This window comes from Gobio gobio (assembly GCF_949357685.1).
Source record: "Gobio gobio genome assembly, chromosome: 22".
NCBI classification, from domain to species: Eukaryota; Metazoa; Chordata; class Actinopteri; order Cypriniformes; family Gobionidae; genus Gobio; species Gobio gobio.
The window spans coordinates 43,973,564-44,117,742 of record NC_137118.1 but is presented as its reverse complement, the minus strand read 5'-3'; the positions used below and the strand labels follow the sequence as shown (position 1 = coordinate 44,117,742).

At 38.2% G+C, this 144,179-nt stretch overlaps 8 protein-coding genes across 15 annotated transcripts in view; 5 read left to right on the top strand and 3 right to left on the bottom strand.

Moving 5' to 3' along the window:
• rph3aa (rabphilin 3A homolog (mouse), a) overlaps positions 1-21,142 on the bottom strand; it is a 36,003-nt gene extending 14,861 nt beyond the window's left edge. Inside the window, exons 1-4 of one of the 4 annotated variants that reach the window (XM_079804924.1) lie at positions 21,051-21,142; positions 14,345-14,445; positions 8,486-8,623; positions 3,662-3,791 (exon numbers count right to left, since the gene is read on the bottom strand). In XM_079804924.1, the coding sequence (XP_079661050.1) occupies positions 3,662-3,791; positions 8,486-8,610 (255 nt within the window). In that variant the 5' untranslated portion in view covers positions 8,611-8,623; positions 14,345-14,445; positions 21,051-21,142. The remainder of the gene's footprint in view (positions 1-3,661; positions 3,792-8,485; positions 8,624-14,344; positions 14,446-21,050) is intronic. The other 3 variants (XM_079804923.1, XM_079804925.1, XM_079804922.1) reach the window with 3 other exon arrangements.
• An 8,645-nt stretch (positions 21,143-29,787) lies between these two features.
• On the bottom strand, positions 29,788-50,530 carry ptpn11a (protein tyrosine phosphatase non-receptor type 11a). The gene is made up of 16 exons (XM_079804151.1): positions 50,269-50,530; positions 48,913-49,035; positions 43,347-43,541; positions 43,037-43,229; positions 42,020-42,139; positions 39,998-40,111; positions 39,775-39,871; positions 39,598-39,677; positions 39,360-39,518; positions 37,568-37,699; positions 37,332-37,486; positions 37,133-37,200; positions 36,894-37,045; positions 36,711-36,823; positions 34,728-34,828; positions 29,788-31,744 (listed from the first exon to the last, which is right to left on the bottom strand). Exons 1-15 carry the CDS (start codon positions 50,280-50,282, stop codon positions 34,759-34,761), a joined length of 1,785 nt encoding a protein of 594 aa, XP_079660277.1. The 5' UTR covers positions 50,283-50,530; the 3' UTR covers positions 29,788-31,744; positions 34,728-34,758.
• Positions 50,531-50,881: 351 nt separating this feature from the next.
• Positions 50,882-58,010, top strand: tmed2 (transmembrane p24 trafficking protein 2). Of its 2 annotated transcripts, XM_079804962.1 has the most exons (5): positions 50,899-51,204; positions 52,333-52,525; positions 54,446-54,466; positions 54,890-54,997; positions 56,556-57,529. In XM_079804962.1, exons 1-5 carry the CDS (start codon positions 51,025-51,027, stop codon positions 56,678-56,680), a joined length of 627 nt encoding a protein of 208 aa, XP_079661088.1. In that variant the 5' UTR covers positions 50,899-51,024; the 3' UTR covers positions 56,681-57,529. The 2 variants fall into 2 exon arrangements, with proteins under 2 accessions (XP_079661089.1, XP_079661088.1); XM_079804963.1 differs by lacking the exon at positions 54,446-54,466 and having other exon boundaries at positions 50,882-51,204; positions 56,556-58,010.
• An 805-nt stretch (positions 58,011-58,815) lies between these two features.
• Positions 58,816-71,870, top strand: ddx55 (DEAD (Asp-Glu-Ala-Asp) box polypeptide 55). Of its 2 annotated transcripts, none has more exons than XM_079804363.1 (14): positions 58,816-59,012; positions 59,105-59,155; positions 59,235-59,321; positions 59,421-59,512; positions 59,582-59,644; positions 59,722-59,871; positions 61,665-61,854; positions 62,091-62,173; positions 63,614-63,745; positions 63,833-63,925; positions 70,160-70,274; positions 70,544-70,712; positions 70,829-71,115; positions 71,212-71,870. In XM_079804363.1, exons 1-14 carry the CDS (start codon positions 58,905-58,907, stop codon positions 71,365-71,367), a joined length of 1,776 nt encoding a protein of 591 aa, XP_079660489.1. In that variant the 5' UTR covers positions 58,816-58,904; the 3' UTR covers positions 71,368-71,870. The 2 variants fall into 2 exon arrangements, with proteins under 2 accessions (XP_079660489.1, XP_079660488.1); XM_079804362.1 differs by having other exon boundaries at positions 59,564-59,644; positions 71,212-71,833.
• A 1,851-nt stretch (positions 71,871-73,721) lies between these two features.
• On the top strand, positions 73,722-101,593 carry naa25 (N-alpha-acetyltransferase 25, NatB auxiliary subunit). The gene is made up of 24 exons (XM_079805433.1): positions 73,722-73,809; positions 78,315-78,400; positions 80,112-80,250; positions 80,374-80,492; positions 81,393-81,467; positions 81,820-81,927; positions 82,009-82,087; positions 85,224-85,335; positions 85,473-85,562; positions 85,772-85,944; positions 86,031-86,143; positions 87,422-87,629; positions 87,824-87,913; positions 87,998-88,178; positions 90,066-90,165; positions 90,273-90,424; positions 90,518-90,643; positions 92,086-92,329; positions 93,330-93,453; positions 93,777-93,842; positions 94,046-94,143; positions 94,230-94,340; positions 94,442-94,588; positions 100,051-101,593. Exons 1-24 carry the CDS (start codon positions 73,752-73,754, stop codon positions 100,171-100,173), a joined length of 2,922 nt encoding a protein of 973 aa, XP_079661559.1. The 5' UTR covers positions 73,722-73,751; the 3' UTR covers positions 100,174-101,593.
• A 5,480-nt stretch (positions 101,594-107,073) lies between these two features.
• On the bottom strand, positions 107,074-132,483 carry brap (BRCA1 associated protein). Of its 2 annotated transcripts, none has more exons than XM_079805089.1 (12): positions 132,174-132,483; positions 130,650-130,811; positions 130,398-130,584; positions 127,802-127,991; positions 125,840-125,953; positions 121,818-121,966; positions 115,321-115,396; positions 112,744-112,882; positions 111,810-111,919; positions 111,402-111,491; positions 111,176-111,279; positions 107,074-108,685 (listed from the first exon to the last, which is right to left on the bottom strand). In XM_079805089.1, the coding sequence occupies exons 1-12, from the start codon at positions 132,250-132,252 to the stop codon at positions 108,319-108,321; spliced, it is 1,767 nt and encodes a 588-aa protein (XP_079661215.1). In that variant the 5' UTR covers positions 132,253-132,483; the 3' UTR covers positions 107,074-108,318. The 2 variants fall into 2 exon arrangements, with proteins under 2 accessions (XP_079661215.1, XP_079661216.1); XM_079805090.1 differs by having other exon boundaries at positions 107,075-108,685; positions 130,398-130,581.
• Positions 128,732-129,764, top strand: LOC307119137 (uncharacterized protein; the record flags this gene model as incomplete). The annotated part of the gene is made up of 3 exons (XM_079805216.1): positions 128,732-128,806; positions 129,439-129,506; positions 129,695-129,764. Coding segments are annotated over 3 exons (213 nt in total), but the record flags the coding sequence as incomplete, so codon positions are not given.
• Positions 132,484-136,010: 3,527 nt separating the features above from the next.
• Positions 136,011-142,640, top strand: tor4aa (torsin family 4, member Aa). Of its 2 annotated transcripts, none has more exons than XM_079804356.1 (2): positions 136,011-136,117; positions 141,205-142,640. In XM_079804356.1, the coding sequence occupies exon 2, from the start codon at positions 141,205-141,207 to the stop codon at positions 142,432-142,434; it is 1,230 nt and encodes a 409-aa protein (XP_079660482.1). In that variant the 5' UTR covers positions 136,011-136,117; the 3' UTR covers positions 142,435-142,640. The 2 variants fall into 2 exon arrangements, with proteins under 2 accessions (XP_079660482.1, XP_079660483.1); XM_079804357.1 differs by lacking the exon at positions 136,011-136,117 and adding an exon at positions 136,846-136,917 and having other exon boundaries at positions 141,205-142,559.
• The last annotated feature ends 1,539 nt before the right edge of the window (positions 142,641-144,179 follow it).

Sequence of the window (144,179 nt, the reverse complement as noted above, 5' to 3'; positions counted from 1 at the left end):
ACACACTATATATCCCCTGAGGGATCAATAAAGAGTCTATTGATCTTTGTGTCATGCGCCCCCCCCAAAAAAAAACACAGGCCTATGCACTGCAACTGTGTCTTTATTTTCGATCATGTAGACTGATTGGCATCCCTCTTAAATGTGCACGTGGCTCAGTAATGGGCAGGCCATAATAAAGATAAGTGCATATCACTCATTCATTTCTGCTTGGTTATTTTTGGACAATCATTATTGGAAGACGTGCATTAGATAATTGAATGAGGTCGAAGGCGAATGTTTAGCTGTGTCCCAATTCAGCATCCTTCGGTGGCTGTCCCAATTCGAAGGCTGGAATGCGACCTACAAATGCAATAGAAAAAGTAGATTCCCTCGACTATCCCAGAATTCATTATGGTGAACTGGAATTTTTTGAGAGAAAATGCCAGATTACACTTTTAAATTTAAGTATTGGGTTTCAACTTACTTGAATGTTTAATGATGCAAATTTAATCATCTTAAAGCAGTTAAAATTGGCAGATCTACTAAGAGTTTAGATAGTTTATACTCTGTATTATGTGAACCTGTTTTGTTTTCAGACAGTTGAATATAACTTAAGAAAGTTCCTGGAGTTAAGAGTTAATGCCGCTCGTCAACGGCAGCTGTCACAAGCTAGTTTTCCAGCCAAAGTCGTGAGAAATTAGAATATCGCATGAAACATTTGCGAATAAATCACCATTTCGATCCAGTGAGCCGAAGAAAACAAAATCGTCACTTCCTGATAAACTGCCAGTAAAGATCAGTAAGAAAAATGGAAGTTGCTGCAGTAGGAGAAGCCACTGTACATAATAATTTTGTATATAATAAATTGCTTGCGCGCAGACGAAACACAATAAAGTGATCTTGCTTTCAGAGGCGGATACCTGCCGTTATACTGAACCACTATGACGACAGACCTTGCTCAGGAACAACCAAAACAGCATTTCAGATGCTGTGCAACGAGATCGGGATCAAATCACTTCTTTTTTTTATGCGCATCGAGGAATTTATTCTGTAAATGAGTTTCCACCGAAGTTTATGCACATTTTCTTATCGGATAAAGTTTATACGACTCAATTGAGCGCATACTCATGATTTTTATTTTATTTATGCGCATCTTGGCGTTTCCATCCAGTGTTTATTATGCAATATTCCAAAATGAGCATAAAAACAGGTGCATGGAAACATATCTACAGTTATTAGGCGACAAAAGCAATCCTCAAAGGTGCAGTGTGTAGTATTTATGAGGATCTATTGACAGAAATGCAATATAATATACATAACTACGTTTTCAGTGGCATATAAAGACCTTACATAATGAACCGTTATGTTTTTATTACATTAGAATGAGCCGTTTCTATCTACACACACCGCGGGTCCCCTTACAGTGAAGTCGCCATTTTGTGCTGCCATGTTTCTACAGTAGCCCTAAACGGACAAACTACGCTAGCTACTCCCTGCTGTCTCAGACGACGAAATCTTTGTCCTGTGTCGGCCACCGTAGCTTCTCTATTACCCCTTTTCCACCAAGGCAGTGCTGGTGCTAGTTCGGAGCCAGAGCCTAGTTTCAAATTGGTTCTTTGTGTTTCCACACCCAAAGCCCCAGCTCCGAACCAGGAAAAGTGGTTCTTAAGTAGCACCAAAACATTGCTGGGCTAGAAGTAAGAACCGTTTACATCAGGCACTGGGGGCGGGGTCAACAAGACCAACACAAACTTGAGATCCGCCATTTTTGAAATAGCAGCTAATGGAGCTAATAGTTGCTGCTCGTTTGTAATCTCCGTCTATACAAATTACAGCGAACTGCATGAATGCGTTGGATTCGCTGTGTTTTTGTTGTGTCTTGATGCTGCTGTAGGATTTTAAAGCCATGTGAATCAATAGTAACGCAACGTTTGCATCGTTGATGGAAGGCTTGTTCACAGCGGTGCTGTGCAGACCGATTGCCAGCGAGAGTTCAGCGAGAGCATACGACTCATGCTTTTTTTAAATATCATACATGGATCAGTCTGCGCAGCGCCGATGCATCTCGAACAAGACTGGTGTGTTTGTGTTTCCCGCTGCCTCACTAGCGTTGCTGAGAAAGATGAGACGTATACAGTGACGTAAGACCTGACTCTGTTGTGGCTCTCAGCATGTGGAAAAGCAAACGGTTCTTATGCTGCGTTCACACCAAACGCGAATAGAGCGTCAAAATCGTGTCTACCGCGTCTAGTATCATGCGCGAACATTTTGAATGCATTCGCGCGTCCGCGGTGAATTGGACGTGCGTAGAAATCGAGCGCTGGAAGCTAAATTGACGCGCGTTCAAGGCGCTCCAGGAGAAATATGTCATAAAACACCACTCTGCCTCTTTTCATTTTCATTAAAAAATATATATTAAACATTAATAGCCACACAAATGTGGTCCAGGCAAAGCCTACATTATCATCACTGCATGTATATTTAAATATCCTTAAAATATAAAGTTAGGAAACTTCTCTTTGCCCTCAGTCAAAACGATTTGGCAGACAACAAACTATAGATTCATGACACCAAAGATCGCCCGTTAGATCTACACAAAATGCACAACTACAGGACATCAGAGCCAGCGGCAGACGCCAGAAGGACTAGCCGAGGAAAGGCTGCTCTCACTGGGGTTTTGAGCGGTGATTGCCCGGTGATCGCCTGGATCTCACAACAAAATTTGTAAATAGGCGCTCTCTTTATAAATAAACCACAGATTTGAGCTTTAAACAACTACATTCTCACCTGAAAAAGTCTTAAAACTACATTTTGTGACACAATAGTAGTATTTTTAATTTATGCAGGGTTTCTCATCACGTCACTTTACCACGTGACTGCAGCAAGTAGGCTCCTGATTGGTTAACGCGGCGCGAATTGACGCCAAAGTTCAAATTTTTCAACTCGGGCGTCAGACGCGAATTCGCTTCAAACGTGTGAAGGCACAAAAGCACCACTCGCGTGTAACGCGTGTATCACGTAAGACGCTCAATTCACGTCCGATTCGCGTCATTTGCACGAACCTTTCCATTGACTTAACATTGAAATCACTTGCGCCAGACGCTCTATTCGCGTTTGGTGTGAACGCAGCATTAGAAGGCTCCTCAGTCGAACCAACTATGAACTGGGACTAGCACTGGCTCTGAACTAGCACCCGGTGCATTCTGGTGGAAAAGGGGTATATGTGCTTTGAAATGGAGGGAAATTCGCAACCTCACCACTAGATGGCGCTAAAATTTACACACTGCACCTTTAAGGCCAAAGTATAGTTCTCTTTATGCATACACGAGGGTCAGTGTACAGTGAGAATTTCGTCATCAGAAGAGTACACGCGTACTGAACGCACACGCCGTATTTTTGTAAGATTGCACATGCACATTTAATTTTTTTGCAGTATTTACATGGGTCGTGGCAGGAGATTGCTCAAAACTGTGCATGCATCAAACGTCCATGTACGCGTTGGAGTCAAAATTAGTATACTTTTGCAAGGCTGTGCGTTCGACTGTGCATACGCTTGCATACGTGTAAAAAAAACGAAGTATAATTTCGGCTTTAGGCTAGACCGTCCCATTTAACAACCTTTGAAGCCTGCGTCCTTCGAAGGATGCAGCCTCTGAATTGAGACACGGCTTACATCTACCTTTTTACACTCGGCACACACGACCGCGCTGACGCCCGTGAGGCCGAACTGCTGGCCGCAGAGTAAGCATCGGGAGTAGCCGTCACCGCAGGCCGTCCGCTTCATGCTGTCCAGGCGATTTACCAGACGCCTGCGGGATGAAAAACGACAAAGTATAACGTCAGCACACTCTCCTCCAAGTAGTTAAATACAAATGCATTGATGTAAAGAACCGTGAGTGAAGGCTTTTGCAAGTAAAGTGCTGAGAGAGAGAGTGAGAAAGAAGGCAGTGCCGTTCTTGTTTAGTTAGCACTATTAATTTCTTTCAGCACATTCCTCGGCTGACTCTTGGCTTGTAAAAAAAAAAAAAAAGCTTAAACACACTCGTCTTCTCAATCACTTGGACAGATGTGCTTGGGCTGAATTGCCCTGCAGAATAAGAGGAAACTATGAGCCAATGTCCCTCTGTCACAGGGGCTCAGGTGTTGGTCAATATTGCTTTTGTCCAGTCCAGTTCTGTGTGCGCTAATGTGATTCAAGCATTCATAGGAGGGAACTGACCCTGAGGTTCTGATGAACACCTGTTTGGTCAACCAGTGGAAGAGTGAATGTTTAGGGAAAAAAACCTTTTTAAAAGTCAATTGCGTTTGTTCTGTTGTCAAGGAAAGAAAATACACATTGCCCTTTTAAGTATCAAGAAAAGTCACATTTATTTAGTGCTTTATACAATATAGATGGTTGGGTTCAAAGCAGCTTCACAGTGTTGTTAATGTTATAAAATTATTCAAATTATGAACCAAATTTAATTTCAGCTGTAGAGCAGCTCTACAGAAGACAATAGTGTCATTATTAAGCTCAAATTTTGTTCTTTAAATCGATCAAATTTATGAATATCAAATGTCTTTTAAACCCCAACGTTTGCTACTGTTACAGATGTTTCTTCTAAAATGCCATATGAGGAAAAAAATTGGAAACATATGTCACAAATGTTGATATAAACTAGAACCATGCTGATACCATAAAATAAATTCAAACAAGCAAGAAGCTTCAGCAAAGTCTATTTGTCTCCATTTAATTGTACGGCTTTCTGGAACAGACATTTGGGATAATAGTTTTAGGCAGAGGAACATTTTATTGCACAGACATTGTTCATATCTCAAGAGACTTAATGGAGTTCTCCATTATGATTTACTTCACCTAAAATATCAACGTTGCCTCAGTTGTTACTGATATTTCTTGAGATAAATAAAAAATAGAATCAAATGTAAACACATTAACCTACGTTTTGGGGGCTTATTGAAGTGTGCATGTGTGATATGCAACAGGAAAACCTACTTATAAATCACAAACTCTGGCTCTTTCTTGTCCCAAGAAATTATACAAATGCAGGGCCGTTACCACCACAGACATTGAGGGATACCCCAATAATTAGAAATGGCCAAATTGTCCCCCCTAATATTTGAAATTCTTACACTGTACTTCATTACGCAGCGCTCTGTATGTTAGGATGACAAAAAGGTTTAAAAGTAAAATTTTTAGTCTGGTCTGCCTCACGGCGCTCATCAATGTCAAAATGATTGAGATGGCCAATCAAATCAAAGTAGGCAGGTTTTATGTTCTCTTTTGGCGTGTTCATTGTCTTCACAAAGACAAGCACGTCAATTTCTGTCATTAATTACTCACCATCGTTCGACACCCGTGAAACCTTTGTTCATCTTCGGAACACAAATTAAGATAATCCGTTTGTTGAAGATTGTTGAAATCCGATGGCTCAGAAAGGCCTCCATTGGCAGCAATGATATTTCCTCTCAAGACCCATAAAAGGTACTAAAGACGTTGTTACAAAGTCCATCTCACTACAGTGTTTCTACAATAATTTTATGAAGCGGCGAGAATAGTTTTTGTGTGCAAAACTAAAAAAATCAAAATAACGACTTTATTCAACAAGTTCTTGTCTTCCGTCTGGGCCTCGTGAACTCACGAAGCACCACGACGCACGACGAGAATATGACTAAAAGCTGGCATTCTCATAGATATGTATACATTGAATTCTAAATTGATTGTGCTTTAGGTCTTGGCGTCGTGCTCAAAATGGTTCTAAAGTGTGCATTTCCTGGATGCCCGAGCCGTGAGAAACGAATAAGGGTGCTTTCACACTAGCAGTTTTGGTGCGCACCCGGGTTCGATTGACGTCAGAGTTCGGTACGTTTGGATGATGTGAACACGGTCTTCCGAACTCGGGTGCGCACCCGCGAACTGTACCAGAGTCCGCTTAAAAAGGGTGGTCTGGGGTACGGTTCATGTGAACTCCGGTACGGTTCGCTGCTGATGTGAACGCAATCGTAATAAATCGCGGAAGTGAACCGCTATTAATGACGTATGATTTGATAAAAATGTGTGTTTGTGTGTGTTTCACAAATTTTCCTAACGAGCGTGACTGACATACTGCAAGCAGAGAGCTGTAAACCTCATTTTCTCACGTCTTCAGCATTCTGTAGAGCATTGCAGTACATTTGCGGCATATAGACGCAAGTGCCATTACGTATTGAAGCTTTAGAAACAAAACCAACGGTTAAAAAACCAAAATATAAAAGTGAGGCGAGCAACGCTATGCATTTTACCGCCTTCACGCTCGCTGTCGTTACTAAGCAACCGGGTAAAGCTACAGCTGCTGCTTTGATGACGCAAACGCACCCCGGCTCGGATCCAAATAATATAATATGAACACAGTCTAGAGGGGGCAGGGGGAGCAATCGAACTCGGGTTCGGTCCAGGCAATCGAACCAAGTGTGAAAGCACCCTAAGTGCACGTAAAAGAGCCTTATCAAAGCCGACTCTAGGGTTATATTCTCGTGTATGCGTCGTGGTGCTTCATGAGTTCACGTCAGAGGCCCAGATGGAAGACAAGAACTTGTTGAATAAAGTCGTTAAAACTAAAAACTTTTTAACAATATCTTTAGTACCTTTTATGGATCTTGAGAGAGGAAATGTCATTGCTGCCAATGGAGGCCTTTCTGAGCCATCGGATTTCAACTAAAATATCTTAATTTGTGTTCCGAAGATGAACGGAGGTCTTACGGGTGTCGAACGACATGAGGGTAAGTAATTAATGACAGAATTTTCATTTTTTCACCTTCGACACGGTTTACAAAAATTCGACCACCAGGAAATTCACCTGTTAACAGCGGATCTAATAAGAGATATAGTTGACGCAAATTAATGCTAATATTATTGGCAAATAGTCCCACAATGATTATTTCCCAACTAGAATTAGACCTAGAATTTCACTCACTGTTCTGTTTCTTTATGCTTTATAAAAATAAAAATAAATGGGTCCCCCCCAATGTTTAAGACATGGTTACGGCCTTTTAAAAATGTGTTCTCATCTCATGCAGTCGAAGTAGAAGTTGTACAGTAAAAAATTATTATTATTTAACAACACACCTTGCATAACAATAGGGAATAACCTGATTTTTTGAATGTTTTTTGAAAAAAGTCTCTTCTACTAATTAAGGCTGCATTTATTTGGTCAAAAATACTGTAAAATTGTGAAATATTATTTCAATTTAAATGAACTGTTTTCTATGTGAATATATTTTAAAATGTAATTATTTTCCTGTGATCAAAGCTGAATTTTCAGCATCATTACTCCAGTCTTCAGTGTCACATGATCCTTTGGAAATCATTCTGATATGAGGATTAGCTGCTCAAGAAACATTTCTGATTATCATCAATGTTGAAAATAATTACTACTTCATATTTTTGGGGAAACTGTGATACATTGAGATTCTTTGATGAATATGATTTTATTTGAAATTGTTACTTTTGATAAATTTAAAGGGTTAGTTCACCCAAAAATGAAAATTCTGTCATTAATTACTCACCCTCATGTCGTTCGACACTCGTAAGACCTCCGTTCATCTTCGGAACACAAATGAAGATATTTTAGTTGAAAGCTGATGCTGAGAAAGGCTTCAGATAGGCCTCCATTGGCATTCAGTACATTTACACTCCCAAGACCCATAAAAGGCACTTAAAATGTCGTTACAAAGTCCATCTCACCACAGTGGCTCTACAATAGTTTTACGAAGCGACGACAATAGTTTTGTGCGCAAAAAAAAAAAATCAAAATAACGACTTTATTCAACCTCTTCTTGTCTTCCTTGTGTGCCTCCACGACGTATGCGCGAGAATATGACGTAGCGCCGGCGTTCGGGAATCCATGAAATGCACACTTTAGTCCCATTTTGAGCACTACGCCGATAACTAAAGCACGATCAATGTAGAATTCAATAGCTTAGACACGCGCGTCTTCCTCTGCTTGTAAACAAATCGCTTCTGGGTCATGTGTCCGAACGCCGGATCTGCGTCATATTCTCGCGCATGCGTCGTGGAGGCACACACGGAAGACAAGAACAAGTTGGATAAAGGTGTTATTTTGTTTTTTTTTGCGCACAAAAACTATTGTCGTCGCATTGTAAAATTAATAACGACGTTTTAAGTGCCTTTTATGGGTCTTGGGAGTGTAAATGTACTGAATGCCAATGGAGGCCTATCTGAAGCCTTTCTCAGCCATCAGCTTTCAACAAAAATATCTTCATTTGTGTTCCGAAAATGAACGGAGGTCTTACGGGTGTCGAACAACATGAGGGTGAGTAATTAATGACAGAATTTTCATTTTTGAGTGAACTAACCCTTTAATGCTTCCTTGCTGAATAAATGTATTTACTTCTTTCAAGTTTTTTCTGGGTCTATCTTTAAAAAAAAAGTCCCATTGGTGTCTAGGAGAGACAACTGACAAGTTCAAGAGATCTCAATCGGGAAAAGAACAAGTCAATGTCTCACCCAATCCTCTCTTGCTCCATGGCCTCCATCTTCTTGGCTCTCGCCAGGACGTTGTTGATCATTTCCTTCTCCTCGTCCGTCAGCTCCTCGGTTCCAACGGTGGACTCCATCTGCCTGCCGTACATCTCGCAGCCCGTCCTAAAACACACGAGCACAATAGTCAAACACATCTGCAGCGCCGAATGCTTAAATACACAGCCGAAACCTCCCATCTGTCCGTATTATTACCCAATCATAATCAACAACAGAGGGGATTTCAGAGGAGCGCTGTGCTGCGCATACAGAGACGCATCGGTCGGGAAATACATTTTTAAAGGTAGAGCAATTACAACAGCTGTTTTGTGCTTTATCTCCAGTGAAAGTGAAATCTGCTCGGTGCCTTTTGACATTACAGCATGTCATATCATTAATGAGTCAATGCACCGCTCTTTCCGGCATGTTGGGCAAATTCTATTTCGTCCCCACAGAGATGCTTGAACCGCTGATTGAAAATGTCGAGGTGACGGAGGACATGACTGATTGCCATCTGGGGGTGAAATGAAGAGGAGGAGGACACGGAGACTGAATAAAGAGGAAATGGATGGAGAGTGATGATCAGAAATTACATCACACTCTCACCAGCACTGTCACTATTCATCTCATCAGCCGTTTCCATAGAAGGCGCGTCCATCACATACGAACACGCATTCCTGCCGTCTCTAAGGGCCTGCTGCTGGATCTTCAAAGGCTGCACCGAAACCATCAACAAAAAATCAAACGTGTTTGCATTAGCTGTGCTGAAAACCCTGCCGAGATTAATACGAAATGCTGACGCTGACAAAAACATCAGCCTTGCACTTAAATGTAAACGCCTGCAACTAAGCTACATACAAATAACATCCAATGCAGATGGAGACACATTTATGGGACGATAAACAAAGAAAAGGAAGGAACCGGGAGACGTTTCGCTCTACAGCTTAACAAGATTTATTACAAGCAACGCGTTTTGTCCTGGCACGGAGCACTTTTTTGGCCTCTAAACTAAAGCAATTTGTAGGATATCTTCTACAATTATGTGCGCAAGCTTCTTGTTTGATTTTTTCAGCTTACACACCAAAGTATTCTCCATTTATTTGGTGTTACAGCTTTTATTAAGCAACACTTATGCGCATTCAAGAGCAACGACTGAAAACCCATTTGTCAGAGACTGTAATAGATTAGGAGCCGGTCCATGTCTTTCTGGTAGGGTCAGTTGTTGGGGGCAGTGCATCAATATGCCCTAAATGTCATTTTCTATGCTGGGACGTTCAGGGCATTGATTGCATTATTGTATTAATGGCTAAATCAAATTCAGTATCACTGAGCCATGAAATCTAGACAGCGTCGTAAAAAGCGAGCACAGCTGCGGAAATCTTGATACAAACACACTAAACCTTCTACAAAACAATCTTAAAGGCGGTGTCTAATGCTATTTCATGCATTTTGAGTTGTTTACGATGTTCTCCCAAGGTTTATTTTTCTCCATTAGGTCACCTGATGAGGTTTTGGTTTCCTTGCCACTATCGTCTTTGGCTTGGCTTGCTCAGTTGGGGACACTACATTTTTCAACTAAATATCCAAATAAATCTAATTAATAAACTAAATTAACCATATAAACTAAATTACTGATCTAATTACTGATCTAATACCCACATTGTCACTGTATGATAATTGAAATGAGCTGATGACATCACCGTTTTCTCCAGAATGGCTGTACGGCTGAATAAAATTATGTTGCATTATTTTCCTGTCTAACACTGTGAAGCTGCTTTGAAACAATCTGCATTGTTAAAAGCGCTATACAAATAAAGTTGACTTGACTTGACTTAAAAAAGTTGGATTTTCATGCTAAACATGGCTAAAATTTCGAAAAAAATTGTTGGACTTATGGTGGAGTATTTCTGTGCCAAAACACTCCTTCAGGATTCAAACAAGTTTCTGACTTTTTTTTCTGAGTATGGCCCTGTATGACGTCATAAAGGGCGTAATTGTGTGTTTGGACATTTCTACCAGAGCGAGAGCGTGTCCATCAACAAATTTTGTTCGAGTGACAAGCCGTCGGCTGCACTGTCATTTTGTTTTTAGACCACGAAATCAACAATGTCACTAAAGAAGTGTGTTTCTGGTTGTGAGGGAAAGATAACCTTGTTCAGCTTCGTAAATAACCCAGTGTTAAGGAAACAGTGGATGCAGTTTGTGTTTCCGGAGTTCTGCAAGTGTGTGTTTGTTCCCGGTCATGAGTGGAAACCTCAGGCGGTGAGTGAAACTGCATCAAATGTGTGTGCATATAATGTGAACAACACGAACGTATAGTGAATTGAGAGTTATCCAGGGACAATGCCATGATGTAGTGTGTGTGTGTGTGTGTGTGTGTGTGTGTGTGTGTGTGTGTGTGTGTGTGTGTGTGTGTGTGTGTGTGTGTGTGTGTGTGTGTGTGTGCGCTTGTGACTCTTTAGCTCCCCCCACTGCACACCTCAACGAGTTCGGCTGTCTTTTATAAATATGATCAAACTAAAGACTCTTCAGAGATATGACGGATACATTACTACTCTATAGGTACTCAAGATTAACATGAGACTGGCAGAAACCGTGTGTGTTATGCCCTCTTGAAATACTCTCCACTCATAAGTTCTAATATGATGCCAAAAAAGTGAATTTATAAGTAAAATTTTGGTGGCTTAACCCTAAAAAGCATACTGTATCATATTTGATGCACAAATATACAAGACCTCTAAAATGATCAACATGATCAAAACTTTTGCAGTCGCACAATCTACTACACACCTGTCGTCTGTTTGACTTTGTACTTTTTTAAGCAAGTAAAAGCCTTTTAGTTTAATTTTATATTCATCTCACTTCAGGTTGTGGTTTCAAGTCTTTTTACTGTGAAATCGTTACTGATTTTTATAAAGTAAACATAAGAATGACTTTTATTATTCATATTTCAAGATGAACACTTACTGAGCTGGAGCAGCTTGAGGAAGGTTTATTTCTCAATCATCATCGTATTGCATTGCGTTATGTTTTAAAACTACAGAGCTTTGATCATGAAACTAAGCATTTAAATATCATCTTACTAAGACATTATTGGCAGATAAAGAGTAACGACTGATATTTATATGTATGTTATGCATGTAGTCTGCAATGCGATTATAAAGATCTCATTGATTTATATCACAACCTATCAGAATTTCGTCTTACTTTTTTGGCCATATAAACATCAGCATATGCACTAAATTACTTTTTTTTTTGCTCAATCTCTGAATAAAACGGAGCTGTTTTTCATCCATATTCTCACTAATCACTATGAGTCATAAAAGCCTGATTTATCAAATATGATACAAAACAAAAAACTCTTTTTTTTATTTATATTTTGTCTAAAGGCTCAATAAACTACGGAAGCCCTGAACCGCAAAGTAAAAAAAAATAAATCTGTAAAAAAAAAAAAAATGTTTATATATTTTGAGATTAAAGTCAAGATATTTTGAGATTAAAGTCAAAATTACAAACACAGCCTCATTGACGGAACTAGGAATAATCCAAATCCGTCAAGTCACGCGCTGGTCTCTCAGAATTTAAATCTAGATTTATCCACATTGACCCATAGAAATCTTTATATTCGACTCAAAATAGTTTGATTTTATTCTCAAAATATTTCGACTTCAATCTTGAAATTCTAGATTTTTGTTTTACTTTGCAGTTCAGGGCTTCTGTAATAAACTGTTCAATTCTTTAAAATAAATTTTTCTATAATTTCATATTTCATGCTTTCCAGGGTTAAGGAACCAAAATAGATCTGAAGAACCTATAATGAAACATCTAGCGCATTTATAATCTTCAGAGAACCATATAGCACAAGAAGAGGGTTCATTGATGACAGCAAGTTTCTGCAAAGAACCAGTTATTTGTAACCAAGATGGAGGCCAACAGACCGTCATTGGCCATCTGAATTCACATATTAAAACCTAAATGCCACATCATTGCTCTCTGGAACCAGATTAGACATTTGGCACTTGATACCGAGTCGGTTTGATCAGCGATGTCAGCACGCCTGGATTTGGCAAACGGCACTTCTTTTCCACACCTGCCTGCGGTTTCCAACATCCCTGCACACATCCACAATCTATATCCTCAGCTGCTCCAGCGTGGCTGATATTATTGCCTATAATACACTCTAGTGAGCTCTTGTGCTGTGATTTATATGCGCCTTGGGGCTTGTAGACCCCCTAACCACCGGCCGCCTCTAGCAAAAACACCTGATCCATTCGTGCACAAGCCCTTTTTCCAAACCAGTCCTGGCCAGAATACAGTTGGCCTATTAAAACACAACAAGGTAAGTAATCTCACTTCAAGAATGCAGGTTAACCAGATGTGGGATAATGATGCTTGGATTAATTGGGGCATCGAGTGGGTGGTAACCGGAGAGACGGGCTGGTTTAAACACACAAGGATGTCTATAATCATATAAAAAAATAATTAGTGCTGATGTTCTGACATTTGCATCATGTAATTTGGATACATTGCGCTTCATATTGCATGTGGCAACAATGGGTCGCGGAAAGACATCATCAATCATATTTGCTCACCCTCATGCTTTTTTTGTCCCCGTAAAACATGCAAATAAACCATTTTGAATTTGAAATTATCTTTACACAGCCTTTTTTGCTTAGAGTTGAGTATTATTTATGTAGCGCTTTTCACACGACAACACAGCTTTACCGAAAATCATGATGTTAATGATTCATGTCTTTTAAATCACATTTAGCAGATTACAGCCGAGTGATAATATATCTCACATTTTGCAATGATGCAAGCAGTTGGGATATGCTAGTTTATATCACCCTTTGTGAGTGTACTGAAACTTGAACAATGCACTTATAGACTATTCTACCCTTTAGGACATGTGCTAATGCTCGATTATGCAAAACCTGTATAGTAGTTAGAGCCATGGACTAATGATTAGCACATTATGCCAAGTGAATATTACAATAATGAAGCTCATCAACTTGTGCACATTTAAAAGGCTCATTTTGTGTTGTGTTGGTGTGCACTTTACACATCTAGTAGTCGTAGACTAGGGGCCAGTTGTTCAAAAAGTTTAATCTGGATCAGAATGATCATGATCATGATCAGCTATCCAGGATCAGGTAATCCATCTTACTTTTGTGCCATTTTTTCAAAGCAAAATTGGATTGAATCACCCTGATCCAGATACACACTTTTTCAAATCTGGATTACTAATGCTCTACGGAGCCCCTAAAGGGACATGGTGATGGAAAAAATATGAAAAACATTTCAATGCTTTTGCGTTCACTCACAAAGAACCTTTGAATGGTTCATCTCTTATTGTGCCAATGTAGTTTACAAACAGTGATAAAAAACCCCACTTTAAATTAAATATAATATTTTTGTATGATATTTAAAACTGTTTGGTGATTATTTTATGGCACCAATAAATACATTTTTTACTTTACTCTAGGTTACCAAATGGCTAAATATAACCTAAAAACATCTACAAGAGCAAAAAAATAATAATGCGTGGGGGGGGGGGGGGTCAAAGGTATCCCAATCTTACTAAAAAGTTTTGAACAGCACAAACTGATGATTTGATCCAGATCAAAACCAAGATTGAATTTTGTGATCTAATCTGATTTCAGAATTGTATTTCTTTTGAACAACCAATTTTACGATCAGATTACATTTGAACAACTGGCCCTAGGGGCTCTACTAGTTATTCTAGAGGACAGGTTTATTGTCATTAACTAAAACTAATGACAAAACTAAACTAAAACCATGTTGCTAATGTGGGTAATGAGGATTCAAATCCAGCTTGACTTTCACCTTTGAGCTGTGATGTATTCAATGGGGGGAGATCTTTTCAACGCAGCCCTCAGCAAAGTGAAAGGAGTACCTCAAGGCTCTGTTTCGGGTCCTCTGAAGCTCTGATTAGAGAGTAAAAGGAGAATGTTAAAGTCAACATTAAATAAAAATAGACTCTGTGCCTTCTTAATACATGTTTCTGGTCTTATTGTGAATGACTTAGTGGTGCACAATTTTTCATCACAATGTAATACTTGCTTCGGCGCTGATGCCTGACATCACTGACCCCTTTCCTGACATACAGAAACTACATTTCACCATCCAAACAATTCCTGACGGATAAAATATGCATGTTCCTGGTGGTATTGTGAATGATTCATTAATGCACATTGCAAACAAAATAAAGGTTTGCATGTCCTCATAAGCTTTCCTCAAAACTGCAATAACTTGCTCTGCTTTGGCTGGCGTCACCAGAATCCACTTTTCACAGTCCAATCAATTCCTGATTGACAAAACCAACTCTTGCCCTGAATTTTTCTGTTAAAAATCATGCCGACATGTTTTTAAGTATTTATGCCACAAATCAATGCGCAGGAACGTTACACCCAAGTGCATATTACAATAGTGAAGCTCATCAACTTTTAAAAGGCTAATTTTGTGTTTACACATCTAGTAGTCGAAGACTAGTTAAGCTACAGGATAGGGTTAGTATCATTAACTAAAACCTTAAGAAATAAAATAAAAATTATGCCATGTTGCTAATGTGGGCGATGAGGATTCAAATCCAGCTAGACTTTCCACTGTGTGGTCCACATCATTTCTCATTTGTCTGTACTTTCAATAAAATGGCCAAAAAAGTTATTTACAAAATGTACATTGATTCTGTGAACATAACCAATAAATCAGGTGTTAGGAAGCTTTCATAACTGGAATAGAAAAGGCGCGCTTAGCAAGCAACTCCGGAACAGAGCGATGCCAGGTTTGCCTTGCTGCGCTGCCAAGAGGAAAAACCCATGTCACTTAGAATTCATCAGCAGCTGCCGAGCAGGAGGAGCGTCACTAGCCCACGGAAATGCTCCACAAATTGACGTGAAGTAAAAAGAAAGAGGCGTTTTAGCTCAACAATACAATGTGGTCCTCTAAGGGATTTTACAGTGCTTCCTGTGCAATTGCGAGCGATTGTCTGTGCATGTCCATTGCAAAAGGCCCAACGACCTGGAAAAATGAATTTGAACAAAGCCAAAAAAAACCACTCTCTTTTGCAGGAAATAGAGCTGATAAGATCAATCTAACTTAAAGGTGCTGTATGTAAGTTTTTCACTGTACTAAAGCATAAAAATACCATCATACGTTTGCAGATATTTAGGAAACATGCTAAATTCACATACTCGGTTCTCTGAAAAACAATGCTACAGCTGTTATTCTGCTTTGAAATGTGCGTTCCGTGTCGGTATGTCTGTTTTTGTTTTGGTCTGTGTGATACCGCACGTTGCCAGTTTATCCAATAGTATTGCGACACCACAGGTTGCCAGTTGGCGGAAAACACAGTCTATTGCTGACATAGAAGCCAGCGAACAAACTGGGTCATTGCAGATTCTACCCAACCTAAAAAGCCTCGGCATCCATATAAAATCTCTATGAACGGAAGCACATTAAAACACAGAAAAATCAACTAATCAACTTACTGTGTGTGCAAGTCTCCTCGCTTTCCATTGTCAATTGCGCTCGTTCCTGTTGCATGCCCTCAAACTGGCAACCCGCGTGAGCGTCGAGTCGGAGAAGGAGGGGGCGGGGCTACCTATATTTTTTATACATCATGTCACTTAAAGGGTTAGTTCACTTAAAAATGAAAATTACCCCATGATTTATTCACCCTCAAGCCATCCTGGGTGTATATGACATTCTTCTTTCAGACAAACACAATCAGAGTTATATTTAAATATGTCCTGGCTCTTCCAAGCTTTAGAATGGCAGTGAATGGCAGCCCAGAATTTGAAGCCCAAAAAAGTGCATCCATCCATTATAAAAGTGCTCCCCTCGGCTCCGGGGGGTTAATAAAGCCTTTCTGAAGCGAATCAATGGCTTAAAAATAACCCAAGTTGGGTTGAAAATGGACTAACCCAGCAATTGGGTTGTTTTAACCCAGCAATTGGGTTAAATGTTTGCTTAAAACAACCCAATTGCTGGGTTAAAACAACCCAATCGCTATCCATATTTAACACATTAAAAAAGTAAAATTATCTAGCTTCTGGCGGACCACCTTACGTATTCAACTTATGAAGAAAGTGTAACGCCTCTCGCAGCTTTACGCTACGCTACGCTTACGCTACGCTACGTCTAACCTCATCGTAACGCCAGTTACGCTTTTTTTGTAAGTTCAATGCGGAAGGCTGTCCGCCTTTACTTTATAAAGTGTTAAACATGGATATTTTTCTTACAAAAACCCATGAATTCACATCAGAAGGCCTTTATTAACCCCCCGGAGCCGTTTGGAGCACTTTATAAATGGATGGATGCACTTTGTTGGGCTTCAAATTCTGGGCTGCCATTCACTGCCATTATAAAGCTTGGAAGAGCCAGGACATATTTTAATATAACTCTGATCGAGTTCATCTGAAAGAAGAATGTCCTATACACACCCAAGATGGCTTGAGGGTGAGTAAATCATGGGCTAATTTTCATTTTTTAGTGAACTATCCCTTTAAGACTTGATTTATAAAAGCCTTTAATGCATTCTTTGCAACAAGACGAGTTGCATGTGACATTTCTGATAATTCACCACCATGATGCTGTCACCGAAAGTGCATGTATAAAATTTTAAAAAGCCTTGATACATTGTATCTGACCTACTTAACTTATATTCCTGCAACACACACTCTTCTCACAGAATGCACACTAACACACCATCAGCATCAGCACACACAAGATCATCCACCAACTCTAGACGCTGAGAGCTTCACTGGTAAGAAGCGGCTTACCAGATTACTGAGAAACTCAACAAGTTTATCCCTTTACCACCATTTTGATGTCTCTCTTTGAGTTGACGGATGCAGAACAGTGATAAATCCACAGCTGTGTGGCACGGTGGAGATACAGAGCTGACAGTGGACTGTCAAAGAGGGTTACCCTTATTTTACACGCCTTTGAGCTGTGAATGTATTCAATGGGGGAGATATTTTCTACGCAGCCCTCAGCAAAGTGAAAGGAGTACCTCAAGGCTCTGTTTCGGGTCCTCTGAAGCTCTGATTAGAGAGTAAAAGGAGAATGTTAAAGTCAACATTAAATAAAAATAGACTCTGCCTTCTTAATACATGTTTCTGGTCTTATTGTGAATGATTTAGTGGTGCACAATCTTTCATCACAATGTAATACTTGCTTCACCGCTGATGCCTGACATCACTGACCCCTACCTGACAAACAGAAACCATTAATGCACATTATTGCAAATAAGTAAATGTTTGGTTGCACTATTTTACAGTATGTACATGCATATGTCCTTACAGTGTACTTACCTAAGTACTGGGTAATATAAGGTAACTACAGAGGTTAAGGTTAGGTATAGATTCAGGGTTAGAACCTAGTTATTACCCAGTTAATAAGTAAATAGGGAAACACTTTAGTTTAGGGTCCAATTCTCACTATTAACTAGTTGCTTATTAGCATAAATATTACTATGGCAATGGCTGTTTATTAGTACTTATAAAGCACATATTAATGCCTTATTCTGCATGACCATATTCTACATCCCTTAATCCACCAATTAAAAAACTTAAACTACCTTACTAACTATTAATAAGCAGTAAATTAGGAGTTTATTGAGGCAAAAGTCAGGGTTAATAGTGAGAATTGCACACTAAAGTGTGACTGTACATAGGATGTACATGGGGAACAGGACTGTAAAATAAAAGGCTACCAAATGTTTTCATGTCCTCATAAGTTTTCCTCAAAACTGCAATAACTTGCTCTGCTTTGGCTGACGTCACCAGAATCCACTTTTCACAGTCCAATCAATTCCTGATTGACAAAACCAACTTTCCGCCATGGATTTTTTCTTCTGGTTAAATATACTGTTAGACTTATGGTCACAGTATGGAAGGAAAACATTGCAAATGCCACTTTATGCCGACATGTTTTGAAGATTCAAATCAATGCACAGGAACGTTATACCCAGGTGTGTGATATCCTCGGCCATCTGTCTGCGGTAGGCAAGCAAACAGCTGGTTCTTCAGTATTTCATTAATACTATAGCCCACTCTCTAATACAGTGTAGGGGGCATCCAAAGATGATTAACAATGGTTTCATTTTACCACTGAGAAAAAACAGCTAGATGCGAAAAATTACATTTCATTATTATTGCAAAAATCTATTATCAATACATCCTTTCTTTTCCACAAAATATGTGAATTGTCTCCCTTGAGCTCAAGGTTCACGTGTCTTTTTGCAGTTAAATCTTTACTGATTTTTATAATGTACATGTAAGAATAACTTTTATACTGTTGGCTGTATTTCAAGATGAACATTTACTGGACTGAAGCCACTTAGGGTTACTTGATTATCCATGCGTTATTTATTTATTAGAAAAATCATGTTGAAATCTCTCAATCATCCTTGTGTTGCGTTACATTATGTTATGTATGCATTTAAATAAAAGCTGCCAAATCGATTAATCACATCCAAAATAAAAGTCTGTGTTGACATAATATATGTGTGTGTACTGTGTATAATTATTATGTATATATAAATACACACACATGCATGTATACATTTAAGACATTTTTTTTATATTTATATGTAAAATATACATATAATATAAATTATATAAATAGTATATACATGCAAATATTTCTTATATATATATATATATGTGTGTGTGTGTGTGTGTGTGTGTGTGTGTGTGTGTGTGTGTATCCAAATGTACATAATTATACACAGTACACATACATAATGTAAAAATTTTTTTATTTTGGATGCAATTAACCCCGATTAATCGATTTGACAGCACTAATTTAAATATTATCTTATGCAAGACATTATATTCTTATTTAAGACATATTATTGGAAAATATTGAGTAAGAATTTATTTTTTTATGCATTTTGTTGCTCAGTTTAGGCCTCTAAATAAAGCTTCAGCTCAAGTATATTCTCACAATATCTATATATGAGCCATAAAAGTCATTATTTTTTGATGCTGTTCATTTTATTTAAACTAACAATTTATTTTGATTCAACACCATTGTATCAGGTGTCTGGTTCAAATGTGATTGTTTCATGTTAAACTGACTTGAAACGGTTACTCTTCGACATAATTTGATGTATGCATTTTGAAATAACATGTTTTAATCAAGTAACCCAATAACACTCAAAAAATGATACTTGCAACTAACTCAATTAAATTATGGACAGTGGATCCACACAACCAACTTAGTTATTAACATTAAAGGTTTGTTTTTAATCTATGAAAAATCATTGTGTTGTGACAACACCACTGACTGAGGAAGAATCCCCCCCATTTGCAGGCTATATTATTTATACATCAGGCTTTACAGGGTTAATGAGTAGCAGTAGTGCTCAGTTTAGCCTCAAACATTGCCTAGATTTAATTTTCAGCACTGACTCGAGTAGGTAGACACTGCCATTAAGCCTTGACAGCCATGTTAACTGGATGGTCTGTATTTTCAGTTCTGATAGCTCAAAAAAGCAAAGGCGGCCAGCCACTAATCATACACAAAGCCAGTCAAGCGTTAAGGGATTAGAGAAAGATCTGAGCTGAAAGAATGCTGGAGTTTAGACTGTGACTATAAGAAACCTGGATGGGACGCAATCATGACCTATTCTTCAGCCCGAGGCCGTGCGGTGCACCATAACAATGCACATTATTGGAGACTGACTTTGCTTTTCTATGATCAGACACTAAAATGTTGCACTGCTTTGATATGCAAAGGAAAAGGGTATTTTTAAGATGAAACTTCCTCCTCTTGAAGAACAAAAAACTGTTTTCCATTGTAGAAGTGTCTGTCAAGCAACATTTATTGCCTTTGAGTGCCGGTCTCGCACACAATAGCACGGCCCAGAGAGAAAAGAAGACTCAACTTCCCATTACATAACGCACACTCATCATGAGCCTTTTGAGGGTGTTGTTCAAAAAGCCCTATGAGCTGTTCACAACTATTTGATGTGCTGTCTCATTCGATGCTAAGCCAATTTCAATCTATGCACTAGAAAAAAGAAAGAAAAAAAGAAGTCCAAACACCCCACCATGAATGATGTGAAATGTATAATAACGCCCAGAAACCTTTTGCACTACAACATTTAAAATCCCATTTTCCCGCCAACAAACCAAACTCCACCAAACTGATGCATGGATCAGCCAGGATCAATTCTGAACACATCACGTCATTAATTGCACAACATGCATGAGCGTCTCTGCCATCTGTGTTGCTTTGCCATGTTGATGCTCTACAGTCTAATAATAGAGCCCGCTGCCACGACAGGTCCAAGATTTGACAAACATCTGAGAATTATCCAAGCTTTTATATACATGCATATCAATCATTAAGCACCTCCTGAACGGATGCATTTGGCAAATTCATCTACAACTTCACCTAAATGGTTTAAATGCAATGAAATGCAAAGCCTCCATGCACATATATATAATTCATTCTGTTTTACAGCAATACACATTGAGTTGAATTATAAGAGCCTGCAAGTTGATGTGAAGTCACTCACCGCCCCTGATGGTGAGACGCTCTCCTCGGCTCAGCAGCGATACAGATGAAGATGTGCGTCTCTCTCTCTCTCCTCCACACTGGTGCAGGAATGATGCTTTAATACTGTCTTTAGGGAGAAGAAAAGCCAAACCCCCACCCCCTCCTATCTGACCGAGCTGCGCTGCGATCCAATGAGAAAGAAAGAGCAGAAACCATTTATACGACACATACCTGATGAAGATGATGGTGGTAGTCAACAATTTTTCTTTTTTAAATCCACCTCCTTCGCCTGCCTTCCTTCTTATAGGCCTGTAACTCATTTTCTATTACTATTATTTGTACACACACACACACAGCCACATTCTATTTCAAACAGTGCATCTTATCCAGTTTTGTATTCCAATGAGAACGCTTTTCTTCCTTTCTATTCAATCACTGTCTTTCACCTCGGCTCATTAGTTTTAAAAGGTCACAATCGCCTCTGTGCGAGTGAAATTACCAATTATGCTGCAATTAGTTATAATTAGAAATACTGGGCAAAATTACAGTCGTACGTGAACGAGTGACATGTGATTCTACTGCCCCCTTGTGACTATGTTTGTAGTGTATTATCCTTACTAACATGGTCACCGGTTTGTCAAAACACTACAGAAAACTCTGAAAAATAAGAATTAGAGTAAAATAATGACAAAAGGGCAGCTTAGTGGACATGATAAAATCAAAACACCTTAGTTTTGCTATTGTTAAAGTGATTAAAAATTGTTTCTGTAAAATAACAGTGAAATAAAACAAACTTGAACAAAATTGGAAATGTTGCCTGGAATAAAATAAGTTCAAGTACTAAAATTCCAAACACTGAATTTTAAATCCTGCTAAATGGAAATTTTTAACACAAAAACTAATACAAATTATTAAAACATAAGATTAATTTTATTCTGGCAACAATTCAAAGTTTTTCATGTATATTTTCATCTTTCTCACCACTTATAAGATCTATAAAAACAGCCCATAGCTGTTGAAGGGGTTAGCAAAGCTTTTACGGACCCTTTAGAAGAATTAGGAAACCTGGCTCTGGACACTTGTTGAGGGCTGCTTTGTTCCTAAGGAGCTGAATTAATCTGGACTTGTAGCCTGGATGCCAGCCGAACTTAGTTCGGAAGTTCAGTCTGGACTTGATCTGTTGTGGAGCAATTATGCTCGAACCAGAGCTGTTCGGACCAATGAAATTGTCAGGGCGGGCTTTATACAGATGAGCAACAGTAATGTAATCATCCACGTCACCAAAGAGCGCTTGGGTTGAATTTGTTCTAATCCTAAACGGAGAACTTGTTCGTATATGCGTTCACCTTTACTATTTCTCTCAAAAATATTGATCGTGTAGGTAAGTACTCCGTGTATCCTTAAATTCTTCTTACAACACCAGCAAAGATCGTTTACACTCATCTTCTTCTACTTCTTCCAGCGTGCGTGGAGTTGAGTTCTGTTGACAACTATGCGTCGCTCCGTTGCTCTGATTGGTTGTAGGTCTATCCAATTGATAGGTTCGGTTGAAACACCCCATAATCACAGCCCAATGGAGCAACATCAGACTCATATTCTGACTAGAATCTGAGTATGACGACATCAGGCTACTGAACTTGACCAGTTTCAGGAGATCTCCTTGCTGGATGTTGAAGGGAAAATATTCTGGTCCTTCATTGCTAATAGGCTAACAACTTATCCACTCGCCAATGAGTATGTCGATACAAGCGTCTAAAAAGGAGGTGTCCCAGGGTACTCCGGATGTCTGGAGCATTTGTAACCCCTCCTGTTTGAAACACCCCGCTCTAAGCGGGACTCGAACTCGGGTCTGCCGGCATGAGAGTCGGACGCTCTAACAAGGAGGCTAAAGGCTGCAACTCCTAGCGTCAGTCGCTAGAGCGTCTCTTGAGATCAGAGGAGTGAGGTTTACTCGCACAGCAACTACTAGCTGGCCTCCGCTACACATACATTGATGATTAGCCAGGTCATCAAGGAGGCAAAGACGGACAACAAAACACTCTCAGACAAAACACTCTCAGTCCTGTAAGTTGCGAGGTGGGGCCTCCATGGATAGGACTTGTTTGTTCACACCTCAAACTCGTTGTTGTGCTCCTCAAACCATTCCTGAAGCATTTGTGCTTTGTGGCGGCGCATTATCTGCTGAAAGAGCCACAGCCACCAGGGAATACCGTTTCCATGAAGGGCTGTACATGGTCTCAACAATGCTTAGGTAGGTGGGACGTGTCAAAGTAACATCCACATGGATGGAGGACCCAAGGTTTCCCAGCAGAACATTGCCCAAAGCATCACTGCCTCCGCTGGCTTGCCCTCTTCCCATAGTGCACCTGGTGCCATGTGTTCCCTAGGTAAGACATGCACACACAACCGGCCATCCACGTGATGTAAAAGAACACGTGATTCATCAGACCAGGCCACCTTCTTCCATTGCTCCGTGGTCCAGTTCTGATGCTCATGTGCCACTGTTGGCTCTTTCGGTGGTGGACAGGGGTCAGCATGGGCATCCTGACTGGTCTGTGGCTGTGCCGCCCCATACACAACAAACTGAGATGCTCTGTGTGTTCTGACACCTTTCTATCAGAACCAGCATTAACTTCTTGAGCAGTTTGAGCTCCAGTAGCTCGTCTGTTTGATCGGACCACACGGGCCAGCCTTCGCTCCCCACGTGCATCAATGAGCCTCGGCCGCCCATGACCCTGTGGCCGGTTCTCCACGGTTCCTTCCTCTGAGCACTTTTGATAGAGACTGACCACTGCAGACCGGGAACAGCCCACAAGAGCTGCAGTTCTGGAGATGCTCTGACCCAGTCGTCTAGCCATCACGGTCCTTGTCAAACTCGCTCAAATCCTTACGCTTGCCCATTTTTCCTGCTTCGAAAACATCAACTACGAGGACAAAATGTTCACTTGCTGCCTAATATATCCCACTAACACTTCACTGTCAGTGGTCAAAATGTTATGCCTGATCGGTGTATATATACACACATGTATGTGCGTATGTTTACTAATTATAACTTAACCAGAAAACTAAAAAAGGCACATTTACAATGTATCAAAAACAACAGTATATACACATAACAGTAAAATAAGAGTTAGAGTGCATCTCATATACTGACAGTGTGCATCGTGAGTCGTGACTGCTGTTGCTTAAAAACATGCCCACCGTGGCTCGGTTTCCCCTCAACATGACCATCGATCTGTAATACATTGGGGACGAGATTCATTCAGGCGCTGGTCTCAGGTCAGAGCTCTGTACAGGGGTCAAATGAAATGAAAGAGGAGGATGAGAGTGAGCAGAATGAGAAAATGCTTCACATGAACCAAGAGCATCTCAAGAGACACGTGAGACAGTAACATCGTAACAGCAGGAGAATGAAGACACATATTGAAAAATGACAGTGACAGAGTGATCTTACTCTTTACAATTGCTATACCTATTTATTAATATTTTCTATTTTTATTTAATTACATGCTTGGTACTATTTTATATACAGCTATTACATTACCTAATGGAACCCTATTGTAAAGTGTTCCCAGAATACGTCTCTGGCGTCCCTGATCTGCTCCTGAATCTCCAAGCTCCTTAAGCAGAGCCGCTCTTCATTATCAAACGCAGGACTGCATCAGGTTAACCTTTTCCCGTTTTATCAGGACAGCAGTCAATAACGTCTCGCAGCTCCTCGGGGGTCTGTGTCCTCGACTGCTCCTGCCCGATATCTCATGTGTTCACTTCTAAAGGTTCTGTCCAAACAAGGCCATAATTAAACCTCAAACATAACACAGCTGATTATTATCAAGTAAAATCATTCGTAAAAAAAAAAAAAGCCTAATAACATCAAAGGCTGATTCTTGTTTCTATTATCAGCTTTGTGCAATAATACATAAAAGCAACTGTATCTAAATCTGTATCTTGTGATTTCAACTAAAAACCTTGGATGTGCACAACACCGCATTACTTATTAACATTCATGTTGTTTTAATTACAACCCAGATTTTGCTCGAAGCTCATGAGATTTAATGCAGTTCTTATGTTAATAACATCAGGCACAAATGAGTCAATAGTTGTCATACAGTAAGAGACGGCAGATGAGTAGATGCATACTGAGATCTTTTGATTGCAGAATTTGGTATATTGGCACAGTTTGAGATGTTGAGCTCTTTTATTAAACTGAGATTCATCTTTTTAATCAGGAGAAACTTCAGGCTTCAACAACAACAACATTTACATTTATGCATTTAGCAGACGCTTTTATCCAAAGCGACATAATGAAGAACTAATGCAATTTGTCAAAGTGCAAACAATAATTGTAACATTCAATGCTGGGATTATTAATAGTTTGCCATCACGTGATGGGCACAGAGACCTGGAGGGCAAAACACTTGCGGCACAGGCCTATCAATTCTCCATATCAAAATTTAAAACATAAAAAATAAAAATATGATACGTTTTAGGCACTTGTGATTCATATCCAGCCCCTGCTGCAGTATTTCAATCAGGAAAGACAGTGGGACATTTAAAGTGCCTTAAAGGGGATAGTTCACCCAAAAATGAAAATTATCCCATAATTTTCTCCCCCTCAAGCCCTCCTATGTGTATATTCTTCTTTCAGCCAAACACAATCAGAGCTATAAAAAATATCCTGGCTCTTCCTAGAATGGAGCCTTAAATTTTGAAGCTAAACTCCATGGGGTTAATAAAGACCTTCTGAAGCAAAGCCAAGAAAAAGGTCCATATTTATAACTTCATAAACTATAAATCACTGGCTTCCGGTAACGACCATACGCGAGTTGAGCCCTGGTGGAAGAGTGACCCAACGCATGACGTCTTGACGAACGCGGAGAGGCTAGAGAAGAACAAAACAATGGTCATGAATTAGAAGTCAAAAACGAGAAGTTTTAAGGAGAAATGTGGGAGGAGCTTGAGTTTGTAGTTTGAAGCGCTACTCCTACATCCTACGTCAGGTCAGAGGTCACTCTTCTGCCAGAACTAGACTCATGTACGGCCGTTACCAGAAGCCAGTTTATAAAGTTATAAATATGGATATTTTTCTTATACAAATCCATGGTTTTGCTTCAGAAGGCCTTTATTAACCCCTGAATCTTGTTGGATTCCTTTTATGATGGATGGATGCGCTTTTTTGGACTCCATTCACTCCCATTATAAAACTAGAATATGTTTTAATACAACTCAGATTGTGTTTGGCTGAACGATGAAAGTCATATACACCTTGGATGGCTTGACGGGGTGTAAATTATGGGAAAACTTTCCTTTTTGGGTGAACTAACCCTTTAAATGTACTAAAAGAGTGATATTAACAGATCAAATTTAATATACTTATTGATTCATACTATATACGGGCGAGCAGATGAGGCCAGAATATGAACGCAAAACGTTAAGAGTTTTCCTTAAAATGGTTTTCTATGGAAAAATGACTAATGAGAAACTGTTGCATTTATATTCTGGGTTCATCTAATTTCCTGTACATAGTATGCATTATCAAGAATGTGTATATTGTGTCTTAATCAAGCGGCAACCTCCCATACTGCCGATACGGAAGTGACTTAGGATTCCCACTCTTTCATGAACACCAAATTTAAGGACTTTTTAAAGCACCATTTATTTTAAATCAAGCACAATAAATACGATAAAGGTGGGTGTGTTACTGCCAATATATCAAATACCTACTGTACCTGTGTTTATCATTAATGCAGTAATGCTAAGGCATATGGTTCCAATTTTACAAAATCCAATGAGGCTGGTGTACAAGAGCAAGCGAGTTTTAACGAGAGATGCAGTTTGCAGCTCTTATTCCTGCCTTTAACATTTCTTTCACACTAGTTTTAGTTTTCTTTTTTATAAATCATTGCTTAATTAAATCATAAAAAATATAGAGTAACATTGTATACATACATTTTCCAATTAAAGGTGAACTATGTAGGATTTTTGCAGTAAAACATCCAGAAATCACTAGGCCAGTGTTATATATTTTGTTCAGTTGAGTACTTAGAATATCCCAAATGGTTTCAACTATTTGTTAATCGTGAGAAAATTGCTATTTTAACCAAGGAGCCGGGACGTGTGAGCTATGCGTGTGAGGGAGTCGCCTGTTGATTGCGTCATATCTGCGTCACCCTCGGTCTCCGGTTTTATTCAGTGAAACACTTTACTCTCACTGCATTGTGAACAAGTGTCATAGCAGCCGCCGAGCGAACATCATAACTTCCTTTTCAACACACTCAGATATATCTAATACGATAAACAGAGCTGCGTTAATACCTCACACTCAGCACTGGAGAAGAGGAAGTGCCAACGGCAACTGTGTCATAATAAAAGTCCCGCCGGCGACTATAACATAATAACAGTCCCGCTCTTCAATCGCTCCAGCGGCCTTGCTCTGCTCCACAACACTCGCTCCTGCTCTGCTTCATACTACAGTCATGTTAATAATCGCATCCATGAACATGATTTCTGTCCGAGTCCTATCCTGACTCTTTTCCATCGGCTGTGAGGTGAAGACCACATGTCCCAAGATTCTGCGCTCAAACGTGGCGTCATCAAACTACGCCTTTGTTTTGAACAGGCGATCTCTAGTGGACGGAAAAGTTACATAGTGTAGCTTTAAATGAAACGATATGGACAAGTTAATTGTTAGGCATTAAAAATATGCAAAGTTATTTATTAAATCACTTGTACATGTACCTTTTTAAAAATCAATTTGAAGGCTTTTAAGACCTGCACATATATTATGTTTAACATACAGTATATAATTGCTGCCGTAATAACGGCCCAATTCAAATGTTTACGTGCTTTTCTTCTTTTTATTTTTTGAGCGGTGATGAAATATTGCTCTTGTAAATACTTGTCAGCATTTCAGTAATGAAAGTATAGATCTTCAAAATGCCTCCAAATTACAGCAAAGCGCAACCGTACGGTGGACTGCAGTGGTCAAAAAGGATATAAACAGGGAATTTTGAAGTGATCTCATCTTGAAAACTCAGAGATGTGGATTCGGATGGCAATTCAATTCCCACATGTCCTTGGTGTTTGTCTAAAATAAGTAGGTAACTCGGCCAGGGATTTTTACCCAGGTGGTGGGAGAAAAACACTGACATTCTGGATTCAGACGGCAATAAAATCACTGACTAGCCCCTGACAATGATAAAAATACCTTACGACCCCACGAGAAACAATTACCATCCGAATAGGGCTTTTGACAGTAGATGGCGCTTATGGAACAGCAGAAATATATTGAAATAGCTTCCTCCCGTAATGCTGTTTTGTTCTGGCAGCGCATGAAGGCCAATTTTTGTAATAGCAACATGCTACTCTAACAATATGCAGTTCATGCTTACCGTAATTCAAGCACTTTCAAGGACCAATGTTTGTTTTCAAGAACTTTCCAGGCCTTGAATCCATGTGTCTGAAATTCAAGAACTTTCAAGTACTTTCAAGAAGCGTGGGAACCCTGTAAACTGCAATTCATCGACTGGCCATTAGAGAGCGGCTCCAGAAGGAGCAGAATCTCATTGAGCTCATGTTAAAATGCCCAACTTTACAGCAGAAAAACACATGTTTACAGTCTGGTACAAATTGTGGTTTTGGTCTATACGGCTAATTTTGCCCGTCATGACGACTGTGAGGGGGTGAATTTTTTTATAACTCATTCGTTTACATTATATAAAGCCTCAAAGTTCTGCATAATTAAGGGCGTGGCCACTTTGAGTGACAGGTGTATAGCCGTTTGTCTGCTGTCTGTTAGTCATCACGTCACCTCAGCTCCGCCCACGTCCCGCCTCTTTGCCCATTTTCTATTATCCGGGAGTGATGGCGACGGCCAGCTCGTCCCTACTTTACACTTCAAAACTGCTCTTCAGAATCCAATGGGTGACATCACGGATACTACATCCATATTTTTTTACAGTCTATGGTCTTAATACATTCATCTTAACTACTACATCTTAATGTATCACTTATACAAACCTGGTAAAAATAACTGGCGGGCAGCAGAGGAAAGCCTTGTTTTTTTTCCCTTCCAGACGTCCGTTCATGTGAAAACTATGAAGCAAGCTAGATTTTATACAACAAACATCTCATGTAATTTTCTGTAGCACTTTATTTGACAGTATATGTACTTATTATATAAATTGCAATAGCTGGGTAATAACTAGGTACTAGCCCTGAACCTACCCCTAAACCTAACCTTAACCCCTGTAGTTACCTTTCTTAGGCAAGTACACTGTACATGCACGTACTGTAAAATAAAGTGCAACCAATTTTTCTCTCTTATGTGCTTATCTATATTCCCAACTTTGAGTTTTTCCTCTTGGTTATTGTGAGCAGATTCACCTCGATTCCATGTGGCTTGCCAGTGAAATCCAGATCTGCTGTCATGTGTTTCGTCCACAGCCCTGCAGAGAAACAGCTGCACGATCTCCACCACGCTCAGCCAGCTGCGCAACACAAAAATAGAGTCCAGCACAACAAAACCTATTAGCTTCAGTCCATTGCATTTGACCATCCTATTGCATTTAATGTGAGATTTGCCAGAAAGCGGCCATGCAACATCTACATTACGAAGGCAGAGTATTACCTGTTGGTCATGTTTGTCAAAAACAGCAATGACGGATGAAGTGGAAGTCTCAAAGGAAGAAAAACTAAATCTGCCAACCAACATCAAATTCATCCATGCATCCATCAATTGCACAGGACTCAACCATGAAGATGTGAGCTTCTTGTTTATTGTTATCAAGGAGTTCATGTTGGTTAATTGCATTGATAGCCGAACAACACGATCAACCCTATTAGCTTCTGTAAGGCTCACCGTCTGGCACGAGAAGAAATGCTGCTGGGTTAAACATACAGTATATCTTAATGGCAATTACATGTTTAGTAAGTACATTCTCCTCTACAAGATATTCATGTACAATATACAAGTTTAAAAAATATAGTTTGCATTGAGTTCCACAACCGTTTCTCTTCACGATGACAAAAATTCACATTAGTTGCTTTGGACCGTAATGCTTTCCGTGGAGCGAAGAGGACTGGGACTTTTTTTGTTTGTTTGTTTCAAAAGAACGAAAAGAAAGATGTTGGTCACAGACACACACACACACACAAATGTGTGTAATGTTTACATCATAAGCGAGAAAAGAAAAGAAAAGCATGGCTGAAACAGAAGACCGGACTCCAAAAAGGCAAACAAACAGCAGTATTTTTAAGATACTAACAGACACTTCAGGACAATACGCACACTACAGGACGCCAGATACGTGACGGGCTGAGAAAACCAACTCAAAGAGCACCGCCTTTTGCATTTTAAATGTGTAAGGAATCAACATTCAAGATAAAGAAAGCTAAAAAAGAAGTCAAGGCCAAATAATGTGAACGTAACGGAGCACAAGACACTGAAGACAACGATGTTGCTGACCAATCATGAGGAAAATGTTAATTAAACAAAAGACGTTGAACACAACAAGCAACATTAGATGGATGAGAGTTTGGTTTAGTGAAGCAAGCCAAGATTAAAGTGTTAAAACTAGGAAAGAGAAAATGAAGGCAATGTGACCTGGCAAAAAACAACTCATCCAAAAGTCAAGTTTGTCCATCATAGAAGGTCTAAATAACACTTTAAAACCCTTGATCACATCCACTGCTCTTTACAAGCTAGACACCATCAGGGTTACAAATACGCAGTCACTTTTAAAACAGTGATTTGGAAATTAAGTTCATTCGGTGATTTGACGTAAATAAGCAATTCCTTTGTTTTTAAAAAAACAGCAAAATATCATTAAAAAAAACAAAAATGATAAGAAACAGGTTTCGCAGCCAAGCGAAAGCAGCTGCTGGGTGGCCTGACGCAGCAGAACAATAATTCAGTAACACAAACAAGCCAGTGTCCCACGGAAAAGATTCCCTCAGAATCAGGATGTCGCTCTCCAATGGGACAAAAAGGCAAACCGAGGGTTTTCCGACCCATCTGGGCTGAAGTTCTCCTGCTGTTCGGAGCAAAGTCTTAAGGACACTGGGCTTAAACTGAAGGCAGAGGATGTGAAAATGGCCTAGAATGATTCGGATCCTCCCGTCGGAATTTAGCACAAGCACAAAGATGGAGATTAGGTATTGGGCCTTTTTCACTGCATATAAAATGGATGAAGTGTGTTGTGAAGATGTAGAGCATCCCTTTCCTTTGCTGAGAATCGCTTCTGTTCCCAATTATTTTAGTAAAGGTGCATGTGATGAGTGTCCTTTTTCTGTTAGAATATCACACTTAATGCTTTCCAGAAAGAGAGAGAAAAAAAAAAGGCAAGACGTAAGAGCTGAACGTAATGGCAAAAGCTTTTCCCACAAGCGCTAAATGTAGCCTGAATTGATTTCAGAAAACTCCACACCCAAAAAAACATGATTTTGCAGGGGCTGTTTTGGGTTTATTCAGTATAAGGCTTCATGATCGTCACAGTGGTTTCTTAGTGTGGGGTTAAAAGGCTACGTAGCTGGAAGGAGAAATGAAATTCACTCCATCCGCATGTCTCTGAGCTCATGTGGACCGGTCTCTGGATTTTTTTTTTCTTCTTTTTTTTCCCTTAATTTTTTTGTCTTTTTTGTCGTCTCTCCGTTTAGTCGTGATCACTTCTCAGGTTTTCAGGAGCGTCTGGCAACAACAAAAGCAATTCCTGTCTGGGAATAAGAAAAAGACAGATCACACACACAGCACTGTATTGGGCCACAACACACACTAAAAAGTCTCTCTTTGGAAATCGACATTGCAGACAGACACAGAGCAGCTAATATTGTTGACCTTTAGCTCTATCCGGACGGGGGTAGTTTACTAAACAATGTTTGAGTACAGATCTTTTCACCCAACTACTTTTACTTGGTTTCATGTACCAATTCAACATCATCTATGCGTTTATTACAGAGGTTGGAGTGTGTTTTGTAGATGTGGGCATTACAGAAGGTCATATGCTGTTCTTGCGTGTATCACGTATGATTTATGTCTTTTAATTATACATTTATTGATAAAAAATGTATTATACAAACCCTATTTAAAGAGCCCCTATTATGCTTTTGTCCTAATTTTGTTTTGGAGGTCTTGTACAATAGGTTTACATGCAGCCAAGGTCAAAAAACATTTTATTCTCTCATAATATACATTGCAGCATCAGCTCTTTTCTCTCAGTGTCTGAAACTGTTTGATCCACTCTCTCTAAACTTCTCCTTTCCACGAGCCTCCTTTGCTCTGATTGGTCAAACGGCCCAGTGTGTTGTGATTGGTCTACTCTGCTCTGATTGGTCAGACGGCCCAGTCTGTTGTGATTGGTCTACTCTACTCTGATTGGTCAGATGGCCCAGTCTGTTTTGATTGGTCTACTCTGCTCTGATTGGTCAGACGGCCCAGTCTGTTGTGATTGGTCTACTCTACTCTGATTGGTCAGATGGCCCAGTCTGTTTTGATTGGTCTACTCTGCTCTGATTGGTCAGACGCCCCAGTCTGTTTTGATTGGTCTAGTGCATGTTGGAAACCAAACACAATTAGCATATCTTCCTCAGCACTTGATACACAGTGATTCGAACAGTAATGATGGCATCGGTTTTCCTGAATCAATTCCAGTGCAAGTCTCATCCTTTGGAAGTTGCATGTAATATGAATTTGCATTCACAGCACAGAAAACAGCATCTTATGGCATTTTGCAAATTTGTTACAAACCTACATAGGTTTGAGCAGGAAGTGAGAATGGAATTACTGACGACTTGTTTCAGTTCAGTTCAGATTCACTTCTTTCTTTTGGGAGACAATAACTCAATTTATCTTTGAAACTTTGCAGACCTTTTACATTGACAAACAGCTATATTACACACTACATGAAAAAGATATTATAAAAAACATAAGAGGCACTTTAAACTTCACAGTTTATAGAAGCAGTTTATAATTAATAATCTGATACCATCCATATTGAAATTAAAGCATACAGAAGATTGGTGCACAAACAGTAGCTAAGGCAGTTAAAAATAAATATTATTTACATCAGTAATCACAAACATTCACATTCAGACGGGATACGATTTCTCAGAGGACCATCGAGTTTGCAGAAAAACAGTTGGTAATTTTCTCTGGAATTGTTTCTGAGGTTGTGTGAGAAAAACACGGGATTAAAAATCACGAAATACGCTGGTGAACTACAAATTTCTCTCCCAGGAAAACTAGTCCTGTCCAAATATGGCTTATGTTAAGTCATTAAATCTATAGGACCCAAGTAGAGATGGTTGCTAAACTTCTCAGAAAATGATGAAACTGGTTTTGCGCATGCCAACTTTTGGTTGAATCGAGAGTCATTTTAATTTCATGATGTGAATAGGTCTCTAAACCAGGCCCTTGAGGTCCACTTTCCTGCAGAGTTTAGCTAAAACCTTGATCAAACTCACCTGCCAGTAGGTTTCCTAGTAAATCTGACTACCTTGATTAGCTTGTTCAGGTGTGTTTGATTAGGGTTGGAGCAAAACTCTGCAGAAAAGTGGATCTTGTGGGCCAGAGCTGAGAACTCCTGCTCTAAACTACGCAAAACAAATGTAAAGGTTTGAAATACCCAGAAACAGCAGCTAAAGCAACTGTTGACTGGGACTGAACATACGGCAGAGTCCTGCACGGGTGCGGGTAACCAAGGGGTACCCGACGGGTGACCCGCAAATTTTGCTGAAACGGGTGAAAAACATCCTACTGTGTCGGATGAGGGTGCGGGTCGGGTCGGACAAGGGAGAAACACGGGTCTAAACACGGTTTTTAAACAGTCACGTGCAAACGAATATAGGCCTATATATAAACAATATATGCATGTATATTGTAGATGTGTTCCTAAAAATACAAAAATATGCCTTGCCTGTATTCCAAGTTGATAAAATAATTTCAAATCCATATCAGTTCATCTGTGGCCGCGCGGCGCACGCGTGCCCTCACAGAAGAATCACAACCGCGCGCGCTCTGCCTGCACTGCAGCCGTCAAGATGAATCATGAGGAGTTTAAGAAAAGATAGCCGCAAATGTGGAACTTCATCGCTGAGGAAGCACGCAGATAACTGTGGTAACAAACCAAGCACAAGCAGTTCTATCGAACAGTATTTGTGTTATATTTCCTGAGTTTGGTCTCTTAATAACACTGTCTTAGTAGGCCTACATTAAGCCACGTTAAGTGTTTTTTTATAATGGTTTTCTATGGTAGGAATACGTTTAACGTGTAATTATACGCGTTGCGTTCATATATTCTGGGCTCATCTGATTTTTTGTACATAGTATACGTTATTAGTATTATGTTTACTGAGTTTGGTCTCTTAATAACAGTACATTAAGCCACGTTAAGCTCCCGGCAGAAGTTGTCCTTGTGTTAATGGTCGTGTAATAACTTCTGTATGCTGGCAATAAACATTTTTGTAAGTGTGTCAATAATGTGATATGCTAAACTGATTTTATTGCGGGTGCGGGTCGGGTGTCGGTTCTATTTTAAGCGGGCCGGGTCGGGTGCAGATTTTAATTAGTGCTGTTGTCGGAAAACGGGTCGGATGCGGGTTTAAGCACTGCGGGTACGGGCGGGTGCGGGTTTTCAAAATCGGACCCGTGCAGGACTCTGACATGCGGTGATGTGTTGTGGTGAAGAATGAGCCTTCATACCTGTTATTTGGACAGAGTTGAAGTCCGAGTCTCATCTGTGACTCTTTTGCTGTTGCATCAGACCCACATTCTCATAGACTCGAGAGCTGTCGTCCCTCAAACTGTAAAAAAACACAGACATCAGGTACCTCTATACATTGTTACCAGGCATAATGGGAGTTTCCAGCTTACAGTTGGCATTAAATCAATGCTGACACCATGTGCTGTCTTACTGCATGTTACTAGTCTTATTTTAAACCAGGGGTCTCAGACTCATTTTACCCGTGGGCCGCTGGAGGTAGACTCTGGGTCAGGCTGGGCGGCATCAAGTATTACACATAATTTATGTGACAAAAAGTGTTTCAAGTATTCCAAAAAAAAAGTAGCACAACTGATCCAATCTTCTCAATCTTTTTATTAACAGTTCTTCAACATGAATGTTTCTTCTGAACATGAACTGTTCCTCTGAAATTGAACTAAATATAGCCTATAGAAATTTAATCATGTAATATGAAATAATGAATGATTTTAATTTAATTTTAAATAATAGACTAATTCACAGCAAGGCCGTAACCAGGTCAAACAGAACAGGGAGCAAAATTCTAGGTCTAATTCTAGTTGGGAAATAATCTTTTTGGGACTATTTGTAAACAATATTTGCGTCAAATATATTATTAGTCCCAATATTCTTTGCATGAGTGAGTGAATAAATACATAGATCCGCAATTTACTTACGGATTCCCGTGTGGTCTGGTGGTAGAATTTTTGTCAACCGTATCAAAGGTTTCGGGTTCTAATCTGCTCTCATATAGTTTTTCAAAGATGTTCATCAATGATTGTATAATAAGACCATGGACACGTTTGCATTTTGTTTTGTGATTTCACCAGAAAGAATAGAGTCTCTCTCAGCAACGGCATTAAGCGATAGTTTGACGTGCTCGTCTGTGTGTGAAGACTGTGCAGTGTGCACGAGCCAAAAGAGAACGTAAACCCCGCCTACTTTGATTTGATTGGCCATCTCAATCATTTTGACATTGATGAGCGCTGTTAGACCACATTCGTTTCGACTGTCTGATCAGCTTCGTTCTTCTGTTCCTGTCAATCACGCGGTGTCAACCAATTATACTGCATGAGGGAGGGGCGAGCCAACTCTCTCTCTCTCTCTCTCTCTCACACACACACACACACACACACACACAAAAAAGAGGCAGCAAGAGTGGCAAGCGCGGCAAGCGCGGCAAGCGCTGCACACGCAACGATTCAGCAAAAAGGTGCTTTTCAGAGCAACGCGCGAGCCGCACTAACACTAAACTTTGATGTCAAGAAGGGGGCCACAAAATATCATCCTGCGGGCCGTGAGTTTGAGACCCCTGTTTTAAACAATTCATTTGTAATATATATTTTTTTATTAAAAAAGATTTGATGGCGTAATCTTCTGGCCAATTTTCATGCACTGGTCAATTTTGAGATTTTGGGCTATTTTGAGTCTATTTTGTTTTCTTTTTCTTTCAGACTAGTGGAAGGAAAACATCCAAAATACACATTTTACACTTTATCTATTTGCATCAGTAGATTTCAATTACAATAGATGAATGAATGAATATAGCACTTTCATATGTACTACTGTACACCCAAAGCGCTTTACAACTATGTCAGGGGTCTCTCCTCAACCACCACCAGTGTTCAGCATCCACTTGGATGATGCGACGGCAGCCACAGTACAACGGCGCCAGTGCGCTCACCACACACCAGCTATTGGTGGAGAGGAGAGAGGGTGATAAAGCCAATTCAATGGCTGGGGATTATTAGGAGGCCATGATTGGTAAGGGCCAATGGAGGGAATTTGACCAGGAAACTACTCTTTACGAGAAGTGCCATGGGATTTTTAATGACCACAGAGAGTAAGAGAGATATCTTAATATCTAAATTCTGAAGGATTTGTATATATGTCTATAAAATTGTCTATAGTGTGAGGTTTTGTGTGACATGTATGCGTGTTCTCACTCGGCACAGGTTGGCGTTGGTGTGCACGGTGGCAGAGGGCTCTGATCTCCTCCAGTCAGGTCAGAGAGAGAATACTTGATGTTGGTGTACTCGCGTCCTTTAATTTTACTTTTCTGAAAGAGACAAAAGAATCAGCCTATTTTGAACACCACTGATCAAGCTCAATATCGGTGTCATACACACCTGCTCCTCCTCTATGCGGCGCTGTAGAGTCTCAATATAATGCTGAACGGCCATGTAAATGAACCGATACTGGGCCTCTGTCTGTACCATTCCTGAACGCTGAGATCGCACCATCTGGATAGTCTTGGGCACGTCAATATCACAGTCCACTCCTGCGCAACACAGACTTCTGGTTAGAGCTGAAGTGTGGCACAATTCAATTAAGAATATAATGGTCAATCTAGATGTAAGGACTTTACCCTTTTCTCTGATGATGTCTATTAAAATATCAATAACGATAAACGTTCCTGTTCGTCCAATCCCAGCACTGTAGGAGAAACAGAAATGCATGATTATGACCAACAAACAGACTTGCTTGATGATGAAAATATTTGGTCTGGCATTGTATGAGGTCATTAATATCAGTTTGAAGTCTGTTTTTGATGGTGTTCTCATAACCTGCAGTGCACCACAATGGGTCCAGCCCCGGTTATGCTCTCCTGCTTCATTTTGACCTCTTCCAGGAAGTCCAGCACGCCGCCAGGGTCTCCGGGCACACCGTGGTCTGGCCATGCGCGGAAATGGTACTGCCACACTGTGCGCTCAGTGTTACCCTACCACATCAGCGAGAATACTGGTGTTAGAGTCAAACTCTTGTGTTTATGGGTCATGTAACCATTTCAGTTTTATTTTACCTGTCCAACTTTTGACAGCTTCAGCTCTCGCAGGATGTAATCATGTGCTGACGTTTCCTTAACGTTCCGTACGCGCATGGCTCCGTACTCCTTCAACGCGGACACGTCAGGCCAATACTTCACACACTTACTCTGTGAAGGAAAACACAATACATCTCAGAACAATTCAGTTTGGGCTGAACATTTCATTAGAAATAAAAACCAAAATTGTAAAATGGCTCAGCACAAAGGCTGAAATTTTAACTAGCAATACGCTTTTAAACTAGCAGACTTTTGGGGACTTTAGCTTATTCACCGTATCCCCCAGAGTTAGATTAGTCCATGCATACCATTCTCATCTCTGTGCCATAACTCTGTCTGACGCACCCACCGCTAGCCTAGCTTAGCACAAAGACTGTAGGTAAATGGCTCCAGCTAGCCTACTCCTCAATAAGTGATAAAATAACGCCAACATTTTCCTATTTACATGTTGTGATGTGTAGTTACATCGTGTACTAAGACCGACGGAAAATGAAAAGTTGTGATTTTCTAGGGCGATATGGCGAGGAACTATACTCTCATTCCTGCGTAATAATCAAGGAACTTTGTGCCGTACCATGAGTGCAGCGGCGCAATGATATTACACAGAGCCTGAAAATAGTCCCCAGCTCACTCAGTCGCTGTGTGATGGAAAATTTAATCAACGAAGGATATTCATAATTATATTCATATAATATTATATACATAAGAGAATATTTTGCTATGCAGGACTGGGAGTTAAAATCAGAAAGACAATGGGACCAGCAAAGTGACCTTAGGGGTTACTGTCCACCTAAATGTGGAATGAAAGACATATGGGGTTATTCGTGTGGAAATTTACAGGAGGAAGGCTGTGTGTGACCTTGTTTGAAAACAACTATAAGAGCTGCACTTTTGTTATGACTTGCAGTCAATGCTCTGCAGATGGCTGTACGACTGTTGACTCTTCTTTTGCAAAAGAATAAACCATTTTATTAAATTATTAAGATTTGTCTCTTATTCAGAGTTGATTAGAAAATGCCACAACAGTGCGCAATCCATAAATGCGTCGATGGAAAGTTCTGAGCGTGATCTACTGACGATTCAAGAGAACAGACATAGTAGGATCGTTTTCATAATAACACAAACTATCAAGAGCAAAGCAAATTAGCATCTGGTTTTACACATGCTTTTTTGGGCGGTAAATAAATGGCGCAAACACCAGCAAACTGACGAGTGCAAACCTTAGTAAATCACTTTGCGTGATTCATTTAAATATTCTCCTCCCCTCAATTTTGCGTCTGAAAGGTAAACTTCTATAAATGCATATGCAATAAGTTCAGCCACAAAAACAACCCTGTCCACACCTTTTCAGCGCTAATTTATCACTGCGTGTCTCTTTTAATGCCACAAGAGGGTGTGCTGGGGCAAGCCGTTAGTAAATCTGTAATAGCATTATTAAAATAGTAATATTTTGTATTATGTTTTGTTAATATTTATATTTAATAATAAAAATATAAAGTATCATCATTTTATTATTTTGATATATAATCAGCCTTACAAACAGGAACAGTAAACCTGGAGCTTTTTCAAAAAATGTATTGTAAAATCACATTAGAAATTGATTAAAAAAAACACAAATTAGATTTTTTTCCCCCAAAAAATTATGCAGACCCAATTTCAGAAAGTAACTTCAAGTTTCGAAAGTGTACATGTATTTAAATATTTGTTTTAGCCGTTCATGAACCACAATGAAAATGTATGTGATGGGTAAAAGCCTTGGGAGACAGCTCACCTTTCCCCGTTCCACTTCCTTCGTGGTCATGACGATGACTCGAGAGTTCTCCTGAAACACCATCCTCCAGAAGTCACTGATGGTGTTTTGCAGGCAGCCCTGCGTGGCGATGTAGCTCCGCTTCACCTTTGAATTGTTGCTTTTAGCCTCGTTATCAGGCTGGCGGACCACAAATACCAAGTTATTACACAAATAAATATGTAATCATTCTGACAGGACTTGAAGGCACCTTTATTACCATGATGATGTTGGCGTTGATGTAGTCAGAGCCTGGTTCATTTGCATCACCGTCGGTCAGCACGACTCGCGTGTGGTCGACTGAGGAAGAGGCACAGAGATAAGAATATTATTGGCCCATCAGCATGCAGCATTCGGAGAGTTTTCTGGGATTTGCATGATGATAATGTTCACTTACAGGGAAGAATGTTCTTATATCTATTCTTGTTTTTGTTTTCTGGCCGTTGGCCCTCCTTGCGACTGTAGAGAAGTTTGCACTCCTGCTGCTGAAGCGTCTGTGGACACAGAATTGAAAATGATTCCCTGCACTCGTCCCTTTATAATAAAGCTGTGGGAAACTGTTAATTGATTTATCAGTGGATCAGATCGATTGGCTAAACTGGGTGCTGATTGGCTCTCACCTCAAACTCCTCCCAGAATCCCTGCTTGACCTTATCTGTGGCCTCTGCCAGCTTGCTGAGCTCTCGTACCCGGCTCTCGATCTCTGCTGCATTGATGCGGGTCGTGTTCAGAGGCTGCAGGAAACAAAACACTGCATTAGTTGTATTATTTGGCTGGTATTAGGAATGTCGAATGTACGTTTACACAACTGTTCAAAAGTTTGGGGTTGGTAACATTTTTGAAAGTCACTTCTGCTCACCAAGGCTGCATTTATTTGATCAAAATACAATCAAAAATTCAAATATTATTACAATTTAAAATAACTATTTTGTATGTGAATATATTTTAAAATGTAATTTATTCCTGTGATCAATTTCAGCATCATTACTCCAGTCTTCAGTGTCACATGATCCTTCAGAAATCATTCTAATATGATGATTTGCTGCTCAAGAAACATTTCTGATTAATATCAATGTTGAAAACAGTTCAATATTGACAAAACTATTTCTCTGGATTTAAACTAGGGATGCACCAATGTATCGGCCACCGATATTTTTATCGGCCGTTTTTTGATCAATTTACACCCATCGGCATATCGGCTATAGCATGAAAAAGGGCGATATAACAAACCAATGGTTTATTAATGAGCTGCGTGAAGACACTGAGCTGTATAATGTCTGCTGCATAATCCAAGATTATAATGTAATATTCCTGCTGTACTGCTGTCTGTGTTTTAATGTTTATCAAACAACAAAAGATCAACAAACAAAAATAAATCGCTCACTACTCTTGACTAAAATTTCTTAAGGATTCATTTCCGCAATGCAGACAACGCAGACAGAATCCAGTCATAAAAATGAAATTTACTATATAATGCACAGAATTTGTTTTGATGAATAACTAAAACGTTGGTGTGTACACTTAAATCAAATCGCGATATATACTAGTGACTGTGAATATTAAGCCGCAAAAAGACTGTATAAATATGAATCCTGCATGTTTCTGTGTCTCTGTGAATGAATGGAGACCTCTCTCTCTCACTCTCACACAGAGAGCCTCTGCCACCTCAATATGAAGACATGAATGCATCTCCAGTCCCTTCATTAGCATTTTTAAACACACACACACACACACACACACACACACACACACACACACACACACACACACACACACACACACACACACACACACACACACACACACACACACACACACACACACACACACACACACACACACACACACACACACACACACACACACACACACACACACACACACACACACACACACACACACACACACACACACACACACACACACACACACACAGGAACTCGAAGCACACGGCAACCCGTCAAAATAAAAGTTTGGTTTAACAAAGTAATTGTGACAGGATTAATGTTACGTCTCAATGTAATAATAATATATGCATTTAATTCATACAGTGAAAAATATGCAGTGTTTTTTAACATTAAACCTACTTAAAAAGCACTGTTTATTTCATGTTAAAAGGATCCAGAAATGATTTGCTAATGCAGCAATAAACTAGCTAGTAGTCTATAAGTTAATGTAATGTTTTTTTTTTTTTAACCTTGCTGATTTAAAACATGATCAAAACACTATTTTAATGACAACATTTCAAATAAGAAGGCAAGTGAAAAATATCGGTATCGGCCCCAAAAAATCATATCGATGCATCCCTAATTTAAACATTCTTGGAAACATTTGGGATAACAAAAATACAAAAGTCAACAAAATATATAACATGGTTCTAGTGGTTTTTGGATATTTTAATACAAAAATCTTACATATTGTGTCTTTAATGTCTTTGCTGTCACTTTTGATCAATATAAGGCATCCTCTCTGAATTAAAAGCGTTAATTTATTTAAAAAAATAAATCTTGCTGACCCCGAACTTATGAACCCAAGTGTATTCCTCTAGCAGATGCTTTTGTCTAAAGTGATTTACAAACCAGGAACCTCACAAGCAATTTGACGCACAATTCTCAATGGATCTTTACTTTAAATGGTCACACCTGTTTGAGCTGCAGGACCGTCCCAAGTGTTTCCACCATAGGGTTTTTCTTGTAGTGCTCCACCAGGTCTGTGAGTGAGTCGAATTTCTCCCCACCGCCAACATCATACTTCAGATCATGCTGACAAAATGATAATAGAAATAATAGCCAACTTATATAACACAACACAGGTAAATAGGAAGTCAATGGTTGCTTTCAACTGTTTGATTACCAACAATCTTCAAAATATCTTCTTTTGTGTTCAACAGAAGAAAGAAACTCATACAGGTTTGGAACAACTTGAGGGTGAATAAATTATAAAAATGATTTTCATTTTTGGGTGAACTATCCCTTTAAGATTAAAGATGAAGCTTGTCATTTCTGCACTGCTAGTTGCACCAAAAAATGTACTATTCAAACAGTTTTCTCATTTAGAACAACAATTAAACATTAATGTATATTAAATATATTTGTATTTTTAATCAGCAATGCTTTAAAGGAATGAATGTAGAAACAACTTCTTGGAGAGCATTTAACAACATGCATCTTTAAAGGGGATAGTTCACCCAAAAATGAAAATTCTGTCATCATTTACTCACCCTCAAGTTGTTTCAAACCTGTATGAGTTTCTTTGTTCTGCTGAACACAAAAGAAGATATTTTGAAGAATGTTTGTAACCAAGCAGATAGAGCAACCATTGACTACCATAGTAGGGAAAAAAATATTATGGTAGTCAATGGTTGCTCTATCTGCTTTATTACAAACATTTTCAAAATATCTTCTTTTGTGTTCAGCAGAACAAAGAAACTCATACAGGTTTGAAACAACTTGAGGGTGAGTAAATGATGACAAAATTCTAATTTTAGGGTGAACTATCCCTTTAAATTCAATAAACAAGCAAATATTTGTTTAAATCCACACTATTTGTGCTCACTAATTGACTAGTTGGGTGTTGAACAACTAGTTGATCATTCTAATAAATCTCTAATTAAAAAACACACTAACATTTCACCTGCAAGTCATGCATCTGAACTTTACCTGGCAGCGTATCATGACGTGAGTGACTTTGGGTTTGCCGTCACTGGTGTCCGTCTTGTCATCTCCGGTCCGTACAGACAGCACAAAATCTCCCGGGTGACTCTGACTTTCTCTCACCAGGAAACTTCCGTTCTTGCCCTTCTCTGTCAACAACTTCTCTGCCTCACGACCAGATAGATGACCATGAAACCACCTTGCAAAAATAAAACAAAAAACAACAGGGTATTCAGGTTCAGACTGCAATAAAAAAAGCCTATAAAACACAGCTATCAGCCCACGTTGTCATGGCAGGACAGACAGATGTGCTCACCTCTCAGAAGTGGGATCGGCACAGTTGAGCGGGTATTTCAGCTCAATGACGTCTCCGTTTTTCTCTTTCAGCTGTCCGTGATGTTCCATGTAATACTGCACTAGCTCAGCCAGGGTGGCAAACTTCTCTCCACCGTACAGGTCGTAATAGTCTCCTGTGTTTTGGATCTTAATGTGGGTGACGGCACCATTTCGCCTAATGAAGAGAAGAGCTTCAATTCAGTTTATAATTGATTTATACTAGTACACCGTACAAAATGTTTGTAATTTTAACAGAAAAAGACTGTAAAAATGCTACAGCAAAATGTTAACTGGTTACCTTTGCCACATACGGTGAAAAGTTGTAAATGGTTTAACAACGCATAATGTGTAATCACGATCAAATTGATGTTTTTTGCAAGTAAAAACTATGAATTACCGTATGATTTACTGTGAAAAAGTAATTCCCACTAAAAAAGTAAGTCCCTGTACGATAGGTCACATATGATTATATTTATCAGTAATGTACATTTGGGTGATTTGTGTTCTATTTTGTGTTATTTTATGTTTACTGCATTATTTTAGTTACATGTGTGTTACTCTGATGGTGTTTTATATTTGTTTGTATGACACTACGCACTGTCTATACATATTCTTCTCTTCTACTTCTGTTTTACCACCTGCATTATAGTGGTAATCATTACATTTTACTGTAAAAAGATATATTAACATTATATCACTTTAAAGTTAAAGTTGTAAAATACACAGGCACCAATATGCCATCCTGCAAGGATACCGGTATGGTCAGTATCTGTAAAGGTAAAGAATGTGATTTGAACAGAAAAAGACTAAAAAAGCTACAGTTAGAGCTGCACGATTCTGGTTAAATTAATTTTTTTTTGTTTCAAACTGAGATCACAATTCCCCATGATTCTGAACAGACAACTAAACAAAATATCATGTGATTTACTAGAGGTTCTGACAAATGTCTATTTTAAATATTTAATTAATCTGAATTAATTATTTAAAAAAAAAAAAACAGTTTGAATGAATGATTCAATGACTCACTCATAAATACTTCAAAAACACTGGCGGTTTCTCAATATGCGTTCTTGTCTGTACTTGTGTTCTCATGGGCTTGTGAATCGTCATCAGTCGCTGCCCAAGTACTGTTCCAATTCAAAGTTCACATCTAGCCAAGTACAGTTCAAATCCCCGGATGTGTCCTTGATCCACCCCTTTTATAGAGGATGCACAAGGAGGTGACTTGTGTGGACTTCAGACAGACCGGTATCCCAGAATGCATCTCGCAACAACCAACAAGCGTGAGTAGTGGATGAGAAAACCCACGTAATTTAATAATACTACTGTTATTGTGTCACGAAATGTAGTTTTAAGACTTTTTCAGGCGAGGATGTACTTTAAAGCTCAAATCTGTGGTTGATTTATAAAGAGAGCGCCTATTTTGATCTGCCGTTTTCAGAGTTGTGAGATCCAGTCGACCAAAGGGTGCTCAGCGCTCATTAACCCCGGCAAGGGTAGCCTTTTCTTTGGCTAGACCTTCTGTCGTCTGCCGCTGGCTCTGATGTCTCTGTAGTGGTTAAACATGAGATATAATTCGTCTTGTGTAGATCTAACAGGCGATCTTTGGTCTCATTAATCTATAATTTGTTCCGTGGCTATTCGTTTTGGCTGAGGGCAAAGTGAAGTTTCATTTATTTCTTTGATCATTAAAGGAACACTCCGACTTTTTCCACGTAATGATCAAGGAGCTTTGCTGCCGTCCCATGAGTGCAGCGCGCAATGATATTACGCAGCACCTGAAAATAGTCCCCAGCGCTCTCTGTGTAAGCAGGTTGTCACGTTGGTTATGTTGACGGAAGTTAGCCTATTTTCAGGCTCTGTGTAATATCATTGCCCGCTGCACTCATGGTACGGCACAAAGTTCCTTGATCATTACGCAGGAATGAGAGAATAGTCCCGAGCCATATCAGTCTAGAAAATCACAACTTTTCATTTTCTGTCGGTCTTAATACACGAAGTAACTATACACATCACATGTAAATAGGAAAATGTTGGTGTTATTTTGTCACTTATTGAGCAGTAGGCTAGCTGGAGCCATTTACCTCCAGTCTTTGTGCTAAGCTAGGCTAGCAGTGGGTGCGTCAGACAGAGTTATGGCACGGAGATGAGAATGGTATGTATGGACTTATCTAACTCTGGGGGATACGGTGAATAAGATAAAGTCCCAAAGTCGGCGTGTTCCTTTAAAACTGACATTTAACAAAAAGAGACTGGGATGTGTTTTATGTCATATTTAATTTTATTACAGTGAAGATAATCATGTATGCACTTATTGCGTGAACCACATTTTAATATGTTTAATATTTTTTAAACTGTAAACGAAAAGAGGCAAGGTTGTGTTTTAGATTTCGTTTTGTTATAAATATATGCAGTGAACATAAAATTGCCTAAACAAATTTGTGTGGCGATTAGTATGTTTAAGTTTTTTTTTTTAAATGAAAACGAAAAGAGGCAGAGTGTTTTTTTATAGCATACTTCGTTTTATTGTAGCCTCAAATACACATACAGAGATAACCGGAGTAGCCAGAGCGAGCTGAGTGACGCTACCAAGAACGCTGTTGTTCCGTTTGCAGACTTCCTCTGAAGTTCGATCTCCTGAATCAAACTTTGCAAGTCTGAACGAACAAGGACGCAAGTCTGAAGTTTGCGTACTTAATTTTGAGAAAAACGGCCACTGATTCATCCATCATTCATCTCCTAAATAATGATTCAATGACAAATACATTTTTAAGTCACTTGTCGCCACCTACTGGTGTAACGATGTAATTGATACAATCGTTTCTTTGAAGCGCCACTTTCAAAAGGTGATTTGCTCTATTTTTATCTCTACTCTAGACATCAGTGTTCATATCAGAACTATAAACTTTTATCCCAGAACTTCTGTGATAATATGAATATTTCTAACACAGAAATAATGAAACTGTGTGGTTGCAAAGATTGTTTGTGGAGCTGTTTCATACTTATACATGAATGATAACAGCTCTCTCTTGCTCAGTGGCAGCGGAAACAGATCTGAATTCTCCGGTGTGATTTTGACAAAGGTTTAATAGACACAAGCGAATCGTTGTCATTTAGGAATGAGATTGCGTGGATATTTGAAATCAAGATCATGATTTTTTTTTTTTAAAAGATTAATAGCACAGCTCTAGCTACAGTAAAAACCAGTTGTTTGTTAACTGTAAGTTACCTTGCTATACATGCTAAAAAAATGTTTTAATGTTTTAACAATATATAATGTGACTATGTAATTTTATTATAAAAACAGTCAAATTTATGATTTTAGTATAAAATATGATTAGCGTATGAATTGTTTGTTTGTTTGTTTGTTTGTTTTTAACACCATGCCAGCTTCTGTGGCTATTTTCATGGCAAGAAATTTTATTAGAAAAATTCAGATTTTCACAAAAAAAATGTGTTTAACCACAAACTATATAGGTTTAACTTTGTTAAAAATTTCTTCAAAAGAGTTAACTGAATAAAAAAGGCTTCTCACAGGGTTAAAACCAGCATAATCTAATAAAACATGCTTCAATGATAAAGAGTTTTGATTAGCATATGAAAAAAAAGTAGTAAAAAGCAGCAAAAATCAGATTTTGGTAGTTCAATAGAGAAGTATATTAACTAGGGGTGCACCGAAATGTCGGCCGCCGAAAATGTTCGGCCGAAAATGACATTATCGGTTTCGGGCCGAAATAAAAAATTTTTTGCAGAAAACGTAAACCGAAAATTAATGTCACCCGCCTCTCCCATCTGTGCGCAAGCACTTAGGTTTCACTCACGGTCGAGCTGTTATCACGCGACGCGTCTGCCTATCAAAGATGAAGCATGTCAGCGGTATGAGAACAAATAGAGACGTCTCCATCTGAACTACCCATTGCCAGAAGCGACAATCCCCTTGAGTACTGGCGCGCAAACGAAGGCCGCTTTCCATTGCTTGCGTGGATTGCAGTGTTGCCAAGTCCACGGTTTTCCCGCGGGATGTTTTTCCATGTCCGCGAGTTGAAGCGACCCCAATTATGTGATATTTAGACTCAGGAATGCGAATTTTAGCAGGCAACCCTGCCAAAAAAAACACATATTTTACCCCCCAAATGCCAGTGACAGTGACAGACAGTGAGAGACTATTCAGTGCAGCATCTCATGTTCTTAATGAGAACCATTCTGTGATTTAGTGTGCAGTTATTCAGATATTTGTGGATCTTTGTTTGCACAACTGTTAAAAAACTATTTTATTTGATGGAACATAAAACTTGAAGAATAATATTATTTGGTATTATTATTTATATTTATTGTTAAAAATATTTTAGGTTTTGTTATGTAACTTAAAGGGTTAATTCACCCAAAAATGAAAATTCTGTCATTAATTACTTACCCTCATGTCGTTTGACACCCGTAAGACCTCCGTTCATCTTCGGAACAGAAATTAAGATATTTTAGTTGAAATCTGATGGCTCTGAAAGGCCTTCATTGGCACAATGGCACTTTACACTCTCAAGACCCTTAAAAAACGCAAAAAAACCCTAAATAACGACTTACATAGCGATGACGATTTCAAAACACGGCCTCATGAAGCTTCGAAGCGTTATGAATCAGCGAGTCGAATCAGCAGTTTGGATCGCCAAATTTCACACGGTTTGACACGCGATCCGAATCATGATTCAGCTCACTGATTCATAACGCTTCGAAGCTTCATGATTCCTTGTTTTGAAATCGTCATCACTATGCAAGTCGTTATTTAGGGTTTTTTGCGCACAAAAACTATTATCGCCGATTCATAAAGTTATTTTAGAACCACTGTAGTGAGATGGACTTTGTAACGACGTCTTTAGTACCTTTTAACGGTCTTGAGAGTGTAAAGTGCCATTGTGCCAATGGAGGCCTTTCAGAGCCATCAGATTTACACTAAAATATCTTCATTTCTGTTCCGAAGATGAACGGAGGTCTGACGGGTGTCGAACGACATGAGGGTAAGTCATTAATGACAGAATTTTCATTTTTGGGTGAACTAACCCTTTAATAAAAGTTTGATTATTCTATTGGTTCGTGATTTTTTCATTTCAGATCCATTAAATTCAAGCAATTTATATATATATATATATATATATATATATATATATATATATATATATATATATATATATATATATATATATATATATATATATATATATATATATATAAAGCCATTTTTGGCTTCAGTTTCGGTTTTCGGCCAAGTGCGTCCAAAATTTTCGGTTTCGGCCCAGAATTTTCATTTCGGTGCATCACTAATATTAACATTATATCAATTATGCCATCCTGCATGGATACCGGTGTGGTCAGTATTTTTTACAGTGAATTTCTGACAAGCACAGCTGTCGTTTTTTAACTTAAATTACATGTATGCTTTTCACCTTTTAACATTAACATTATATTTTTACAGTGTGGTCAATTGCATAATATATATTTTCCAATTAACACTTGTTATTCCTGGCCTAAAAGCTGGTTTGTCCGTCACCTCTCACCTGACGGAAAGTGTAAAGTCTCCAGGGTTGCTTTTGCTGGGACGGGCCAAGAAACTGCCGTCCACACCGCGAGTGAGTAGAAGGTTCTCTGCCTCCACTCCAGTGATGTTGGGGTGGAACCACCTACCGACAGAAACACAACACAGCCCGTCACGACATGAACGTTTTGGCCAATAATACTTCAGTAAACATGAAAGTACAAGCAGTAAAAAAAATTCATATGAAAAAGATATTTCACAATCAGAAGCCACAGAACAAAGTATGCAGCTCAAGCATAATAAAATATTCAGAATAGTGAAATATATTCAGCAGGATCTTTTGCTCTCTTATCACTTCAAGCTATATAAACTTTGTGTCAAATGTATTTTTGAAATGTGTGCTTGTAATATGTTTATACTTGCTTTCATATTTTGTTTCTAATGCAATAGTTTCAGACATAAGTTATGTTATGTGTTGGTCACCACCGCATATGCATTCATTTTTGCTTACAAGTTGAATTATGCAGCCATCTATTAATCTTAGAAATTATATCGGTCACACTTTAGATTAGGGTCCAATTCTGACTATTAACTACAACATTTTCCTCAATAAACTCCTAATTACTGCTTATTTATATAGTTATATAGTTATTACTTAAATAGTTATATAGTTATTACGGTAGTTTAAGTTTTTGTATTAGTGGATTAAGGGATGTAGAATATGGTCATGCAGAATAAGGCATTAATATGTGCTTTATAAGTACTAATAAACAGCCAATATATATCATAGTAATATATATGCTAATAAGTAACTAGTTAATAGTGAGAATTGGACCCCAAACTAAAGTGTTTCCGTTATATTTATCAATCTATCATCTATCTATCTATCTATCTATCTATCTATCTATCTAAAGAAAACAATATTAATACAAGCAGGTCAAATCAATTAACTACTATAAGCAAAATAAAGGCAAATGTTATTCACACCACACTACTGTCAAGCCATACTTCAAAACACAGTCCCTGTTTACCATCCCAGTCTGTGGTCAAATCTACAATATGACCTGTCAATCATCATCAACATATGGAATATGATCAGTGAGCATACTTTTATTGTGTTAAAATCAGTTAATTCAAAGTAATTCCTCATTACACTGACTCTTTCACACTCAAAACACGTCCAGTCTCGCCCTGTTGGCTTTAAACCATTAAACTGCCTGACATTTAAACACGTTCATTTCGCACTTTACACATTTAAAACTCTCTAAACAAACATTCTTTTAATTTATCTTGAAAATAAGATGCCGGACAGAGTCGAGAAATGCGGAATAAACGAGAAACGCGGACAATATTAGGTTTGTTTTTGCTTGTTTCTCACCTTCGGGATGTCATCTCTCCCTCACTCTGTTTACTGTATTTTCACTCAGTTTCCGGGTAAAAAGTCCGCTTAAATCGACAGCCCCGTGTTCAGCGCCTCATACGGCAGCGGGTCCCGCTCGGTTTGGGTTCGGACAGACGGACATGAGTGAATAAAATGACGAGAAAGAGTGACCAGGAGCGCTAGGCCGCGGCGGCGGAGAGAGTTTTCTGGAGTCGGTTGGAAAAACGTCACCAAAGCTGCGACACACAGCGCGCGACGCGCCGTACCGACGCGCCCTCTTGAGGTGGAACACTTGAACAACAGCTCAAACAAATTAATATCATATTTATTTTTTTCATCATCATGATTTTAGGTTAAAATTTAACTATATGAATGTATAAGCGTATTTTGGATTCTCTAACTGTAGAAGTACAATGTTTTGTAAAAACAAATACTGAGACCGACTGCAGACTGTAAAATTAATTAATTATTATATATTTTTTATTATTATCAGAGTTACATTATAGTAATTGTATTCTATTTAAGCAATATAATAAATGAATACAATAATAAAATAAATTTCTGTGTTTTTTTTCCAAACGCGAACTACGTCCGGTTCTTAAGCCTTTTTGTCCCATCGGGCGGCTCGTCTAAAGCTTGACGTGGCATCATCAGTAGCGCAGCTAGCGCTTGTCAGTCTCCGCCTTTATCGCTCCAGTGCGGCGTAAAGTCTCTTTTATGGGTTTTATCCTCCATTAATACACCGCACCAAACATGTTTACGCTCTCGGAACTTGTCGTGCTCCTCTGCGCGCTGTCTTACACGGCGAGCGGCTATTTTGTGAGCATAGACGCGCACGCGGATGAGTGTTTCTATGAGCGCGTGAACTCGGGCACGAAGATGGGCCTGATGTTTGAGGTCGCAGAGGGCGGATTTCTGGACATCGACGTGGAGGTGGGCATTAAAATACACTTAAAATGATAATAAATGCCATTACAAAGATATTATTGACCATAAACGGCCTCTGTAGGATGTTTGCAGGTGTCGCTGTCCGCTCACACCAGATGGTGGATGAAGCCGGAAGTTAATTGCTGGTTTAGAGAGATTAGTGCTTCGATACTGGATAATGTATTGTCTATATAAAATGTGTAAATGCTTGTTTTGTTTATACGGTTGTTAAACAATATAAATACTGTACTGTTGTGGTTCTGGTATTGTGGCTAAAGAGTACCATATAAATACCATAGTACTGTCATTTTTTTGGGAGGTAGTCAATGACAGTGTTTCTTGAATGCTCAACACAACTCTGATATAGAGATTTAACTGTTAAAGGGATAGTTCACCCAAAAATGAAAATTAGCCCATGATTTACTCATCCTCAAGTCATCCTAGGTGTATATGACAGTCTTCTCTCTCTCAGAAGAATACAATCAAGAGTTAAATAAAAGTCCTGGCTAATCCAAGCTTTATAATGGCTGTTTCTGTTTTGAAGTCCTTAAAAGTGCATCTATCCATCATATAACTGCTCCACACGGCTCCAGGGGTTAATAAAAGCTGTCTGATGCGTTTGTGTGAGAAAATGTCTATATTTGAAACTTTACAAACTGCAATGTCTATTTTCCGCTATCTGTCGTACCCGCACATTCACAAGAGATTGGAGAGCAAAACAAAACTTGGCTCTTGCGAGAACTGGCATATTCTCATCGGAGCATCTTACAACATCCGCTGGAACGCCAGTCTCTTGTGAACGTGCGGACAACAGTTAGCGGAGGTTAGAGATTACAGCTTAAAGTTTTAAATGTGAAAATTCCCCCCCCCCCCCCCCCCCCCCCCAGGGCTGTTTGGAGCAGTTATATGATGGATAGATGCACTTTTATGGACTTCAAAACAGAATTGCCCATTATAAAGCTTGCATTGGCCAGGACTTTTTTAATATAACTCCGATTATATTCGTCTGAAAGAAGAATGTCATATACACCTTGGATGACTTGAGGGTGAGTAAATCATGTGGTGATTTATATTTTTGGGTGAACTATCCCTTTAAAGCTGAGGTTTATCTAATGTATTGTATGTGTTTACCAGATAACAGGTCCGGACGGGAAGCAGATCTATAAAGGAGACCGTGAGTCCAGTGGGAAGTATTCTGTAGCCGCCCATATGGACGGAACCTACAAGTTCTGCTTCAGCAACAAGATGTCCACCATGACCCCTAAGATTGTGATGTTCACCATCGACATCGGCGAGGCGCCCAAAGGACAGGACATGGAGACAGAGGGTGAGCGGAGAAACTGACGCAGGCTTTTCTGGGAAGTTTGTCTTTTGCAGCATATGGCAGGGTTTCCACGGTCACAGAAAACCTGGGAATATCAGGGAACTGGAAATGTTGTGGAAATTCTGTAATGAATATCAAATTTTCTGTGAAGATCTAAAATATTTAATTGGCTAGAAATTGTTCGTTTTATACAGTAGTGGCCAAAAGTGATAGAAAAATTTACATCACCTATTATTTATTTAAATATCTTAATGTTTTTGCAAGTATTGTGTAGTTGTGCTTTGAGTCGATTGTTTTATTTATGATAATAACGCAATGAAACATGACAAATTGTGCCGACATAATTTTTGGCCCGGCTGTCATGCAAAGAAATTATGAGCGCATGCAAAACGAGAACTGATGTAGTCAATGTATGCTTTGTATGTATGCAATGTATGTTTTTCAATACTACTTTTTTCCCATTGTAAATAAAACCTGTAGCTGTAGTTTGCCTTTTTTGCCAAATAATTTTGTCGGGAAAATACCGAAGCCAAGTTTAGTGTTTTGATCTTCCTGCATATTTAAAATATAAAATATTTTATACATATTTTGATGGTTTAATTGAACGTGTTCAGTTTTGGCCACTACTGTATGTTAGAAAAATATTTAATTTTAATTAGTTGAAATTTACTGTAATGTCCCCTTAAGTTAATGCATTAGCTAATAATGAGCAATACATTTGTTGCAGTGTTTATTAATTTTTATGTTAGTTAATAAAAACTGTAATAACATTGTTAGTTCAAGTCAGATAGGGTTGCAAAAATCTGGGAATTTTCAAAGTTGGAAACTTTTTATGGGAATATATTAGCCTGACAAGCCAGACCCTCATTAAGATGTTGGGAACTGGGAACACACCATTGGCAGGGCTCAATCCGAGGGGCGGGATAAATGGTTGTCTTTCAAATTCCCTCTGCACGCAATAGGATAGCGCTACAACCAACCAGAGCAATGAAGAAGGTGAAGCAGAGCTAGTGGATAGATTAAACTTTCGCCATATCCAGTCGGCAAAACTCAGAACAAATCTTCCTTTCTTAAGAATGACTTCAGTGCTGTTCTTTATATTCTCAAAGAAAAGCTGAACTCCAGAGTCGCAGCCAAAGCCGATTGGAAAGGCCGCTGTTCGCCAGCTTCTTTGTTTACGAGTAGCACGCGGAACCACCGCAACTCTGCCATCATTATATTAAGCCCGCCCACCGACTTTACACACGATGTGATTGGCCTGACTAGAGTTTGGTTTTTCCAGCTCGCAAGCCAACGGAGAGTTGCTAGACTACCCTGCTGCAAATTAGATTTAGATTGTGATGTGTCTAGATTTCTAGGCTAGGAATATATGAGAATAAACTGGAAATTTGCAAGACTGCAGGTTAACCTAAAACGGGGAACTTAAATGTAGTTGGGAAAAACATCTTCCAGTATAATCCTGGTTAAAACACAGATTTCTACCCTGTGCATTCCTCAATCACTGCAGGGCCATTGAGGCCACATCCCTGAATCTGATCTCATTTTACATTTTAAATGGGACCTTTTTTTGTGAGGGAGGATCATAGGGAATATGTTTATTTTATACACCATTCATGCTTTGTTGAAAGAAACGATTAAGTAAATTATTTATTTTAATAAAGTGTTAGTTGGCATGCATGTCTGCTAAAGACAGAACAAAATGTTTGTATTAATTACCCCAAATTTCCAACGAATTCCTGTTATGTTTCAAACGAAATTTCATTAAAATAACATCCCATGGAAAGTTTCCGGAAAGGAACTTTGCAAACCCCAGTAACAGATACAACTTTTGATTTTAATGGTGTATTAGAAAATGTGTTAAAAGGAAGTAAGATTAGTAAATGTTTTCGAGCTAGTTGATCATTGTCTTTCTTCCCTCTCCAGGAGGTGGTGACAGCTGGGATGGTAGGAATAGACTGTATAATAGATTGTTTTAACATGGGTTGAGCTTTAAACTTCAATCTAACACTTAAACTTGCACCTGTGTGTATAAAGACAGTGTGAGCGATGATCTGCGGGTTAACCCTGAAGAGTGAGCTGTGGGTTAACATGAATGGTCTTAATGCGTGTTATCAAAAAAGAGGTTCATTTGAAGTTCCCATTGCCTGATTTGAATTGTTTATTGTAGGGTTTATGCTGTATTTGAGTGTTTTTATTAATGCACTGAAAACTAAAGCGGTTTATAGCAACTCTTGCATGTGTAATATGACGTTATGTGATTGCAAATTTGTATATTGCTGTTTGTAGAAATTGGGGTGTTATATTAGCATGCTGCAATTTGTTTGTGTTAATACAGTCACTGAGTAAATTCTTGTTCATTTATTTCAGCTCATCAGAATAAGCTGGAGGAGATGATCAACGAGCTGGCGGTTGCCATGACGGCGGTCAAACATGAGCAGGAATACATGGAGGTCCGAGAGAGAATACACCGTGCAAGTAAGACATCCTCACTAATCAACGTGTGTGTGTGTGTGTGTGTGTGTGTGTGTGTGTGTGTGTGTGTGTGTGTGTGTGTGTGTGTGTGTGTGTGTGTGTGTGTGTGTGTGTGTGTGTGTGTGTGTGTGTGTGTGTGTGTGTGTGTGTGTGTGTGTGTGTGTGTGTGTGTGTGTGTGTGTGTGTGTGTGTGTGTGTGTGTGTGTGTGTGTGTGTGTGTGTGTGTGTGTGTGTGTGTGTGTGTGTGTGTGTGTGTGTGTGTGTGTGTGTGTGTGTGTGTGTGTGTGTGTGTGTGTGTGTGTGTGTGTGTGTGTGAGTCATGATATTAACACAATTAGGAGATAAACTCTTGACTTTTTTGTGTCTGTCTGTTTTAAACGATGGGATGGAATGTTTTTTTGAAAGTAATTTCAAAAGATAACTTTATCACCCCAGAAAAAAATACATGTTTATATTCTTATTAACAATTTGTTTGAAATATGAAACTAACAGAAATATGTATGTTTAAATGGCCGTTGAGTTTTTCTTTACATGGCCCCAGAAAAAAATATACGGTTAAATGATTTATTATTATTATTTAAATTGAGATACAAGCAGAAATATGCATGTTTAAAAATCCTTCATATTATCTTTTTTTTATATATATATATATATGAAACCAGCAGGAATATTATCCTTTAAATTCTTTTTACATGACCCCCCCCCCCCCCCAAACAATATGCACTTTTAAATGGCTTTAAAATTATGATTATTATTATTAATTACTACATATTTGAAATATGAAACCAGCAGGAATATGCATGTTTAAATGGCTTTTGAATTATTTATAAAAAAAAAAATAAATATGAAACCAGCAGAAATATGCATGTTTAAATATCCTTTATATTATTAATATTATTATTTTATTTTTGTATGAAACCAGCAGGAATATGCATATTTAAATATCCGTAAATTATTATACATTTTGAAATATGAAACAAGCAGGAATATGCAGGTTTAAATATCCTTTATATTATTATTATTATTATTTTTTTTTTATGAATCAAGCAGGAATATGCAGGTTTAAATATCCTTTATATTATTATTATTATTTATTTTTTATGAAACCAGCAGGAATATGCATGTTTAAATGGCCTTTGAATTCTTATAAAAAAAAATTATATATATGAAACCAGCAGGAATATGCATATTTAAATATCCGTAAATTGTTATAATTTTTTTTAAAATATGAAACCAGCAGGAATATGCATATTTAAATGGCCTTTGAATTATTTTTACATGACCCACCAAACAAAATGGCTTTAAAATTATTATTATTATTATTAATTACTACATATTTATATGAAACCAGCAGAAATATGCATGTTTAAATGGCCTTATTATTAATAATTATATTTATTATAATTTATTTTTTTTATTTTGCACCAGGAGAGAACCTCACTGAGATTTGAATTCTTTAATTTGCCTTTTGAATGATTATTATGAATTTTTTTTTTTTTACTTTTTCACCTTCAAACGTTAAGCTTGCCTCTGACTGTGTATTTTTGTCTCTGTCCTCCAGTCAATGACAACACGAACAGCAGGGTGGTGCTCTGGTCCTTCTTTGAGGCTCTGGTGCTGGTGGCCATGACCCTGGGACAGATTTACTACCTGAAGAGATTCTTTGAAGTGCGGAGAGTCGTATGAAAACCCTCAACATAAACACATTGAGTCCGTGATTTACCAGTTTCTCAAATTGGACGTCCGATTCAACAGAGATCAGAAGAACTTGGTCGTTCGCTAGTCCACCAGTCTTTGTTTTTATTTGCCCCTGTTGTAGATCTCTTCATTGTTTGTTTTGGTAAAGGGTGCAAGTTCGGTTACGAATTGTTAATTCATTGATTTTGTTTTAGCCCAACTTGTGTGTTTATTTAGAACAGACATTTTTTTTATTTAGCTTGATGTTTATTTCTCCAGTTCTGTTACAATTGCACATTAATACAAGAATGAAGTAAAGGTGACGTTATGGTGTTTCCCCAATGAAAGAACATGCTTTAGGATCGTATGAAATGGCATGATGTAATTAAGCTGTAACAAAGCCATTGTTGTAAGAAATGGGAAGTCAGTAGTCGCTGACGTAAATCAAGACGAATGTCAGTAACTGTCACGGCCAACGCATTTCATGCCATATTCACTGCTCATATTCACATTTAGTTATTATGCCAACAACCTCCATGGCACATATTTAAACCTGGCGCTGGTAAAGTGGTAAAATGACTGCTTAATGACTTTTGCAGATTTTCTGGTGTGTTTTTAAATGTTTAGGCAGGGTAGGCCCAATTTATTTTCCTTCTCTCTATCTTCAGTCTTCACACGGGGAGTAACTTTATGTAGTTTTGTACCGTTTTTGTTGCCTAAACCAACTCTTATAAATAAAATGCAAAAGTATTTGGCTAAGACTACTGGGAAACTGATGATACAACTGTAAACTTCAATGAATATGTATGTCAGATATGAATTTGATTTAATAAACATGGAACACGTTCTTAAAATGTCTCTTTTATTACATCTTTTTATATTTATACATATATTAACCTCATGGGACCCAGAAAAAAAAAGCGTTTTGAATTTAGTATTTTTTCATGTCATTACATTGTTTAGCATAAGAAACAATTGGGGGGAAAAAAACATTTTTGAAAAATTGTTTTATTCATAGAATTGCATGTATAGGCAAAAACAATGGGATTTATTTTTCATTCACCCATCAGTTTTTAGGTTTCAGGATTTTTTTTTAACAAACTTTGTTTAAAGATGATTATGGACTACTGTATGTTATGAAAGATATGACGAAATGCATTGATATATCATTTTACTTTATGAAATATGTGGGTAAAATGGCCATACGTGGATTTTCCCATTCAATACAATGTGTCTATACACTGCATCTAATTTGCATATTAATGTGTTCATGGTGCAACATGTAATGAAAAAAGAAGTGTAATAATTGGCAACATTTTCATAAAATCTAATATTTCATAGGAATACTGATATGTAATTTCTTTCCCTATTCACTTATGTCTCCAAAATGCCTGATAAATATGATTTCAATCCACTACAGTGGACATTTATGAAATCAATGCCCTGTTTTGTGACAGAAAGTCATATTTTGATTAGAAACCCCATATATGTAAACCCCTCTTCCAAAATGTCGGATGCTTTCATTTTTGCGGGTAGTGTTATTTATTTATTTAGTTTTAATCGTGCATAAATTATGGACCCTTTTCACAGACAGATGACGCGTTTTAACGGTCATCGTAAATCCTGCAACGTTTCTTTTTTAAATTTTTATTTTTTTAATGTGTTTACATTTATATTATACTTTGGATTATTATTACCTTTGCATCAAATTACAAGAAACAAGTTAACGCTGTTGTAATGGTGTTTATATGATTGACGGTAAAACGGACACATTTCTCTCTTCTGACTTCCGTGATCAATCTCTCCATTTTTTTTTTCTTAAAAAAAAATCTATTGTGAAGTTTTTCTTTTGCTATTTTGGAAAATGGGAACACAAATATATATAATTTAATGACTGTCCAGACTCGCGTTGTCACGTGGTACGCTACTTTTCTCAGCCCTAATGAGTTTGTCAGAGTGTATTGTTTGCCTAAATGTATATTTTTAGGTCATATACAAACGATTATGCTTCTAAGTACATAAAAGCAAATCAGACGAACACCATTCTGAGTTTTGAATGCGGCTCTCCGGAACCACCAAACGCCCCCCGGAGGAAGACTCTGGTGTCCTACAGAGGCGAAGCGGAACGTTTGTCGCGGTCGCATGTTTCCCATTCGGAGCATATTGCGTGTAGCACATGTCTTCTCCTCATGTGTTTACTTTTATGGACCAGACTCATCTAAACTCATAAACTATGGAAAACATAACCGACGGGAAATGGGAGCGTTTACCCGTGAAATTACATGACAGCATATTACAGACTCTTACAGAGCTGAAATTTACATATATGACTCCTGTTCAGGTATACATTTGATCAGTATTTCAGTCTATCTGTACTCGCATGTTTTTATCAGATAATGTACAGTTTAATAACTCAGTTTTTCTTAATGTCAGGCTGCCTGCATCCCTCTATTTATGAGCAATAAAGATGTGGCTGCTGAAGCTGTGAGTATTTGAATATGTATTTTTTTTTAACCATAAGTATACGTATCACAGATATATTTCATAATCAATATAATTTCAGGTGACTGGCAGTGGGAAGACTCTGGCATTTGTGATTCCTGCATTAGAAATTCTCCTAAAGCGAGAAGAGAAGTTAAAAAAGATGCAGGTGTGTATTAATATGATAAGTTGTACATACATTTTTGTGTGTGTTTGCGGTCAGAAATCGGTGTAGTTCATCCTCATTCCTGTTGTAATGTGTTGTCAGGTCGGTGCATTGATCATAACTCCCACCCGTGAGCTGGCACTGCAGATCAGTGAGGTGATGGGACGATTTCTGCAGGGATTTCCTCAGTTTAGGTGAGATTGAGGCATCTACTGTATCTACTGTACTGTACTAAATCTTACAAGATGTGTGTCTGATTTTAGACAGATCCTCTTGATTGGTGGAAGCAACCCGATTGAGGATGTAGAGAAGTTTAAGACTCAGGGGTGAGTATTTAGACTGCTATTTTCTACCATCTAAAACGAAATCTGGAATACAAATACAATGTCCTGTGCACTTCTAGAGCCAATATCATAATTGCGACCCCTGGCCGATTAGAGGACATGTTTAGGAGGAAGGCTGATGGACTTGATTTGGCCACCGCTGTGAAGGCCCTGGACGTTCTAGTCCTGGATGAGGCTGACAGATTGCTGGACATGGGCTTTGAAGCCAGGTAATGTTCCTAAATAATAGGCAGTAAAATTCACCGTTTCATTTTATGTTGCTTGGCAGCTAAACTACACTGCATCACTTTTGTCGTAAAAACTCATTGTGCGTATTTAAAGGGATAGTTCACCTAGAAATGAAAATGAAAATTCTGTCATCATTTACTCATCGTTTTGTCATTCCAATTTTGAATGACTTTTTTTCTTCTGTGGACCAAAAATACAATGGAAGTCAATGGGAACCAAAACTGTTTGAGCACAAACATTATTCAAAATATCTTCCTTTGTGTTCATGAGGATTTGAACGACACGAGGGTGTGCAAATGATGACAATTTTCATTTTTGGGTGAACTATCCCTTTAATAAGATGCTGCCTAATTAGCACATTCTGATGTTATTTAACCCTCTGATAGTCTTCAGTCATTTTAGACCCAAAACGTTTTGATTAAAAAAAAAACTAAAATCTTAATCAGAATTGTACAAAACTTGTCGAAGTGAATTAATGGGAAATATGAAAATCCAGAGCATTTTTAGGGGGTGCAACAAGTGCAAAATTACCACACACAAACTTTTAATTGCACCTAAAATAAATTTGATGGCTGGATATATAGGGTTAAATTATGGCTGCACAATATATCAAAATATCGCAAATGTACATATCGCAACGGCACGCAATATCTGAACGATTTTAATAGGCTACTCCAACATTGTGAAAATTGTACGTTTTAGGTCGATGAATATATAGGAGATAATAGACTGGAATAGACTACTGTTTTTAGTTCTAATTTTTAATAACAAACATAAATTATCGTAAATAAATAATCGTCCACCCCTAGTTCAGGTGTCTTTGTTTACCTGGATGTTCTTGACGTTAAGTTTTAGGTTGATATAATTATAAATTACCAAGTCAAGCAAAGAGTTTTTGGTATTTAAATATTGGCATTACATTTTTTTTTTTGTTTACATTGATGTTAAAATTATATTGTCAGATTTGTGACATTAATTTTGCTAAAACACTGTTGGTCACTTTCAGAAGTTGTAGCAATGCTTTCTTTTCCCAGAAAGAATATGAAACGCATAAATGGTATCATTCTCAGTTTTTAAATAATTTTTTTCATATAATTTAAATAGATTTTACACACTTAAACCAATATCGTATATTGCATTATTTAACAAGGATATCGCATATCAAATTTTTATTCAATATCGCACAGCCCGAGGTAAAATATATAGAATTTGTATAGAATTTGCGTAATCCTGGGTGTGTATGTATATATATATATATTTGACACACATACTCACACAAAGAGAGAGAGGCATATATATTTTTTAACAATGCTGCCCTCTTTTGGTGAGTGATGGAAGGGCAGAGAGAGAGAGAGTGAGATTCTGAGGAGATTATATACATCTATGGTTATACCATGGTATTACATAAGATTTTCATTACTGTTTTCACTTGATTACACTCATTTGCCTCCATTCATTGTTGGATTTTATATAGGCTACATTTAATCTCTTTTTAACTTAAATACTATTTTGACTGAAAAATTGTGTAAAGTGTGTTTTTTCCCCTAGTATTTGTATGCTTAATATAGAAATAAATGGTGTATAGTTTAGAGGTGAATATTGTTTAGTATCAAAAATTTCCCTTCAAAATAAGAAATATTACAGAAAAAAAATACACTTATTGCCTTCGGTCAGTGTTGACCACCAAGCGTGACCTTAAGGTAGGAAAGCCAAATGTTTAAGGAACAATTTAAGGATCATTTAACTAATGCATCTTTTTTCTTTGCCTCCACAGTTTAAACACTATTCTGGATTATTTACCCAAGCAGCGGCGCACAGGGCTGTTCTCCGCCACGCAGACGCAAGAGCTGGAGAAGTTGGTGAGGGCGGGTATGCGCAACCCTGTGCGGATCACAGTGAAGGAGAAAGGTGTGGCGGCCTCCAGCGTCCAGAAAACCCCAGCCAGACTCAGCAATTATTACACCGTGAGTCATCTATAACTGACAGTAACAAGCTGGAACTGATTCACAAAGGCACATTCATACCTGTTAATGGGGCGTTTCAGAAAATTTATTTCAGTTAATTATGAAAGGAAATCAGTATTTGACTTTTTAATACATGTTCATTGTCTCATTATGAACAAATTGAGCAATTTGGTAGCAATCCTGCAATTCTCAATGTTTGTGTTGTGTTATCTGAACATTTTCTTCATTATGTGCAGATGTGTCGAGCAGAGGAGAAGTTCAACACTTTGGTGGCGTTTCTCAGGCAGCACAAACATGAGAAGCAGCTTGTGTTCTTCAGGTTTGTTCGAAGGATTTTGCCACACACTATCGGTCAAAATTTTTGAATAAATACGATTTTTTCATGTTTTTAAAAGAAGTCTCTTCTGCTCACCAAGGCTTTGACAGTTTTCTATTTCTGTTTTAAAATGTGATTAGTATTTTTTGATTAATTGAAATGGAGATTTTTTGTAACATTACAAATTACTTTACTGTCACTTACTGTCATTTTTAATTTAATGCGTCCTTTCTGAATAAAAGGATCTCTTTTTAACTTGAAATTCAGCTTTGCGTCACAAGAATAAATTACATTTTAAAGGGGTCTTATAATGCCCCTTTTTACAAGATGTAAAATAAGTCTCTGGTGTCCCCAGAGTGTGTATGTGAAGTTTTAGCTCAAAATACCCCACAGATCATTTTTATAGCATGTTAAAACTGTTGCATTTTGAGGGTGAGCAAAAATACACAGTTTTTGTGTGTGTCCCTTTAAATGCAAATGAGCTGCTTCTCCCCACCCCCTTTCAAGAAGAGGGCGGAGCTTCAAGAGCTCGTGTTAGCAGCTCCGATCACCTCACATAGACACACACACTGAAAATATCAGAAACTGTTCAGCCTTTTATGTTCAAACCGGAGTCTGACAATGATGTAGAGACTCAAGAAGAAGTGACGACATGTAGAATGAGACAGGACGTTTCTGAATGGTTAGTTGATACTTTTATGTAGCTGATGTGTTATCTGTCTTCAAGTCATTGATTAGCATATGATAATCAATAAATCGCTCCCGTGGGAACTGTTGTAAGATGCACAGAGAATATCTGCTGCATGAAGAGAGAACAGGTATAGTTTAGTTTAATTACGGTTATAACTTATGTTGTTATCTTGCTTCTATGACATGCTATTGCATTTGTGTTACGTGTATTGCAATAAATGAAAGACGGATGCAACATCTTGAGCAGATTCCTAAATGTGCTCGACTACAACTCCTCCTCTTCTCAACATTGCCTTTGTTGCGTGTTCACGGGGGCGGGGTTTATGTAAATTTTAGGGTTAGTGACGTAACCAGCCTGTGAAGAAGCTCGTTGTAGTCCCTACCAGCCGTTTATTGTAGTCCATAAAAAGCTATTTTGCATTGAACTTTGAGTGTTGTAACTTTACAGATGTTGTTTATGCTCAAACGGCAACATTACACACTTAACTAAAGTAAAAAAAAGTGAAATCACTATCAACCTCCCCTTTAAAATAATTCAAATAGAAAATAATTCAAATAGAAAATGTTATAAAATTTCACTATATTTCTATTTTTACTGATCAAATAAATGCAGCCTTGGTGAGTAGAAGATTTCCTAAGTAAAAATAAGTTAAGTATTCCAAACTTATGGCCGTTGAAATGATTGTCCAAGTGTAAATTATTGTCCAATATTGTCCAACCATCCTAACATTATATTATCCTGTGTACCCACAGCACCTGCGCCTGTGTGGAGTATTTCGGTAAAGCCCTGGAAGCCCTGATCAAGAACGTCAGCATCCACTGCATCCACGGGAAGATGAAACACAAACGAAACAAGATCTTTGCAGATTTCCGTGCGCTGAAGAGGTAATGGACTGGATCATTTAGTGTGAAGCCTCTCTAGCTATTTACAGAGAGGAAGTTCTACAGTAAATGCATTATGTATGTGTGCAGTGGGATTCTGGTGTGCACGGACGTCATGGCGAGAGGCATCGACATACCGGAAATGAACTGGGTGATTCAGTATGACCCACCAAGCAGTGCAAGGTAACCAGGACATGCATGAACATACTTGAGCTTTTGGAATCATTTATTATATAATTTATGTCGTTCTTTGATTAGTGCTCATAAAGTCAGCAGACATGAGGTTAGTGGCATTACAGCATCTTCGGGCCTGTTTACACCTGGTATTGAAATGTGTTTTGGTCAATCGGATCACAATTGGATGGCGCTAAATACAGGTGTAAACGGGTCTAAAAAGCTTTGAGCTTGTCCACTTTTAAAGACTTCCAGAGGTGGTCAGAAACGCATTTGACCAGATTGCTTTCATATAGACCAGGGGTCTTCAACTAAAATTGCTTGAGGTCCAGTAAATGAACCCTCGTCACCGGCCGAGGTCCGCACAATTATATACCTAAAAACAATAATTTATGTTTATTGCCAGAATAAAGAAATTAGTGTAGATAGCATTTGTTCTTAATTAAACAAAATATAATATGTTCTCATATGGACAAAACATGTCTGTTCATATTGTTAAAGCAAACATAGGTAGGCTAATCCTTCGCAAAATTGATCTCATTTTGTTGTTGTTCTGTTATGTCCTTTAAGTTGCTTTGGTACAAAATATCTAAATTCAACCAGTAACCATGTCTGACAAAAATATGATGAACTAAAAATGCCTTCATCTCTAAATCTGTACTGAAAATACATTAATTTCAACATTACTAGCAACTAAAGTGTTTTTTACCTGCTCCACGGATCAGAAAATCAGAAATCTCATAACACATTTTATGTTTATTCACATGTCTCTACTTAACTAAATGTCTCTAATATTGAACACTTCTCTCTTCTGTGCTTCAAATTGCACTGGTAAAATATCATTAGCCATATCATTCAGAAACACAAACAGGCAAAAATAAAGTGCCACCAGTGTTGGAAAAATTTTATTCAACTTTCCTAAATTTCGAAAATGCCATAGTTTTTGCTTGCTGCTTTTTGCTCTGATAGTGCGTTAACACCGGACGCGACGCCGTTTCGCGCGAGTGATTTAAGTCAATGCAAAGACGCGAATAGACATTCTGTGGTGCGATTTGCGCAAATTAAGTGGCTTGCATGACACGTCATTCGCCTCCGGTGTGAACGCACCATCATGCTGCGTTCACACCAAACGCGAATAGAGCGTCAAAATCGCGTCTACCGCGTCTAGTTTGACGCGTGAACATTTTGAATCCATTCGCGCGTCCACAGTGAATTGGACGCATAGAAATTGAGCGTTTGAAGAGAAATAGACGCGCGTTCAAGGCGCTCCAGGAGAAATGTCATAAAACACCACTCTGCCTCTTTTCATTTTCATTAAAAATATATATTAAACATTAATAGCCACACAAATGTGGTCCTGGCAACTCCTACATTATCTTCACTGCATGTATATTTAAATATACTTAAAATATAAAGTTATGAAACTTCTCTTTGCCCTCAGTCAAAACGATTTGGCAGACAACAAATTATAGATTCATGACACCAAAGATCGCCCCAAAGATGCACCACTACAGAGACATCAGAGCCAGCAGCAAACGTCAGAAGGACTAGCTGAGGAAAGGCTGCTCTTGCCGAGGTTAATGAGCGCTGCTGATCGACTGGATCTCACAACTCCAAAAACACAAGATCATTTTTTTAAATAGGCGCTCTCTTTATAAATAAACCACAGATATGAGCTTTAAACAACTACATTCCCTCTTGAAAAAGTCTTAAAACTACAGTTTTTGACACAATTGAGACCTCCAGATGCGTCTCAACGCGCCTTTCCATTGACTTAACATTGAAATCACTCGTGCCAGATGCTCTATTCGCGTTTGGTGTGAACGCAGCATCAGTCTCTTCTTCACTGCATGCGTGACCGCGCGTCTGAACGTAGCAACAGTGAGCATAGTAATGTTTAACTGTTGTCGCAACTCGTGGCAACATAGGACCCAAACGGTTCTCCTGAGCTGCCTGATATAAATGTGATTTTTATTTTAATTTTTTTATGGCATGTTGCATATTTATTTCATTACGGCAAAAGGCTTCGCAGTCCGGATTGGACGCATCTCGCGGTACGGATTCGGACCGGAGTCTTCTAGTTGGCAACCCCTGACATAGACGCTCATGTGGTTGAATACATTTGAACAGCCACAAAAGAGTGTCTACTCTCTGCCTACTGACTTAACACATGAACATGATGGGAAGCGCGCTAGCCAGATGGGATTTAAGGGTGCGTTCACACTTGTAGTTGGGTTCGTTTGGTCGGGACCAAAAAACAAAACATATAGTCCTGGTCCGCTTAGCGTTCACACTGGCATTTTTAACAGCAAACCTAAAGTTACCGAACCAAAGGCATAGGGATACGGTCACAACCTGAATGGTCGGCTTGTATGACGTATATTTCGCGACGGAGCTGCTTACCGAACATTCAAAACAATGCTGCGTGCTGGATTAAACGCCATCATTTTATGCGTGTACATATGGTTTTATTTTTTACCAGCTGAGAACTCACGAAGAGCTCATAAAATGTTCAAAACAGCAGCAGGATTTCCTCCGTTGTGTGCAGAAACGAAGATCTGCATATATTGATGAGGCCCTTTACCTCCTTGTAGCTCCACGTTTGCCCTCTACTCATTTTGAATACACCGATCTTTCTGCGTCGTCAAATCAGCTGACTTGTAGCGTCACATTTTGTGACATCAAGTCCTGTTTTTGGTTTGTTTACATGTCTTTGGTCCGTGTTGTGTTCATATATCAATCGAACCGCACCAGAGTTCGTTTGGAAGCAGGCCGAGACGGCTAAAAAATGGGTCTTGGTCCTCTTCCAAACCAACTTTGGTGCGGTTTGACTGATATATGAACGCAACACAGACCAAAGACATGCAAACGAACTTGTTTGCTTGTTTGGTGCGCACCAGGGTTCAGATGGTAGCGCTCGCATATGTTCAAATGAACCGCACTAACCGAGAAATCGCACCAGGGTTTGTTTTAATCGAACCAAACATGACAAGTGTGAACGCACCCTAAACTTTGTCACCTGAAGACCCAAGTTTGGTTTGAAGCACAATGTTCTCTCACATTCCTGATTTCTAACACACAGCGTTCGGCTGGTCTTGCGACTATCAGAGCAGAAACGAAACCTGATGCGCTGTGTTTTTCCGTCGTCTCCGCAAGCTTGTTTTGTCCATTAGATGGAAAGATCTAAAAAAGCACATACATTTACCTGTCCATAGACCCTCCCCTCAAAGAAATCAGGACAGAAGTGGTTGAAAGTGGACAAAAGAGACGGATTAAAACACCAGGTGTAAACGGGAATGTGTCTTTCTCTTCTACTTGTGATCCGATCGACCAAGCACATCTTAATATCAGGTGCAAACAGGGCAACTTAGGCTCTCGAGATCCATTTTCCTGCAAAGTTTAGCTCCAACCCTCATCAAACTCACCTGTAGCTTTCTAGGGCTGCATCCAAAATTGCTACTATATAGTAGGTGAAAAACAGTATGTGACAAGAGAAGTACAAAATCACAGTACTCATAAAAGAGTAGGCAAAAAGTATCCAGATGACCTACTACTTCTGATGAGATTCTGAAGTGTGCATACGATAGACACTTTACTATCCCATGAGGCCAAGGAAGAGGATTTTTGAATGGAGGTGAAGTGACACAACTGACGCTGGTAGGTCACATTATAAGGACAACATGGCAAGTGTAGTCCAGATTACATTCATACTACACACATACATATATAGAACATACTTTTTAGCGGTCGCAAAGTAAGTACATATTCCAAATAAGCACCTACTCAAGACAGTATGTGATTTCAGACGCAGCCTACTAATCCTGAAGACCTTGTTTAGCTTGTTCAGGTGAGTTTGATCAGGGTTGGACCAAAACTCTGCAGGAAACAGAATCTCGAGGACAAGTGTTGCCTCGCCCTGGTCTAATCCTGCGTTCCAGGCGAGGTTGGACGTGGGAATATCCCAAATTAAATTTCTCACTTCTCACTTCAGTGAGTTCCAGGCAAGTGGACGACATGTTCGCATGTTCATCACATGATCTAGCCACGACACAACAATAACATATCGTGTTTTTGTGTCAATTATGGCAAAAACAACATAAAATCACTTTGAAAACAGCTGACGAAAAGCAAAAACTGAGTTTTTACATAAACTTAATGTCTAATGTTAAAGTTTGTTTTTACGTTTATGCTCATTGGAAGCAGGACTTGCCAACATCTTGGAAGTGATGTCATATCTCACTGAGGTTGGGATTTATCGATGTACCCCGAGTTCACATGTCCGGCTTTGAGTGGCGTTCAAGACGTTATTTCCAAGAACTAGGTGTGAAAAATCCATATTCTCAGCTGTCTGGAACGCAGCATAAATCCTGCCTCACCATTACTATTGCTCATTAAATATTAAACTTAAATTATCTCAAGTATTAAAACTGATCAATGCGTTTCAAAGCAGTGTGGTTATTATTAACTTAAACTATTAACGGGATAGTTCACCCAAAAATGAAAATTCTGTCATCATTTACTCACCCTCAAGTTGTTCCAAACCTGTATGAGTTTCTTTGTTCTGCTGAACACAAAAGATGATATTTTGAAGAATGTTTGTAATAAAGCAGATAGAGCAACCATTGACTACCATACTAGGGAAAAAAAATACTATGGTAGTCATTGGTTGCTCTATCTGCTTTATTTCTGCCAAATTGTTTTGACTGAGGGCAAAGAGAAGTTTCATAACTTTATTTTTTAAGGATATTTAAATATACATGCAGTGAAGATAATGTAGGAGTTGCCTGGACCACATTTGTGTGGCTATTAATGCTTAATATATATTTTTAATGAAAATGAAAAGAGGCAGAGTGGTGTTTTATGACATATTTCTCCTGGAGCGCCTTGAACGCGCGTCTATTTCGCTTCAAACACTCGATTTCTACGCGCGTCTAAATTTGCTGCGGACGCGCGAATGGATTCAAAATGTTCAAGCGTTTGGTGTGAACGCAGCATTAGAGCCTCTGTTTTAAAGGTGTCATGAACTGGCTTTAAAAAAAAAAATTCTGTTGTCTGAGGTCAACTTATGATGTTCTGCCTTTTCTGCCTTGGTTTTGAGGCTCTCTGAAAAACACTCTGTTTCTATGGGTCTGCCGCACTGAAGACTTGGAAGTAAACGCCCACGGCTAGGATTGGATAAGATTTGCAAATTTAATGAGCTTCAGCTCACTTGTCAGTACATGTGGGAATTGTTTTGAAAGCGTCTGGGGAATCGCTCACAGGACTCGCAAAATGCCTTTATCAGACAAACACAATGATTTATCTCTCATCCACCCGCGATTGATTGGAATGTTATTTTTGTATTACTTGGCCTGCCCGATCGGTGAATATAACCGCGAACCGTACACAAAAGAACACGCCAAGAAAGGACTGTTATTTCACTATTTAAGATAGCCCGTCGGCCGGCCGGTGATACGTTTTGGTAGTCCGTCTGAAAAACACATAGCCCCGGGATGTTGGGCTTTGCGAGCTGGCGTGACAAGTCCGAGTCTGATCACGAATGAACCAATAACAGCTTCTCCAGCCTGTGACCGCGTGCTAAGTTATGTAATCAATAGATATCAAACAATCTGTAACAATGCAATACTAACACATATAAAATGTTTTACTCACATAAGTGTGTTGCACCGTTCCTGTCGGATCCAGTATAGAAGCACAGCATTGTGTTTTAATCTCAATATGTCTGCAAATCCAGTCTCGACCTCTATCTTGTTTACAATCAATTCTGCGGTGAAATGAAGCAAACAAACGCACGTGAGCTGGAACCGGCATGTTTATTGCTCGGTAGCGCGACCCGTTTAGCTCCACGAGTCGGTGGGCGGGGCTTGAGGCGGTGCTTCTGCATTCTATGACGTCAGTGGTCGACATATTCTGAGATCTCTCGTTTTCTGGGCCTGGTGTCTATAAAAGCTTTTCTTTGACTAACAAGTACGTTTTCAGCTCTGAAACTTACAGGATATTCTTATATCACGATGGACTTTTATATCAAAGGCTCAAGGGAAAGTTGATTTCTCAATTCATCACCCCTTTAAACAAAATTACCAACTCTTAAAATAGAATAAGACTGAAAATAAAAATTAAGCTAATTCAAAATATGAATTAACAGTATATAAATCATTCTAAAATAATAGTGTTTTAAAGGTGACATACTAATTGAATGTTTTGTGCATGCATTGCTAATTTTTGTCATCAAATTTCCATTAGTTCCTTTGTGCATCGGTGTGGACGAACCGCACGTATCGGAAACCAAGGCAGCGCTCTTGTGTTTCTTCTGCCGATGGAAGAGTCGTATGTAAATTTCTTGTCCATTAATCAAAAGGTAAGTCATAGAGAAACTTCGTTTCATATACAAACAATCAGTGATCATTATGGTACTTATAAATAAGGGACATAATTATTTTTAAAAATATTTTTAATTTAATTTTATGCATTTGGCAGATGCATTTATCTAAAGTGACTTGCACCATGCTCAGATATTTATGCAAATTCTTACCCTGTTGTGCCTAATATTATTGTTATTCTATATCTTGGAGTTTAAATTGGTAAAATAGTGTTTGTAGTTTCTAATCCTGTGTTTTTTCACCTCAGTGTCCCCTTCAGTCGTTTCCTCCAGTGAAAGACGTGGTTGACGTTCTGCCTAAACTGAAGGCGATGGCTTTACGTGACAGGGCAATGTTTGAGAAGGGCATGAGAGCCTTTGTGTCGTGCGTGCAGGCGTACGCCAAACACGAGTGTAGTTTGATATTTCGCCTTAAAGGTGAGTGACTTTGCGTCGCACATTTAAAAAAAAAAATAAAAAAACATAATCCAGATAAATCAATTCTGATTCTGAAATTCTGAAAATCTGATTCAAATGATGTGTACCTTGTACAGACCTGGATTTTGCTGCTCTGGCCAACGGCTTTGCTCTCCTCCGTTTGCCCAAAATGCCTGAACTGAAAGGAAAGACCTTCCCGAACTTCAAGCAGGTGACCATCGACACAGACGCCATCCGGTTTCAGGATAAAAACAGGGAGAAACTCAGACAAAAACGACTGGCGGAGCTGAAAGAGAAAGCGCCGCCTTTGAGGAAGAACTTCATCAAGAACAAATCCTGGTCCAAGCAGAAGACCAAGAAGGATAGGAAGAAGAAGAAGACCGCCAAAAGAAAACTGGATGACGTATGTTATTCATATTTTTCTACATTTGAAAAGCTCCTACTGCAGCAAACGTGATCCTCTCTATAAAGTCTCATTGCTACACTTGTGTGTTCACAGGAATCAGATGCGGATGACGAAGACTTGAACGAGCTCTTAAGTGACACGCGTCTGCTGAAGAAACTCAAGAAAGGAAAGATTAGTGAGGCGGACTTTGACAAGCACATGAGTTCAGCAGGCAAACCAGCAGAAACACACAGTCCGGATGGAGAATGATGATGGCGTTTGACTATATGTACATATGCTGTATCAGCAGTGTCATTTTTATTCTGATTGTCCTTGTACTGTACAAGGAGGATGCATTCATCACAAATGTGCTTTTGTATTAACTCTCTTCCATATTCCATCCCTGCTCAAAAATGATCAAATAAAGATTTCTGTTGGAAATGTAAGTGTTTTCAAGCAAAGGGTCTCTCTGGGAAACGATATGGTGTTTTCTTATTTAAGTCAAGTCAGCTTTATTTCTCTAGCTCTCTTCACACACAGATGCTTCAGAGCAGCTTTACACTAATGATAGGAAATTAATTTTGTTTTAGATGAAAAGCGAAAGTAAGTTTTTGATTAGTTAATTTCTGTTGTAAAAACTGATTTCAATAACGCATGTAAAAAAATATATATTGCACAAAATGAAAACAATAATGTAAATATTATAAGTGTGAATCAAAAAATTTAAAGCGCGTTTAAAAAAATAAAAAAAATAGGCATGAATTAATCTCTTAAATGTCTTGGTGTGTGTTTTGGTCATAATTTAGACTTTTTAAAAATCTAATTTCAGCTTTTTGTCTCATAATCAGGACTTTTAATCATAATTTAGATTTTTAAGTCATAATTTTGACTTTCAATCCAAAATTTTGAATTTTTATTTCAGAATTTTTAAAGTCCTAGTTTCAACTGTTCATCTCACAATGACTTAGCATGTCATATTTTTGACTTTTATCTAATAATGAGGACTTTTAAAATCATATTTTCAACATTTTAATCTTATAATTATGACTTAGCATGCCGTATTTTTGACTTTTTATCTCACTATTACGACTTTTAAAATCATATTTTTGACTTTTATCTAATAATGAGGACTTTTAAAATCATATTTTCAACATTTTAATCTTATAATTATGACTTAGCATGCCGTATTTTTGACTTTTTATCTCACTATTATGAATTTTAAATTCACATTTTTGACTTTTATCTAATGAGGACGTTTAAAATCCTATTTTCAACATTTTATCTTATAATTATGACTAAGCATGTTGTATTTTTGACTTTTTATCTCACTATTAAGACTTTTAAAATCATATATTTGACTTTTTATCTAAAAATGAGGACTTATGAAATCATATTTTCAAAAATGTATCTTATAATTATGACTTAGCATGTTGTATTTTTGACTTTTAATCTCACTATTATGACTTTTAAAATCATATTTTTGACTTATCTAATAATGAGGACGTTTAAAATCATATTTTTCAACATTAATTATATTTTAAAGGTACTTTTAACGAGGGGTTTTCCATCTCAGACCCCCAAAATATGTTCATTCTTGTGCGAGTTTCTTGTATAAAGGCTCAATTTATATTGTAAAAGTATATTGTCTAAATATTATTTATGTCTAATATATAATTTCTATTAAGTAAATAAATTTTATTTTTATAGTTATAGCGCTGTACTGGTAGAGGCATTATTTATTTGCTCATTTTTGAGCAAATTTTTATTATGATCAAAAAACTTTTTGTTATTTTTAAATGAAAACATTTGATTAAATGATTATTATTATTATTATTATTATTTTAATTACACTGTTTTCTCTAAACTTTCCATAGACCGGGGAAATATGATCACCCTCGTGCGAGGGACCCCATCCTAAAATTTATATTTATTTATATTGTGAAAAAATAATATTATATGTCTTAATATTATTTGTAAAATATTTAATTTCTATTAAGTTAAGTATTATTTTTTTCCCTACTTATTATAGCACTGATGCAGTATTTATTTGCTAGTTTTTTTCTGATTTTTTATTTATTATAATCTAATTTTTATTTATTTTTAAATGAAACGCCATCCTAAAATTTCAATTTAAAGATCCAATTTATATTGTGAACAAAATAATATTATGAATATGCCTAAATATTATTTGGAACATAATGTTTATTATATATTGTTTTTTACTGTTAGATGCATTATTTATTCACTTGTTTTCATATTTTATGAAATTGTTGTATCTAATTTGTATTTGTTTATTTATTGTAATGTATTTTGTATTTATTTTTAACTAAAATATATTTGTATTATTACTATGTTTTACATTTTTACACTGTTTTTCTCTAAACATTTCTACGGACCCCCTGGCACTCCCTTGTGACCCCCTGGGGGCCCCCAAACCCCACTTTGAAAAAGCCCCTGCTTAAACAATGGTTTAAAATAAAAAAATACATTTCAAAACTCGTCGCATTGCACTTCTTTTTTGTATGCGAGGAAAAGCACAGGTGTGTCTTTTACAGTGACACTGAATGACACGCATGACTCCAGGCTCCTGTTTAAAGTCTTTCCGGAGTGCTCCCTGTGCGCATGCGCACAAATTAATCCTGCTCAGCTCCATCATGGCGGCGAGGGGCCATGTGCAAGACCCCAACGACAGAAGACTGCGACCCATTTACGGTAAGATTCGCAACGCACCGCTGGGCTTATAGAGACTCAGCGGGTCTGACTAGGGCTGTAGGACCGACCTGTGCGTTTTCGAATTTATTAAAGCGCTGCAGGAGCTGTGGGGAGCCGGTGAGGCCTGTGGAGCTCAAGCCGCGGTGTCGGTTCCACTGCGGTGCCGGATGACAGTGCGTCCTTACGCGGTCACACTCTGAAGTTTCAGTCGGTAGAAGAAACCCTGTTTATAGTGCATTCAAACATAGAAATGCTGTTTGAATGTCAAGAGACCAGTGTTAATGTCATTTGATCAACCGGCTCATTACCTGTACGAGATGTCAAAGAGATTAACTGCCTCAGTAGTAGCCATTTGTGCTTTAATATTTAATATTTTCTATAGGTTATGTGCATATAGTCTTAGACAGATACTGTAAATGCTTAATGATTGATAAATGCTAAAAATATATGTGAAGTTACATTATAGATGAACTTATAGTCTGAATTATCTGACACTGACCTGCTTATTGTCTCCCAGAGATTATTATAAGCTCCTTTGTTTATATTATTATGAAGTAAGGCGTTTAATTTAGGGAATTCTCGTCAGTGGTGCAGGAATACTCTATAAATGGCTTTAACTGCTTGAACTCTTAAACTGAATTGGTCTGAATGTATAGCTTTGAGGAACACCTTGAGGACATTTGTGTTTTAACTACCAAATTTATGTAAAATCTGACTGTATTTCATGTATATTATAACACATGTATGTTAATGCTCATGCATGTAGTACGCAATAATGTATTTGCATATTTTGTGGTGCTTGCATTGCAGAGTAAATAAATCTGTGTCTTCTGTTTAAAGTTACATGGTTATTGATTTAAGATGCAAGTTTTCATTAAATAATATTATATTTAAATTATTTAATCATTTTTTAATACAAACTAGAAAGCTAAGTAACCAGGACCAGAATTGTATAATTAAAATGTATATAAAATGATTTTCAGATATAATTCTGAGTTCAGACTGCGGATTTGTCCGCCAATTGTATAATATTTTTTAAACAGTTTTGAATGGAGTATTCATCTCAATAACTTGCTATTGTTCTACTACACTAGAAATGCAGCGTTGTGCATGTGAGGTTTGTCAAGATCAATAGATCAATGATCTTTATTCTGCTGCTGTGTGCAGTCTTGCCATCCTATTGTGTGAAATCGATCGCTATTGCGTGGGTGATTGATTCGAAATATAACTATTTGGATGTAAGAATGGACACACATGGAGCTGTTCTCTTGTAGAAAGTCCAAATCTACTGTCTGGCCTGGTTAATTTTGGCATCCAGCTGTCATGCGACATGGTCCTGTGTTTTTAGCAGAGAGGCTCATGGGAAGGGAAGGGAGGGGGATCCTGCATCGAGCAGCCGGTGAGAGAACGTTCTCACAGTCAGGGGTCTGTCTGAGCCGTGCATGTTTTGAGTGATGCAGTGCCGCATGTCTGCAGGCGTTCGGTCCTGATCGCTGATGCTGTTAAACCATCACTTGGGGTTTAGCATCATTGAATGTACCATTTTTAAAGCTGTCATATTTTAAATTACTGTAGCATTTTATCCACTTATAATGCCACTCAAGGTTTCTTGCACCACCAACGGACTTTGTTTGACATTTTTTTGGACCGTTTCAATGTGCAATAGAGGTAAACATGCTGGTTAAAGGGATAGTTCCAGTAGTTTGTCATCTTTTACTCACTCTCATGCTGTTCTACACCTGTAACTTCATTAAGATGAGTAAATCGTAACAGAATATGATTATTTTTTGCTAAATTATGGTTAGTTATTGGTCTAGTGACATTTGACTAGCACTCATTAGTCTTAACTAGGAGTGTAACGATACCCTCATGTCGCGATTCGATACATATCACGATACTATATTATTGCGATAATCCTAAACATATGGTAAAAGGTTAACAACAAATTTACTGTTGATTAAAATGCTAAATTTAATATTACATTGGGGGTGGAAATGGCTTGGACTTGGTGCTGGTCACCCAATGCATAAAATAAAAAGCTGAAAATACGTTTTAGACGAATATGCTTACACTCTCACTGACTTATTTACTGGTAACATAAGACATTCGGCATTATCAGGGTTAGGGTTGGGTACCGAAACCCGGTGCTGAATCTGAGCGCAGATTTCGGTGCCACTTAAATTCAAACGTGTTTTTCCGCTTTTGCTGGCGCAGAGACAGAAACGCTCAGCGCTCGTCACATATCACAACAATTCAGTGTTTTAAACCACATAATGTTTATTTTAGGTTTCAGACATTTAAATGCTCATAAGTACCAGCAAAAAACACACCCTGATGTCTAAGGAAGCGGCAAAAACAATCCTTTCAGACAGTTATAACTTGACTACGTGTTTTATTCATATTAGATACGCATTATATAGTAACTCTATAGTTTACTCTATTCTTCTCTCAGTTTACCGGTCACTTACTTTCATGTATTTCATGAGACGTGAATTAATTTACGTGATGTAGGCTAAATCCAACAGATACGATTCTCTGAGGCGCAAACTAACATGGCGCCGTCCATCGCGCAGTATAGATCAACTAACACACATTCACTCACACATATTTGAAAATCAGAATATTAGAGAGTTCATGACATAGTTAGCAAGTTTGTGAATATTTTGAACAAAAAGGAAAAAGCTAAATAAATCCAATACAGCTGAGCTGTCATACAGCACTATTGTGGCAGCTGTGCGGCATGTGAGAAGCATGACGTGTCGCCATGGAAACAATAAGGTGACGCGTTCTAAAATATTTAGCCAGAGAATATGGTCATATTTCTGCAAAATAAAGCTGAAGCTTGAAGCTGGTTTGTGGCAGACCAAGAATATGACTCTGCTGTTATTACTGTAACTGTTATTTAGAGTTAAATTAGTTGTAGTTGGGTTAGGTGGTTTTAGTTTTACTGTGAATTTAAGTAAATTGTGTTTTGTATTATTTTTTAAATATGCTTTAAACTTGTAATAGTTTTAAATTTAAATAATAATAAAAAAATCAAGAAAAAGCCATTCTTTAATCTCATCCACCTCGTTTTGTGGCTCTTTTTTTAAAAAAAAAAATTTTAAGTATCGATTCAGGCACCATTTAGGCACCCGTACCGTTTTAAAAGTATTGGTTTGGCGCCGGTATCGAAAAATACCCAACCCTAATCAGGATCCACACATATTCCCCCATTGCATTATTATACGTTATATTCAAAATTATATATAGTAATTTAATGTAGTAATGAAACAAGGCTCCAGACTGTGCCTAAAACAGTCGGAAAAATATTAATTTACGACCATATAAATTTACATGTTATGATTAAAAATTGCGTGTCTTTTTACCGGCATGTTCTGTGATCAGTTGCCCATCACATCCTTTGTTGTGTTGACGTAATGAAATGAGACACCCAGCGGAAAAAACTCAGAAACGCGTGTCAAAACGGAAAATATCATGTTTTTTCAAAGCCCTCATCTCTATCGAGCAACAACGCTGACGACTGTGCCAGCTTGAGAGAGATAGAAGGCGACGGAGACGTGTTAATGAATGAACATCCCAGTACTGTAAAAGAGCTGGAAGGCCTCTCTTTCGTGCACACAACATGGGTAACCACAGCAGATAAACATGACCGATGTGTGGACGCGAACTAAACGCTAACAATTCTCGTTTTTAATTGATACTGATGGGGATTCTTATCCTCAATATATTTTAATCTTTGCTGTTTTCTGTTACTGCCTGAACTTTGTAGCGCAGACATCCATAATCGCAGGAAGATTTGTACTTCACTGTCACCTTGTACTTAAGCCACTTTTAACATGTTTGTTAATTTTAGTAAACAATTAACAAACTTTTAACTCTTTAATGTGGCCTGACAGATCGCTCAATCAGCATTTCCACCTTGGAAAGAGCTTGTATAAAACAGTTATTTCCTAACTTAAGAACAATCCTGTCGCGTAAAGTCAAATTTACCTCAGAAAATTCTCTTAAACTTGTTAGTCAGATAGAAAAATAACTATAGAAGGGGGCATTTTGCTAAATATATGCACTCTATCACATAATCCTTATATTTTTTACTTAAACTGTTGTCTTCATGAGAGAGAATGGAAGGAGCTAAGAATGAAATTCAACACTGCCCATATAATTGCATGTGAAAAATTAAAACGCGTTCATTCTTCCGTGGCACTTGAAAAAAGTATTATTTTTCCCTTATAGAAGCCAGTGGCTCCTTAATTGATAATTTTGTCTGGAGCCCTGTGACACAAACTTAAATTTTCTCTCACACAGTAATTTTCATTTTGGGTAAATTATATTCACAATACAGATTGTCACTATCCTCAATACATATTTTTGCATTTTTGTTTTACACCCCCAGTCTTAACACACACTTGAATGATGGAAACACATGGTAGCTCTTTTCAGTAATCACCAGAGATGTTGAAAACTTCCACACTGCTGCTATTGAACATGTATTTCCCTTCTAGATTACCTGGACAATGGCAATAACAAGATGGCAATCCAGCAGGCCGACAAACTGCTTAAGAAGCACAAAGATCTTCACTGTGCAAAGGTGTGTACGTTTTTACTCCAGAACTCCACGACCAGCTAGCAATTATTAATGCGGGTTAAAACTTCTGTATCCTGTAAAACAGGTCGCATTGCTTCCGTTTCAGGTCTTTTGTATGTGCTTGTATGTTAGCTGATTGCCTTTTAAAGTCCATTGACATCATACGGCTGTCCAGTGATATCCAGTTCATACTGCTGTACACTAAGCCATACTGTGTCGGTTTAATTTTGATTAATTGTGCAGCCCAATCAAATACAGTTCCCTTCTGGTCTGCTCAGGCTGCCATTGGTTCCAGTGTCCATGTCTCTCTTAAACGAATTTAGGGCCCTATGAATTCAATTTTATTTTTTTCAATTGTTAATTTTTCTGGATTCATTTTTTTCTCTCTCGTTTTTAGCTTTTTAGGACTCCATTTTTAATGCTTAAATTAAATGTTAGTAATCAAAAAGCATGTCTAATGAATTGAAATCATGAAACTTATACAATTTAACAACAAAGTTGAACAAAAATTACATTTTAGTACCCTAAAAAATAGGCCTGTCACGATAACTACTATTTGTTTCGCGATATCGTCCCAGAAATAATTGCGATAAACGATATTATTGTCATTTTAAGACTATTTTATGCCACTGAATTTATAATCCTAATATAACAGCATAATAATGCAAGTAGACCTACACACTTTCAAATGACGACCTTTTAATTCTTTAGATCATGGAAATTAAGGGTAGAAAATATATTATCCTAAATAATCAAATAAAAAAATTGAATAAATAGTAAATAAACATCAAACGGCTTTAACACTCGTCATTCTGTGTTGACATTTATATGTGCAGCGGAACAGGGGATTGCGGCTTTGAAATCGAGTCCATTTGGGCTTATTCTTCCAAACTGTTAGTAGTTGTCAGAAAAACACTACAACACCTCAAATGGCGCCTTTTTCACCTGACGATAACCGGGAACTGCCCGAGAACCACTTCTGCCTCCATCACGGAAAACATACAAAATGACAGCACAATCGAGTAAAATGTTGGTGACATTCATTATCATGTAAACATAATGGGCGATATATTGCATCACAAAAAAATTATTGAGGTCATGTACATATATTGTGCGACATATCGTATATTGATTATTGCGACAGGCCTACTATTAAATAAATGTTGTGTTCTGGAGTGTACTGGATTCCATTTTAATGGCTTATTTTTTGATTATTAAAATTTAATTATGTCTAATTAATTGAATTCATAAAAAACAACAAAATGTATCATTATTTAAATGACCTTTTTTTGTGTGTATTTTTGATTTTTCTGGCAATCAAATTAAGGCATAAAACATTAATTTAATTTGTCTTTTAATCAAATGAAATTAATATTCACATTCACAATAATATTCGCTGTTTAATATTCACAGACACAAATCTATATTGTGATCTGATTTAAGTGTATTGACCTGCTTTTTGTTTATTCATTAAAAAAAATCTGTTTTTATGACTGGATTCCAAGATTCTGTCTGTGCTTTTTGCATCGTGGAAATCATGGGGTCCTACTAATTGTCACAACGCATCAGCAGAACTGATGGATTAACGCTGTACTTCACATGACACTGTGGATAGCGGTCGGCACAAAAGGCATTGTTGTTATTGAAAGAAAAAACATAATGAATTTGACCATCTAGATTGATAAATTAGCTCTGGATGCATTTTTTTTTGCAGGTCTTGAAGTCGATTGGACTGCAGCGCACCGGCAAACAGGATGAAGCCTTCACACTGGCACAGGAAGTGGCCGTTCTCGAACCAACGGATGACAACTCTCTGCAGGCACTGACTATCCTCTACAGAGAAATGCACCGACGTGAGTGTTAAAAGCACAGACACAGAACTGAAATGCTGCAGCAAAATCTCAGCCAATCAGAACAAGCTTATTCAACATCGACTAATACCATGAAACTTGTGTTTGTGCTTTTTCTTTCTGTAGCCGAATTAGTGACCAAGCTTTATGAAGCAGCAGTCCGGAAAGTTCCAACGAGCGAAGAGTACCACTCGCACCTCTTCATGGCCTACGCTCGGGTCGGAGAGTACAAGAAAATGCAACAGGTTCTGTTTGTGTTCGCTCTGGTGACATTAATCATTACATCCTGTTTATAATATTAAGTAGGGCTGCTTAACTTGGGAGCAAAAATCTAATTGCAGTTGCGTTTTTTTTGGTTTTAACAAACAATTATTGGTCAATAACGATATGTCACTTTGCCCTCTTATTTAGACCATGTTTTAAATCAACAAAGTAATAAAAAAAACATACATTAACTTATAGACGACTAGCTAGATTATTGCATTATTATGCACTGTATAAATTAAATACATATATTGTTATTATTATTACATTGAGACGTAGCTAAATTCTACTGTACAACATTAATAGATTTCTGTCACAAACTTTGTTAAACTGAACTTTTAAAGTTTGACCTGAAAGGTTGTGAATAAATATAATTTTGAATATAAAATATTATTATAAAATATAAAGTTTCCTTTTCACTGTAAATAATTTTTTCCAGTATTTATTAAAAAGATTTTATAATACTATTATTTATGGCTTTATATGTATTTTACTACATATTTAATTTCTTCATTTTTAAAAGTTAAAACATTGGACTTTTATTCTGACCCTTAAAGGGATAGTTCACCCAAAAATGGAAATTGTCATAATTTACTCACCCTCAAGTCGTAACCTGTATGAATTTATGAGTTCCCAAATGCATGTTATACATGCAGCAAACTCAGAGCAGATGCAGAGATGGAGTTTGTGTGGAGCAGCGTTTGCTGTGAACCGTCTCGGCAAACACCAGATCATGAGTTGCTTGCGTGTAAATGAACACAGTGATGATAATCACAATTTAAAATTGATATTTCAGTTTAAATAGGGCTGCATGATTAATGGTGAACCTCCAAAATCATTGTTTATGTTGAAAGACTTTTCTGTCTCTACACTTCTGACAGGCTGGAATGGCGCTGTATAAAATTGTCCCCAAAAACCCGTATTACTTCTGGTCGGTTATGAGCTTGGTGATGCAGGTATGATTGTTTTCTCACTTGCATAAACGATACATCCCAGCAAGCAATTTTGTGTTTAATAGACGTCTAACCATTGCCCAAGAATAGACTAATCATCTAGAACATGTGAAAGAAATGAAACCAGACATCTTATCACTGTTGACTTTGCCTACATGATGGAATATCATACATCTCGCAAGTTATTTAGTCAAAAAAGACATGTAACCAATTTTATTTTGGCTAGATATATATATCGGGTCTATAGTTAACCGAGACGGCTATTGCTTGCTGGGATATCATTTATGTACAAAATTCCCTTTCCAAAGTCCATCAGTGCATTTCTCCATCATCAGCCATGTCATTTGTGTTTCAGGCCATCTCGGCACAAGATGAAAAGCTCTCTCATACCATGTTCCTGCCGTTGGCTGAGCGTATGGTGGAGAAAATGGTTAAGGAGGAGAAAATAGAAGCAGAAGCTGAGGTAGGACGTGTTATCGATAATCTGTTTCTGTTTATTGCAGCCGTATAAAGTTTATGACACATTTTCCATGGGCTGTTCCAGGTCCAGCTGTACTTCATGATCTTGGAGCGTTTGGGGAAATATGTGGAGGCGCTGGAGGTGGTTCAGGGGCCACTCGGAGGTGAGGAGGAAAAAAATGTGTTCTTCAAAGGAATATTCTGGGTTATTTCCAGCTGAATGTCTTTTATATTGCTTGTGTAATAGCACATAATAGCTCGCATCTCTTTTTGGTATAGAAGAACCTGCATTGTACATAGACATTATTAGGTTGAAAATAACTTTGAATATATACTACAGTTCAAGTCTGGGGTAAAGGGATTTTTTTAAAGAAATTAATAATATTTAGAAATTAATATTATTCAGCAAAAAATGCATTAAATTGATATGAATGAAAGTAAAGACATTTATCATGTTACAAAATATTACTGTCAACAAGGCTCAACGCTAAGGTTTTTTTTTTTTGGGGCCACCACAAAAAGAAGCAATAAATCAATCAATAAATAAAAATAGTTATTGTTTTCATTGTGTTTGAACCATGCAACCTTAAAGGGAAAGTTCACCCAAAATTTTAAATTCTGTCATGTTTTTCCAAACACAAATGAAGATATTTTGAAAAAAGTTTGTAACCAGGCTGCTTTGGGGCACCATTAACTTCCATAGTAGCAAAAAAAATACTTTTTTAGGGCACTATTGACTTTGTTTCCCCCATTATTCAAAATATCTTAAATTCATATAGGTTTGGAACATCATAAGGTTGAGAAAATGACAGAATTTTCATGTTTGTGTGAACTATGCCTTTAATAAATAAGGTTATGACACCAAATTTCAGATACTAGTGAAATTTCACAATTGTCGATTCCAATAAGTTAAGATATCAATCAATAGAGGCTTTTGCACCAGAGGAACATTTTCATAGTTCCTAGAACTGATTGCAGAAGTAACCATTTTTTGGTGTGTTCGCACCACAGGAACAATTTTAGTTCTAGAAACCTTTTGGGGGAACTAAGGGCGTTTTCACACCTGAAAGTCTGCACCAAGGTCCGAACCGAAGTTCATGTTTTGATACTTTTTATATATACGGTTAGTTTTGGTTTGGTTTCACATTACAATTATGCGAGCGGACTAAAGAACTTTACATGACACACTTGTGTCCACTCGTGATCATCTCTGTGGGCTGCATCTTCACATTGATTGGTTTGTAAACGGATGTGCGTCTGACGTCAGCGTCTTTGACAAGAATGAATGAACGGACGCATATCGTTGCCACTATTGAACAGTGCGCATTGCTTGACTATTTTTTATTCGTTACATTTAAAAGTGGACATTTCAAGCTTTATATAGGCTACACATATTTCTCATGTTTGAGACGAGTAGCCTGCTGAGTTTCGGTTTATTTGAGACGCGCTCCAGTTCATGTGCAAAGCATGTGATCGCTCCCGCGATTGTCTGCTATAGATTATTTGCTTCTTATTTATTAAATCCAGGCAATTATCTGATTAAACGTTGATTAAAATTAAGATACAATTTATACAAAACAAAATTCCCATTAAAGAAATGCTTTCTAAGCAAAATCATACAAAATTTCGTTCAAAATTATTTCTGACTTTCTGTCTTCTGACATATTGCGCATATTTTCACTTTTCATAATCAATGTAGCCTAGATTTAATTTAAAAATAACGTTATAATATTTAAACATAAACAGGAGCTTCCTGTAAATGGTCTGAAAGTCCAAACCATACAGAAAATACTTTCACACTAGAAACGAACCGAACCTTTGTTCAGTTTGATCCGGACTGAGACTACCTCTTTTCGTCGGACCAAATTTCGTCTGTTTGGTCCGGACCGTGGTCCAGGGGAGGTTTCACACCTGCAATTTTGATTCGGACCAAACTGAAAAGTCCGAAAATCCGGACCAAACAAGGTAGGTATGAAAACGCCCTAAATTAGCTCCCACTTTAGAGTAGGGTCTAACCCAGCACAATAGGAACTACCAGTGACATTAGTGTGCGCTGATTGGCCAAACGCATGTGAAACACCAGTACCCGCCATTTAAAAAAAAAAAGCTGTGCACGCACAGATTATAGCCTATATATTTACTCCACAAACTAACTCTACGAACATGCAAAACAGTGATAGATGGACCTCAACCTTTACGCTAAGGAGAAAATCCAACGCAAATTTGAGAGGACCAAGCGAAACATGATAACCGCATTTCTGCTCAGCTAGCGACATTGGACATCAACCACACAGCAAACGCTAATAAGTTTTCATATACTGTCTACTTTCTTTGTATAACAGTTGTATCTAATAACATATTAGACAGGACTATTAAATATCATAAACGAATGAAGACGGCAAACGGGAGTTTGTGTGTATCAAAACAAATGTCTGCCACACCTTCAAAATAAGTAACAACAACAAGCGCGGCTCTTGTTTTCAGTGGCTCTTCAGGAAGTGGACGAGGGAAGTTTATATGGACAGACCCTCACTCCCTCGATTCTATTTCATATTTACACTTCAGGCAGCTTCATATACCACAATGCAACATGATTGTGACCACAAACAACTCTATGATATTTTAATTATTTTTAAAAACATTTAAAACAACACACACACACACACACACACACACACACACACACACACACACACACACACACACACACACACACACACACACACACACACACACACACACACACACATATATATAAATATATAAATATATAAATATATAAATAAATAAATATATAAATGAATAAAATAAAAAATAAACAAACTCCATAGTGGATTCCAAGTGATCAAGGGCTTAGGACGTTCCAGTACAGTCCATAGCAAAAGTTCTGCCAGTAGTGGGCACTCATGCAATGTAAGCAATGACACACATCCGGGTGAAAGAGACGGAGGGAAGTTAGCAAATGAAGGGCATAATAAAAACGAACTGGAACGCAGCACAGGAAAATGTCCCTAGGGTAACATTTCGTTCTTGGAACCGCCCTGGTGGTGAGTTCCTATAACTACCCGGTGTGAAAGCCCCTAATGGTATCTGTACTTGTATGATGTTTTCTGTTTATGTGGAGAATCTCAAAATAAAGTAAGGGGGAAAAAAATCTTGCAGACTCCAAATATTTGGCGTGTACAGTGTGCTTCTACCATTAACATTGATTTTAGTATTTGTACTGCAAAGAATGTGCAAACCTTCTCCATTTGCATATTTAAATGTCTCAGTCATTTGCGTTGTGATTTTCTCTCTCAGAGAAGCTGACCAGTGAACTGCAGAGCCGTGAGAACAAATGCATGATGCTGTATCGCCGTCTGGAGCGCTGGGCCGAGTGCAACGCGCTGTCCTGCAAGCTGCTCCTGAAAAAGTCAGTCAACTGCTGATTAGTTGACTTTCTGTTCCTTGAACATAAATAGCTACTTCTGAGTTAGGTTGTTCTAGTTCAGCAATTAATTTCCAGTGCGTAATAAGGTGTTAATCGGTAGGTTTTGTTTCTCTCTGCAGCCCTGATGACTGGCAGTTCTACTTGCTATATTTTGACTCTTTGTTCCACCTCATTGATCAGAACTGGACGCCTCCACAGGAAGGAGCTCAGTACGTAAAAAGTTAATTGCATGCAAATATTGAGCTGGTAAAGCGTTTGTCACACTGGAAATGGAAGGTCAAGGACACTGCATTGTCGGTGATATTCCATCTATATTGAGCCTAGTATACATACTGCATACTAGAAAGTAGTGTGCCATTCTGAACACATCCTGTCTCGTGTTCTCATGCATTCTGGGTTGTTTCTCTCTGTGTTGCAGTTCTGCAGAAGGGGAGGTGCATGCCTCCGTACCCCAGTCCGTCAGCTTCATGAAGGAGCGACTGGCCACAGAAGATGCAAAGGAGTCGAAGCATCTGAGAGGACCATACCTGGCCTGTCTGGAGCTCATCAGACGGCTCAGAGAGCGGAGCTGTCCTGAAGCACAACAGCTAGGTAAAGGATGGGACGGGGCGGTTTACACACAGCACAGGCTGTATGTTTGCTGTGTGTTTCTGACGTGCTTTCCCACCCTGACGCAGGTGACCCTCTTGAGCTCATGTTCCAGTTCTTTGTGAAGTTTGGAGACAAGCCATGTTGCATCACGGACCTGAAGATCTTTTTGGATCTACTCGCACCTGACCAACATGTGCAGGTTAGCACAACAAGATGCAATGCATATTTTTCATTTATTATATTAGTACTGTATGCATGTATATACGGTGCTGTTCAAAAGTTTGGGCTCAGTAAAATTTAGTTTTTGTTTGAATTTTTTGGGGAAAGAAATTAGTGGTTTTATTTGGCAAGGATGCATTGAATTGATCAAAAGTGACTAAAGATTTTTACAGAATATTTATAATAAATTAGGTTTTGAACTTTCTATTAAAGAATCCTGAAAAAAAAATGTATCGCGGTAGATGTGTGCGAACTGTAAAATGTGTTTTGGAGCATGTGTACGAATAATAAATAATCCCAGCGGATCAGTTTTCTTAAATGTAAGATCATAAGTCTTCCATACATTAAATGTCTTAATGATAATTTTAAGGCATCTTTTATATTTTGGGGATGGAAAAACATAAATCACGATACTGCCTAATGGGATTTTATAAAACTTCAAAAGGCAATGATTTCATTAAATAAATTCGAGTGCTTCACGTTTCAAAGCCTGAACGTGGCGCTGTTGTGCTTTCTACAGGCCTGAGATCAGTTTGCAATCAATGAATAGCACACATTTATGCAGAGCGATTGCTTAACTAATGCTGATCAATTGTGACTGTTTAAATAGTGTTTATATAGTAATATGATTTTTACGGTTGTAAGAATGCATATTTCATCTCCCTTATCTGAATTTGAATGAGCATTCTCCAATAATAAAGCATAGACATTTCAAAATAAGAGTCCTAAGTTCTAAGGTCTTCTCCTGGCCAGAGGAGAACTGGCACCCCGACTGACTAAATATCGAAATAAATCTAATTATTAAACTAAATTAACCATATAAACTAAATTATTGCTCTAATTACTGATATAAAGCCCACACTGTCACTGTATGATAATTGAAATTAACTGATGACATTTTTTCTCCAGAATGGCTAGACGGCTGAATAAAATTATGCTGCATTATTTTCCTGTTTAACACTGTAAAGCTGCTTTGAAACAATCTGTATTGTTAAAAGCGCTATATAAATAAAGTTGACTTGACTTGTTGCATGAAGCTAGCTGAACAAACTCTTGAGTTTCAGAGTAGGTTTAGATTTGACAAATCCAGATAAATCCAACCTGGTTTAGATCAACATATTAGAATGATTTCCGAAGGATCATGTGACACTGAAGACTGTAGTAATGATGCTGAAAATTCAGATTTGATCACAGAACAGAACACTTAGACAGGAAAAGATGTTCTTGAGTGTTTCTAACTTTCTTGTGACTGTCTCAGTTCATCAACAGGCTAATGGAGGCCGTCCCACTGGCTGCTCCAGGAGAGGATGGTTACGCCTTCCCGGCAGACACACGGGCTCTGCAGAGACATCTGTGTGTGACGCAGCTCAGCCGATGTCTGGGTCTACAGCATGCGCCCAACACCGAGGGCAAACTGAGCCTCATCAAAGAACTGAAGGCGCATTACCGGCACGGCTTACAGTTCGGTAAGCAGATGACTAGGCAGGTTGGACTATTATAACTTCTACCTTTATGAATGACATAATCTGTGATAATGTCAGCGTCTTATATTTTCCACGGCAAGCCCTAGTTATATTTCCTTTTAAACATTTCACATTGATGTATTTTGATGTTCTGTTTTACAGCAGTCTTACCTTTTCCTGTTTTATTTCTGCTCTAGGGACGTCGTGTTTAAAAACAGAGCTACAGTTCTCAGATATGTATTGTCTCATGGCGGCTCATGTCTATATAGACCTGTGGATTGAGACGGGTGCGTGTGCTCCTCATTTTTAGTATCCGTTTTGATTAAAAGCTTTCGTGTTATTGATGATCGAGTGCGGTGTCTGTGTTGTAGGTGATCAGAACATGTTGTGGCAGTGTCTGGGGCTGTTAGAAGAAGGTCTCTCCCGCAGTTCCTCCAATGCTCAGTTCAAACTGCTGCTTTTGCTTCTGTACTGCCGTCTGGGGGCTTTTGAGCCAGTGGTAGATCTTTATTCCAGCCTGGATGCCAAGCACGTCCAGCACGACACCATAGGGTAAGAACATGGCGACTACAGGGAACAAATATATATTTTATTCATATTTTAAAGGATTGGTTCACTTTAAGGTGAAAATCAGCCCATGATTTACTCGCCCTCAAGATATCCTAGGTGTATATGACTTTCTTCTTTCTGCTGAACACAATCGGAGATATATTAATAAATATCCTGATATATCCAAACTTTATAATGGCAGTGAACAGGGCCCACATGTTTGAAGCTCAAAAAAGTGCATTCATCTATTATAAAAGTGCTCCCGGGGGATAATAAAGGCCCTCTGAAGCGAATCAATGGGTTTGTGTAAGAAAAATATCCATGTTTAACTTTATTAAGTAAAATATGTAGCTTCCACTAGACTGCCTTCTGCATTGAACTTACGAAAAAAGGGTAACTGGCACAAGGATGACGTTTGGCGTAGCGTACGCGTTTTGAGCTGCGAGAGGCGTTACACTTTCTTCATAAGTTGAATACGGAAGGTGGTCCGCCAGAAGCTAGATATTTTACTTTATAATGTGTTCAATATGGATATTTGTCTTACACAAACCCATCGATTCGCTTCAGAAGGCCTTTATTAACCCCCCCGAGCCGTGTGGAGCACTTTTATAATGGATGGATGCACTTTTATGAGCTTCAAACTCAATGGACCCCTGTCACTGCCATTATAAAGCTTGTAAACATCAGGATATTTATTAATAAGACTCTATTAATAGAGTCATATACACCTAGGATGTCTTGAGGGTGAGTCAATCATGGGCTAATTTTCATTTTAAAGTGATCTAACCTTTTAAAACAACATTAAATAATGTTCCAGGTCTCCCTGGAAGAAGAGATTTAATATCTCAGTGGGATCTCCTGGTTAAATAAAGGATAAATAAATATAATTAAATAAAGTTTTAAATATATGTTCTGTCTTATTGTGCACAAATTCATCTGTGCACCTTATTCTAAATTTTAAAGAGCATTTCTTTGGCAAGATGCAAGTTTTATGACATAATTGAATACATTAAATATTGTACTTGTACTCCAAAAATAGTGGAAAACCAGGTATTCCATCTAAAATATAAATTTTCCAGGGCATATTTGTGCACCTCAAAACCGAGAAAAACCCTGTAATGTCAAGAACGCAATAACTTCACCTCTGAAACTAGTCTGTTTTTGATGTAACCAAGATGCAGGTGTTAATTTAGTACTATTTATATCATAGTATTTATTATTTTATGTTTTCTGTTTATTTATATATTTATTTATTTATTGGTACACAAAGTAATAGATTTGTTTAAAATATACTTTTCTATTTCGGTTTTAGCTTTTCTATTTTGTCTTTTATATACATTTTTAGGTTGTTTTTTTTCAGTAATTCAATAAAAAAAAACAATAAAAAGTCCTAAAAAACCTAAACTTACAGAAAACTAGGACTGTCTTAGCAACTAACTGAAATAAAACAAGTTTATCTTATATTTAGAATTTATTTTATTTGAGCTTTATTTCATATATATAATATAAATTTAGTTTGTTAACAATAACAACACTGGTGAAATAAGTTTTTTTTTTTAACTTTATGTTAACAATATTAAATACACCAACAAATAAATGCAAAAAATCTATTGCTTTGTGTACCAATGACATTTTCTTAATGAAAAATACTGAATTTGTATCCAATATAATACAAGAACAGGAACTTTACACCTATTGAGCTAATAATATCATACTGTAATTTATGATCAAATCCCAAAGTCTTGGAATTACATGACATTATTTTAGTACATCACATTACGCTTTATTAAGTTAAATGTACTAGCATGCGGTTTGTTGTTTTCTCTACAAGCGTTCCTTGTCAAATATCACCCATGCTAATGCTGTTCTTTTGGTTCTGTCTTTGTCCAGGTATTTATTGACCCGCTATGCAGAGTCTTTGGGCCAGTTTGCTGCTGCTTCCCAGTCTTGTAACTTCTCCCTCAGGTTTTTTCACTCAAACCAGAAAGATGTGCGTTGTTGTTGTTCTTTTTAAAGAGGTTTTCATTTATGTACAGAATCAAAATGACCATTCTGTCATCATTTTCTTGCACTCACGCCGTGTGTTTGTTCCTGCAGACCTCAGAATACATTATTCAAGCATATAAGTATGGTGCTTTTGAGAAAATCCCTGAGTTCATCGCCTTCAGGAACCGACTCAATCACTCGCTGCACTTTGCCCAGGTGCGCACAGAGAGGATGCTGCTGGACCTCTTCCTGGAAGCAGACATGTTAGTCCCTCTATCTTTACCTGTCGTATTTAGGTGGGATTATTTTGAGAGCTCTTTAGGTTTCATTGTTTTTGTCGTCTTTTCATTGCACAGATCATCTCCTCTAGAAGAGAGCGTAAAATCAATGTCTCTATGTCCGGAAGAGGACGACATCCCATGGGACAACTTAAGGGACAACCGTGACCTGACTGTTCTCGTCAGCTGGAACCCTAAAGACCGGTACATTAAAAAAACATTTAAAGAGGATCTATTGTGCTTTTTTACGTTCAACTTTCATTAGTGTGTAATGTTGCTGTTTCCAAAGGCAGTTCTTCTCTATATCAGTGGCAAACAAATGTTGAGAATCCTAAAAGATTCCTCTGATCCTAGACCAAGTCTTTGATCGCCATATTGACATGTTCTCCGATAGCCGATTAATGACCGTTCTCTCTCTCTCTCTCATCTCTTCGACAGTGAGTGACCCTCCTTCCCTCACTCACTCGCTTCATTTGCTCCAGATGAATATTGTTGCTGTTTCAGGGCTTGAATTTAGCTGTGGGATTGCGCGTATTGTGCATAATTTTTACTCATTCCCGCAGATTTTGTGCTCACGCTCAAAGTGCGGCACATAAAGCCGCCTCAGCAAAAATCTAATTTCTTTTTCGCTGCTTATTGCGCTTAAACAGTTAATTACACACAAAATGCCAAAAAAAATACCATTCTTGGAGAGTATTCACGTAAACACAGTCAGTTCTGTTTTAAGTGAACGTAAACAGTTGAGAAAGAAAACATGTGTAATGGATCTGTGCGTCAGGTCTTAAAGGGATAGTTCACCCACAAATGAAAATTAGCCCATAATTTACTCACCCTCAAGTCATCCTAGGTGAATATGACATTCTTCTTTCAGACGAATAAAATAAGAGTTATATTAGACCAGAGCCGCGTGGAGCACGTTATTTGATGGGCAGATGCACTTTTATGGACTTCAAAAACAGAGCAACTTTTAATCCAATTCTAATGCTTGGATTAGCCTGGACTTTTGTAATATAACTCCGATTTTATTCGTCTGAAAGAACAATGTCATATACACCTAGGTTGACTTGAGGGTGAGTAGATTATGGGTTCGTTTTCATTTTTGGGTGAACTATCCCTTTAAAGTGACAGCAGCCTAATAAACCTGCTGCCAAATTATGAGAGAATATTAAAAATATCTATATGGCAATTTTTCCCCGTGTTATTAATGTCAAAATTGTGACCAGTGAAAATGCTGAGTGGCTGGTAACTTTGGAAAACCACAAGCCACAGTGACTGGAGTTGGAATAAATCCTACAGTGTGCACCCGGCGTTGGTTAGTAGTTTGTTGAGACTTGCGGTTATGGTAAGGGGTGGGATATTTCCTAGACATGATCAAAGTGCTGGTCCAGCCAACCAATCAGAGCACATTGTGCTTTTCAGAAGGAGGGGCTTCATAGAGACAGGAACTAAACAGAGCGTTACTGACAGACTGGGAAGAGAGGAGCTGCAACAATGGAGAATATGGGGGAAATAATGTGTTTTTTTTAACATTTAAGCATGAAAGCCTGTTCTAGTAGAGCCCAAAAAAAAAACATCAAGACTTTGAAACAGGGCCTCTTTAAGCATTCATCTGTTTCAATAATGATTATATTGATCACAAATTGTAGGCAGCTGAACGAGGAGCACAAGCAGCGCTCTCTAGAGGACGAGACCCTGTGGTTGAGGTTGCGGTCGCTTACTCTGCGGCTGATTGGCTGTGTGTCCACGATGACCCACCCGCCGGCAACACGTAACTCTGAGAAGACGACTGAAAACGGAGTGGCAGGCAAACCGTCTTCTCTACTGTCGCTGATCTCCCAGCTTGAAAACACGCTAAACCAGGCCACACAGTTCACGGAAAAACAGCTGCAGGTCAGAACCGTTAGAGAGCGTTTAGCAGATGCAGTTAACATGTTTTTATCAGTTGCTTAATTTCTATTTCAGTCGAATTGAGTTGAGTAGCACCTGATTGATATCAAAAGGCCAGAGTTTAGACTATCAGCATCAAGTCTGGTCCAGTGTTGTTTATTTAATATTATAGTATTTATTCAAATTTTGACTTTTTCAATTTTTATACTTTCAGTTTTCCTTCAATTTGTTTTTGTATTTTTATTTATTTTATGCCTATTTAGCTTTCATTTATTTGTTTCTTTTTTAGTATTTTAGTGCTATAACTTATTTCAGTTAGTTGCTAAGGCAACATTTCTAATTTTCACTTCAATTTTTAGGGTTAAGATTTTCATCTATTTAGATATGATTTTATTTCAGTAATGAAAAGCTATATTTATTCTTAACAGATTTTTCATTTATTTTGTTAACTCAAAAAATATATATATTTTTAACTTAAGAAAAAAAGATTTAATAGATCGTTGATTTAATCGTTAGCATGTTGCTTGGAGTCGATTGTTTTATTTGTCATAACACAATGAAACATGACACTGTGCGACAATTTTTGTCTAGACTGTCATACAAAGGAATTATGAACACATTAAAAAACGAGAGAACCAACAAAATATTAATAACTGATTATGTTGTAGTCAATGCGAGCTTTTTTTTTCTATGCAGTTTTTTTGTTGTGCATATCACAATAGAGCCTGTGGCTGTAATTAGCTTTTTTTTGGGGTCAATAATTTTGTCATAAATACCGTAACCAAGTTGTTCTTTTGTCATATTTAAAATATAAAATAACATAAAATATTTCTCATATTTTGATGGTTTAATCAAACTTGTAGGATCATTAAAAACAAATGTGAAATTTACAGCTGCGCCAAGCTGAAAGTTGGCCAAGAGAACTGTGTGTCATAAAGCAATAGCTGTAGTGTGCAGACGGGCCAGTGTTGATGTTTGTTCTGTATGTTGTGTTTGACTGCAGTACCCGGTTCTGGGTCCCGTTTCGTCTCGGCTGGCTCAGGCTCTGTCCAGCGGTTGCTGTCAGTGTCAGCTCTCCTCCCTACAGCTCCCACTCCACCTGCAGGAGCTCGAGTCCGCCGGCCTGGGTGTGTTACTTCACCCCCTTATCTACAGTTTGAGATTCAGCAGATCTGTTTATAAATGACCATCTGCTTAGCAATCCTCTTTGATTTTCATGCCAGTTAATTTATTCTGCTACAATCATGGAATTGATATTGAATTGATTGGGATTTATTTTTAGTTTATTTTTAAATATATAGAATAATATAAAAGTTTAATTACTTAAAATTGTATCATATTATTTGTCATGTATTTTTTATTCCATATTACCATATTACATAATATCTGTAATGCTTTAATTTAATTTGACTGTTTTGATTGTATTATATTAATACTATTATATTTTCAGATGAATCAACAGAGCTTCAGACACAAATATCAAATCTTTTCAAGTCTTTAGCAGCACAACTTCAAGGTATGTCATGATTCGGATGACGTTGTGTTAGATCATTTTTGGTTATTTTCTTTCACTAAAATGGAATAACTGCTTCTGAAATGATTTATTTTTTTACTAATGTAACCACGTCCATATGGTCAAGGAAAATAATAATAAGCCTACTTTCACCATCCTATCTTATTACAAATGGTTTCAGGCTTTTTTTCTGTATGCTTTTCCAGATATGTTGGGAAAATGTAAAGGGGATCTATTAGAAGTTAAAGACGATCAAAGCAAGACACAACCCTTTTTACTGGAGAATCTAGTCTACTTTGTTGAAGTGAGTCTCTCGCCATTAAGATTTTAAGAGATTACACAGCTCTCTTTAGAAAATACAAATAATTCATTCTTATGTTTTGGTTCCAGACCATTTGTATCGTCATATGGGTGTCTAATTACTGTGGAAGCGTCCTCCGGCCCTTAAAGTCCAGTTTACAGAAGAAGAAGAAAAAGAAAAAAGAAGCCAGCACTGTAACGGTAATGCTTTGATTTCTGTTGAAGCTTTCTCCTGAGTCAATATTTATGAAGCGTAGGGTTGGAGGGAATGTGGGTCACTCTTGTTTATGTCTCCCACACAGCCGGCGGTGCTCTTGGCCTTCCAGGAGTTCAGCGGCAGCTTGCAGAGTCTCCTCAACCAGGCCCTGGAGCTCATCAAGAGCCAGGAGATCAGCCTGACGGCCCTGAAACTGGGAGCCCTCAGTCTCCAGGGACAAATTCAGTCTGAGGTGAGTGACGTCAGAGACCGCTTTGGTCCTGATTGTCTCAAAATGCCAGACTTTCAGGTTGTGTTCACACTTGGCATGTTTGCTTTGATTACAACGAACCCTGGTGCGATTTACTCTCTTAGTGCGGTTCATTTGAATAAGTGTGAACGCTGCCATCTGAACCCTGAAGCGCACCAAACAAGTGGACCCAGAAATATGAACGCAACACGGGCCAAAGACATTTAAATGAACCAAAAATGACACAAGATGTGACCCTAAAAAAGTCTGAATGTTCAAGCACATTTGTTTTTTCTCATCATAGCTGCTGTGTTTCCTATCACCGTTCGGCACAGGCGTCAGAAAGCGTCTCCTCGCAGCAGATTTTCATCTGTGTGTGACGGATACGCTGTTTTGACTCCTTTACACATTTTATATAGCCTGGTTAAAACCAGACCATTCTCAGTAGTAACTGAGTTATGGTCTGGCAAAGCTTCATAGACAAATCATTTCCAAAGGGGCGTCACCAACGGGCGTCGCTCAAATGCCTCTCGGCGCAATTGGATAGACCTCAAACCAATCAGAGCGATGAGGGAGATGACGTATGCAGAGCGACGGAGAAACATCTGAGACTCTGGCCGTTTCTCATATGCGTTCTTGTCTGTACTTGTGTTCTCGAATAGGAAATGTCCCCGGTTTCCATTTCAGAAATCTGGTCACCTTACCTAAATCACATATTAATGTTTAATATATTATTTTTAAAATGTAAACGAAAAGAGGCAGGGTGTTTTATACTTCGTTTTATTATAAATATACAAGATAATCAATGTAGGCCTAGCTACGCGTTGCCTGAACCACATTCGTGTGGCTGTTATTATGTTTAATTTTTATTTAATTTTTTTATGAAATGAGGCAGTGGTGTTTTATGACATATTTCGTACACGAACTTCTGACTTGCGTCCGTGACTTACCAAGTTTGACTCCGGAGAACGAACTCCCGAGGACGGGAGGACACTAGTCCGCCTACTCTGCTATTGGACAAGCAGCGTTCTTGACATCACTCAGTATATATGTAGTGCAGGCAATGCATATTATCTTCAATGCATGTTTATAACAAAACGAAATATAAAAAAACCCCAGCCTCTTTTCGTTTACATTTAAAAAACACACACACACATAATATAGGCATAATATAGGCTATGTATCACTGTAATAAATTAAATATGACACAAAACACAACCCAGTCTCTTTTTGTTAAATGTCAGTTTATGTGTGATCATCAATAGCAATTATAAAAGTATAAGTAAAAGGTATAAGAAGCTATAGCATTGTATATATACAATAAATAAAGCAATTCAGTCAAAGTCAGCGCTAGGAGACTACAACAGTAAAGTTTAATATCTTAAAAATATAAAGTTATGAAACTTCACTTTGCCCTCAGACAAAACGATCTGTCTAGGAACAAATTATAGATTAATGAGAGCAAAGATCAGCCGTTAGATCTACACAAGACGAGATGGTTTAACCACTACAGAGACATCAGAGCCAGCGGCAGACGGCAGAAGGACTGGCTGAGGAAAGGCACCTCTCGTGGGCTCAATGATCGATTGAGCGCCGCTGAACCACTGGAGCTCACAACTCCGAAAACGGCAGATCTAATTTTAAAAAAGGCGCTCTCTTTATAAATAAACCTCAGATTTGAGCTTTAAACAAAGGGCCAAGCTGGTATCAGACTTTTGCCGAATCCAGTCGGTAAGACAGCGATAACATCTTTTTTAGATATGAAGGCTTCGAGTGTTGTTCTTTGCTCGGGTTTTAACGAAAAGGAAAAGTTTAAATCGCTTAAAACAGACACGATAGCTGATTCGAACGAGAGATGCGGCAAATCTGCTAACGTCGCTGCGCTGTCGTCATCGTGTAAAGCCCGCCCCAACGTTTCTAATTGGTGCCGCGATTTCTAGGGTTTAGAAATGGGCTTGAATGGGGTCTTTGCCAGACTACTTGCAGAGCAAATCTAAATTTGCCGGAAGTTGTCTGGGTTTTCCCAGGCTACATTTTATAAGCTCTTCGAGTTCTCAGCTGGTCATAATACCATCATATCTTGGCTACGCACACACAACGAGCGCGTTTAGCCCAGCACACAGCAGATGTTCAGTAAGTTCCGTCACAAAATATGTCATAAAAGCCAACCAATCAGGTTTTCAACACATCCCTGTGCCTTTTTTGTTCGATATATTTAGGTTCAGTGTTAAAATGCCAATGTGAACGCTAAGCGGACCAGGATTAAATGTATTATTATTATTTTATTTGGTCCAGACCAAGTGAACTGTGAACACACCCTAAAGTCTCGTCCAATAAAATGTATGTAGTATTATAGTATTCATTCATATTTTAAATTAGCTTTTTTTATATATATTTTCAGTTTTAATTTCAGTTTTGTGATTGTCATATTATTAGTTTTGTATTTTTTTGTATTTCTATTTAGTTTACATTTTTTTTATTTTTAGTTTAGTAATTTCTTGGAGAGTTCTTCAGTCCTTTTAGTACTGCAACTAAATAAGTTTGTTTTTTATATATATATTTTTTATTCTAGCTTTTTTAAATTACCGAAAACTATTATACTGATATTTAAACATTTTAAACCGTTATATATATTTTTTTTTTTTATTTGTTAATAAATATGTTAACATATTTTGTATTCCAAAAAATACTACTTGAGAATAATTTTCTTAAAGTTACAACCTCCAACTTGTTCTAAATATCCAAAGGTAAGATATTACATGTATTAATTTCTGTGATTTACACATATACATTACTACTACTACTAGAGTTAAATAAAAGAGAACGCCCAAATGAATGCAACAGACCTCTCCATCTGGAGACAGGCATCTGAAATCGCATGAGTACTAGATTTGAATTTGAACTTTATGAACGTTAAAATAAGTATGTTCCATATACTGTATAAATGTGTGTATTATGAATAAAATTTGGATGTTCTACATCCGCCATGTTGTTACTGTCACTTGACCTACCAGCGTCAATTGCATCACATTCATAAATCCTCTCCTCTGGCCTCATGGGATATAAGTGTATATACTGTGTATTCGGACATACGTTGGTGTACTGTTGTTTGCGAACTATATAGTAGGGAAGTATTTGATTTTGTAAGCAAAGAGGCTCTTTAAAAATAACACTGCTCATTAAAAAAAGTCAAGCCAGTCACCACAAAAATGGTGATTTATTATGATTATGACGGCCTTTTAAGTGTTTTTCATTGAACATTCTAGGGCTGGGCGATATGGCAAAACATTTAAATCTTTGTTTAAATAGTCAACTCTTAATCAACCATCTGGTTAAAAAGTTCTATTCCAAGTGTGCACACCTGAAGGGATGATCATGGTGTAAATGTAAAACAAATGACTTATTTGTTAAATATAATAATAATAATAAGGAAAATATCTTAAGCCTATCCTATATAGTCTAATAATGTAAAATAAGAAAAATGCTAAATATTTCTTAGCCAAAAAATTATGGCAAAAAATAACACCAGTAATAGGCTGTTTTTACAAAGCATTTGCTGTTAATAATAGCCTGTCACCATCATGCAGACATGCAGTAGTAGTTTCTTTGAGCTATTTTTCCTATTGTCTGTGTTTGGTGGACGTGTTTGGCTGTTGCACTCGTGCACTCTTCAACATAATATCGCATTGTGAACTGCCGCTTAGACATGATGTGTCACACGAGAACGGTTAATCAGGCGCACCATCGTGTGTTCGGATCATTTTCTTCTCTTAACTGTTGTCATTGCTGTACATGTCTCAATGTAACATTTGCTAACATTTTTCTTCAAAAACCGCGATTTCTTGATTTAAGAATAATAAAATCCCGGCAAAACATTCAATTCAAATGAATCGAAATCGCCCTAGAACATTCTTACAAACTTCATGGAATGTATCTTAAAGGGTTAGTTCACCTAAAAATGAAAATTCTGTCATTAATTACTCACCCTCATGTCGTTCGACAACCGTAAGACCTCCGTTCATCTTCGGAACACAAATGAAGATATTTTAGATGAAATCCGATGGCTCAGAAAGGCCTCTATTGGCACAATGCACTTTACACTCTCAGGACCAATAAAAGGTACTGAAGACATTGTTACAAAGTCCATCTCACTACAGTGGTTCTACAATAACTTTATATAGCGATTTAGAAGTTTGTGCGCAAAAAAAAACCCTAAATAACAACTTGTATAGTGATGACCGATTTCAGAACACGGCATCATGAAGCTTCGAAGCGTTATGAATCAGTGAGTCAATTCAGCGGTTTGGATCGCCAAAGTTACGTGATTTCAGCAGTTTGGATTCGAATCATGATTCGACTCACTGAATCATAACGCTTCGAAGCTTCATGATGCAGTGTTTTGAAATCGGTCATCACTATACAAGTCATTATTTAGGTTATTTTTGCGCACAAACTATTCTCGTCGCTTTATAAAGTTATTGTAGAACCACTGTAGTGAGATGGACTTTGTAACGACGTCTTTAGTACCTTTTATGGGTCTTGAGAGTGTAAAGTACATTGTGTCAATGGAGGATTTCAACTAAAATATCTTCATTTGTGTTCCGAAGATGAACAGAGGTCTTACGGGTGTCGAACGACATCAGGGTGAGTAATAAATGACAGAATTTTCATTTTTGGGTGAACTAACCCTTTAACCCTCTGGGGTACTTCGGGTCAAAAATTACCCGAAGCGCTTTATAAAATGTTAAAAATCGTAGCTTCATCGGAATGGTCCGAAACCTGGTGACTTTATTGGTACTTGGTATATGAACACCCCAAAAAATTGGGGACAGGATTTGAAAGGTCTAAGTGGTCGTAAAAAAAATCACACCCAGGACCTTCGGGTCAAAAATGACCCCCATAGGAAATGAATGGGAAATTGGCAAAAATATGAAAATACAGGGTTTTTTTGTGCATACAATCTACAAACCAGCCAGGATGCAGAAAAAAAGGGCTCAACAGTGAAGGGGTGAATCTCTAAAACATCAAGAGTGCAAAGCAGACAAAAAAAATCACATACACACAAAAACACAATTAGCTTTTGGAATGGCACGCGTTCATTTGTGTGTGCGTGTGTTTTTGTGTGTATAAGAGTGTGTGTGTGTTTGAGTTTTTTTTGTCTGTTTTGCACTCTTGATGTTTTAGAGATTCACCCCTTCACTGTTGAGTCCGTTTTTTCTGCATCCTGGCTGATTTGTAGATTGTATGCACAAAAAAACCCTGTATTTTCATATTTTTGCCAATTCCCCATTCATTTCCTATGGGGGCCTTTTTTGACCCGAAGGTCCTGAGTGTGACCCATAAATGAAGTACCCCAGAGGGTTAAGAGATTTCAGATGTTTCATGAATCATGTGAATGCAATCTAAGGAAACAGTCAAAGAATTGGTTAGCATGTTTGTGACCGCTGTTTTCCTGCTTCATTCAGGCGGAAGCGACCTTCACGAAGACGGCCATGGATAAGGTGCAGAGCAGCTACCTGCGTTCACTGCAGGAGATCGGGGAACTGTTGAAGAAGAGAGCGGACACATTGAAATCCCTCAAGATCTGAGCGCTCCATCGATCCACCATCCGATCCGGTCCCTGACCCGCACGGCTCCATGCGACGGCGCCCTCGGTCCCTAACTCAGTCTGTGAACTCAGCTGGTCGAGATCTCCCTCTCTTCCTATTTATCCGTCTCATTACTCACGTACAGATTACAGGCACACTGTAAAGTTGAACAACGGCTTCAGCACAAGCATCTACGGTGCTCCCGGCAGCACTTTTAAGCGGAAACGTAACTTCATATCCCTAGCGAAACTACATAGGCAAATGAATAAGCAATTTTTAGAAGTACTGCTATAAATTATTGTACATAGTGTGAAGATAAAGAATATCAACGAGAACTCCTTGGCGAATTAAAGTGAACTGCTTTGTCCTTTTTGTCGATGTCTTGCGTTATTGTCTCTCTCACTTCCCAGCCGTAGACCTCGTGAAACCCCTCCCGACAATTCGTTATTCGCCCTACCGGTGCCACTCCGTATCGCAAGAAGCCGACTTCCAGACTGACACTCTGCGACGCGTTCGCTAAAGTTTCGCGCAAACTTTCGGTAGGGGTGGTGCGAGTATCCGGATGCTTTGGGTGCTTCGATTACGATATTTCTTTGTATATTACAAATGACTTTACTTGAGCCACAAGCGTTCGAAATGTAGCTTTCCCGACGGTTTGTTCGGAATCGTCACCGCACGGAAACAAATGCGTCAACGTAGCGTTGAGTGCTACTTGAAAGACATGGTGAGGTCTGGGAAAGTTTGTGTGTGTTTGTTAAATTGATTTGGAATTGGTTTTATGCTTACAGTGGCGGATGAATGGGTTTGTCTTTGGTTGGGCCGAGTTGTTTACTTTTGAACTCTAACAAATTGTTGATTGCACTGATGATGTCCCTTCAATGATGAGGTTTTATTATTGTTGCATACCAAAAAGGTCTAAATTAGCCTTGCGTTAACGTCGCAGTAGAGACTGAGGTAGGTTTTTATACGACTGATTTGTTGATGTCTACCGGGAAGTGCAACTTGTTTACAATGTTTCCGAGCGCCATTATGAATCATGTTTATAGCGTGTGTTATACGGTGTGCTGCAATCTACTAGCTTTCACTGCTTTATACCTGCTCGGGGAGGGGGGGTGCTTTTTTCTCTTTTGTCAAGCTTTTTTATTTTAATCCAACACGACGGGATACAGGACGAGTTGTGCAGCGAGCGGCTCTTCCATCGCTCCGGGACCGAAGGGCTCATTTCGCGTCCTCGCCGTCACAAAGCACGAGGACGACGAGCGCTTCTGAACTGAGGAGGTCGTTTCGAGACGTCAAGAGGTGGTTGGAAGTGTGTCGGCTGACGAATTCTTTTGTTAGGGAAATTGAGAAAATACAAACAAAAACACTGGAATGTGAAAAGGAGTTTCTGTTTTTTAAATAAAAAGTAAATGTTCCACATGCTGTGACTGCTTTTGAGTTCTTGCACACCCGGAAGCCATCAAATGCTTTGATTATTGTATGTATTTATCACATTGATTTTAATAGGACAATCTTGTGCATTATTGATTGAGCAATAAAATATATTGCGTTCTTTATCAACAAGTGAACGGCAAGGGGCAAAAACACTACCCAAATGAATACAATACCCCTAAAATTCCAATTAAATGGGTCAAAAATGTCCTGAGCTTTTGTTTTTAATATTTAGAACCGGACATTGAGTGCTGTTTTCCCGGATATCAGCACGATTGTAAATGTCATAGCCTACTGATATCCAGCGGTGGACAGTAACTGAGTACTGTACTTGAGTACACTTTTTGAGTATATGTACTTTCCTTGAGTAGTAGTTTTTTCTGGGAAACTATAACTTTCACTTCACTACATTTTGAAAGATCGTACTTTTTACTCCACTACATTTCTATCAAGGCCCTCGAAGTAGAAAGTCGTAGCCGCTTTGAAAGTCAGTGGATGAATTTTCTTCTTTAAAACGTGATTATTTTTTTTGCAGACAGCCTATCAGTAATCACTCTTGTAGGATCACATGAAGTTCGATTTCCAAGTATTTTTTGAACACCAATCAATTGATGGCAAAAAATAGAAGGCGGGAGTTCCCAGATGCAGTGCGTGCAATCATAGTCATACTTAAAAGTTAAAATTCAGAAAAGCAGACGTGGATAAGTCTAAAAAAGTGCGCACAGAAAGCTGCCTCTCAAAAGCCAGACCACAAGTACTGAATTTTAGTCTATTGAATCTACTAAAATCTTGTTATAGTCAATTTAAACTAAACTAAAACTAAAACAAACAATTCAGATGCCTAAAATGTTATAGTCAAAAGACTTTGACTAACACTATATCAAAATTTGCTGTCAAAATGAAGACTGGTATCATGTATGAAGTATGGTTGGTCAAATGATTTTTATAGATTTACCGGCCAAGTTGCCATAGCCTTGTGGATGCAGCGCTAACGCATAGGTAATGTTCGACGTTAGTTAGCATGCAAAAACATAGTTTTTAGCTAATAATGTTAACTGAAGTCCTTTCAGAAATATGTTTTTACATAATCCTGTCGAATAAACACAGTGTAGAAACCTTTCTTTTCTAGTATGATTTTGACTTCGATAAGAGCTTTGTAACTTTTAAGCAAGTATTTAAATGAGTTCAAGATATGCTAGCATGTCAGATGGAGCATGACTGGCTTAAACCACCATGATGGAACAGCATGCATTCATACAACAATGCAACAATAATAAAATAATGCGTTTACTTTTATGCGTTACTTAAGTACTTTTAAAAGCAAGTACTTCTGTACTTTTACTTAAAGGGTTAGTTCACCCAAAAATGAAAATTCTGTCATTAATTACTTACCCTCATGTCGTTCGACACCCGTCAGACCTCCGTTCATCTTCGGAACAGAAATAAAGATATTTTAGTGTAAATCTGATGGCTCTGAAAGGCCTCCATTGGCACAATGGTACTTTACACTCTCAAGACCCTTAAAAGGTACTAAAGACGTCGTTACAAAGTCCATCTCACTACAGTGGTTCTACAATAACTTTATGAATCGGCGAGAATAGTTTTTGTGCGCAAAAAAACCCTAAATAACGACTTACATAGTGATGACGATTTCAAAACAAGGCATCATGAAGCTTCGAAGCGTTATGAATCAGTGAGTCGAATCATGATTCGGATCGTGTGTCAAACCGCCAAACTGCTGAAATTTGGCGATATAAAACTGCTAAATCGACTCACTGATTCATAACGCTTCGAAGCTTCATGATGCCTTGTTTTGAAATCGTCATCACTATGTAAGTCGTTATTTAGGGTTTTTTTGCGCACAAAAACTATTGTTGCCGATTCATAAAGTTATTGTAGAACCACTGTAGTGAGATGGACTTTGTAACGACGTCTTTGGTACCTTTTAAGGGTCTTGAGAGTGTAAAGTGCCATTGAGCCAATGGAGGCCTTTCAGAGCCATCAGATTTCAACTAAAATATCTTCATTTCTGTTCCGAAGATGAACAGAGGTCTTGCGGGTGTCGAACGACATGAGGGTAAGTAATTAATGACAGAATTTTCATTTTTGGGTGAACTAACCCTTGAAGTAAAAATCTGTCTTTACAACTTTAACTTGTAATGGAGTAATAATTAACCAATAGTACTTTTACTCAAGTAATGAAGTTGTGTACTTTGTCCACCTCTGTTTATATCATACAACAGTTAAATAAAAAATAAAAAGTTCATGTTGATAACTTTAATTTTAGTCTTGGAGCATTGTCCGTTTTTGCCAACAAAAATGTCTCTAAACAAATCCACAGAGCCATTGCGCATCTCAAGTCTCACCTGCCTGGAAGTTTCTAGTAGGCCTAAGACCTTGATTAGCTGGTTCAGGTGTGTTTAATTCGGGTTGGAGCTAAACTTTGCAGGACAGTGGCCCTCCAGGAGCAGGATTGAACACCCGTCCTATGCTATTCACAGGCTGCGTCCGAAACCTGGAAAATGCTGACCTAGGAGGACACATTTCAAGGCACGTCCGAATCTAATGTTAGCTTCACTTCCTGTCTCCTGAGAGACCTTCATCTGGTCATTTTTTCAAAGCAGCATTTATGTATCCTTCGCTACCTTTGATATCCCACAATCCTGTGCTTTCCATTCGGTGACAGTTGAGCTGGGAAAAAAAAGGATGGCGTCCGAAAGTAGCGTTTGCTGGTCAGTTTATTGTGTAAATGTATTTTTTTTTTACCAACATTTTCCACTTCTGATGTCATTTCTAGCGGGAAATTACTAATGTAGCAATTAAATATTTGTTTAGTTCTGTCCGAAATTAGTTTTCATTCACAAACGCTGCCTTACAAGCTGATGGCAGTGAGGCAACGAGTCAGCTGCCGTGCCTAGGTTTTCAGACGCAGCCAACGTAAATACAGTGCAGCTTCTGAGTTCTCAACATTGGTTGAAGCTGTTCACGTGACACATTTGTGAGCCAATAATGAGCCGGCATTCTGGCGTAGAACCTGGAAGCTGCACTGTTTACTAAGTGAAGAGTAGGAGACTGACAGACGAGAAGAGATTGTTGAATAAAAGTCGTTATTTTAGTTTTGTTTTGAGCGCACAAAAAGTATTCTCGTCGCCTCATGACATTAAGGTTGAACCACTGGAGTCACATGGACTGTTTTAACAATGTCTTTACTATCTTTCTGGGCCTTGAAAGTGTTAAGTAGTTTAGAAACATCTCAGATTTCATCAAAAATATCTTCATTTGTGTTCCAAAGATGAACGAAGGTCTTACGGCTTTGGAACGACATGAGGGTGAGTAATTAATGACAGAATTGTCATTTTTGGGGCAGCTAACCCTTTTATTTTATTATTTATTATCATTATTGACCTAACTTATTAACTTAAAATCTCATGGGGTGCTAGTAAATATATTCAGGCAAAGAGGTTCAGCTAAAGAAAAGGTCAGGGAATCCCTGCATTGCATGTAAATATGAAACATGAATTTGCACATTCTAATATGTTTGAAAGACAAAAGCCATCTAAAGACAGTAATACGTGGTTAAATAACTTACAGAGTAATAATTAAAATAATAATGCATTCATCAGGAGCTGATTAGATGTTGAGAAAACAAAAGGGAAATGATTTCTGTAAATCCAGTGATCAAATACTGTGTGGAAGACCTTCTGGAGGAGGAAGCTTTTTTAGAAAGGAACATTTTAAAGATAAAGTAGTAGTAGGAAAAATCAATGTTATATATTAACATTGTACCAGTGTGTGCAAGACACTATAGCTCATTTATGTAAGTGAGGATAGCAAAATAAAGTAAACTGTGACATATTATACCTAAAAATCCTTCATACAGTGACTACCAGTAAAATTAATACATTTAGGAACAAAATGTTTCAGACACTTTGACCTGAGCATGTTTTGCTGAAGTGTTTTCTCTTTAATTGCTAATGTGACCTTTGACACCACAGACTGAACAAAATGAAGCATTGCTTGGTCATTGGTTGACCTAAATTGGTATTATCTAATTGTGTAGTTAAATATAACAGCTGATTGGTTGATTGTAATCCGTTACACTAGCCTAGAAATCTAGACGAACCCAGTGTAGTCTAGCAACTCTCTGTTGGCTTGCGAGCTGGAAAAACCAAACTCAGGTCAGGCCAATCACATCGTGTAGAGTCGGTGGGCAGCATGGGCGTCGGAACCATTGTATGGGACAAGACACACCCACTTTTTACGATCAATGATATTGGACCCACTCACTTTTATCGTCTCTAATTCAGCACGTCTGTCTACCTATCCCTAACCGATAAACACCTGTTAGACGCTTTATTTCCTCTTTTCTAATATTTTCTTAATTTTATTGAAAATAAAGGCCTTTCCGATCTGATATGTGATGGGAAAAGGGAGTAGAGTGAGGTCGGCAAAAGGCGGAATTTAACCAAGCCTGCAGCACTCCTGTAAATAACTGAAGCCTCCGCGCCTCGATCGCCCCCATGTGGTTGGTCCCAGTTTTTTTACGGTCTATGATTCGAACCTCGGGTCGATTTGCATCAACGTGATGCTATGCGTCTATGTTGGTTACACCATCAACATGGTGGTGGACACTGCCTCCTAGCGGTCTGCATGTGTAATTGCACATTGACGTGGACAACAACGCAGTAGTTTAAATGAAAACCAACGTGTAACTTGCAGCGTAGAGGATATGGCGTAGGTCCGACGCAGAAGTAGGTGGTCTGGTAGTCTGTGGTCATTAAAAATTCCAGGATGTCCTTTGATAAAGAGTAGGGGTGTGACCCCGGCATCCTGGCCAGATTTGCCCATTGGCCTCTGTCCATCATGGCCTCCTAATCATCCACATTATATATATATATATATATATATATATATATATATATATATATAAGATTGGCTTCATCATTCGGTCTCCTCTCCACCAATCAGCTGATGTGTGGTGCCGTTCTGGCGCAAAATGGCTGCCGTCGCATCATCCAGGTTGGTTAGGGTATTGGAGATTCCCTCCTTCTATGTAAAGCGCTTTGAGTGCCTAAAAAAGCGCTATATAAATGTAACAAATTATGAATTATTATAAATCAGCCTTAACCCCAACACTATAAGTGTAACTTTCTTATATATTTTCTAATATGAGTTTGTCATATTTTATTGCCATTTTATAAAGTTAAAATGTTGAAGGTGTCTGAATACATTTTGGTTTGACTGTATATAAAAGTATCATTTAAATGTGTGCATATAATATTTATATCATATATAATCACGCAATTGAATAACTTATGATTTTTTTCCAACTGTGGATCACGATCCGGTCTCGCCGGTCATACCAGTTTCAAAATTGACAGTGACTTCTCTTGTAAAACACTTTTTTTTTCATTGAAAACTCCAAATATTGCTCATTTTGAAATAAAAATGTAATGGCAACAAGCCGTTTCCTCACAAAAGTCGTTTATTTAGCGTTCCGAAGACACTTCTCCATTGACACCCACTCTCAAAATGGCCTTTTGTCTCAAATGAAAGTGTTTCACCACACAGGCCTTAAGTCATATAAATAAGGAATGCCTGTATATAACTGACTTTCTTGTGTGCTGTGATGGAGAGCTAAGACTGACACAAGTAAGTGCTTTTATTTGTAGCTTTAACAGTTTGACAATCACAAATATTTTGTTTGTGGCCTTCCTGTCAAAAGTTATTAATCCACCAATCCCACGCCAATCTATGAGAAGAAGGGTGTGGAAACCAATACAATGACTCCATACAAAGACTGACTGTGTATAACTTTCTAAAAATAAGTGGGTGGATGTGTTGGGACAGTAAAGCATGACAAAGGCCACTTGATTCTGAGCAGCGTGCATCTATTAACCAAACATCAAACGCTCCCACACAGCGGACGAGCCCTTTCACTACGTCAGTGTGATTTTGGGTTACAACACCACACCTGTGACCTGCAATAATACTGCTCACAATGTGTTTCTGCCGGGGGGAATCTCATGGAAAAAACTCGCATTTCAGCCTCAATCTAAAGAAAAAAATGTAGAAATTATATTTTGCATAAACGAAATGCAGCCTGAGTATTATTTTCGTGATAATTAAGCACATGCTCACTGTAAAAACATTTAAAAATGTTGGGTTGAAAATGGACTAACCCAGCAATTGGGTTGTTTTAAGCAAACATTTAACCCAACTGCTGGGTTAAAATAACTAAATTTCTGGGTTAGTCCAGTTTCAACCCAACTTGGGTCATTTTTTAGAGTGTAACATTTCAGATTTTTTTGTTGTTGGTTTTAATGCTATAAAAGAAAAAAGAAAAAAATATAATTTCTTTAGTTTTTTTCTCCAAGCGAAACGTGACCAGAACAGGTTTTCATGAGATTCTACAAACATAAAGTAAACCAAACCTTCCAGCGTTATCAGCACGCGCTCCTGAATCTGACATCCTCCAGCTAAAATTATACGAAAATAAAACAACAGCACTGTTTTCATATAAAAGCTCCGTTTCTAAGCAGCACTGGTGTCCTCGTGTGAGATATTAGTGAACAAACTGTAATATATTAGAGCCTCTAATGAAGCGGGAACACGAGGAAGGGCGATTATTCAAACTCCCTCATTTCCAAAGCAGCCTGTGCAACATTTCCGCCATCCGTTAAGCACTTAATACACTAACTCGAACGTCTTTGTCTACTTTCCCCTCTTGGATCGTCCTTTCCGGCCCAGTTTGCCGGAGCCGTGGGCCGAGGGCCCGGGCTGTGGGGCGGCAGGGGCCGCGGCGATGTTGATCTGACCCTCTTGGATCTCTTGCCGGGTGTCCGCAGGCATCCGATCGATCTGCTGCTGCGTCTCCAGGTAGAACATGACGTCCCGCAGCTGCTCCTGCAGCTCGCCGATCTGCCCTTCTTTATTGGCCGCCGTCTCTTGAGCCCGCCTCTCCTCCTCCTGCAGCTGCGTCTGGAGCTGCGTCTGATTGGATCGCAGGCATCGGTTCATCTCCTGCTCCTCCCGCAGCTCTTGACTGAGCTTCACCACTTTGTTATTCAGCTGGGAACATCTACACAGGAAAAAAACAGCACAAAAGAGTGTGTCAATAGTGTAGAACTAGAACAATGGCATTTTAAATATTAAAATGTTCAATAGGCATTGTAGGCAACTCAATTTACAACAATTCATACTTACACTGCAACTTTATTACTTTACAGGTGCACTATGTAACTTTTTCAGTAAAACATCCAAAAAACACTAGGCCAGTGTTATATATTTTGTTCAGTTGAGTACTTACAATATCCCAAATGTTTCCAACTATTTGTAAATCGTGAGATATTGCTATTTTAACCGAGGAACCGGGACGTGTGCGGGCGTGGCCTGTCGATGGCGTCATATCTGTGTTCCCCTCAGTTTCCGGTTTTATTTTGTAGAAACGCTGTACTCTCACTGCAGTGTGAACAAGTGTCACATCATCAACACACTCAGATGTGTCTAATATGATCAGCTGCGTTACCTCATACTCATGACCAGAAAAGCGGAAGTGGCGCCGGCGACTGTGGCATAATAAAAGTCCCGCTGCTCGCGAGGCGTGTGTTGCGTTCATCTTATTAACAATCGCTCCAGCGGTTCCTCAGCTCCACAACACTCGCTCCTGCTCTGCTTCACTACAGTAACGTTAATAATCACATCCATCAACATGATTTCTGCCCCAGTCCTATCCCGATTCTGAGGTGAAGACCACATGTCCCAAGATTCTGCGCTCAAACGTGGCGTCATCAAACTACACCTTTGTTTTGAACAGGCGATCTCTAGTGGACGGAAAAGTTACATAGTGCACCTTTAATAAAAACATTTATTAAAAAAAATTCACTGTTTAAAGGATATCTTGGATTAATTTATTCATATTAATATTATTATTATTGCTGTCAAATCGATTAATTGCAAACAATCACATCTAACCTAAAAGTATGTTTATATTAGGGCTGGGCAAATTAACGCGTTAACGCGGGCGATTAATTTTTTCAGCTTAACGCATTAAAAATATTTAACGCAAATAACGCAGCGTCCGTTTTTATATCCATTTTTGCTTAGCGTTACATGATCATCACGCTCTTATTCATGTAAATGCTTCCAAGCGTGACAAGACACAAGCGAACGCGTTGTATGTCAATGTCCTGTGTGTGTGTGTGTGTGTGTGTGTGTGTGTGTCAGTGTCCTGTCTGTGTGGATGCGTCTCATGTCAGCTAATCAAGGGACACTGACACACACACACACACACACACACACACACACACTTGACGCATAGATAGACTCGCGTCAGTTTCCTGCTCACATCGAGTTCTCTTTTGCTCTTGAACAAACAATAAAACAGAGGATTTTTGAGTATTCTCATATTAGAGTCTTAAATTAGTTAAATAACGTCTTAAATGAACTTAAAGAGTTGTGAGGAAATGAGATGCGCGGGACAGCGTGTGAGATGCGCGGCTGTTCTTAAAGTGACAGGAGCACTGATGATGATGTCATTAATGTTCATCAAAGAACAACGGGAACAGAGAAAATTGTAGCTTTAATGATTTATATTTCATTTATTATTTATGCATTTAAGAAAGGTGTTTGATAACTATTACATTTCTGTATATGTATAACAGGGAAGGCCATGGGTAAATATAACATTTATTATTTTGGGTTTATGTAAAGATTGTTTTAAATTAAAAGTTGTTTTTTTAAAGCCTAATAAATGTTGAAATTGGGAGCTTTCAGTTATACTGTAATGTAACTTCATTAATGTTTCATAGAGACATCAGTGATACTGGCCTTCATTCATAAAAAGATGCAATTACAACACATATTTAAAAAATGCTGTCTTTAAATTGTTTATACATTAATTTGGAGAGTAATTGAAATTATTACAATATCAAAATATTAAAAAACTTAATATTAAAAACTTGCGATTAATCGCGATTAATTACAGGAAAAAAATGCGATTAATTAGTTATTTTTTTTAATCGATGCCCAGGACTAGTTTATATATATATTAACTTTTTTAATTTACAAACTTTAATGTTGCAATTAATTGCGATTAATCAGTTTGACAGCACTAATTATTATTATAAGAAACATTCATTTAAGTAACCAGTATTTTGGAACGTTTTATTGTAGTATCATTGACATTTTTTGAATTAGTTTTTAATTTTATATTTTCTTTTGTCACCTTGATTTAAAAAAAAAGTTTTAGTAACTGTAGTATTTTTTTCTAATAATTTATGTATTTTTGTGATTATTTATTTTAAGTGTCTATACGTTTTTTTATATATATATATATATTTCAGTTTTAGTTATTATGGTACATAAAGTTAAACTAAATGAAAATAAGAAACGTTGCCCTGACAACTAGATGTAATAAAATAAAAGAATTCAGTTAAAGTTTATTTTATTTCAAGTAATGAAAGTTCTTTATGGTTTTAGTTAAATATATAACTATGTTGTAAAGAGACCTAAATGTTTCGCATGATAATGATGTAAGTGAAGTTCATCTGAAGGATAAAGTAAACTCTACTTCTTCTCGATGGACTGTTTTTCTTTGATGAGTTCGTTCAGTTTCCGCTCCAAACTGTCACACTTGTCGATCGTCTCCTTGAACTTGGCCTTCATGTTGTTGATCTAAAAGACACACACACACACACACCACACACATAGAGGAGCTGCTTCACTGGAGTTAGAGTAGATGATGATGATCTTAAACAATGCTCATTCTGGACTTGTTGTAAAGGTCCGGTTCTCACCTCCTCCGCTGTGTCTTTCTCCAGATGAACTATTTTATTCTCCCAGTAAATGCGCTGAGAATCCAGCTGGCTGGTTAATAAATATGAATACTATCGGGGGGGAAAGGTATTAAAAAACATTATAATAGAAGGTGACGGAAGACTATCTAACACAATCCAACTTTCCACACACACATGTATTATGGGGCGTAAAGGTTTTTATACTGTACAAACTGTATATTCTGTCTCCTTACACTAAACCTACCCATCACACACAACTACAGGCATTTTTTAAGCCATTTGGTTTACATAGACACAGGAAGTGTCCTCATAAACCATGTTTACATTATAATACCCTTGTCATTACACACATTTGTGTCCTCATAAATCATAATATAAAAGAACACACACACACACACACACACAGACCTCGAGCTGCAGCGCATCGATCTTCTCATCCTGACACGTGTCGCCTTCACACTCGTACTGCACCATCTTCCCGTCTGTTTTACTGGCCACAAGCCGGTGAACGTAGTTATCTGATCGATACAAAGACAGAGAATATTCAGAAACCATTTTGTTGACAATGACATGCAAATTGTTTCAAATATAAAAAAATTACCCCATTTAAACAGGATTTAAATCAACACGAAACAACATTCAATGCATTTCACTTCCATATTTTGACATTTTCAGTGAAATATTCAACTATTATGCCCTTTTTCAAAGTCTTGATTTAGTTTTGGTCTCTACTAGAGCAGGTTTTCCTGCTTGAATGTTGATTATTTCCCCCATATTCTCCATTGTTGCGGCTCCTCTCTTCCCAGTCTGTCAGTAACGCTCTGTTTAGTTCCCGTCTCTAAGAAGCCCCTCCTTCTGAAAAGCACACTGTGCTCTGATTGGTCAGCTGGAGCAGTGTGTTGTGATTGGCCAAGCGCTTCGAGCGTGTTTGGGAAATGCCCCGCTCCTCACCATAACCGCCAGTCTCAACACACTACAAACTAACTCAATCAGGCCCCGCCCCTTTATTCTATATTGTGACGTGTTCGTTTCCGGAAGAAAACTCAAGACTACAATGGAGGCGTTTCAGGGAGTTCAGAAACTCTAACACTGATATAGAGAAGAACGTTGGAATAATGTGCTCAAACAGCAACATTTTTATCCCGTTATGCAAGTAAAAAATTATTTAAAAATGTAAAATCTAATTCTAGTTGCAGATGGCTCTGGCTAAACTAACTGGACGAGTGTTTAAGGTTGTAAAATAACTGTAATTTTCAAACATGTGACTACACATCAATTGAATACTGTATTATTGACTTTTGATTCTCTGGCATCTTTACTCCTGATCCAGGAAATCACACACCTCCGGCGTAGTCCCAGACCCTGTGATTGGTCAGTTGCATGGCGTAAGTGTGCTGCGTTTCCTCAAAGTGCTTGTAGGCATGACGACTAATGTAGCGTCCGCAGCCGATGTGACCGCAGATGAGACAGATCCACAGATTCTATGAGAGATCAGCAAATATAATACAAGCAGGGTTATTATCGTTAACTAAAACTATCAAAAACATTTATGTACATTTGAAATCAAGATGAAATATACATATTAGAAAATGTTAAATGTTGCCTTGGCAATAAACAGAAATAAGTTGAAGTTGAAGCACTACAATTATTAACTGGAAATAAATAAAAACTAAAATTGAAATAAAAATAAATGAAACCTAAACAGCAATGTTTACAGGGTTCCCACAGGGTCTTAAAAAATCGTACATTTCAAAATCTAAATTTTAGGCCTTAAATTCACTACAGTATTGAGTTTTAGGTCTTAAATAATTCTAAACCTAAAATTCTTATTCCTAAAATTCTTAGGTCTTAATTTTCCCACATTCATGTAACTTCATTGAAATCCGAGCAGCGCTTTAGAGTGTGTGTGTGTGTGTGTGTGCGTGTGTGTGTGTGTGTGTTTTATATCTGGGGTGTTGTAGTTCTTTGTTTCGCTAGTCCAAATATAGTTAGCTGTATTACAACTACCAACATGCATCTTATATTGCAGCCGCTTTCGTGTTATTGGCGCCACAGACACATCAAATGGATTTCATTCTTCAGCTTCCAGTTCCGCGATTGTGAAAGGCGAATCTTTCTCACCTGCCATCTCGCATAATGACCAAATAAAAGTATGATTATGTCTTTTTTATTGCGTGATATAGGTCTTAAAATTAATTCATAATGGTCTTAAAAAGGTCTAAAAAAATCTTACATTTGACTTGGTGAAACTTAAAAATAAATAAATAAAAACTAATAAAATGACAAAAGCACATAACGAAAAAAACACTAACACTTAAAACTATACAAATAAAAGATACTTCAACATATTAATACAACTATAATAAAAGTAAAATAAAAACTAAAATAACACAACGTTCATCTGTATGTGCAAGATAGACTGCAATTAACAACTAGTTTGATAATCAATTAATATGACTGTTCATTTGATTTTAAAAAAATCTCATTTTTATTTTCAGTATTTTATATATTTTTTTAAATGTTTGTAACACATTACAATAAGGTTTCATTTGTTAACACATAATGAACAATACTTCTAATGCATTTATTAATCAATGTAAATTTCTACACTTATTTATGAACACGTTTTATTAGTTAATGCAGTGATATAATCGCTCCCTGTTAGTTCATAAAAGTTAATGCATGAGAGCTTATAGTAAAGTGTTACCAAAATGTTAATCCATCCGTACAGTGTGCAAATATGACTGTTGGTTTTATGCATTATATGCAAAAAAGGTTCAAATATAAACATCACATTCTAAAACTTGCGCAATGACTAAACTTATATATTATATTACGTTTATGCCTCATTACAACAGTCCCTTTATATTTACTGCCGTCATAAAAATACAACAACTGTAGCATTTTAAACATGCCTTTAAAGGATTAGTTCACTTTTAAATAAACTTTTGCTGATAATTTACTCACCCCCATGTCATCCAAGATGTCCATGTCTTTCTTTCTGGAGTCGAAAAGAAATTAAGGTTTTGGATGAAAACAGTCCAGGGTTTTTCTCCATATAATGGACTTCAATGGGCTCCAAACGGATCAAGGTCCAAATGACAGTTTCAGTGCAGCTTCAAAGGGCTTTAAACGATACCAGACGATGAATAAGGGTCTTATCTAGCAAAACGATCAGTTTCTGCGAGAAACCGAGCAGTATTTATGCTATTATTTTACCTCTTAACAGACGAACGTGATCATCTCTGAGCTCCGCCATTACTTCCGGCAAGTAAGGTCAAATATGAGCCTGGTCATAGATATATCGATAGTAGATGCCTCATTCTACTGATCCATGCAGTCGCTAATGAGGCATCTACGTATACATCTATGACCACGATCAAATTTGACCTTACTTGCCGGAAGTTATGGCGGAGCTCAGAGATGATCACGCTCGTCTGAAAAGAGGTAAAATAATAGCATAAATACTGCTCGGTTTCTCGCAGAAACTGATCGTTTCGCTAGATAAGACCCTTATTCATCGTCTGGTATCGTTTAAAGCCCTTTGAAGCTGCACTGAAACTGTCATTTGGACCTTGAACCATTTGGAGCCCATTGAAGTGCATTATATGGAGAAAAACCCTGGAATGTTTTCATCCAAAACCTTAATTTCTTTTCGACTGCAGAAAGAAAGACATGGACATCTTGGATGACATGGGGGTGAGTAAATTATAAGCAAAAGTTTATTTAAAAGTGAACTAATCCTTTAATGTTCAACAAAATGCATATTTAACACAAATTGTGAGTATCGTATGAGTGCAGATCATTCTGTGTGTCCTATATTTCAAATCCGCTTCGACCACAGAAACGTGTTATTCACTACTGGCGGATGTTTTCCTGTTTGTGTGATTTAATCAATAAAATGTGAAAGCTTTGTTACCTCTTGCACTCCACACTCAAAACACTTGTTTTCCTCCACGGGTTCAGGAGTCTGGCAGTATCTGCACACTGGACACCTGCAGAAGAAGTGCACGGTTAGTGCTCGTAAACAAGCCTTCAAAAAGACCTTTCCCTTTATTCAGAAATGTCTCTGATTTATTGGTGCACGTAATATTCAAGAACCATATTTAATAGGGCTGGCCATAGACACGAATGTCAGGGTTCGATCAAATTTTAATTTTGATTCAATGCAAAATTAATTTGGATATATTTCAGGTACAGTACATGTCTCAATCTCTTCCAACTAATGCGGTAAACTATACAGGGAAATGTCAGTTGGTGCGTTACTTTATTTATTATAACATGATATATTACATAGGATGTTATATATTATATCATAAAGGTTCAAATTAACAGCCGCTTTGTATACAAACATTTAAATTACACATAAGGCAGTTTATATAATAACTTTTTAAGCTCTTAAACCCTCATGAGCTGAGGTGCCCCTCTCGCAGTCTATGGTCGCTTCCAGTGAACATAAACTTCTGTTCACTGTTCTTTTTTATAAATACTTATAGTATTTGTATTAAATCTATATTCATTGAGTTGAATCGAGAATCAAAAATCGAATCGAGATTATTAAAGTATTTCTGATTCGGATTCTTTTGCAAGTCTACAGTTTTGACTTATTTTCTGTGTTCCGAGTGTGTTTTTATACTTTTCTAGCATCACTCATTTAAATGGGAAGCTTTTTATATCTTGTATGTTATACCTTTTGTACTCTTCTGTCATTGTATCCATCGTTTTTATTGTTAACAAACGAACCACATCCATCCCCCGCACTTTTGAAAAGCTTGCTACGCCCATTCCCACTATAAGAGTTATGTTTTCCCTTCGCTGAAGATCCATCAATTCCACGAAACCACTCCCATGTTTTCCTGGCGGTATTATTTTGCTTCTGTTCTTCGAATAGTGCTAACAACTGAATTCCAAGAATACAAGTTCCAAACCAAATTTTTGTACCCGATCAACTTTGCTGTTAACGGCACACTTTGTAGAATATATATATACACACACACACACACACACACACACACACACACATACACACACACACACACACACACACACACACACACACGCTGGTTATATAATTAGAATATCATCAAAAAGTTTATTTATTTCACTAATTCCATTCAAAAAGTGAAACTTGTATATTATATTCATTCATTACACACAGACTGATATATTTCAAATGTTTATTTCTTTTAATTTTGATTATTATAACTGCCAACTAAGGAAAATCCCAAATCCAGTATCTCAGAAAATTAGAATATTGAGAGAAGGTTCAATATTGAAGACACCTGGTGCCACACTCTAATCAGCTAATGCAGGGGTTTTCAAACGGGGGTCCGGGGACCCTCAGGGGTCCTCCAGAAGGTTCTAAGGGGTCCCCAGAAAATTTCAGAGAATAAAAAGACAAAGCAAAAATTGATAAAATCTACTCTGTTTCATTTCTAAATGTTTCTCTCCTTTCTTGCCGTATACATACTTTCTAGAATTGTATATTTAGGGCCAGAGCACCGATGGTGTGAGGAGCCTATTGGAATTTCTCAGTCTATTATTCTACTTCTCCCAAATTAATCACATTTTTGAGGGCCTAAACACGCTCGAAAACTCACAAAACTTTGCACATGCGTCAGAAGTGGCGACAATTTACGTCTGTTATGGGATTCAGAATTAGGCGTGGCAAAATGGCTCGATAGTGCCACCTACAAAATTTCAACGAAGTGCCCCTCCCGCTACGTTTCACGTACAGGTATGGAATTCGGTAGACACATGCAACAGCCCAATACCTACAAAAAAGCTGAAAACCAACAGGAAGAGAGTTATTTTTTTATTTTTTTGCAAAATTGTTGCAAATTTTGCCATTTCCAGACATTGTACATTAATCAACTCCGCCTAGAAATTTAACCAGATCATCATCATATTTGGTCAGTCTAATCTAAAGGCCTTTGCGATGTTACATTGCGAAGCTCTTGAGTTTTCCCTGAAGGGCGTGTCCGTGGCGGCCTTACAAAGTCTGATGTTTCGCCATGAACAGGAAGTTGTTGTAACTCGGACATACAATTTCCGATCTGCCCCAAACTTCACACATGTTTTATTAGAGTCCTGGCCTGAACACATCTATATGACGGTATTCAGTTATAGTCAAAGCGCCACCTGCTGGCAGCAGGAAGTGTGGCACATTGAAGTGACTTTGCCATTTTTCTTCTATATTTACCCACTTAAATGCATGTCGCCCACATTCACCGGGTGGCGGTGCGGGTGCGAGGGCCCTTTCATCGCTGCTTGCAGCTTTAATTGCTTTGTATCTTTCTAAGTTTTGCTCACTATAGTCCCCTTTATCTCGCTCACTGGGGTTGTATGGCAGTATTCTTAACGCAGTACGTAAACAGCTTACATACATTTATTGTGAAAGTTGCTTATACAAATAATTTTTTATTGAAAATGTTCTTCTTCAGGTTTATAAATCCAACATTATGTAGTATAGTATTATTATAGTATAGCCAATTTCTGTTGGGAAACAATATGTTGTATTTATAATGCCATACTTACTATTTATCTAATGGTTTAAATGTTTTTTCTTACATAAAAATAGATGTATTTTAGGAAGGGGGTCCCTCATAAAGGTTCATCATATTTGGGGGTCCTTGGCATCATAAAGTTTGAAAACCCCTGAGCTAATGAACTCAAAACACCTGCAAAGGCCTTTAAATGGTCTCTCAGTCTAGTTTTGAAGGCCAGTGTTTCCCAACCGGCGAGAGCAGGGGTGCCGTGTAAAAGTCCTTCAAATATATATATATATATAATTTTTTTTTTATTTATTTTTTTTTATAATAATTCTCTCTTTGTAAACTTTGTTCAATGCATGCGAGTGCTGCCGTATGTTCGAATATGACCAGTCATTTTCGCCGTCATCAGCCGGGTGTAGTGCCAGAAGACGCGAATGAGAAGTTGCGGGTGCTGTGAGAAAATTTGTCTCTGTGCACTCATCCGAAAGCGCGCACACGTCTCACAGCGCGCAAATATTGAGTTCTCTTTCAAGTCTTACTCTTGAACGGACAAACTTGCACAAAAATTATGTCAACATGTCCATCTTGAGTATTCTAGCAGACATAGTCTGTATATGCCTTAAGTAAACTTTATACAGTCGAGAAAGACGACGCATATCCGTGCATTAGGTCTTAAGGCCAATTTATACTTCTGCGTCGAGTGTACGTCGTAGGCTGTGTGATGCGCGCGTACCCTACGACATACCCTGACGCGCACCTCTCCAAAAATGTAACAACGCATCAATTCTACGCGGACCGCAAGCGCTGTGATTGGTCTGCCAGAACCCCTCCCTCAGGTCAATATATAAATAAATAAATCTGCAATAGGAGTGTGTGTTTCCAGAAATGGGGATGATAGTTTCATCCTTACATCTGCTATATAACACAATATTTTGTAGTGTATAGATTCTTTATGTTAGTGAATAAAAACAAAGACCCAGGCTATAAATCTCCACCTCCAACATCCTCGCACGCAATATAGCCTACTAGCCGGGACAACTTCTTTATGTGTACAGATGTGACGTAATGACGCAAAGACATGCTTGAATTTCCCATGGAAATCCACCAGTACCACTGGAATTAAAAACATTATTACAAGCTTACCGTTGTGAATCAAGCTAAGATAAGCAGATAGTATTGAACACTAGCTGGTTATGTACTTGCTCAAATTTACTTTTAACCCAAAAAAGTTTTTGGTTATAAATTCAGTTTTGAAAGTGTGTTACTCAGGCCCTGTGTGCTCTAGCACCCTGCAGACAGTTTGGGCTGTTTCCACTAGATTCCAGAAAATACTGGAAAAAAGATTTTTGTCTGCATCATGTTGTATGCAAGATTTATTCAAATGGATCTGAATGGAGGAATATCTAGTGGAAACAGCCCAAACTGTCTGCAGGGTGCTAGAGCTAGACTTACACACTTTCAAAACTGAATTTATAACCAAAAAGCGCCTCTTTTTGGGGGGGGGTTATTACAGCTCAGACAACATATACTTACATGTTTATCACTTTTAGCAGTGTTTTATGTAACTTCAAAGGGTTTCCTGTAAAATGACACCAAAATTGTGTATTTAGAGACCACTGTATGGGGGTATGGGAAGCTTTTCAATTCGGGTAGAACAAATCCAGGCGGGAATATCCCCAAAAATGGTCCCAGAGCATAAGAAGTTAATGATATAATTGTTTCTTCAAAAACATTTTAAAACCTGTTTAAATTATGCATTTATTCAAACATGCAGGCCAAAAGTGATGTTTTTAATGACCCTACACAGCAAAATATGAGGAAAATGTTTTATATTTTTTAAATATTTTAAATATGAGGGAAGAACAAAACACAAACTTGGTCTACAACATAATCAGTTATTAATATTGCGTTGGTTCTCTCTTGTTCATAATTTCTTTGTATGATAGCCTGGCCAAAAATGATGTTGCACTATTTAACATGGATCATCATTGCGTTATCATGAATAAAACAATTGACTCCAAGCACAACTAAACATAATGAATATGTAATAAAAGTAAAGCTTATTGTGATATATTTGTTTTGTCCATTCATCAACTGAAAACAGCATAGACTAATAGACTAAAAGGATTCTTAGGATTAAAGAATAAATATTGGTTCATCAAAATGAGAATCATCAGTTAATCCATACAGTCAACCTAGCCCTAATATTTCATATATTTATGTGTAACAGTTTAGGTTAGGAGTCTGTTCACATCACTAACTCATTGTAAGAGCATTGGTAATAGTGATGCATGCATTAGTAAACATCACTAATAATATCTTGACCTACAATTCATGCACAATCAAAATCCCGAAGAATAAAATAAAAGTCCCACCCTACATAATTTCCCTCTGAGTATCATTTCACTCAGAAATACGCCGGTTAAATGCGTCAATTCATGTAAACTCTTAAACCTGAAGCCATCCCAAACCAGCGGTTCCCATTGTGCGCATGAAATGTGACATTGTGACTTTCATCTCACAGGTCAGAGGTCAACTATGACAATTACACACACACACACACACACACACAGAGCAGCGAGAATAGAGAACTGCCCAGCAAGCTTTTATCACATGTCAATGAAGAACCAAAACGAAAAGGTTAAAAGTGACGCAGGTAAATAACAGATGAGAGCGAAATCTGAGTGTAAACACAGTGTCATGGCAGAAGAAGGTGTGGAGGAAATATGTCAAGCGTGAACAAAATAAACTGAACAAATACTCTCAAATATCTCTATAAAGTCTACCTAATTTAATACAATTATAATTTATGATAATATTTTTATTGTATCGCTGTTAACGTTTAAATTTTAAATAAAATTAAAAACATAAAATTGAGTTTAGTCAAATGTTTAATGAAGTTACTATAAAGTTTACATAATTTAATAAAATTGTAATTTATAATAATAATATTTTTATACTTAAATGGTAATATTTAAATGTAAAAGAATTTGTTTATTTTAAATAAAAATCATTAAATCTTTATTATTTACTTAAAAAAATAATTTATAACAATGTTAAAAGATTTTTTTATAACAGTGTTAACATTTAAATGTAAAATAAAATTTGAATTTTACATTAAAACATTACATTTGATTTAAGTCAAATGTCTCAAAGTTACAATAAAGTTTACTTGATTTAATAAAATAATTTATAACAATAAAAAATATAATTTTTATAACTTTTTGTTGACAATTAAATGTAAAATAAAATGTATTTTCAATAGTCAAATCTCTTAGTTACTATAAAGTTTACTTTATTATTGTTATACATTTTTTTTATTAATTAAAGATTATCTTTTATAACTTTTTGTTAACAATTAAATGCAAAAATCAAATTAAAACTGAAGTAAATTTAAGTAAAATGTCTCAAAGTTACTATAATGTTTACTTAAATTAATAAAATAATAATTTATTATAATAAAGAGTCTTTTTAATAGCCTGATGATAATTAAAATTTGATTCAAGTCATAAAACTATATTCAAAGCATTTAATTTCCATAATTTGATATCTTGTGAGTGAAATATTCAGCATTAGATAATGTAGGAAGGGACTTGATTTTATCCAGTAGGATTGAAGTTGATTCCCAACCCACACAGCCTTAGATACATCATCAACAAAACTTTTTAAAAATGTAATAAAATATATATTATATATTATATATATATATATAAAATATATATTATATATATATATATATATATATATATATATATATATATATATATATATATATATATATATATATATATATATATATATATATATATATATATATATATATATATATATATATATATATATATATATTCATATATATATAATTGTGTGAGTTGATTTGCTGTTGAATGTAAAGGCTTTGGTTGTGAATGACAGCACTCACGTTGCATCCTCCCATCTCTGCAGACACTGGCTGTGAAAGCTGTGGTTGCACAGGGTGGTCAACACGCCGTTGACGGACTCGTCCATGCGCTCCAAACACACGGTGCACTTGGGCAGCTCTGTCAGATCCATCACAGGTAAACTGGCACCCTGGGTTATAATGAAGAGTTTGAGATCATTCAAAACATTCCAGAACACTGCCACTATTGTTATGCATGTAAATCAGTGCTGGAAACATGACGTGTGTGTGTTGAAACAGAAACAACTAGTCAACAACAAAAAAGGTTAATCCCGGTCACTCAAGCAATGCACCAGCCTAAAAATGTGTTACAAGAGTTGATTTTTTTGAGGTTGAGGTTTTTGAACACTTAGGGACGGTCTCCCGGACAGGGTTTAAATTAAGCCTTCATTTAGAATAGTTATGCTTGACTTAAAATATGGCTTTCTGAAACACAGATTAAGTACAGATTACTAACACCTGGACTATGGAGTCCTGAACTAAAACAAAACCAGATTACTTTAAAACCAACTGAATTAGCATGACAGGGGTAGCCTATAAAACATGGAATGGACCAAGAAAAGCTTAAAATTACATGGAACTGAGAAGCAAACCTAAGGAAAACAATGACAGCAGAAAAAGACTTCAATCAAAAACTCTTTTAAAGCAAATAGACGGCACATCAGCTGGGGAATGTACGAAGCCCTTAAGGGACATGGTGAAGGAAAATTTGTCAATGCTTTTGCATTCTCTCACAAATGTTTTGGGTTCTCAGAGAAACTTTGCGTTTACAAAAATATTGTAGGCAAACACAAAGTTTCCTACTCTACCCATTCCGAGCAGGATTTGAACCCAGGCCTACAGCATGGAAGGCAGACGTGCTAACAAGGACGCTAGTCTCAAGAAGCCAGGGAAGTGAAGTTTATATGCACAGTTCTTTTTTATATATATATTTATTATACACACAAACACATACTTTACATATACATGTGTGTATATATTGATGTTCACTGACATATCCCAAGTAATACATGTCTTCTTTGAAACACAACGTTAATCTGAAGTTAAACTTGCCTCCTGGTAGGTTTAATTTAAGACTCAATTTAATCCTGGAGAAGGGCCGTAACCACCATAGACATTGAGCGGGACAAGTCCCCCCGAATAATTAGAAATGGCCAAATTGTCCCCCTCAATATTTGATATTCTTGATGCTGCTCAGCTGTACTCCATTACACACCGCGCTGTTTGTGGCTAGGATGACAAAATTAAAATGTTACATTTTTAGGTTGGTCTGCCTCAGCAGTCTAACAGCGCTCGTCACTGTCAGAATGAGTGAGATGGCCAATCAAATCAAAGAAGGCGGGGCTTAACTGTTAGTACGAATTCCAACGTGAATTTAGTTTTAGCAGTGCGTCGTAAGAGTAGCTAAACGTTTAATATTTGACAACTGATAAAAACGTTCAGCGACCAATAGTAATATCAAGCGATGTAAATACTTGACATTTTTACATATTAGGCCGACGAAAATATTATTAAAAAATATATATTATTTGCAAATAGTTTACTTCATAACTACAATAGTATAATAAAGAAACCTCATTATTTCCTTAAATCACTTTTAATCCTTTAATAATTGAATTCCTTTCAATAAACCAATAAAACCATTACCCTAGCAAAAAAAAAAAAAACCTTGGTCCAAAAAAACCAATGTCTAAAGCTAGGAACACACCAAACCGACGCCGACCAACTAGTAGCAATGAAAGCAGAGTAGCAGACTGCAGAGTTTGCTCACGTTGGCTCACGTCGGCAGCGTCTGGGTCCAAAGTTGCCCTGACGCTCGACATCCGACGGCCAAGTAGCACGTCCGTTCTGCGCCTGCGTAAGAGTAAAAACCTTTCCGTACCAGCTGGTGGCAGTAGTCTGGTTTCGTTATTCAAAGCGGGAAACCAGAAGAGCTACCCTGTATATCCTATATAAACAAAGCACCTCATAATCTCGCTCACCACAGACGATAACTTCTATTTTTTTTTTTTTTTCGACTTCACTGGTTCGCTAGCAGAACAGCCAATCAGAACGATCAGATGGCCTGACTGACCGACAAGCACAGACGCCGATTCAACATGTCGAATCGGCTGTAAAATAGCAGACGAGGACCAAAGGCAGCCGTCGGTGAGGAACACACCGAGAAAACTTAGTTGGCCGACGCACGAAAACTGCCCGACGGCGACCGTCGGCTTGGTGTGTTCCAGGCTTAAATGGTTGGTTCACCCAAAAATGAAATTTCTTCCATTAAATGACTCACCCCAATGTTGTTCCACACCCGTAAGACCTCCGTTCATCCTCGGAACACAGTATAAGATATTTTAGATTTAGTCCGAGGGCTTTCAGTCCTTTGAATGTAAGTGTAAGCACACTTTGCTGTCCACGTCCAGAAAGGTGATGAAAACATCATCAAAGTAGTCCATATGTGACTTCATGTGACACCGATTTAGTTTGAATCTGCGTTCACGCGCCACAGTGACGCTGCTGACGTAAGACGCTGTGACGTGTTATCTGCTATCGCACCCCTGCTATCGCACCAGATAACACGTCACAGCGTCTTACGTCAGCAGCGTCACTGTGGCGCTTGAACGCAGATTCAAACTAAACCGGAAGAGAAGACAATGCTTAATAAAGTCTTAGTTTTTGTTATTTTTGGACCAAAATGTATTGTCGACGCTTCAAAAGAGTCTAACTAACCAAATGATGTCACATATGGACTCCTTTGATGATGTTTTCATTACCTTTCTGGACGTGGACAGCAAAGTGTGCTTACACTTACATTCAAAGGGCTGAAAGCCCTCGGACTAAATCTAAAATATCTGAAACTGTGTTCCGAGGATGAACGGAGGTCTTACGGGTGTGGAACAACATTGGGGTGAGTCATTAATGGAAGAAATTTCATTTTTGGGTGAACTAACCCTTTAAGGGTGCTTTCATACCTGCCTCATTTAGTTCGGTTGAATCGCACTAGAGTTCGTTTTCCCGTTTGGTGCGGTTCGTTTGGTCAGGTGTGAAAGCAGCAATCGCACTCGGGTGCGCACCAAAGGCGGACCAAACAAGCGTAGAGAGCTCCTTGAAGAGGTGGTACGCTTTTAAACAAACTCTGGAGCGGTTCGTTTGTGGTGAGAACGTGATCCGACCTCGAACAGACCCAACTGCAAAAAGTACTGATCATTTTTGGACTAAACCAGCTGCCGTAGTCAGCTGCGCTGTGCATTATGGGATGAGGAAGTGTTTGTTGACTGTTTGCACTTTAGCATGGCAGCTCGCGGACAAACTTGGAGTAGTGAGGAGGTGCAGAACCTCATATAAATTTGGTCTGACGGCCATATTATGTCCCAACTTTCGAAAACTCACAAGAACAGTGCGATCTTCGCTTGAAGTGACGAGCGATGTCGCGGTCACCGTTTGCAGTGCATTAGAGCGTTGTTTTCAAGCCGCATCCGCACTTCATTAAAGAAAAGTATTGTTTGCATATTGTGGTGTATACAAACAATGTAATAGATTATGGCCAGGGACAAAACCAGCCCGCGCAGTCGCAGTTTAGGAAATACGCCATGGCCAATGAGTGATGTGGATGTTGTCATGTGTCTGCATTTTGGTTTGTTTTAGCTGGTTCGGACCTAAGCAATCAGTGTGGTGTGAAAAGCAACCAAAAAAGCTGAAAAATGCTACAATGTATAATTGTTTGCCCTTGGTTCGGACCAAATGAACCGAACTAGAGATGTGAAAGCACCCAAAGACATGGTTACGGTCTTGTGTACTAACAGCTGTAGTCTTCCTCCAGGAAATCAGTTTATTAAACTCTGGATTAGACTAAGTCTAGGACTATTTAAAACCACGACAGAGAAAGCAGATTTCTGTTAATCTGGTTTAAAAGGCCATTTTAGTCCAGGACTAGGCTTAATCTCTGTCCGGGAAACCGCACAGTTGTTCCAATCACAATAGTTGCTTGCTTTAGTAAACACCGCTAACTAACGCACCTCTTCGGATTTGATGACTTCCGCCCTCTCCACATAGACCAACTGACAGACCGCATCCTCAATGGAGTTGAACTGACGGCCGTTGCTTGTGGTGTAGAAGCTGTCGGCATCGGCCTAAAGAAATGAAAAAACACAACGAAACTCATGAAACTCTGAACATCGAACAAACATCAACAAAATAATTAGCATGAGGTGATTTTGCAAATCATGTGGAAAAATGTGTCTACAGTCAGAAATGACTGGCAAACTTTAAAGTAAATAATTTTATTTAAAAAAACTCATCTTGGATAATTAAAATTACATCTTTAAACGTTTTATTTCTGTGAAAATAATTTCATCATGCCTTAAAATAGCTTGAATGTCACTACACCCTTGCTTCATTTAGTAAATGTGGAACCATGAATATGCTAATTATCCCCACCTCCACTCACTCACTGTAGTAAACGCTACACGACGGAGAGAGGAAAAACTGGTTTAATTCAGCCATACATGTTTGAACCAGAAAAAAATTCAAAAGAAGAAGTGCAAGAGTAAATTATACAGGCTTGTCTACAAGTCGATGCATCAGAATGGTAATATGTTTTATGTATCGCTCTCTACAATGTCAGACATTTTTAGCCAAAGCATTTTTAATTAGCACTTCTCTGAGGGCACGTTTGGACTGTGTTCAGCGCAAGTTAAACATGTCAGCTGTGTGGACACTAGCTCTGGACTGACAATATTACTTTCTCGATTTTAATCGGTAATATATGATTTCTTATATTTTGACGCTCTTTATTCCAGCGTGACTAAGCCGCCTCAGTTCAAGCGGCAGCACAGATCTATCTCCTCATCTCATCTCCTCTTTACTACTAGTTACAGCACGAAATAAACATGGATGAACACCAGAAGGTATGTTGAAAACTAAAGTACATTACAATTTACGGAAATGAATTAATCTGATGTAATCACTCAATCAGTGTTTCAACTGAGGAAAGACGTCAATAAAACAGCTTCTAGGCTATACACTTAATGTTAAATTTACCTCGAGAAATCTATTCGATGTCCATAAACGTATTAGTTAGTACAAAAATAACTCTAGAGAAGAGCATTTTGCTAAATATATGCACTGTATTACATATTGATTATATTTTAGCTTAACCTGTTAATGAGTGGTTCATTGTTTATTTCATTATTCATTAAATCTGTCAATTAAAGATATTACAGTTTATTGTCATTTAAATATTTATATTTCATCAAAAAACTGGAATAGAAATGATACTTAGAAAACTGCCTTATTTGCCATTTAAATATTTTAACTCAATTTTGTGTATTATTAAATAAGTTTGATTAATTAATTGATTACTAATTTATTATTAATTTTCAGTTTTGGTTTATGCATCCCAAATGCATCCTGAATTTTCGTTTCGGTGCATGACGGATTCATTTGCACATGGTTTGTCTCATAATAGCATATTAAAAACGCCACATAGACATATAAACAACATTAAAAACAGGGGCTCTCTAACAGAAAATTCCTTAAAGGGATAGTTCACCCAAAAATGAAAATTCTGTCATCATTTACTCGCCCTCAAGTTGTTCCAAACCTGTATGAGTTTCTTTGTTCTGCTGAACACAAAAGAAGATATTTTGAAGAATGTTTGTAATAAAGCAGATTGACTACCATAGTAGGGAAAGAAATACTATGGTAGTCAATGGTTTCTCTATCTGCTTTATTACAAACATTCTTCAAAATATCTTCTTTTGTGTTCAGCAGAACAAAGAAACTCATACAGGTTTGGAACAACTTGAGGGCGAGTAAAGAATGACAGAATTTGCATTTTTGGGTGAACTATCCCCTTTAAATTCACTAATGCAATTAGTGAGGTTTAGCTGAGGACTTTTCAAATCCTGTTCAAACAAATGAGTATGATAGACAGAACAATGGATAGATGGATAGACAGACAGATGTGGTTAACTCACCTGACTCCTGAACTTGACCAACACCATGTACTGGTTGGGCGTGGAGTCTCGGATAATCTTCATGTGCTCCATGACGTCATTGAAGGGAGCCACAAACCTCATGAGGTCATGGCTGGTCATGGTGGTCGGCACTGTGAGGACACACAGCATCGCACTGCGTCTCACGTCCTCTGTGAGGGACGTCATCTTACTGTCCACACAACATCAGGCAAAACCAAGTCAACACTGCAACAAAGTGTCTATTGTGTCTATTATTAGTCTATTATTTACACTTATACAAAACAATTTTTTTGGCTGAGTACCATAGTACATCACATTGAGGTACCATGTAAATAATATGGTCTTTATCAAAGAACAGTAGTATTAGTATTAGCATAGATAGACAGATAGAATGACAGACAGACAGAGAGATAGAACGACTAATAGAATGATAGACATACAGACTGATAGAATGACAGACAGATAGAACAACTGATAGAACGACAGAGAGAGATAGAACAATTGATAGAATGATAGATCGAACGACAGATAGACAGATAGAACAACCGATAGAAAGACTGATAGAACGACAGACAGATAGAACAACTGATAGAACGATAGATAGAAAGACTGATAGAACGAAAGATAGAAAGACTGATAGAACGAAAGACAGAACAACAGACAGACTGATAGAACGATAGACAGAACGACAGACCGACTAATAGAGCGACTGACAGAACGACAGACAGATAGAACGACAGACAGACAGATAGAACGACTGATAGAATGATAGATAGTACGACAGACTGATAGAATGATAGATAGAACAACTGATAGAACGACAGACAGACTGATAAACGACTGATAGAACGATTGATAGAACGATAGACAGAACAACAGACTAATAGAGCGACTGACAGATCAACAGACAGAACAAACTGACAGACTGATAGAACGACTGATAGAATGATAGATAGAACAACAGACAGAACGACTGATAGAATGACTGACAGAACAACAGACAGATCGAACTGACAGACTGATAGAACGACTGATAGAATGATAGATAGAACAACAGACAAAACGACTGACAGAACGACAGACAGACTGATAGAAAGATAGACAGACTGATAGAAAGATAGACAGAATGACTGACAGAACGACTGACAGACTGATAGAACGACTGACAGAACAACAAACAGACTGACAGAACGACTGAAAGAGAGACTGACAGAACGACAGACAGACTGATATAACGACTGATAGAGCAACTGACAGACTGATAGAATGACAGACAGAACAACAAACAGACTGATCGAACGACTGACAGAATGACAGACAGCCTGATAGAGCAACTGAAAGACTGATAGAACGACAGACAGAACAACAAACAGACTGATAGAACGACTGATAGAACAACAGACTGACAGAACGACTGATAGACAGAAAGAACGACTGATAGATCGACTGACAGACTGATAGAATGACTGATAAAACAACTGATAGAGCGACTGACAGAACGACTGATAGAATGATAGATAGAATGACTGATAGAGCGACTGATAGAACGATAGGCCGATAGAACGACTGATAGAATGACTGACAGAACGACAGACAGACTGATAGAACGACTGACAGACTGATAGAGCGACTGACAGACTGATAGAGCGACTGATAGAACGACAGATAGAACAACTGACAGAACGACTGACAGAACAACAGACAGACTGATAGAACAACAGATAGAACGACTGATAGAACGATAGACTGATAGAACGACTGACAGAACGACTGACAGACTGATAAACGACTGATAGAACGATTGATAGAACGATAGACAGAACAACAGACTAATAGAGCGACTGACAGATCAACAGACAGAACAAACTGACAGACTGATAGAACGACTGATAGAATGATAGATAGAACAACAGACAGAACGACTGATAGAATGACTGACAGAACAACAGACAGATCGAACTGACAGACTGATAGAGCGACTGATAGAACGATAGGCCGATAGAACGACTGATAGACTGACAGAACGACAGACAGACTGATAGAACGACTGACAGACTGATAGAGCGACTGACAGACTGATAGAGCGACTGATAGAACGACAGACAGACTGACAGAACGACAGACAGACTGATAGAACAACAGATAGAACGACTGATAGAATGATAGACTGATAGAACGACAGATAGAACGACTGACAGACTGATAGAACAATAGATAGAACGACTGATAGAACGATAGACTGATAGAACGACAGATAGAACGACTGACAGACTGATAGAACAATAGATAGAACGACTGATAGAACGATAGACTGATAGAACGACAGACAGACTGACAGAACGACTGATAAAGCGACTGACAGACTGATAGAACGACAGACAGACTGATAGAACGACTGACAGAACGATAGACTGATAGAACGACAGATAGAACGACTGACAGACTGATAGAACAATAGATAGAACGACTGATAGAACGATAGACTGATAGAACGACAGACAGACTGACAGACTGATAAAGCGACTGACAGACTGATAGAACAACAGACAGATAGATTGACTGATAGAATGATAGAGAGAGAGAGAGAGAGACTGACTTAGTTTTGTAGAGGTGCATGATGCCGTGGACGATCTCCACCGAGGGGTTTCCGCTGAAGAAGGAGATCTGATCGGGCAGCTGTTTAGAGGGAGAGTCTGGGGTCGAGCTCAGGTCCGTTTGATCTTTGGCATCTTCGCTTGCGTCTCCTGTGGACTTCAGATCTTCTTTCCCTTCCTCAGCTCCTGCTGTACAAAACACAGTCAGTCCCTCATCACTGGCCCACTGCTGTTAAACGGACACTGATGCCCACCTGCGCTGGGCTGGAAGGTCTCGATCACCATGTCGCTCATGACCCGGCTGCCCAGGTGCTGGTGGAGGAGGGCCGACCGCTCCAGGTCCGTCTTGCCGTCCAGCGCCACTCTGGCGGAGACCAGCGCTTTCTCTCTCATCTCGTCCTCTGACATCTCTGTGACTGTGGGACGCAGGAGACACCAGTCAAACCAGCAGCGGCCTCAACATAAAGCCCTCAAAGAGATTCTAGAACCAGCTCAAACACACTGAGTGTGTGAATGCGCCCCGCTCTCGGTGACACTTCATTCTGATGCATCATGGGATAAAGATGATCAGGATATTCAGCATCACGTCTCATGCATCTCAGGTATCTGTGATCTGTACTATAGACAGGTTATGATTATACTTTTATCTCACACTGTATTTGTTTAGTTATCCTGTTTGTGCTAATGAATCGTCTCAATGCTGTGTTTAACTTTTGTTTATCGAGCCCTGTAACCTTGGGTCCCAGAAATATATAAAATATTCATAATTATAATTCATGGCTGGGTGGATGGAGGAAAGACGGACAGAATGACTGATAGATAGATAGATAGATAGATAGATAGATAGATAGATAGATAGATAGATAGATAGATAGATAGATAGATAGATAGATAGATAGATAGATAGATAGAATGACGGATGGATGGATGGATGGATGGATGGATGGATGGATGGATGGATGGATGGATGGATGGATGGATGGATGGATGGATGGATGGATGGATGGATGGATGGATGGATGGATGGATGGATGGATAGATAGATAGATAGATAGATAGATAGATAGATAGATAGATAGATAGATAGATGGATGGATGGAATGACAGATAGATGGATGGAATGACAGATAGATAGATAGATAGATAGATAGATAGATAGATAGATAGATAGATAGATAGATAGATAGATAGATAGATAGATAGATAGATAGATAGATAGATGGAATGACAGATGGATGGATGGATGGATGGATGGATGGATGGATGGATGGATGGATGGATGGATGGATGGAATGACAGATGGATGGAATGACAGATAGATGGATAGATAGATAGATAGATAGATAGATAGATAGATAGATAGATAGATAGATAGATAGATAGATAGATAGATAGATAGATAGATAGATAGATAGATAGATAGATAGATAGATAGATAGATAGATAGATAGATGGATGGATGGATGGATGGATGGATGGATGGATGGATGGATGGATGGATGGATGGATGGATGGAGTAATATTTGATTACCCTTATCAGATGGTTACATTTGATACCATGCCACGTATGTCACTTTAAGAACAATAATATTTACATTGCGTTTTAAAGTACTTGTCAGATTACTGTGGTAACGTGTTATATGTCCAAAAACATGGTAATACCCTTTTGTATACAGCCATGATGACATGTGAGTATAGTGTATGAATATAGGCATCATTCAGTGCTACGGTAAACAAAGTAAGTGTCAGTTATATACAAGTAAACGAGTGAAACTCACCGGCGCAGTATTGAAAGCCCTGCGGGGAGTCAGACTGATCCGCGAGCTCGAGTCTGATCACGACCAGAGACACACTCATGTGTTCAGAGGTTCAGCTCCTCCACGGCCAGACACACTGATAATAACAACACGAGCTCAATACTACAGGGCATTGGGCACGACACGGGCTTAAACGCAAGGTCTGACCCGTATTAACGGCGTTTCGTCGGAACTATATGCCATAAACGCTGAATTAAATTATGCTTTATTATTAGAACGATAAACGCCTGAAAACAACAATGACGTTTGAGAACGAAAGATAAATTACTGCGTTACTTCCGGGGGCAAGAGGGACATTTCAAAACAAAAGCCCTTCGATAATAATTGATAATAATTTATAATAAGAGACAGACACGGTTTATATAATTTATATACATTTTTATGTCATAAATAATGGTATCTTTATGCTAATGTTTGAGAACGAAAGATAGATTACTGCGTTACTTACGGGGGCAAGATGATAATTTCAAAACAAAAGCCCTTAGATAACAGCCACGGTTTGTGAATAATATAATGGTAATATCATTTTAAATGCGTCATATATTATGGTATGTTTATGATTATGTTGCAATTATTATAATGAATATAATTATTATATTCATTATTTTTTCAAAGTCAGAAAGCTATTTCTTGGCAAGTGTGCTTATACAGGGACTTGTCTTGGTGAAGCTTGGTGAAAAAAATAAAAAATAAAAAAACAACAATACAGATAATAAAATGTCCTATTATATATATGCCAAAATTATCTATATTCTATATACATATATACAATTAAAGTCCCCGCAAAATCAAAATAGAAGTTTTTTGTCTTTTCGTATAAATATGTTAGCCTTAATGTTATCTATAAGCTAGTGTGCTCCAAAACAATGATACAATTCACATTTAGAAGATATAAGTGTTCAAAACTTACAGTCTCTCACTTCTGTCAATATGGATCAATGATTTTGAGGACATCACTTCAGCTTCTCATCGGATTTTCTGTCCAATCAAATGCTCTCTAGAATCTGAAGCCCCACCCCCTAAATTATAAACAGACGCTGAAGCTGCGGCTGAAATCACTCACATTTACTTTGCACATGTACTATTTTCTACATGGTGAATGTATAGTGCACTATACACTCACCTAAAGGATTATTAGGAACACCATACTAATACTGTGTTTGACCCCCTTTCGCCTTCAGAACTGCCTTAATTCTACGTGGCATTGATTCAACAAGGTGCTGAAAGCATTCTTTAGAAATGTTGGCCCATATTGATAGGATAGCATTTTGCAGTTGATTGAGATTTGTGGGATGCACATCCAGGGCACGAAGCTCCTGTTCCACCACATCCCAAAGATGCTCTATTGGGTTGAGATCTGGTGACTGTGGGGGCCATTTTAGTTCAGTGAACTCATTTTCATGATCAAGAAACCAATTTGAAATGATTGGAGCTTTGTGACATGGTGCATTATCCTGCTGGAAGTAGCCATCAGAGGATGGGCACATGGTGGTCATAAAGGGATGGACATGGTCAGAAACAATGCTCAGGTAGGCCGTGGCATTTAAACGATGCCCAATTGGCACTAAGGGGCCTAAAGTGTGCCAAAAAAACATCCCCCACACCATTACACCACCACCACCAGCCTGCACAGTGGTAACAAGGCATGATGGATCCATGTTCTCATTCTGTTTATGCCAAATTCTGACTCTACCATCTGAATGTCTCAACAGAAATCGAGACTCATCAGACCAGGCAACATTTTTCCAGTCTTCAACTGTCCAATTTTGGTGAGCTTGTGCAAATTGTAGCCTCTTTTCCTATTTGTAGTGGAGATGAGTGGTACCCGGTGGGGTCTTCTGCTGTTGTAGCCCATCCGCCTCAAGGTTGTGCGTGTTGTGGCTTCACAAATGCTTTGCTGCATACCTCGGTTGTAATGAGTGGTTATTTCAGTCAAAGTTGCTCTTCTATCAGCTTGAATCAGTCGGCCCATTCTCCTCTGACCTCTAGCATCAACAAGGCATTTTCGCCCACAGGACTGCCGCATACTGGATGTTTTTCCATTTTCACACCATTCTTTGTAAACCCTAGAAATGGTTGTGCGTGAAAATCCCAGTAACTGAGCAGATTGTGAAATACTCAGACCGGCCCGTCTGGCACCATCAACCATGCCACGCTCAAAATTGCTTAAATAATAATAATAATAATAATAATAATAACTTTAATTTATATAGCGCCTTTCACAAAACCCAAGGACGCGTAACAAACAGCAAGGGAAGGGATAGACAAAGGGGGGACCAGAGCAGCTATACATCACCTTTCTTTCCCATTCTGACATTCAGTTTGGAGTTCAGGAGATTGTCTTGACCAGGACCACACCCCTAAATGCATTGAAGCAACTGCCATGTGATTGGTTGATTAGATAATTGCATTAATGAGAAATTGAACAGGTGTTCCTAATAATCCTTTAGGTGAGTGTATAGGGGATAGAGAACGATTTAGACAGTGTAAATGCTTTCCATTGGGGCGAATGAAGTCTGGTTTCACGTTAGTGTCACATAAAGCTCCGGTCCAGAGACATGACGGCACAGAGCGGATCATGTGATCGAGTCGGTCCAGACACACGACAGCACAGAGCGGATCATGTGATCGAGTCGGTCCAGAGACACGACAGCACAGAGCGGATCATGTGATCGAGTCGGTCCAGACACACGACAGCACAGAGCGGATCATGTGATCGAGTCGGTCCAAAGTCACGACAGCACAGAGCGGATCATGTGATCGAGTCGGTCCAGAGTCACGACAGCACAGAGCGGATCATGTGATCGAGTCGGTCCAGACACACGACAGCACAGAGCGGATCATGTGATCGAGTCGGTCCAGACACACGACAGCACAGAGCGGATCATGTGATCGAGTCGGTCCAGACACACGACAGCACAGAGCGGATCATGTGATCGAGTCGGTCCAGACCGGAAAACGTATCGGACCCGTTAGAATTCTTCACAGAATGATATTTTAAAGCGATATGGAGGCGATCAGGAGGAGGAACGATTAGAGATTAGGAGGAAACTGCGGCTTTACAGAGCGGCTCTGGCCGAGCTGTGATATAAACTAAATGTCTTCCTGTTTCTGTGGAAATGTCCTCAACACACTGAATAATGATGCGTGTTTCAAGGCACTTCAGTTTAATTTGTTAAGCATCAACACAGCATACAGAAGTACATGCAGAAAAATGCTTGTAAAAATAATTATATTAGCACTGAAAATACTAAGTTGTTAATTGTTTCAGTAAAAGAAAAAAAATGACCTACAGTGAAAATCTTCACTCCATCTACTCTATGATAGTGTGAGGTGTGAAAGTGCTGTTTTATTTGCATACTGGGCTGATTCTACTGACAGTAACACTCTCAACTGTAAACCACCGGCTCAAACTCCACCCTGGTCAACCACCAACAGTGAAACCTTCACAGAGCAGGGCTGGTTTTTGTAGTACAGATCCTCAGCAAATCATGTGATTCAGACATGAAACAAATATTCTGCTGCTTACGTAAACCCACACCATTTTTTGGATTCAATTACTTTTCCACCAACAACATTGAAACTGCAATTCAATTCCCAAAGTTTCTTTCTCTGAGTCAGATGACGTCCAGTGAAGTGCAAACAAACTCTTTTTAAATCCTCAGAGGTGCATCAGAAGGTCAGTTTCTCAGTGCGTGATGGAGGGGGTGTGGTTTGCACGAGAGGATGGTCAGATGGCCCATCTGAGAGATGGGAGGAGCTGCAAGAGCTTGCCTTGTGTTAATGTTCTGCTCTGCTCAGAGGAAGTCACCTCCTCTTCTCTCCTCTCATCATCAGTCAAACTTCTAGAGGAATTTGATGATTCAAAAGCACACGCCAGCTGTTATTCAGAGTGTTTACTGAAGGTAAGCCAACTCCATTTGTGTGTTGCATGCTCTGTTTGTCCTTCTCAAGTTTTACATTTGTCTTCCTGTTGCATCTGATAAAGTTTAACCACTGCAGCTGTCTTGTCTTACTGAACTTCCCTTATTTAAGTGGCCTCTGCAAAACCTCTCAAGAGCTGCTGGGAGACGTCAAAACTTGCAGTTTGGTCACGCAAGCTCTACGGGCAACTTTTTATTACCCTTGTTCTCCTAAAAGGGGTGTGTGAAAAAGGATTTCCAGGAAGGAAACTATTTCTGCTGCTTTGGCAGAGGGGAACGTAAAGGAAAGGCAGAATGTGTGGAATGTTGAACGTAAAGTTAGTTTAACTATACCTTTCGAGAGGCTTTCACAAGAGTTGTGCGGTTGTTTTGTGTGAAGCACACATTTCTGAGCTGGTTTCATTGTGGGGGAAACAAAGAGAGGCAAGAATCTGCAGTTTTTGTCATTTGATACTTGATGGTTCGCACAATGCAAGCGTGCCTTTTCTTGAAACCGAGCTCTTTTGTTTTTTGTTGCAGATGAAACTTGTTTAAATGGAGTATCATTTGCATGTGTATGGTTGTAAACGCTAGACTTTCAGCCTACAGGCGAGGTCAATGCAGCTTGAATATTGTGAATGACGTTGCCACAACATGCCTCCATTCTTGCATTTGCAGTTCTGTGGGCAAATGCAAACTGATGCACCACAAAGCAGAGGTTGAGTTTATGATGCAAGCTCTTTACAACACGAGCCGTCATGTACTACAGAGTTATTCAGAGTCATTCAGGATAGAAAACAGAGGTGAGCTCACTAAAGAAAACATGGTTCTGGTGTCAACTCACTTTTGTGCACAAAGTTGTTCATTATTTGAACGCACATGCCTCCATTCTTGCATTAGCTGTTTTGTGGTAAATGTAAATTGTCAAATGCGCCAAAAATAAAGGTGCAAAATACATCACATATTATTCAGGATCATTCAGGAAATGAGGTGAGCATGCCAACTAAAACATGCAAGAAACCTTTTTAAAAAAGCATTCCAAAAGGTGTTTTTCACAGCGAGAACCTTTTAAAACCTTTCAGTCAACAGTTCTTAAAAGAGCCTTTTTATTTGAATAATGTAAACAACCTTTTTGCACTATGAAGAACCTTTCGTGGAATGGGATGTTAAAGGTGCTGTATGTAAGTTTTTCACTTTACCAAAGCATAAAAATACCATCATGTGTTTGCAGATATTTAGCAAACATGTTAAATTCACCTACTTGTTTGTCAGAAAACAATGCTACAGCTGCTATTCTGCTTTGAAATGTGCGTTCCGTGTCTGAATGTCTGTTTTGTTTTGGTCTGTGTGAAAACACACGTTGCCAGTTTAACCAATAGTATTGCGACACCACAGGTTGCCAGTTGGCAGAAAACACAGCGTATTGCTGCCATGGAAGCCAGTTAACAATCTTGGTCAGAGATTGCAGATTCTTCCCGATAGGGATGTGATGGTGTGACAACCAGGGCTTAAAAACTGAAAAAAACATCAATCGGTTCACTCCGAGCAGAATCGATATTATAGCGTTTCCGTTTTTGCGTTTCTCAATAAACATTACTGTTCCGAAAACGGTTTGATTTGAAAAAATACCGGTTAATAACGTTATTTTAATTTAGCCTATACAAATATGTATAAATAGACTTATTTTTCACTCAATAATAATAATAAGCATGGTAATTAAACTTGAATATTTATTTCATAACATTTTTAAAACCACAACAGAAATGCATGCATTAATTACAAAGCATAAACAGCGGGACAAATATTGACCTGTTTTAATGGAGCGTTAGACAATCGAAAGTGGCCCTCTTATGCCTAATTCTTTTCAGAAGAGTGATAACATTCTTTGTACATAACTTTTTTTCAACACGACTTGTTTTAAAAATTGCATGAATAAAGAATAAATAAACTGGATAACCATTAATGCACCGTCAACTGGTAATTTCAAAGCAAACATGTCCTTGCATCACATAATCAAATTCAGTCAGCTAATAAAGCTCGATCATTTAATGCAATATAACATACCATTTAATACGAAGCATCAACCGTCTATATAGAAAACATTGACCTGTCCTGCAATCTGAAAGACTATAGGAAAAATGTTTGATAGATGCTAGTAACCTGCTTGGATAGGCTTAAACGGAATCCATAAACTAGCCTAAATCAGTCTATTTGAGCTTAAAGTCCGTACTGCTTATTTAAACGTTCGAAAAGAATGTCCTCCAATACCTGCGCTTTCATTGTAGACCTCAGCGGGGAAAGAAATGTACTTGAGGCATGAAAATGCGCGCGCTACACTGACTTGCGTACCGGTAGATTCATAGATGACTGCGCGGGCATTTCACTCACGCTTGATCCGTCAACGTCACATGCTGTACTACTCAATTCATGATTGGTCACTGCCAAATTAAAATATTAAAAGAACGATAAAATAACGTTATTAACCGGTTAATGGCCATTTCAAATTAACGTTTCTGTTCAGAACGATTCAAATTGATTTTGATTTCGTTTTCGTTCCTCTTAAAATTTCGTTCGTTTCCGGTTTTCGTTTTCGTTCCTTGAACCGGTTCAGAGCCCTGGTGACAACACCGATAAAACTGGTATCACCAGCGGGAGCTTTTCAAATCGCTAATTTTAAACCCGAGAGTAAAATGTGCACGGCCGCTCGGGCATTCATAACGGAGCGATGCAGAGCAAAGCCAGTGTTTTCAATGAATTCCTATGAAAGTTAAGCTTCCATAGGCATGAACTGAAAACGCGCCTGACTGGACACGCACCGTGAATGAATGTGCAGCCGTGAATGAATGACAGTGCGGCCGTGCTCATTTTACTTTTGGTTTAGAATAAGCGCCAATTCGGGGGTGGGTTGCTTGAATTGTGGGTCCATTAGCCTATATTATTCTTAATGAAAAACACAACAGAACAGTACAACAACGGTGGGAAAGTGATGTAACCGGTGTTTCGCCTGAACACTGGCAACACAGATTACCGCACCAAGCCTACTACCCGACCCTCCATTTAAAACTCTCTATGAACGAGAGCATATTAAAACAGGAAATTCAAATCAACTCATCAACTTACAGTGTGGCTTTCATCGCCAATTGCACTCACTCCTGTTGCGTGTCCTCAAACTGGCAACCCGTGCGAGCGTCGAGTCTGAGGAGGAAGGGGCGGGGGAAACAACAATCTCCAATATTTTGAATTTAAACTGCAGTATCTATTTCGACCACTAGCTGTCAATCCTACATATGGGCCCTTTCTTCATGGAACCATCCATGCCGAGCATAAGGAAACTTTTATTTTTAGAGGTGCAGTAAGCGATTTCTGAGAAATACTGTTAAAAGTGGAACGGAGGGCGCAGCACAACACACTTGTAGCCAATCAGCAGTAAGGGGCGTGTCCACTCGTGATGGGGGAGGAGAGAGAGTGTGCCAATTAGCAGTAGGGGGCGTGTCCACTCGTGATGGGGGAGGAGAGAGAGTGTGCCAATTAGCAGTAGGGGGCGTGTCCACTCGTGATGGGGGAGGAGAGAGAGTGTGCCAATTAGCAGTAGGGGGTGTGTCCACTCGTGATGGGGGAGGAGAGAGAGTGTGCCAATTAGCAGTAGGGGGTGTGTCCACTCGTGATGGGGGAGGAGAGAGAGTGAGCGAGATTTGAAGAAGGTTTGTAGAAAGAGAGATGGCTGCGAAAAGATCAGAGGAATATCATTGGGATAAAGAAATAAAGGTTATGATCAGGCAAGAGCTTTAGGACCCGCGTTAATATTAGTAACTCTTGCTTGTATATTACTCTTGTGTACTGTACAGTATGTTCACTTTATTTGAATGTGACAGTTAGATTGTACTTACTAAAATAAGTACTGAGTAATTTTAAGTAAATACATGTACTTACTGTAGAGTTAGGGTTTGGTTTAGGGTTAGTTACTTGTAATTATGCATAATTTACTGTTATTACTATAGTAAGTAACGTGTAACTACATCACCATAAATTAAAGTGTTACCTCATGTTTTTGTTCTTCCTTGTTCGTTCGGCATCTTTGCTTTTTTTCTCGGAAACCATTCTTTTGCTTCACTTCAGGTACAATAGAGATATCCACTCTTGCATTGCGTGTTTGTGCATTTTGGGGGCGGAGCAATGAAGGGAAGAGTGTGTTTGTTTGGGTTGATTTCAAATATCACGTATCATTGTTTTTATCAGAAATCTCTCACCACACCTTTAAGAGTAAAGCAGAAACGTCTAATTTGTACTCATTTATTTTGTGCTGTTTTTTTTAGCATATATTTAACATAACACCCTTGTGTTGCATACAAAAAATATAATATAGGGCTGCACAATAAATCATTAGCATCGATATCGCGATGTGTGCTTCCACAATGTCAAGTATAGGGATCGTAGTTGATCCGTGATCAGGCACCACGATTTGAAACGCACGTGATTCTCGAAATAATTGCTAAGTTTAACCATCATAGAGCAAACGTTCATCATGAGTATCCTCGTAAACACAGTCACTTATGGCTTACGTGAACGTAAATAATTAAGAAAGAAAATGGATGCGTATCATTACATTGGATCCGTGCATTCGATCTTAAAGTGACGGTAACCTAATATTTCTACTGCGGTATATTGTGTCCTTAATGTTAATCAAACAACAACAAAAAAATACAATATCATTAATTATACAGTGAAGACTATGCAGTGTTATTTTACATTCGATTATTACATTTTGTGTAGGCCTACCTAAATAGACTGTTAGACTGAAAAACATAAAGCACATTTGCATCTTTGTTCTATTTTATTTATCTATGCTTGTAATTTGTGTATTATTTTCTACGCAGATTCACTCTCCTACAAAATCACCCCGATCACCAAATAGAGCTATTTAAGTCATTTGGTGAAATTGCTATCATATCTCAATATGCAGGTATACATTGCATTGCCACTATTTCCCTGGCTGGAAAATGTAGTCGGTGGTGGATTTTGAATTCGTTTTATATAGCATAATTCATAATTGTCATGCTCTTTCTCATATATCTTTGCATTGCTTTCCACAGATGGGCGAACAAGACCCAAGTGACAGGCTGAGAGGGGACCAACCGAAAGAGGTGAAGGAAAATGGCATGGGAAGTTTCTCCCAGTTCTCCTCAAACGTTCGCGCCATGGTGCGCATTCGCCAGAAGTACCTGGCCATGAAGAAGCGGCGTCTGGAGATGGCATCGCCGTCTTCCCAGGGCTTCATTTCTACACGGTCCACCAGCCCAAAGGTTTTCACCTTTGAAAATCTTTACGATCCTGTAACCAGCAACCCCGCTTCCCCACGCAAGAAAAAGAAAAAGAGGAAGGGCCGGGTCTTGTATCCGAGCAACTGTTTGAGAGCCGTACCCACAAAAGAGCGCAGCCGTGCAAAGAACTGCCTGTACTTGCTGTTCATCATCGTCTTTCTACAGATTTACAACGCCATCGAGAACTTGGACGACCACGTGCTCAAATATGATCTAGAAGGCCTGGAGAAGACCCTCAAAAGAGAAGTGTTTGGCCAACAGGAAGTGACAGAGCGCCTCCTGGGTCATTTGCGTGATTATTTGTCAACTTATGTCCACAATAAACCTTTGGTGTTGTCGCTTCACGGACCTACCGGAGTCGGGAAGAGCCACGTTGGCCGATTACTGGCTCAGCATTTCCGCTCAGTTGTTGGCGATGAGTTGGTGATGCAGTACTTCGTGTTGCACCATTGCCCAACAGACGACGATATCCCACAATGCATCAAATCTCTGGGCTCTCACGTCTCCGAGATGGTCACACAAGCTGAGGAAGCGGAGAAGATACCGGTCTTCATCTTTGATGAAGTGGAGCACATGCCCAGGGAATTGCTGGACACGTTGCGAGACCTGATTCATCCCCAAAACAACAATGAATACTTAAACGCCATCTACATCCTCATCAGCAACCTGGGACAGGAAGATATCACCAAGTTCGTCCTGCACAACTCCAGCGTCGCCGTCTCAGGCCGTCCGAGCTTGAGTCAGGAACTGACGCCTTGGTTACGTAGTAACCTTCAAAGACACCACGTGCTATTTTTGGAAGCAGAGCTCCTGCCGTTCATGCTTTTGGAGAAGAGCCACGTAATGGATTGTTTTATTGACGAGATGTCCAGGGAAGGGTTCTACCCGGATCGATCGCATGTAGAAAGACTTGCGGAAGAACTATCGTACTATATAGTTGGCGAACAGGAGTTTTCTCACACCGGATGCAGGCAGGTTGTGGCAAAAGTGAACCTTCTCTGAAACCAAATCTGCCGTGCAGATGGGCGACATGAGGGAAAAGTTATTGAGAGGACCCTGCCATGAGATTTCATTTCATTGTGCGTTTTTTTTATTGTACATACACTACTGGTCAAAAGTTTGGTCGGTAAGATTTTTCGTTTTTTGAAAGAAGTCTCTTATGCTCACCAAGGCAGCAAGGCTGCATTTACCGGTGATACCGGTGAAATGTTCTAATTTATGTCTGAATACTCGATTCTGATTGGCTGGAAGGTGTGCAATAAGTAAGGGATAATCCCCGGATAGCTGTGCGTTATAGGATTTTAATGCACGACATTGAGGCAAAGAACCGCCCGAGACGAAGCGGAGCCAGCAATGACCACTTAAAGCTGTTATTGATATTTGCAGTGCAATATTTGACCGGAAGGATAAACGTAACGTTTTTTTTTCGTCAGGCTCGTTAGATCTAGCATTCACAGAGATATAGTGCGTAAGATTACATTTATTTGGATGAATGAATTATACCATATATTTGAATTAATTATTGAGAGAGAGATTCGTACCTGTGTCTGTTCAGCGTCTCTCTTAACAACGAAGATGTGCGTTTATTACTTCAAAATAGAGATGTAACCCCATCGTTGCTGAGAAATATAATATTGTGATCTAGTAGTTTAGCTACTTTATGACTAAAAGTTACAGGGCAATGTTTATAACAAGTTTCTGTGCTCCTGAATGTTTGTGTGTGTGCGCAGCTCGATCTCCATATGCGGGTGACGTTGGCCTATGTGTATGCGCTTCAATGAAAACTGTGCATTAATATAGAATGGTGATTCAACTACCTGTGCATTAAACAATTTTATTGCACACCTCCCAGCCAATCAGAATCGAGTATTCAGACAGATCATGGCATAGGTAAGGGATAATCCACGGCTAGCTGTGCATTAAACAACTTTAAAGTACAACGTGGAGGCAAAGAACTACCCGATGCGAAGCGGAAGTGCATTGAAATCGCTTAATGCACAGCTAGCCATGGGTTATCCCATTTATACCATGGTACTTTGCCAGGATCGACCACTTAAAGCCGTTATTAATGTTAGCAGCACAATATTTGACCGGAAGGATAAAACTGACGGTTATTTTCATCAGTTATAGCTCGTTAGATCTAGCATTCTGCACGCTTTGTGTCAGACAGAGATAAAGTAGTGCGTAAGATTACATTTATTTGAATGAATGAATTATAGCATTTTTTTTAATTATACTCACCGCTTTGTTGTTAAATGGATGGTTCACCCAAAAATTAAAATTGGCCCATGATTTATTCACCCTCAAGTCATCCTAGGTGTATGACTTTCTTCTTTCAGACGAATACAATCTGAGTTAAATGAAAAAAAATATCCTGGCTCTTCCAAGCTTTATAATGGCAGTGAATGGCTGTTTCTGTTTTGAAGTCCATAAAAGTGCATCTATCCATCATATAACTGCTCCACACGGCTCTGGGGAGTTAATAAAAGCCTTCTGAAGCGATGCGTTTGTGTAAGAAAAATATCCATATTTAAAACTTTACAAACTGTAATCTCTAACCTCCGCTAACTGTCGTACGCACGTTCACAAGAGACTGGCGTTCCAGCGCTCCAGTGAAAATATGCTAGTTTATGCTAGGACATTTTTTAATATAACTTGTATTCGTCTGAAAGAAGAATGTCATTAACACCTAGGATGGCGAGTAAATCATGGGCTAATTTTCATTTTTTGGGTGAACTATCCCTTTA

Excerpts from the sequence above, each read along its gene's own strand:
- ptpn11a (XM_079804151.1), bottom strand. Across the intron at positions 43,230-43,346 it reads GCCGATCCCACTTCTGAGAG|GTGGTTTCATGGTCATCTAT; the intron begins GTGAGCACATCT and ends TATTTTTGCAAG. Across the intron at positions 36,824-36,893 it reads GCCGCATAGAGGAGGAGCAG|AAAAGTAAAATTAAAGGACG; the intron begins GTGTGTATGACA and ends TGTCTCTTTCAG.
- naa25 (XM_079805433.1), top strand. The coding sequence starts at position 73,752 with ATGGCGGCGAGGGGCCATGTGCAAGACCCCAACGACAGAAGACTGCGA. Across the intron at positions 78,401-80,111 it reads AAGATCTTCACTGTGCAAAG|GTCTTGAAGTCGATTGGACT; the intron begins GTGTGTACGTTT and ends TTTTTTTTGCAG. Across the intron at positions 81,928-82,008 it reads AAATAGAAGCAGAAGCTGAG|GTCCAGCTGTACTTCATGAT; the intron begins GTAGGACGTGTT and ends GGGCTGTTCCAG.
- ddx55 (XM_079804362.1), top strand. The coding sequence starts at position 58,905 with ATGGAAAACATAACCGACGGGAAATGGGAGCGTTTACCCGTGAAATTA. Across the intron at positions 59,013-59,104 it reads CATATATGACTCCTGTTCAG|GCTGCCTGCATCCCTCTATT; the intron begins GTATACATTTGA and ends TCTTAATGTCAG. Across the intron at positions 63,926-70,159 it reads GACCCACCAAGCAGTGCAAG|TTCCTTTGTGCATCGGTGTG; the intron begins GTAACCAGGACA and ends AATTTCCATTAG.
- tmed2 (XM_079804962.1), top strand. The coding sequence starts at position 51,025 with ATGTTTACGCTCTCGGAACTTGTCGTGCTCCTCTGCGCGCTGTCTTAC. Across the intron at positions 51,205-52,332 it reads TTCTGGACATCGACGTGGAG|ATAACAGGTCCGGACGGGAA; the intron begins GTGGGCATTAAA and ends TGTGTTTACCAG. Across the intron at positions 54,467-54,889 it reads AGGTGGTGACAGCTGGGATG|CTCATCAGAATAAGCTGGAG; the intron begins GTAGGAATAGAC and ends CATTTATTTCAG.
- brap (XM_079805089.1), bottom strand. The coding sequence starts at position 132,252 with ATGAGTGTGTCTCTGGTCGTGATCAGACTCGAGCTCGCGGATCAGTCT. Across the intron at positions 125,954-127,801 it reads TGGTCAAGTTCAGGAGTCAG|GCCGATGCCGACAGCTTCTA; the intron begins GTGAGTTAACCA and ends TCATTTCTTTAG. Across the intron at positions 115,397-121,817 it reads CAGAGATGGGAGGATGCAAC|GTGTCCAGTGTGCAGATACT; the intron begins GTGAGTGCTGTC and ends CTTCTTCTGCAG.
- tor4aa (XM_079804356.1), top strand. The coding sequence starts at position 141,205 with ATGGGCGAACAAGACCCAAGTGACAGGCTGAGAGGGGACCAACCGAAA.